Raw genomic sequence first — 126,354 nt, forward strand, 5'->3', positions numbered from 1 at the left:
GAACCACCATCTGGTTTTTAACACATACAGTAGCACTGGGCTTCAAGTAAAGACACACAACATAGAAAGGAAATTAAACAAGAAGGGATGTGTTTAACCTTAGATTCAAAATTATTTTTAACTGACATCTTATAATCTTGAAAATTCGAAATGAAACAATAAATTATGTTTGTATTCATCAATAAGATGGCTTTACTTGTAACTCTTGACTTTGAAACAATTTGCTGTTTTTATGGTCTCTCATTTTTTGGATCTTAGAATGGAGGTTCATGTGTTATGTTGTGTGTGGCAGCTGAATGCTGTCGAGTTTGGGTTGTGTTCAGATATTTTATTTCTTTATGTTTTGATCTGCTTTCTTCTAGGACAAATATAATTGTATTGTTATGTTTGACTTTTGCATTTGTTTTGAGTATACTGTAGGCCTACTAATATTTTTTCACTTTTTATCGCCAACCGCCACTGAAGTAAAGGAAAAGAGGCACGAAATGTTTACCTTACCGCAGAAAGTAAAAGGAATCCCGGAGGTTTATTAATCGTACGATTAGAAGATGAGGTGTTAACTTACCCTAGATGTGGATTTCAAGTGCTCACGCTTCATTTCCATGCTGTGACCTGCAGAGGGCGCAGAAACCCGACAGAGACAGATGCAGGGCACAAGTGCCACACACCCGCTTTTATTTTTCTATTTTTTTTTTTACTGTGGGAAACGCCTTTCCCTGTTTTCCACCTGAACAGCTCGGTTTAAAGCACAGTCCACACTCTTCTTTCTTTTTTGTCGCCTCCACTTTTCCTCCAACAAGCTTCATCCTCTCCCACCCGACTCTGGCTCCCGGAGCAGTGGCCGCAGGCTCCCTTAGAACGGCTCCCGGAAGTGCTGCAGTTGTTTGATGACCTTCTTCCGTCAGAACTTCCGGGTGTGGCGGAAGTACGGCAACCAAAGCATCAACAATTATCAGGGTTGAGCTTCCATGCTGCAAATATGTGGCCCTGCTACAAGCCAGGTAGGCTGCCCTCTAGCATTCCAGGGGAGATAATGTCCTAGATAAGCTCTCTTTCCGGGTCCTTCCAGTAAAGAGGCATCCCAGCTTGGCAAGGGCCCCCTGCTGTACGCCAAAGTGCATGTGTGCGTCCATGAGGCAGACCTTGCATGAGAACATCCTTGCGTCACCCGTGATTGGTTAGACCAGGGGTTTCCAGCTCCAGTCCTGGAGGGCTGCAGTGGCTACAGGTTTTCATTCTAACCCTTTTCTTAATTAGTGACCTGTTTTTGCTGCTAATTAATTTTCCTGCCTTCATTTTATTTGACATGCTATTTAAGACTCAAACCCCGTAATTGTTTCTTCTATTCCCGAATTACAAGCCAATAATGAGATTCAAAATGAGCCAACACATGAACAGCTAATCTATGTCCATCATACAATATCAGAAAATAACAAAAGGCAACGGTCTTAGTAATGCTGATATGCTCAGGTCCACAAAACAGTATGGTGGTGCTTTCTGTTGTGGTCAAATGAGAGCACCGATAAGCCATGGAATTAAATAACAAGCTAAAGTAACAACAAGAATCAGCTTCTAATTAAGAAAATGGTTGGAGTAAAACTGATTAGAGTATGAGGTCCTCAACTTAGCTGGTCATCTGTTGGCTCACCTCCTATATTGTTGTTATTTGGCTGCCATTTTAGGAAAAAGGAAGCAATTCAGTGGACTGTTAAATAACTGAGGCAATTAAAATGAAGGGAGAACAAGTCAGTTAACAGCAGAAATTGGTTACTGATTAAGAAATTAGCAGGAAAGAAAACCTGCAGCCACTGTGGCCCTCCAGGGTTGGAGTCGGACACCCTAAGGTTAGAGGGGCTTGATGATGGGTCAGTGAAGTGGCACAGAGTATAAAAGGCACATCCTGCCTGCAGGGGTCGTCTTTTGATATCAGAAACTTAGAACATTAGAGCAATCGAGATGAGAACAGACCATTTAGCCCAACAAAGCTCACCAGTCCTATTCACTGATTTCTTCTAAAATAACATCAAGTTGAGTTTTGAAAGTCCCTAACATCTTACTGTCTACCACACTACTTGGTAGCTTATTCCAAGTGTCTATCGTTCTTTGTGTAAAGAAAAACTTCCTAATGTTTGTGCAAAATTTACTCTTAACAAGTTTCCAACTGTGTCCCCGTGTTCTTGATGAACTCATTTTAAAATACAAGTCTCGATTCACTGTACTAATTCCCTTCATAATTTTAAACACTTCAATCATGTCACCTCTTAATCTTCTTTTGCTTAAACTGTTAAGGCTCATCTCTTTCAATCTTTCCTCATAATTCATCCCCTGTAGCCCTGGAATCAGCCTAGTTGCTCTTCTCTGGACCTTTTCTAGTGCTGCTATGTCCTTTTTGTAGCCTGGAGACGAAAACTGCACCCAGTACTCCAGATGAGGCCTCACCAGTGTGTTATAAAGGTTGAGCTGAACCTCCTGTGACTTGTACTCCACACATCAGGGCGCTATATAACCTGACATTCTGTTAGCCTTCTTAATGGCTTCTGAACACTGTCGTGAAGTTGATTGAGTCATGGTAGTGAGTGATTGTTTGGTGTAGTTCTAGTTATCATTTTCTACGCATGGATCTAAATATCTCCTTGTAGTACTATAGATTTAGTGGAGGTATTTATATGATTACCTGTAGGGTTTTTTGTGCACTTTTTGTCCTTTTGCATATACACTTTTTTCTTTTTTATAAACATTTTTATTAATTGTATTAACTGTATGCTTTTGTAGTATCTTCCTGACTGCATTTTTATTTAGGAAGTTAAAAGCGAGGAGAGTGTGTTGAGCAGATGGAAAGAGTACTTTGAGAGGCTGCTAAATGAAGAGAACGAGAGAGAGATGATGTTGGATGATGTGGAGATAGTGAATCAGGAAGTGCGAAGGATTAGCAAGGAGGAAGTAAGCACAGCTATGAAGAGGATGAAAAATGGAAAGGCCGTTGGTCCAGATGACATACCTGTGGAAGCATGGAGGTGTCTAGGAGAGATGACAGTGAAGTTTTTAACCAGATTGGTTAATAGAATTTTGGAAAGTAAGAGGATGCCCAAGGAATGGAGAAGAAGTATACTGGTGCTGATATTTAAGAACAAGGGAGGTGTACAGTAACTGCAGGGGAATAAAATTGATGAGCCACAGCATGAAGTTATGGGAATGAGTAGTGAAAGATCAGTTAAGAAGTGAGGTGATGATTAGTGAGCAGCAGTATGGTTTCATGTCAACATAAGAGCACCAAAGATGCAGTGTTTGCTCTGACGATGTTGATGGAGTTTAGAGAAGGCCAGAAGGAGTTACATTGTGTCTTTATGGACCTGGAGAAAGCATATGACAGGGTGCCTCGAGAGGTGCTGTGGTATTGTATGAGGAAGTCAAGAGTGGCAGAGAAGTATGTAAGAGTTGTACAGGATATGTACGAGGGAAGTATGACAGTGGTGAGGTCTGCGGTAGGAGTGACAGATGCATTCAACGTGGAGGTGGGATTACATCAGGATTGGCTCTGAGCCCTTTCTTATTTGCAATGGTGATGGACAGGTTGACAGACGAGATTAGACAGGAGTCCCTGTAGACTATGAAGTTTGCTGATGACATTGTGATCTGTAGCGATAGTAGGAGCAGGTTGAGGAGACCCTGGAGAGGTGGAGATATGCTCTGGAGAGGAGAGGAATGAAGGTCAGTAGGAACAAGACAGAATACATGTGTGTAAATGAGAGGGAGGTCAGTGGAACGGTGAGGATGCAGGGAGTACAGTAGGTGAAGATGGATGAGTTTAAATACTTGGGATCAACAGTACAGAGTAACGGGGAGTGTGGAAGAGAGGTGAAAAAGAGAGTGGAGGCAGGGTGGAATGGGTGGAGAAGAGTGTCCGGAGTAATTTGTGACAGACGGATATCAGCAAGAGTGAAAGGGAAGGTCTACAGGACGGTAGTGAGACCAGCTATGTTATATGGGTTGGAGACGGTGAAGGTCTACAGGACGTTAGTGAGACCAGCTATGTTATATGGGTTGGAGACGATGGCACTGACCAGAAACAGGAGACAGAGCTGGAGGTGGCAGAGTTAAAGATGCTAAGATTTGCATTGGGTGTGACGAGGATGGATAGGATTAGAAATGAGTACATTAGAGGGTCAGTTCAGGTTGGACGGTTGGGAGACAAAGTCAGAGAGGTGAGATTGCGTTGGTTTGGACATGTGCAGAGGAAAGATGCTGGGTATATTGGGAGAAGGATGCTAAGGATAGAGCTGCCAGGCAAGAGGAAAAGAGGAAGGCATAAGAGAAGGTTTATGGATGTGGTGAGAGAGGACATGCAGGTGATGGGTGTAACAGAACAAGATGCAGAGGACAGAAAGATATGGAAAAAAATGATCCACTGTGGCGACCCCTAACAGGAGCAGCTGAATGAAGAAGAAGATTTAATGTGACATTGTTCAATGGGTTCACATTTCAGTGTGCAAAAACTAAGTGACTCTACAGTGGGAGGTGACAGTAAGTGATTTTAGAAGCAATGCCAGTCCCATCTGGACTACCTGCATTTTCTCCTCCTATACTTTTACTTTATCATGGGTTGAGAGAGCCTCACTAGATTTATCGGTTCAGCCTACTCTCGTGTGCCCTAACCTTAACAAACACACACACCCAGACCCTAAGCACTGATGCTTGCACAGCCCATTGTTCCTCAGTGCTCCACACAGGGGTCTCCCTCTCCTAGACGCCAATACACCTGATTTACTGTCACTTACCAACCAACAGTGAGTTACTCCTTACTGTGCTGCTTACTCTTGGGGGTGTCCCTCCTCAGCCAGCTAACCCTGTGGGAAAGAAAGTGGCATCACCTCACATCAGGTGCCATGTAATCATTAGTTCAATCACTCAAGACCTGCAGACAAAGCATAGACATTTAAAAGCACAGCAATATTTATTAAAACAGAATATTAGCAATATCTGAATAGCCCTAATAAGATCAAAGTCATAAAGCTTAAACAATACTTTCCATAAGGTTGTGCAAGCTGAGGTGTAGCATCAAAAGGAACATCTCTGTCAGGACAGAGACATCTTTTGGGTGGCTCGTTTGGATTCAGGAGTCAGGTTGATGCATGGACGGAGTCTTTAATATCCTGATGGATGTCGTTTCTCTTATACCTTGAGCAATTGGTCCTTCATGCCAAATGACACATATGGGGCTCCATAGCCTATGACATTACACACAGATAATTGTCTGACTATTCTCGATGGTCAGCTTCTTCCAAAAGCTTTAATCATAAAAGTATGTACACAACACCTTGTCTTCTCAGGAGTGTTTATCTATACAATGTGCAATTCCTTTAGGGGGAAAAATTGCTTTTCAGCTGATGTTTGATTCACAAATTGACCGTTCAGCCTAACCAAAGGTTATAATTTAGAGTTGGTGGGGAAAATGGAAGAAAGTTGGGTTTAGACACAGACAGATACAAAGAAGTGTGAAGCAAATATTACTGAAGTCTTTTCAGTGTCACTCAGAGGTTCTGACGACGCTGGTCTGCGTGAAACATCTGTAAGTAAACTCCCAGAGAGTTCATTTACTGTTCATCATATCTCACTACAGCAAAACTTGCAGCAAGGAAAGAAGCGGTCTTTGAAACTGCAGTCCCAAAATTGTTTTTATCCCTCCATGACTACTTTTACTAACACTTCTATGGAGGGATAGCAGCTGGGAATGAAAGACATTTTTGGCAACACCTGTTGGTCTAGGAAATTGTTGAAACCATTTCCATAGTTTTGTTCAAAAGTGTGGTCATTTGAAGTTGCATGTTTTGGTATTTTGTGATGTTTCCCGCTTCTCTAACTACGGCAAAGAGTAATCAGTTGAGACTGATACATGGATTATTACTGAACGTTAAATGGTAAGGTCAAATGATTTAATGTACAGGACTCAAGTTTTCAGTTTCTTGTACCCTACTGGTGCTGATTTTTGACTGCATAGTGCAGTGGGCTCAATCCTCAACTGTCGGCTATCTTGAACAGGTCAAATAACCAGCCTTCAGTCCAATTGTAAAAAATAAATACATGCTGTATGTAAACAATTCTCTTGCACATTGTCTTTGGTAATTAAACAACCTACATTTTAGCAACTATTTTAACTCCTGTTATAGTTGCTAGATAAAAGAATTTTAAAATATACATCTTTGATCCATTTATTTAATTTGATTTTTGACATCTGGATGGTGTGGAATAATGCATTATCTTATGTGTGTTAAATGTTATAAGCTTAGAAGTAGTCATATTGGAGTATTTGGCTTCTTGAACACTTTTGTTTGCTGATCACAAAAAAACACCTTTAACTTATCCTATGATGTAACGATAATGGTAATCGTCTATTTTTGTGATGTCTTCTAATATTATAAGTCTACTTATATGGTGTAATAACTGCAACTTGGTGGCACTGCTACTAGGAATGCGGCTCGGTATATCAGGTACTGTTTGGTTCATTTATGCGTGGGACCACCTTAATAAGGAATCTCATTACATTAAAAAGGACTGGCTGCTCCATAAGCATTTGATTCCAGGGCACAGAAAACACTTGCCGACCCAACAAAGATGGTTTTTGCCCTCTCTTCATATCAACCTTGGACTAATGAAAATTTTCAAAAAAGCGATGAACAAGAAAAGTGAAGGACTTTGATATTTGAGATGCTTCCAAAATAACTGATGCCAATATTAAAGGAGGCTGGACATATCATCAACTATTCCTTGTTGAAAAATCCGCTAGTGGGGAAGGAGTAAACTGCATGGAAGGGATGCAAGACTGTTATTGAGATTTTTCTTGACAAATACAACTACAGAGCATCAAACTATGTCCAGCAGGTTGACATCATGCTTAAAAGATACAAAACCAGGAAGTGCATCATATCACTAAAGATTCATTTTCTGCATTCACACTTGGGCTTCTTCCCTGCTTTTCTTGGAGCAGTTAATGATGGACATTGTAAAAAGATTTCACCAGAACATTGTAACAATGTAACAGTGGTATCAGGGATGGTGGAATTCATCAATGCTGGTTGACTGAGACAGAAAGTGTCCAATGTGGAGTAAAAATTTAAATGAGCAGCAAAACATTTTTAGCTCCAAAAAAAAAAACAAAAAAAAAAACACATCAGCATTATTTAGTGAACAAACACATTGGAGATAAAAAAAAAAAACATTTAAGATTTTTCTAAATGTCTATGTAATACTAAAAACCTGAAATATTTGTGTTCAAACTAAATCTGTATATAATACTCACCAAAATATTTAAAAGAGCAAAACTTTTGAAAACAATTGTTGCTCAGTGTGGTTAATAAAAAAAAGGCATACACTTGTCGGTTATATGAAGAAGAGACACATTATGGTAAAGTTATGTTTATACATCTTGAGTTCCTACAGTTGTCCACCTGCAAAATTGGCCTGTACTTATTTACTTTTAGAAGTAGAGAACACTGGTTTACGCTTGTATTGTAGGTGAGAGTAGACCTGTTATCAGCTGTGCAGTCCCGCCATATACCTTTGCTGCTATATAATGCCCTGCCAGAACTGTCTGTGTGAGAGCATACATTCATAACCCATGGTCTCCACATGGGCTTAAACTGTGTACAAAGTTAATCTGCTGATTTTTTAGTATTCCACAACAGTTACATATATGTTGCACCTAAAAACATACCTTGTGTTTAACAAGCTCAGGTCTCTTCTGGATGTTGGTATCGTTTAACCTTTTCATCTTGTGTTACCTTTTTGTTTTTATGTTTAAGTATTGATAATATATTGCACAAAATAGAATTCTATTAAACTTAAGCATTTCATTTTGCAAATAATTTCACAAAACAATATCAATTTCATTGGTGGCAAAGTAAACATGCAAAAAGGATGTCTGCCTTGAAGCCCTCCCCGGATCACTTGTGAGCAGGATGATACCCAAAACCTCTCCTAGTAGCCTATCAATGAGGATGAGTTGAAAATACTCACTCCCCAATGAAACAATTTCAAAACCTGAGGAGCCTGGGCGACATTTACTACAGTATTACACAAGTTCCCAAGTTTTCTTATTTCATATCTTTCTCTGGTGCATGGCTTCTTCTGTGTCTTCGAAGACTGCTACTGCAAGAGAATTGTTTGCCACACTCAGAACAGCAGTATGGATTCTCATCAGTGTGAATTTTTATGTGTTTTTGGAAAAGGCTGCTGGTGAAGAATCGTTTACCACATTCAGGACAACCATACGGTTTCTCTCCAGAGTGAATTCTTTTGTGCACCCAAAAATTGCTATTATGAGAGAATCGTTTGCCACATTCAGGGCAGCAATAGGGTTTCTCTCCCGAGTGGATTCTCATGTGTACCTGAAGTTTACCAGGACTGGAAAACTGTTTGCCACATTCAGAACAGCCATGTGGTTTCTCTCCAGTGTGAATTCTTGAGTGTCTCAGAAAACTGCCTCTGCGAGAAAATCGTCTGCCACATTCAGAGCAGCAAAAGGGTTGTTCTCCAGTGTGAATTCTTTTGTGCACCTGAAGACTAAAGCTGTATAAAAATTGTTTCCCACATTCAGAACAGCAGTACAGCTTCTCTCCAGTGTGAAGTTTTATATGCACCTGAAGACTTCTATTGTCAGAAAATTGTTTGCCACATTCAGAACAGCAATAAGGTTTCTCACTAGCATGAATTACTGTGTGTGCCTGAAGATTGCTGCTGTTGGAAAATTGTTTGCCACATTCAGAACAGTAATATGGCTTCTCACCAGTGTGAGTTCTCATGTGTCTCTGTAAATGGCTGCTGGTGGAAAATCGTTTTCCACACACAGGACAGCAGTGTGATTTCTCTCCAGAATGAATTTTTTTGTGTATCCAAATACTGCTATTATCAGAGAATCGCTTACCACATTCACCACAGCAGTAGGGTTTCTCTCCTGAGTGAACTCTTGTGTGTACCTGAAGACTGCTGGCACAAGAAAATCGTTTGCCACATTCAGAGCACCCATGTGGTTTCTCTCCTGTGTGAATTCTTGAGTGTCTCAGAAGACTGCTTCTGCGGAAGAATCTTTTACCACATTCAGAGCAGCTATAGGGCTGCTCTCCATTGTGAATTCTTGTGTGTACATGAAGACTATAGCGGTCAGAAAATTGCTTGCCACATTCAGAACAGCAGTAGGGCTGCACTCCAGAGTGAATTCTTGTGTGTCTCTGATAACTGTTATAGAAGGAGAATTGTTTACCACATTCAGAACAGGAATAAGGCTTCTCTCCAGTGTGAATTCTTATATGCGCCTCAAGACTGCTACTGTAAGAAAATTGCTTACCACATTCTGAACAGCAATGCGGGCTGTTGCTAGTGTGAATACTTGAGTGTCTCTTAAGACTGCCACTGCAGGAGAATTGTTTGCCACATTCAAGACAGCAATATGGTTTAGTGTGAATTCCTGTGTGTCTCTGCAAACTGCTACTACAGGAGAATCGTTTGCCACATTCAGAACAGCAGTATGGCTTCTCACCAGTGTGAATTCTCATGTGTTTCTGGAAATTGCTGCTTTTGGAGAATCGTTTACCACAGTTTGAACAGGAATGTGGCTTCTGTTTTGAAAAACTCCACTGTGGGTCCTCAGTATTTGATTTTCTTTTATACGTTCGTTTGGGCTTTTGACTGGTATGCAGAGACATTGGATTTATATTTTGCACCTGTTGAGGAGTGCCAAAGCAGTCTGTTAGTTTCACCGTATGCAAACAGCTGGATTGCAATGAGGCTGCTCCTGAATCTGATTTCTTTACATTTTCCTCACATGCTGATCGTTGTTCTTTGCCTTGAAGAGGGTACTGACCAAATGAGGATGAGGTGAAGTGGTCACTATCCTTCAATTCTGTAGAAAAACATAAAATGTATCATTTAAAGAGGTTTAAATAAGTGACACAGAGGGGTTTAGATAAAGACCTAACATGAATCAAACACATGGGTAAATTTGTTGGTACCCCACCACAAAAAAAGAACCCATAACTGACTCTAAAATAACTTGAAACTGACAAAAATAATTAACAGCCATCATTGCTAATCATTGTTCAACAACAACAAAATCAAATTCTGATTTAGAGTGTTATTATAAATATTGATACACAATATTTAAAATAATAATGGAGAAAATTGAGGGGACCCTCAATCTAATATGTTGTTGCACAATCTTTAGAGGCAATCACTGTAAACAAGTGGTTCCTGTGGCTCTCAATGAGACTTCTGCACCTTTGCAGATAGTTTGGCCAACTGTTCTTGAGAAAACTGTTCCAACTGTGTCAGGTCTGAAAGGGGCCTTCTACTGACTGCATGGTTCAGTTCTTTCAAATCGGGGCTTATAGAAAGCCACTTCAGAAGAGTCCAATGTTTTGTTCTTAGTAGTTTTCTTGTTTGCTTTTAGCTCTGTGTTTTGAGTCATTATCCTGCCGGATGATCCATGACCTTGCAACGAGGACTGAACTCTTTGACACTGGGCAGTAAGTTTTGCTGCACAATGTCTTGCTAGTCTTGATTCCTGTACAGATTCAAAACACCTCATGCTGGATGCAACAACACAGCCCCAAAACATAACCAAGCCTCCTGCACGTTTCACAGCTGGTATGGTGTTCTTTTCTTTGAAAGCTTCAATTTTTGCCTGTGGACATACAGCTCATGTTACTTGCTAAAAAGCTGCAGTTTTGCCTCATCTGTTCAAAGGATGTTCTCCCAGAAGCATTGTGGGTCGTCAATATGCATTTTGGCAAATTGTACTCTAGCTTTTTTATGCTCTCCTTTCAACAGTGGAGTCCTCCTGGGTCTTTTTCCATTTGGCCCACCGTCACTCCAAAAGTGACAGATGGTGTGATTAGAAGTCCTCCTTGGCTTTTTGTCTGTCATACTTCCGCCCATTCTGGGGTCAATTTTCCTCTTGCAGCCGTGTCCAGGGAGGTTGGCTATGGTGTCTGGATAAGTTGTTCCTCACATTTCACCCCAGCACATTTCGCCCCTGGTATTTATGTACATATCTATAATTGCAATTAAAAATTTAATAAACCTTACCCAACATTGAAAACAAAAAAAGTTCACTCAGGTAGTGTTCTTAAACACAGATCAACGTGTTCCACTGAAAATAGTATGTGTGATTGCCTCCATAAAAAGTGAGTATTGTACTTAAAATTTAATCATTGTTATGTGATATAATATTGTATGGTTGTACTGGATTTTGCGTTTTTTTTTGCCAGCACTTTGGCCGTTTCAAAATGTGTGTTTACGGTTTTTGCTGCCTGATTATCGGTGGTGTGTGGCCGTGTTGAAGAACCATCAACACCTCACAGACAGCGCATTATCAAAACTGCTGCATCACCACTCACCTCATCATGTATTACTTTCTCACTGAAAACGTTATTTTTGCATCATGACTAAACCAAAAATCAACTTTGTAATGTAATTGATTACCTCAGAGGCATCGCATACAACTTTGAGTTCTAATCAATAATTTTATAAACAGAAATTATTTTTTGTGAACATTACAATTACAAAGATATTAATTTAGTACATAATTGTATTTCACGTGTTTTTTTTTTTACAACGGCATGTGATATTCATTTTTGTAAATTCATTTGGATTTGTTTAATTGAAATAAAAAATGATATATGTTTACAGAGCGTTTCATTTAAGTGATGCACTATTGCTAACTTTTTTATCATTTTGTTACAAAAATGTTTAAATTAGGAAAGTCAGTTTTGAATGCTGAGAATGATTATTCACTTTATTTTTTCTAGAAACTTCCAACACTCAAAATGTCTGTGTGTGGGTATTAGAAGTTACTGGGGTGCGGGAGAAATATCATGGAGACGAAATGTGAGAGGCGAAATTTCCGTAAACCGTTGGCTACAGTCCCATGGACCTTAAACTTAATAATATGTACTGTTGAGACAGGAATGTTAAATTGCTTGGAGATGTCTCATAGCTTTTGCCTTCAGCATGCTTGTCTATCATTTTCTTTCTGGTCTCTTCCGCCAACTCTCTCCTTTGCTTTCTGTTGTCCACGTTCAGCGTGGGACACACGATGATAGCAAACAGCACAGCGACTACTTCTCTCCATTTAAATCAGCTGAATGACTGATTGCACAATTGGAGACATGTGTGATACTAATTAAAAGAAACAGTTCGAACAAAAAATCACTCTGATCCAATTAGGGGGCACCAACAAATGTGCCCCGGCCATTTTTGAATATCTTCATCGAATAAGCAATACTTGACCTCTTTGCTTTACTAGATGAACTACCAAAGGCATACAGGGGCACTGGGAAGAATTGCTTTTCATTGAATCACTTTTCAAGAGGCATGCAACACTTTTTTTAATGAGCTGTAAAGGTAACAACAAAATTGCCCTTGTCTTACAATGTCTTACTAGCCGAGGTGTATAGCATTGTCCGAGAAGTCTAAAATGTCACTACTAACTAAATATTACCTAAGTTTATTAATTTGAAACATCTTACACTTCGCACATAACTACTGGAGTGCATCCTCAAATACAATATTCTCAGATTTTCTTTCTGGTGCCAAGTATCCCAAATTACAATATTTCTATTTATATAAGTACAAAGCTTATTAAATACTAAGACTGCAGTGACACACTGAAAATCGTGAGTCTTCATGGCTGCCAACACCTTTACACCATCAGGGTGTTGAGACTTGTGGATGACACATGGTACACTTAGCAGCATCCAAAATGGTGATAAGAAAACGAAATAGTGGCACCACAAGACCCTAAATATTTTAAAACAACAAGAACGAACTTCAGACCTAAAACAGATTAAAATTAAAGACAACCATGCACTGAAGATGAAGGAAACACCACAAAAATATGTGGAATATTAAAGAAGAAAATTTAAAAGAAAACAAAAAAAGGATGTTTTAATTTTTGACACAACTGACTACACTCCAATCTCACTGTCCACTTTAATTCTGATGGTGACATTTTTATGGAGCCCCAAAAATTACAACTTGATGGCTATGCCAAACGGAAACCGAAAAACGGAACTTGGAGGGAATTCATAAGACCAGGACGAGGCGAGAAACAAAATTCTTGAAGTTCAAGATGTACGGCTCTCTGAGTTTTAATCTTCCATCTCCCATTCAGAGTAAAAGGAAAGAACATTACAAGCAAGCTTGGAACTCTTTGTCTTAAGGAGAACCCAATAAATTCCAGCTCTGAGTGTAGCTGTTGGCATATTCTATTTTACATTAAAACACTTCTTTGTAAAAGCAGGTACCTGCGTGGCATGTCTGTGCACCATGTGTGCAGTAGGGCAGGAGGGGAATGGCTCTTTCCAAAAACTAAGCCCAGGTCAGCAGAAAAGTGGATTTGGGTAGCCATTTCTGTTCTCTGCCTGGCAAGGATGCGTTTACGTATAGTGTGCCCTGCAGTATTCATAGCTTTAGTTTTCCATCTGGCAGTACAGACAGCCTCATCTACAAAAATCCAGAGTTAAATCAGGACTTGGCCAGGAAAATACACACTTTGGAGTACAACATTAGGAACCTGACAGCAATCAAACAAACTGAAAATTGAACTTTTGAAAGTTACAGTAATACCTTCCTTCCTTCCGTCCATCTGTCCGTTTATTCATTCAATTTAAAGCTAAAGGATCTGGGGCCTCACGTATAAACGGTGCGTATGCACAGAAATGATGCGTGAAAACGTTTCCACATTCAAATTGCGATGTATAAAACCTACACTTGGCGTAAAGCCACGCACTTTTCCACGGTACCTCACACCCTGTTGTACACAAGTTCTCCGCTCAGTTTTGCAGACTGGCGGCACCCAGCGTCAAAGCAGTGCTACTGTTCCTGTGTGGTTATCCTTTCTTTTCCTGACGCAGCTTTATAAATACAGCGAGATTAACCGCATATTGTTTAATAGTTTACTGCATCTGATTGTAATTAACCTGTAACAATACAATTGACCACGGAATGGTCAAACTATTCCAAATACCATAACTGCTTTAGCGTTGTTACTCTCACTGCACCTTATTTTAGTTCTTTCAGCTGCTCCCGTTAGGGGTTGCCAGAGCAGATCTTTTTCCATATTACTCTCACTGCACCACTTGGAGCACCTGATCAGAAAGAGAATTATCAGTATACAGCATCAAGAACACGCTGCCTCAGCCATGCTTCCTATTTGAACTGTTTCTCACATGGCAAACCGCTTCAAACCTTTCCTGTACAGACCTCACGGTTCAAAACAGTTTCATCCCAAGAACTTTAAACGCACTCAATCAATTGCTCCTTGTAGAACTGTTTGTACTTATAAGTACAATTACCTTACTGTAAACTTGCACTATAGTTATAATATCGCACAACCTGGGCCACTTTATAAAGCGCGTATTTACATATGATGACGATATCATTTTTAAGGTGAAATGCAGCAAAATATGTTTTTTATATTATGCAGATAAAACTAACTTCATTTAAATAATCAATATTGTTAATAATTAAAGGTTGTTCCTACCTCGCACTGTATGCTTCACTGGGACTGGCATGAAGGATAGAATGAATAATTAAACATGTACTACGAAGATATTTCAATGTTCCTTAAAAGTTTTGAAGAATCGACGCTCTAAGCTTACAGATGGCTTAACTTCTATTACAGAGCTGATTGTGTGGAAATCGGTTACTTGGAGAAAGAAAAGCAAGGACAGGAATTGGAGGTTAGTACGTTTGAAAGAGACAGTGCTGCAGGGGTGGCTACGCCAATATATATTGAATATAAAACAGAACGAGAAAATAATGACACAGCTAAAAACGCAGAGGCGAATTTCGGCAAAAGTTAAATGCTTGTGTCATGAGCACGAGGCGGCTATGCAGTGTCTGCAACGGACGTGACCATCCGCCGTGCATAAGATACCTTACTGACAATGGCGGGTGAAGGGGCCACGGATTCTTTCTCTGCCCACGGCTACCACAAGCCTAGAGCCGCCCCCGAGTACTACTGCAATAAATTATTTCCTCAAAGGTTGTGCACAATTATTGAGCCACCGTGTTCCCATGTTTAATAACGTGCTTTAACTCCTATCATCATGAAAATGATATCACGTATACATCTCAGTATTTTAGTTATTTGGAGAGCTGTAATATCACAAATGTAATGGATTCTGTGTCCTCTCGGAGGAAGAGAAAACAAAAGCACGTATGATTCACACACATAGAAGATCAAATACAAAACAAAGCATTTAACGTGCTACTTTAATTACGATGTGATTTGACAAACTGGTTAATTAAACGATTTTAAGATGAAGTTTATGATGTTCTACTTTAATGACAAAATAAACTACGTGATTAAAGTGGAAATTTCAAGATTGAAGTTGACATTTCGTGCTTTTTTTTTTCTCTGTACCCTAATAAGCTTTCATATGACACTCAGACAGTGGGCTACAACTCGCCTTTTCATGGCGACTTTGATATCTGACAACTTCTTTTTTATTTCCGGCACTTTGCAACTTCGTGAACTTCAGCTTTTGAGTTTCTCTGACACGCTATGTCACTCGATCAGTTTCCTTTTGTTCTTTATACCACTGTTTAAACCAACAAATAGTATGTTTTTCCATTGCCTCCACTTGGTATTCACTGAAACTCTTCCATTTTCCCTCTTGCTTTTCCCATTGTCTTTTCACAGAAGGTTCAGCTTAAGGGCGATTTATATTTATCTGCATACTCAGAGAGGCGTAATTCTGGGAGGAGTTGGGGTGTTACATAAAGCACGTGCACGAGCATTACTTTTCACGCTGATCAGGATTTATGTAGTGGAAGAACGTGGAAGTTGGCGAACACACAGATTCCTGCATTTGGATTTTTCTGTGCATAAGCACATTTCGGCTTTTGTGCTTACGCCATGTTATAGTGATTAGAGTTCTACGCACGGGGTTATGCATGAGGCCCCTGGACCCCATGGTAGACCAACGAGCAGAGAGCATAGCCAAGAGATTAGTGTAAAAATATGTAGCAGATCTGAATGATATGAGGGTGCCAGGCTATGAAGAACTTTGCATGTTAGTTGCAGAATCTTGAACTTAATGTGGTATTTGAACAGGGAGTCAGTGACGTTCACATAAACTTGGGTATTCTGTATCATGGAGGTGGTTACTCGAGCAGCAGAATTCTGGACCACCTGAAGTCTATGCAGAAGCTTTATGCAATATATAATTATGATATATTATATTATATATTGTATTATGATATCCATCCATCCATCTTCTAACCCACCGAATCCAGATACAGGGTCACGGGGGTCTGCTGGAGCCAATCCCAGCCAACACAGGGCACAAGGCAGGAACCAATCCTGGGCAGGGTGCCAACCCACCGCAGATATTATGAGATATATATATATATATATATATATATATACAGTGGTGTGAAAAACTATTTGCCCCCTTCCTGATTTCTTACTCTTTTGCATGTTTGTCACACAAAATGTTTCTGATCATCAAACACATTTAATCATTAGTCAAATATAACACAAGTAAACACAAAATGCATTTTTTAAATGATGGTTTTTATTATTTAGGGAGAAAAAATCCAAACCTACATGGCCCTGTGTGAAAAAGTAATTGCCCCCTTGTTAAAAAATAACCCGAGTTCAATTTCCGTAGCCACCCCCAGGCCTGATTACTGCCACACCTGTTTCAATCAAGAAATCACTTAAATAGGAGCTGCCTGACACAGAGAAGTAGACCAAAAGCACCTCAAAAGCTAGACATCATGCCAAGATCCAAAGAAATTCAGGAACAAATGAGAACAGAAGTAATTGAGATCTATCAGTCTGGTAAAGGTTATAAAGCCATTTCTAAAGCTTTGGGACTCCAGCGAACCACAGTGAGAGCCATTATCCACAAATGACAAAAACATGGAACAGTGGTGAACCTTCCCAGGAGTGGCCGCCGACCAAAATTACCCCAAGAGCGCAGAGGCGACTCATCCGAGAGGTCACAAAGACCCCAGGACAACGTCTAAAGAACTGCAGGCCTCACTTGCCTCAATTAAGGTCAGTGTTCACGACTCCACCATAAGAAAGAGACTGGGCAAAACGGCCTGCATGGCAGATTTCCAAGACGCAAACCACTGTTAAGCAAAAAGAACATTAGGGCTCGTCTCAATTTTGCTAAGAAACATCTCAATGATTGCCAAGACTTTTGGGAAAATACTTTTTGGACTGATGAGACAAAAGTTGAACTTTTGGAAGGCAAATGTCCCGTTACATCTGGTGTAAAAGGAACACAGCATTTCAGAAAAAGAACATCATACCAACAGTAAAATATGGTGGTGGTAGTGTGATGGTCTGGGGTTGTTTTGCTGCTTCAGGACCTGGAAGGCTTGCTGTGATAGATGGAACCATGAATTCTACTGTCTACCAAAAATCCTGAAGGAGAATGTCCGCCATCTGTTCGTCAACTCAAGCTGAAGCGATCTTGGGTGCTGCAACAGGACAATGACCCAAAACACACCAGCAAATCCACCTCTGAATGGCTGAAGAAAAACAAAATGAAGACTTTGGAGTGGCCTAGTCAAAGTCCTGACCTGAATCCAATTGAGATGCTATGGCATGACCTTAAAAAGGCGGTTCATGCTAGAAAACCCTCAAATAAAGCTGAATTACAACAATTCTGCAAAGATGAGTGGGCCAAAATTCCTCCAGAGCGATGTAAAAGACTCATTGCAAGTTATCGCAAACACTTGATTGCAGTTATTGCTACTAAGGGTGGCCCATATAATTTTATATATATATATATATATATATATATATATATATATATATATATATATATAATTATGCAGAATTACAGTAATCTATACGTGATGTTTCCAGGGTATGTACTGTACAAGAACAGCAGTAGGTTAGGTGTGAGGAATGGATGGAGATGATTTAATTTGTGAAGGTGAAAATATGTGGAACGGGTAACATTATTAATACGAGATTTGAAAGACAGAGTGCTGTTGAGGATGACACTCAACCTCTTAACCGGAGAAGATGGAGAAACTATAGAACCATCAATTGTCAAGGAAAAATCTGTCATATTTGGCAAGAGAAGATTTAGTGCCAATGAGGAGAACCTCGGTTTTATCATTATTATGTTTGAGAAAATTACAATTAGAGTGGGCTAAACCAGTTGCCCATTACCCCCAAAAGGAGATCCATGGTCCTTCATTTCTAGTTGTATCAATAGTGAGAAGCTACACAGGGCCAGCCCCACGTTGTTTGATGTTCTCACACAGTGAGTGCCAGTAAGTGGCAGCTTATCCAGCCAAGCTAAAGGGAACTCCCTGCACCCAAAGTGAGCAAGAGGTTCTTCAGAACTTCTGAACTACAACCAGGAGGGCCTCTCATTATGCACTGAGGCCAGTTGCTATCTCTTTACCTCATTGCACTTGCCTTCCTCCCTGAGCAATCTTGGACAAGCCCCCAAATGTCACTGATGAGCATTTGCTCAGGGCCATTGCCCTTCTTTGCATCGTATTCTCACAAAAAGAAGGTGAGGGTGTTGTTTTGTTTATTGGATTTACTGGTTTGGCTGACTTTTAGCTTCTGTTTACTGGAATTTGTTATTGGATTGTGTCTTGAGAGCGTATTCACCTTAGAATTGCCTCTCATGGCATGTCTTTTTTGCTCTTTTGTGAATAAAGAACTTTTTTTTTTTTAGAAAGATTCTTTGTTTGCCCTATCATTTACAAACTGAGAGTTTATGATCATCCTCCCTCTTGTTGGACTTGGGTAATAATTTAGGACATTGCTTGTGATTTTTTCAACCTTCAAAGCCTGTTCTTCATTTTTAGGCCTATCCAGGCCTGACATGTCCCATTTGGCTCAGGTCACACTTGTCTTGGGGGTGCGACCTGTTTTGGGCAAGCCAGTCAGAATTCTGGCCTTATTTTTGTAGGCCTCACCTGTGTTTGCTATTTTGGTGTCAGAATCACAACACGGTGAGGTTGAGAAAGAGCCTGCTGCTGTGTCATACCACACCTAGTGGCAGTAGAAGTCCGAAGCCCACTCACTCAACTCACTTGGTCGGAGGAAGTTCCCGTCAGATAAACTGGATAAGCTGGTGTTTCCCTCCCAAGTGCATGGCCTGCCTCTCGACACGGGCACATAAAACAAATCGGGCAGTGCCCAGAGTGATTTCTTGATGGTGACAAGTGTGCTACAGTAGTTCTAAGAGGTCAAATGGGAATGTACTACAAAAGTCCTCCCACATCTGAGCAGCAGGACCCCAGTTTGCAAAGCTGGAAACTTCATGTTGACTCACCACTTGTGCCACTTATCTAATTGGGCAGCAGACATGTGCAACACTAGCCGGGTCACCGGACCTCAGAGTTGCCAGATTAGGCATTTTCACGTACATCTGGACTATTTTTAACTCTGCTGTGCATAAAAAAATTGGCTAGGGTGTGATTTCTCATTATGGGTTCTTCTTCTTGAAATCCTGCGTGATTTTGTAAGACTGGAAATAAATATTATGTGAATTTCCACAGCCCTTCAACCTTCAAAAGCAGCTCTTTTTCTTTCCAACATAATGATAGTGAAATGTCACACAACCTCCCTCATTTAAAATGTGCCAATTTCACAGATAATTAAAGTTTACTCAACCAAACACAGCCTTTGCTACTCAATTACCAATTGCAGTGGCAGTCGACCATTACGGCGGATTAAACCATCAGTCTATAAAAGCCAAAGCACAAATCAGTGTCGAAAATTGGGATGTGCTGGCAGGATATGTGCAGCACACAATGCATTTTCACAGTAACTCCTCTACTGTAGGACCACGTTTTGTAAACTGTAGGAAAAATGTCAACATAATTTAAAAAACAGAAAAAAAAAAAAAAACAATATTATACAAGGTACAGAAAGATCCTCCCAGTTTAAAACAACTAATCACTTCTGCTCTTTGAGATGATACAAAGGTTAAGGTTTACACCTGTGGCATAACTGGTAAATAATTCTTACTTATTTCACTGTAGCATTTATAATAAACCATTTTGTCTTTCTGGTTAAAACATTTTGGGCTTCAAGTTAATGATGAGTAAGGTTTTGTTTTGGGTCAGGTGAAAGATTGGACAGATGTTCAGTATAAATCTTCCAAGTTTAATCTGGCGATGCCTTTTCTTCTAGTCCTCTTTAATTTTATATATCAGAAATTTGACAAATGGGAGGAGACCATTCAGTCCATCAAGCCCCTTTGTTTAGCTACTAGCTAATCTGTCCCATTATACCCTACAGATTTTTATTAAAGGTTTTCTGCTTCAACTCCGTGTCTCAGCAGTATGTCCCAAAGTCCCACAACTCTTTGTGTAAAGAACTGCTTCCTGGCTTCAGTCTTAAATGCATTTCCTCTTAATTTCCACTGATGTTCTTGAGTATTTGATTCACCCTTAAGCTGAAAGAATGTTGCTGAATCTGCTTTATCGGCACCTTTGAGGAGTTTAAATACCTGGATGAGTTCCCCACACATGCAGTCTTCTCAGCTTGAGACTAAACAGGTTTAATTCTCGGAGTCTATCACAGGAGGACATGTCCAAAATTAAGTGTTAGAATGCAGTTCGTTGCTCTCCTCTGCACAGCTTCAAGTACTGCTATGTCTTCCTTGTACTGTGGTGACCAAAACGGCACACAATACTCCAGATGTGGTCTGACTAGTGCATTATACCCAGTAGTTTGAGCAGAACATCCCTTAAATTCAAAAGTTTTTTATTTATAACTTATATATGTAGTTTGAGCATAACGTTCCTTGACTTAAAGTCAACAGTTGGTTATATATTAACATTTTATCTGCCCTTATCCCTTTTCGACAGTCCACAATGAAGTTTAGCATGTTTTTCTGTGAGAGATTCACTGTAGCAGGGTATCACTGCAGGATAACTTTGATCACACAAGGCTTTAAATAAAATTCACAGGCTGCAATTCCCATGCAGCCACTCATCATCATCAGAAGACTTCAGTTGGTTTCCACCAGTTCTCTTTCCTCTCCACACAGCCATTAGCCCCTGCCAGTACAGTAGATACCCTAAGATGCTGGATCACAAAGAATGGTGAAGGCATTCATGTCACCCACTAGATTTTCCAAACAAACAGACAGCAGGTGCCTGCTGGTTTGGTTTCTAATCTTGAAGCAAATTCGATTTTTTGTGAATTTTCAAAGGGAGGATTGTCAGTGGTGTTTTTGGTTTGCTTTTGTGCAGTGAATATAATAAACTCAAACTGCCCAAAATTGGCATTCAGTTCATTGTTTTTCATTTTACCTGTAAATGCAGTAATTTTAAAACAATGTCCCACTCAGATATGAGCATCATAAAATGTTCATGTTTAACACTTAAAGTACAAGGCAACCTTTTAAGTTAAAAACACTGGCAAAATGTTAAGACTTACTTTCTCCAGAAGGACTTGACAGGGTTGGATCGGCTTCTTTTTTTTTCCTCGATTCTTTCTCTGTTTCTTCTTCTAGGGTCTCGGATTTCACGTTGACAGGACGCTGCTGAAAAGAATGGTACCCGTCCTGCTGGGAGACTACTCCGGTCACTTCTGTATCTTTACAGACATACTCTGAATTGAGGTCCTCTTCCTTGATGTGGTCTTTAAGTTCACATTTCTCTACATCAGTACAGGCAGATGTCTGCTCCGAGTCTTCTGTTCTGCCCACTGACTCCCATTTGCAGTCCTCTGCCTTAATGGGCAAACTAGTCTGACTGCAGAGGCTGGCTTCCCATTCACAATCCTCTTCTTTAATGGTCATGTCTCTTTTCTCCATGGTGTATTTGTCAGGCTGGTGGATGTCCTCCAGCAAAAACACCTAACAATCCCTGGGAATAGCAGCAGCACACATCTGTTTGGAAAGAACAGAATTTCAGGTTCTTTGTTATTTATGTCAGGTAAAATGCCTAGAGGGGGGCTGGGTGGTCTCATGGCCTAGGAACCCCCGCAGAATTTATTTTTTTCTCCAGCTGTCTGAAGTTTTTTTGTTTTTTTCTGTCCTCCCTGGCCATCGGACCTTACTTTTATTGTATGTTAATTAGTGTTCCCTAATTCTAATTTTCTAATTCATTTTGTCTTTTTCATTATGTAAAGCACTTTGAGCCACATCATTTGTATGAGAATGTGCTATAGAAATAAATGTTGTTGTTGCTGCTGTTGTTATAGCAACACATCAGTTGAGGTTTAAGCCAAGTCAATCAGTTCACTCACAGCTACTACATCTTAACCTCCTCATGCTTCATATTAAATAGCCAAGAGTAAAACAGTAGGGAATGTCATGAAAAAAAAGCAAGCGGACATGAAGCCATCTCCCATAATTCTGTGCTAGCAGTAGGTAACACCCAGCACAAAATGTAGTGTTTAAACAGGAGTGTGTGGTAGAGTACATCAGCCTGACATGCAAAGTAGGTTGGAGTGGTGCCAGGACCTGTGCTGGTATCCGGAAGGTTTCACCTTCAAATCCCCATTACTGCCTACTCTGCTGGACCCTTGAGCAAGACCCTTAACCTGCAATTGCTGCAGGGGTGCTGTACAATGGCTGACCCTGCGCTCTGACCTCAATGGGTATCTGACAACAAACAAATTCCTAATATAAGAAATTGTAAAAGGCGAAATAAAGATCAAGAAGTCAGATCCAGTAGATGTGCTGGAAACATGCAGTAGTGATATAGCATGGCACAGATAACGTCATACCCCGCAGCAAAGATGGGGCAAGTCATTGCTGATTGGCAAAAGGCAGCATTGCCCCATCACTCTCGAACTAAAGGAGTTTGGGACACTTTCATGTACTTACGGTGGTGCTAGAAAGTTTGTGAAATCTTTTAGGATTTTTTTTTTCCCCAATTACTACATAAATATGACCTAAAACACAATCAGATTTTAATGCTAGTTTTAAAACTACATGGAGAGACCGCAATAGAACAAATGGCACAAAAACGTTATACCTGCTCATTTCTTTATCGAGAACGCTTATCCAATGGCACATATGTGTGTGTGAACCTTTTTGGATTATAAGTTTATTTGAAGTCAATCAATAGAATATGTGAACACTAGAGTTCACTGTCACTCCTCAAACCAACAGACAGACACTGAGGACACAAGTTTAAAAGCGTGGAGAGCTGGTTTATTTTTCTCATGCCCTTTACAATGCCTTCTCTAGCACCACAGCCCCAAGCAAATACGCAATACAGCCCACAATTATTCCTTCTTTCTCTCTCTATTATTTTTTCTTTCTCCTCCACACCTGCCAGCACACTTCGTCCACCTTCCACCCGATTCTGGCTGCCATCTGTGAGGTCAGTTCAGTCCTTTTATATTGGCCAACCTGCCAGCACTTCCGGGCTGGGCAGAAACCTTGTCTCTTGTATATTCACAGCACCACCAGGCGGCACCTAATAGGACTGAGATACAGAACTTCAAATACCAGGATGCCCCGTAGGAATCTAGGGCACTGCTGTAAAGGAGGGCCGCTGCCACCTAGTGTCTTGGGGGAGGTAGTGCCCTAAAAAAAGGCCTTCCCCCAAGCATCCCGGCCAGATTGAGCTGCCAGCCGTCTGTTACAGGTGATAATCAAGTGTGAGAGAAGCAGGCCGTGCCCTATTTACAGAACATAAATCTGAGTCGTCTGTGTCAAAGCCTGATCTTCACCATCCACGTTTGTGGAAGTGTCTCCTACCTTGGTCAGAAGAGATTTCCAAGGACCTCATAAAAATGTGTACAAAGCAATCAACACCATTGTTACCCTCCCCAGGAGTGGCTGAGCAAAACAAAGACCACTCCAAGAGCAAGGTGTGGAATATTCCAGATAACACCAGGGTCATGTGTACAGATCTTAAGGTCTGTCCTGCATCACCTACTGTCATTGCTCAAGAGCCCACCGTCAGGAAAACATCGAACTAGAATGGTGTGCATGGCAGGGCTCCAAGACGAAAGCCACTACTCTTCAAGGAGACCAATGCTGCCCGGCTAAAGTTTGCTAAATACCAAATGGATAAGCCGGAAGAATGTTCTGTGGATGAATGACTTCAAAATAGAACTTTTTGACTTGAACGAGAATCATTACATCAGGCAAAAAAGCAAACATTGCATTCCAGCAAAAAAACCTCATCTCATCTGTTGATCTTGGTTAGGGCCTGTTTTGCTGCCCTGCTTGCCATTACTAATAGAACTATAAATTCTGAATTGTTCCAGCAAATTCTACAAGAAAATATCAGCGTATCTGTTTGTGAACGAAAAGTGGGTCAAACAACAGGATGACGACCCTAAACATGCAAGTCAAAGAATGGTAAAAACAGAAGAACTCTCATGTTTTAGAATGGTTGGGCTAAAGTGCTCACCAGAAATGTTGTGGAAGGACCTGAAACAAGCCGTTCGTGCAAGGAAGCCCTTCAGTATCTTTGAGCTGATGCAATTCTGCAAAGAAAAATGGGCTAAAATCCCTCCAAGCCAAAGGACGGGGCGGATCGTCTGTTACCGGAAACACTTCGTTGAAGTTACTGCTGCACAAGGGGGCCACACCAGTTACCGAAAGCAAAGATTGACAGACTTTTTAACACAGAGACGGGTACCACTGGATCTGTACAAAATTCCCTGCTTCATGCTTAACCTGGGCAAGACACGTCCAATAAGACTATTGCGCATTGAATTGAATTGAATTGTAACGTGCTCACAGTCTTTGCCTGCTTGTTAGCGTTTTTTCAAGTTATAGTTTGCTGCTACCTTTTGTAACTGTGTGTTGTGCGTTACTGATAAAGTAAGTTGTTTTCTTTTTTGCAGTGTTCAATGTATCTTAATATCTTAGTTAATACTGCAGCATATATTAATCCATGCATCCATCCATTTTCTAACCCGCTGAATCCGAATAGGGTCACGGGTCTGCTGGAGCCAATCCCAGCCAACACAGGGCACAAGGCAGGAACCAATCCTGAGCAGGGTGCCAACCCACCGCAGGACACACACAAACACACCCACACACCAAGCACACACTAGGGCCAATTTAGAATCGCCAATCCACCTAACCTGCTTTGGATTGTGGGAGGAAACCCACGCAGACACGGGGAGAACATGCAAACTCGCGGGGGAGGACTGCGAGGCAGCAGCGCTACCACTGCGCTACCGTGCCGCCCGCATATATTAATGTCCAATGCAAATATACAAAAGCGCTATTATGGCTATGTTTGCTGTTTACGAATGAACATATTGTTACATCTGTGCACTGTTGACCTTTAAGGAGAGATACGCTGTACTTTACTTCGCTTGAAGACGTTAAAATATGTTGATTTTTGCAGTATTAAACAAGTTTTTTTTGTAAACGAATGCCGTCTTGGGTATTACGCTGTACCTTTTATTCTGGTTAATAGTGCCACCTACTGGTTTGATTAAACAATACGTAAAGTTGAGGAATTGATGTTTAGCATTGCTCTTCCTGAATACTAGGTAATGATAATGTTCCAGTTTGACATTTAATTAGTTATGTTCATATATGTATTCCATTTGTATTTGTGTACTTATTGTATTCATTTATTTCTGTTTAGATACCACACATACACTTACGTATACACACCTATTAAAGTTCTTAAAGCAAGCTGGAAAAGGGTGTTACCTACTCTCTGGTGTAGCTGCGGTTCTTTCTAGGCGAAGAATTAGGCCAGCAAGTGTACAATCAGCACAGTAACGTAACGTACAACTGTCCCTCACAGGATTGTTTTCTTCAATAAATAACTGAACAAGTAGGATTTCTTTCTGTTATTTGTTTAATTTGTTTATCTAATTAAGGACTTATGAAAAAAATCGGATCACATTTTAGCCCACATTAATGCAGAAACAGAGAAAATTCTAATAGGTTCACAAACTTTTCTAGCACCCTAAAACACATCCTGACCCTTGACTGATAATTCAGACCTAAAGTGACACATCAGCTCACCCTCCCAAATCACTCTTTTACAGAAATTTCTCAATCTTTGCTTAAGTTACGAATGGCTCTTTTTTAAATTGTATTTTATAGTGAAGCTAAGTGAACTGAGCTTACTAATTACAATTATTGGAGCTATTCCACTTATTGCGTGGCCGCTTTACATTAGCGTATAGGTATGCTGACTTAAGGATCTCTGAATGTGTTAGGGCAGATGTATACTTTAGAATTCAAATTGTACTAGCTGAAATACTCGGCATTGACCGGGAGGAAAATAAAGTGTTTTTTTAAACTGTTTGAGAAAAATATAATTAAAAAACACAACTTTAAAAATAAAGATAAATTAACAAACAACGAAGACTCACTAATGTGCTTGTCTTGCCGTCTTGTATGTATGTTATCATCCATTGATGCTTGGAACCGGCCAACTCTATTTAGTATCAAAAGCAACAGGGGCAGTCAACTCCAGTTCGCCCTCTGGTGGTCATTCCGAGTGTCAACTGGATGATAACATGCATAGATGATCGCAAGATCACCACCCCCCCCAGGCCCCCCCAACCAGAAGGGCGTGAGTTAGGGTTGATTTGACCCCACAATATTTTTAGTTAACCGATGAGAAACGTGTACCAAGTGTCATGCAAATCATTTCAGCCGTTCGGAAGTGATGCAGGAACACACACACACACACACACATACATAGACATATAGATATATACTAGCAGACCTCGTGCGCTTCGCTGCAGTCGCTGTATTTGGAATAATTATATATCTACATGCGACTTATAGAGCTTCTTTATATACAACATTTTTGGTTTGTCCTCCTGGAGCCAAAATATATACATTTTCTCTGTGACTAATTCGTGAACATGCTACATAAAAAACAGAAACGGGAAAAACGGCAACACCGCCAGGAACAACAGTAAAAAACAACAGAAAATGAGATAAAGTAAAAGTCTACTAAACACTAAAGTACAAAAACGAAGTAGAAAGTAACAGTAAACCTCAACACCGCCGGGAAGACCGGCACACCGCGAGTACTAAACACAAAGAAACACTAAGTAGAAACACTAAAGGAAAAAATACTATTCAGGAAGTACTGCATCTAATAAACAGTAAATCAGTAAAGGAGAGAGGACTAAACACCAAGGAGAAAGAACGGCAAGACCGCGTCAGCTGCAGAGCTCAGCTCGGAGCGAAATGAAGTGAATGAAATGAAGTGAATGGGAGAGGAGATGATCACGTGACTCCTTCACCCTCCCTCCACAAACACAGTCTCTTGGATCCCAACTCTCCTTTATATGTATATATATATATATATATATATATATATATATATATATATATATATATATATATATATATATATATATATATATATATATATATATATATATATAATGTATATATATATATATATATATATATATATATATATATATATATATATATATATATATATATATATGTGTATATATATATATGTATATATATGTATATATATATGTATATACGTATGTATATATATATGTATATACGTATATATATATACATACTGTGACGGCTGGCCCCGGCACAGACAGACGGACAGCATATTTTGCTCCCACACACCGTTTATTTACACTATTTACAGTCATAGAAATGTCACGTGCACTCACGAACCCCAGTGCCTCTTGCACCGAATCCCCCAAAGTCCAGGGCCCACAGTCTCTGTGCCTTTCTTCCTGGCCGCCTCCTGTCCGCTCTCCAGCTCAGTCCTTCTGCCTCCCGACTTCCCACCACCGACTGGAGGGAGGCGGCCCTCAATAAGGCTCCCGGATGAGCCCCAGGTGTTTCCGGCACCTGTTCCTTGGCCACCCAGCGTGGCGGAAGTGCTGGCTGCCTTCCTGGCAGCTCTCCGAGCGCCACATAAAGTCTTCCCCGGCACTTCCTGGTGTGGCGGAAGTGCGGGCTCCCGGGATAATTAGGCACAGGCGCCGCCGGCGTGTGGCCCGGGTCCCTACAGGGCTGGGCTTCCATGCCCTGTACCCGGGCCCCCTGCGTAACCAGGGACGGACGCCCCACTCTGTCTGGAGGAGCACTCGCCCTCTCTTGTCCTCAAGCGTCGGCGGGCTCCAGCCCCAGCCGCGACCGTCGCGGAATAAACCGGCATCGGGCGCCGCCTGGCGGTGACCACGGGCCCTACAGGGAAGGGCTTCCATGCCCTCGACCCGTGGCTCCCAATAGAACCAGGGCGGGCCCCCTCGCGGTCTGGAGGAGGCACAAGCCCTCCTCATGTCCTCCTGAAGCCCCGGGGCTCCAGCCCGGCGAGGCCACAGTGCCCCACCGCTGCGCGAGGACACGTGGGTCCGAGCGGCACAACCGAAAGGGCAGCCGTCCCGCTGTTCCCGCGGTTGGGACACTATTGGCCTCGGCGTGGAGCCTCTTTTTTAATTTCCCCTTTATTTATTTAAAAAATTTTAAAAATACACCAAATTCATTTTTTAACAACAAATTTTTTTAAAAAAAATTTTTAAAACAAAATAACAAACCCCCCTTTTTTTCCCCCCCCTTTTCCCCCAAATTTTTAAAAAAATTTTTTTAAAAATTTTAAAAAAATTTTAAAAACTAATTTAAAAAATTATAAAATTAAAAAAAAATTTTTAAAAAAAAAAAATAATTTTAAAATACCCCCATTTTAAATTTAAAAAATAAAAATAAAAAAAAATAAAAAAAAAAAGTCACAGGGCGGCCTGCGCCATTGGTCGCCTAGCGAGGTGCTGCGCTCTGCCTCTGTACTCCGGGCACTTCTGTCGCACCAGGACGGATGACTCTGGTTCTGAGGAGGCACTCGCCTCCTTGTCCCCTATCTCAGGCCCCCGGCTCCATAGCCGCGACCGTGCGATAAGCCGCTCGGGCGCCCGCCTGGCGTGACCGGCCCCGGAAGGGCTTCCATGCGCCTCAACCCGCGTGCTCCCACAAACCAGGCGGACGCTGCGTGTGGAGGCACGCCTCCTCGTCTCCAGTCCCGCCGGCTCCAGCCCGCGCGATCGTGGCGATCAACGCACGGGCCGCCCGCGCACCAGGCCCCTACAGTGTGGCTTCCATGCCCTCACCCGGGCTCCAATAGAACCAGGACGGACTGCCCTGCATGTCTGGAGAGGCACAAGCCTCCTCATGTCCCTCTGCTCCAGCTAGCCGCCGCAATCGATATATATATATACATATAATATATATATATACATTACACATATATATACTCTTGCATATATATATATATACACACATATATATATATATATATATATATATATATATATATATATATATATATATATATATATATATATATATATATATATATATATATATATATATATATATATATATATATATATATATATATATATATATATATATATATATATATATATATATACATATATATATATATATATATATATATATATATATATATATATATATATATATATATATATATATATATATATATATATATATATATATATATATATATATATATATATATATATATATATATATATATATATATATATATATATATATATATATATACATATATATATATATATATATATATATATATATATATATATATATATATATATATATATATATATATATATATATATATATATATATATATATATATACATATATATATATATATATATATATATATATATATATATATATATATATATATATATATATATATATATATATATATATATATATATATATATATATATATATATATATATATACATATATATATATATATATATATATATATATATATATATATATATATATATATATATATATATATATATATATATATGGTGAAAAATTATTGCTACTTCACTGTTTACTGGTGTAAATGCCACAGGAGTTGGACGGGCATCCCGATTAGATCAGAGGAGGGTATGGTTCCTTACCCGGACGGAAGGCTCCGAACAGGCAGATGGGCATCTCAGCCAGAATAGAGGAAAGACCTGGATGTGAAGGCCAGAGATGATGAACAGACAGCCCACCAGAATAAGACGTCGCTGGGGACTCTTTATTCCCCTAGGATGCTAGATGGCAGCGGCCATGGATATCGGTGCCCAATATGGAACCAGTAGGGCATGCTGGGAAGTGTAGTCTGGCAACACAGCCTTGCTGGGGTCCCTGGGTGCTGTTAAGAGGGTGCATCAGGGAGATGCATTTCATAAAATAGGACTTCCATATTACCTGTATCAATAAAAGGTACCGCACTCCCTTGTGCAGGCGAGTCGGAGCTGGGAGGAAGAAAGGCAACACTCAACTGGAGGAGTGCAGTGCGGTGGTAAGAGTATTGTAGAGAGAGTAATTGTGATTTGTAGAGAAAGAGAGAGATCACTTGTGGTTTTGCTACTTGAGGACTTGGTGAATAAACCATACTTTATTTGAACCTGGGACTCCCTGTGTGTTTGTATTTGGGGGTCTGGGGCTAGCTGACACTCCTGGCTTCCTTCACACTGGACTGATAGTGCAAGTGAAGTTTCCCAGAGCAGGGTCCTCTAACAGCTGAGTTTCAACCAAATGTCACCACCCCACTCAGATTTTGAGATGCCCGGCGACACGTTTTTCCCTTTTTGCAGTCTTGCTCAGCAGTCCATTTATGGTTTGTTAATCATACATTTTTTTGTTTGGCCGAAGTAAGAAAATGCACAATAAAGCCAATCCAAGCAGAAGCAGCATGCCCACAGCAGGGTGCCAGTTCATCATGGGGCCCATTTTTAATCACCAGATAAACTAGTTTGCTTATCTTTGAAAATGTGAAATGAAAACTGGAGCAGCTGGAACAAAATATACACAGACAAGGACCAGAGGCAGGAGATAAATATTGGGGTTTCAGTTCATAGAGTAGCAGTAGGACTGACCACCCTGCCACCATGCTGCCCAAGCACATTTTCATAAATTACTTTGAGCATGCAGAAAAGAGACTGGAAATGAGACTGGGAGGTTAAAAAATGGTGGAATCATCAATTGGATTTGCGATACTTTAATTTACGGTGCATTACTTGTAACATCAGTGGTTATTAGAGAGGAGGTTTCATTCTGTTAATGATTAGTCTAGACCTTGAAGTTTATTAAATGGTCGAGGTATTACCTAGTTCAGGGGTGGGCAATGTCGGTCCTGGAGGGTCGCACTGGCTGCAGGTTTTCATTCCGACCCAATTGCTTAATTAGAAACCAATCCTTGACAATCTCATAACTTATTAAATGTTATGGCTTGTTAGTCTGCAATTTAATGTTCTTATATCGTGGATTTTTTTTTTCCCTTTCCAAAGATATTATCCAAATGATTTGAAGCCTAAATCGGATCATTTTCAGTCTGTCACATTTTTCTTTTAAGTGTTTTATTAAATCAAGCAGTGCATGGTAAATCTGCACATATGTGAATGGAAACAACACAGACAGAGAGCTGCTGGCCGATTTGTCATTTACATCTTATTCCTAATAAGGAGCCATTAAAAACAGTGAATGCAGTATTTAAGACTGAAATAAGCAAATAAGGGTGGGGAACCTTAACAGGCGAGACCACTAAAACGAAGCCTCAAAATGTCACTTAAGCAATAAGCGCTTCACCAGCAATAACTGACTTCTCATTAAGAATCAAAAACCTGCAGCCACAGTGGCTCTCCAGGACGGATGCTGCCCACCCCTGATCTAGTTTAAGCCTGGCCTAGGAAGGCAAAAAAGGCTCGACTAGGGTAACTAATATCTTTTCTATCATGATTATTTACTTTTTAGGCTTAAATGCCTGAAAAAAAAAAAGGTTTGAGCCATTTGGTTAAGGATTGTGCTGCCGCCTTCTTGTACGAGTTGTGCAACACTTCCTAGCTTCAGTTATTTGATCCGAGTAAGACTGAGGGCAACTTTTTGATGTTAACCAAATGCTCTGTGATGCGTTTTTATCTTTGTCATTTAAAAATTGAAAAAAAATCTCTTGAATAATAAAAAAAAACAAAAACAAATAAAAACCACAATAATAGCATAAACTCGATTATTTTTGTCTCTCAACTGTATTTTTTAGCTGAAATGTGACGAAACTGAGGTACTATTAAGGCAGATATTTTATTTTTATTGACCTGTCTAGATTTAATGAACAAGTTGGGCAGATATGTCAATCCAGCTTTATTTATTTATTTATTTATTTATATATGTATGTATGTTACTTGTAAAGTGATATTTGACACGAGAGGATATATATATTTTTCACATTACGAAACAAGAATACCGTACTGATCAAGCGGGAGATGCAGAGAGCCATTCGGCGGGGCAGCTACAGAGCACTGAACGTTCAGAAGGAGCAGCGCGTTATGCAAATTAAACATCTGAGCGAGAGGAGGAAATCCCGGGAAAAAGAGTGGAACTCGCGCGAGAGGCGGGTTCGAGTGTGGAAGGCGCTGGAAAGGACGCGCTTTTGCTCGGCTTTATTGGTGAACGGCGGGGCTCTCACGAGGCAGCTGCGGATGGGAAGGAGCAGTGTGGTGTGCGTGAACAGCACGGAGTGAACGAGTGAGTTGAGTGAAGCTGCGACGTGCTAATGGGCCGTAATTCTGAAGCGGAAGACCGTATAGAAAGGGTTAGACGAGTCAGAGTGCAATTAAAGTTAACGCGATCACAGAGCTACAGTATGTCGGCTTCTCCAGGTAGTCCCGTCCTCCTCAGACATGCAGGTCTCGACCATCAGAGGAGTGTGTCTCTCTCAGATCAGGACCCAGCGATACTACTGTAAGGCGCAACATGTGTACTACAGCACAATTATCAAGTCGTTGATGAGCAATTAAGGATAGTATTTGTGGACTTTTACCACAAGTTTTAATGTATGCCCATTTAAGAGATGCTTATTCTTTCAATTAAATCAGTCATCAGCAGTGCAGACACACACACACACACTGCCCTCCATAATGTTTGGGACAAAGACACATTTTTCCTTGATTTTGCTCCACAGTTTAAATTTTCAAATCAAACAATTCAGACGTGATTAAAGGGCACATTGCAGACTTTCACTCAAGAGGATTTGCAAACACTTCGGTCTCATCATATAGAAATGACCATTCTTTTTATTCATGGTCGCCTCTTTTCATATAAATACTGAATACATGTGGGTAACATCTGTATGCAAATGATTATTTGTAAACGTTGGGATAGGCTTCAGCTTCCTTGCGACCCTGCATTTTTAGAAAATGGGCGGATGTAACTTGTTAAATGATCTCTTTCATTCACACTCAATTCCAACGGCTAGTTAACACTGAGGTATTTCATTGTTTTTCTTCATTTTTAAATTCATCTCGATTTTATAATAACCGCTCTGTAAAGTCCGTTTCCTCGCATCACTTAATGGATGGATGTGCACCTACTCTACCCGACTGTCTGAACTGTCAATTCATCCCCGCGCTAAAGAATGGAAGAAACTAAGTAATCAGTGCACTGTCGACGTGAAAGATGGTTCAAGTCACGCAGCGACAGCTACCGGCCGACGGAATTCGCCCCTGGAATTCAGGAGTCGGAGTCAATGAGGCAATTTTAGGACGTGGACACTAAAAAAAAGGAGACAGACTGTAAGATCTAGCAAGTAACTCCGACTGGAGACTTCAGTAACCTGGGACACCAGGCGGGGGGCCGGGGGATGTGGAGCCACCCAGAAGCCAGATAGACTTTAATAATGGAAATGCCTATTTTCATGTTTCCTGCATCTTATTCTGTACGAGTTTCTTCCATTTGAAACACTCATATTATTAAACCACAAACCTATACCCATTTTCAAAGTAGGGTTCCATACCATTGTATGCTATTTTTCGTGAAATTACAGGCTAGATCTTGCCAAAAACAGTTCGTGAAAATTGACTGAAAGACACGCTTTCCTGAAGAGCAAATAAACTCATTAGTGTAAATTATTAGGTCAGTTACACTTGCAGGATAAACGTGCTTCATTCACAATATTGCATCCCACGTACATGTGCTACTGCTAGTGCATGTCCCGACTTCAAAAATAGAAACAGCAAACCAAATTCCAAAGAGGCAACGGAAGAAGCAATGTCACTCTGCACTCCAAACTAAAGGAAAACAAAGTAAAATACAGCTGTAAGTGTAAGGAACAGGCAAGCATCCGCAAATGTTGTTGTGACTTGTGTCAAATATTCATTCACTATTAATATATAAATTAATATTATCAGATTCACAACTATGACGAAATTTACAGAGAGTACAGTCTGCAGAATTTAGACTATACAGTAAAGTGTGTACAGCAGTACTTAAAGAATAAAGAGCTCAAATTAAAGTTAAAAAAATAAATTTTGTCAGCACTTTCAATTTTGTCCTACAAAATAAATTGGCAAGTTTAACTCTTTTAAGTTTAAGCTTTAACTTCAGTGAAAACGGCTCATCTCGAACGCCGTATTGACGAGTGAATGACTGAATCAGGCATCAGCTCTTATATCAGGCTCAGAGAATGAATAATAAAATAATTCCTGGCTCAGAGCGTAGCATAGCCAAAACGTGTCGTATCACAAGGCACGTCGATACCATCCGACGATGCGTCCGCTTCCACCTTCTCGCCTTCCGTGCGTTTCCATTACTGCAAACAATGGCCACCAGCAGGCATCAGACTCAGTTGGTCGACTAACCGTCTGACGTCTAGATGGGTAGAAAGTACGATTTGGAATCAGAAAGACTGAATGGGGTCTAAGCCTCTAGGGAAAAGTACGCATTTTTCCAGAAAACGCCACAGGCCGGGACATTTCCTGATCTTTCGGGGACGGGTGATCCAAAAATAAGGACTGTCTCAGGAAAACCGGGACGTCTGGTCACTGTAAAAAGCACAAAGAGAGGAGCCACAATTCCAGTTACTTACCCTTGTATCTTTAGGGTGCTCTCCACGCTCTATCATTGCACGCAGACTACGTCGGCCGGACACAAGAGGACACATAAGAACCAGTCTAACACTTCATATCCACCGTTTGCTATTGCTCAGTCTTCTTCATCTTCTTCTACTGTTTCTAGTTAAATGTTCATAGCAACTCAGAAACAATAAGGCACCTCGACTTGTGCTTCCGTCGCTCTTAATGACGTCATCTCCTGAATAAACTGCGATTTTCTCTGGCTCGCTCTGTTGTGTTGACGACTTTAGATTTAACACGTGCTCTTTGTCACTTAATCGTTACTGAATCTGGAAACCCCTCTAGTAGGAAATGATGTGCGATGTACAGTATGTAAAATTTATATTAACCTGTTCAAATTGTTTTGCTGCGTAGTGAAGTAATAAGACTCGCCTAATACAGGTAACTGTTACTTGTTCTTCAGTATCTGTAATGCTCATACTAAAGTGTGTATTGAACGATGAAGCCAATTTCTTCCATCCGTAATTCTTTAGAGGTTCTATAGTAGCATCCCACTACTAAAATTTCCACATTCTGTTGCAGCCTGTAATGCGTGCAGCTTAGCAGTACGTGGGTGGAGTACGGGATATCAAATGCGATTTTAATAACATCCTCGTTGAGGACAGACACTTGTAGATTCAGCGACTGGAAAAGCACACATCAGACACGCTGAAGCCACGTGTCACATAAAAAATTTGAGTGATCTCAAAACATATTGCACGATCCTAATTAATCGAACTCAAGAAGGACCATTCCACTGAGACGGCTCAGCTTAGCATTGTCAACATATTACAGTAGACCAGAGCTACCAACACGTCGTCTGTCCTCATCCTTGTAGAATCACTCCTCTGCTTTTGATATAATCAACCACCAGATTCTCCTTGGCATCACTAGGATTGCCCTCAGGTGGTTTAAGTCCTACTTCTTGGGGTAATCCTAATGTGGTGAGGAGAGATGTCAAGGGTGCCCCAACAATCGCTGCTGATTCCTCTCCTCTACTCTCTATACACCACCACACTGGGCCCAATTATCCAGTTCCACTATATTTCTTATCAGTAAAGAGATGATATGCAGCTGTACCTCTTGTTCTCTACAGTGGATCACATGGTATCAGATAGAATATCTATGTCTCACTGATGTTACAACGTGTATGAAGGAATGGCATCTCCAGCTCACCTTGGCAAAGTGAGGCCTCTTTTCATCCTAGCTCATCCATCTGTTCAGCACCCCCTTTTGTTTAACTTGGTTCATTATCGCTAACACCTGCCAAGTCTGTATGCAACCTTGAGGTGGTGATAGATGACCTGCTGTCCTTTAAGAGACCATGTTGGTCTTGCAGCTTCACTCTATACAACATCCATAATATCAGACCATGTCTAACAGGATATGCAGCACAACTTCTGTTCCAGGTTTTGGCCTTGTCACATTTGGACAACTCCAACTCTCTACTGGCAGCAATACCGGCATGTGCCACCAAGCCACTGCAAATGGTTCAAAATGCAGTGGCATATCTGGTGTTCAATTAGCTGAGGTGGGCGCATGTCACTACTCTCTTCAGACCAATACATTGCCTCCCTATTGCGGCAGGTTTTAAGTTCAAATCTTTGATCTTTGATGCTTGCCCAAACAGTAGTCAATGGATCAGCACCTATATATATATATATATATATATATATATATATATATATATATATATATATATATATATATATATAAACTGCTCAAAAAATTAAAGGAACACTTTGAAAACACATCAGATCTCAATGGGAAAAAGAAATCCTCCTGGATATCTATACTGATATAGACTGGGTAATGTGTTAGGAACGAAAGGATGCCACATCGTTTGATGGAAATGAAAATGATCAACCTACAGAGCCCTGAATTCAAAGACGCCCAAAAATCAGAGTGAAAAAATTATGTGGCAGGCTAGTCCATTTTGCCAAAATTTAATTGCAGCAACTCAAAATTGTACGCAGCACTTTGTATGGCCCCTGTGTTCTTGTATACATGCCTGACAACATCGGTGCATGCTTCTAATGAGATGACAGATGGTGTTGTGGGGATCTCCTCCCAGATCTGGACCAGGGCATCACTGAGCTCCTGGACAGTCTGAGGTGCAACCTGGTGGCATTGGATGGACCAAAACATAATGTCCCAGAGGTGTTCTATTGGATTTAGGTCAGGAAAGTGTGGTGGCCAGTCAATGGTATCAATTCCTTCATCCTCCAGGAACTGCCTGCATACTCTCACCACATGAGGCCAGGAATTGTCGTGCACCAGGAGCCACTGTACCAGCATAGGGTCTGACAATGGGTCCAAGGATTTCATCCTGATACCTAATGGCAGCCAAGGTGCCTTTGTCAAGCCTGTAGCGGTCTGTGTGACCCTCCATGGATATGCCTCCCCAGACAATCATTAACCCACCACCAAACTGCTCATGCTGAATGATGTTACAGGCAGCATAATGTTCTCCATGGCTTCTCCAGACCCTTTCACTTCTGTCACGTGCTCAGGGTGAACCTGCTCTCATCTGTAAAAGCACAGGGCACCAGTGGTGCATCTGCCAATTCTGGTATTCTATGGCAAATGCCAATCGAGCTGCATGCTGCTGGGCAGTGAGCTCAGGGCCCATTAGAGGACATGGGGCCCTTGGGTCACCCTCATGAAGTCTTTCTGGTTGTTTGGTCAGAGACATTCACACCAGTGGCCTGCTGGAGGTCATTTTGTAGGGCTCTGGCAGTGCTCATCCTGTTCCTCCTTGCCCAAAGGAGCAGATACTGGTCCTGCTGATGGGTTATGGACCTTCTATGGCCCTCTCCAGCTCTCCTAGAGTAACTGCTTGTCTCCTAGAATCTCCTCCATGCCCTTGAGACTGTGCAGGGAGACACAGCAAACCTTCTGGCAATGACACGTATTGATGTGCCATCCTGGAGAAGTTGGACTACCTGTGCAACCTCTGTAGGGTCCAGGTATCGCCTCATGCTACCAGTAGTGACACTGACTGTAGCCAAATGCAAAACTAGTGAAGAAACAGTCAGAAAAGATGAGGAGGGAAAAATGTCAGTGGCCTCCACCTGTTAAACCATTCCTATTTTGGGGGTCATCTCATTGTTGCCCCTCTAGTGCATCTGTTGTTAATTTCATTAACACCACAGCAGCTGAAACTGATTAACAACCCCCTCTGCTACTTAACTGACCAGATTAATATCCCATAAGTTTCATTGACTTTATGCTATACTCTAATTAAAAAGTGTTCCTTTAATTCTTTTGAGCAGTATATATATATATATATATGGAGACACTTGTGAGGTCCTATGCTCATCCTCAGCCACTCAGATCTGCTAATGAGTGGCGTCAGGTAATGTCACCTCTGTCTGTTCTCAAATCTCAATCCAGATGTGAAGCTCCTAGCTGGTGGAATGACCTGCCCACTTCCATTTGAAATTCTGGCTCCCTCAACATGTTTCAGATGTTTCCAGCAGATGCTCTTGTTTGGTGAATTTCTGTCTAATGGATAGTAGCTGTTAGGTTTTATAGTCTAGGAGTTGTAAGAAGCTTGTATATTTTGTTCTGAGCTCTTCACTTGTGGTGGCCAAATTTGTGCCTTTGGTCTTTAACACTTGTTCCCAAACAGCCCCCCAAGACTGATGTTACTCGATTATGTTGACCTTTTTTTTGTAAGTCACTTTGGATAAGAGCGTCTGCTAAGCAAATATATGTACATGTACATCCTGGTATCGGCTTTGATGTTATCAATGACATTTGAAAACTTTTAAATGCATTGAAGACTTTGTGATTCAGTTTGTGCTTCATTTCTGTATTTTCACTTTTCATATACTTCTGTGTTTTTCAATCCCTTGTATGTAGTTTGAACAAATGCCACTTGTGAGGGCCACTAGCTGTATCTTGACAATATTTCAAACATGAAAAGTTACTCTCCTTGTATAATTATAATTGGATCAATGTAATATCGATATCAAAAGTCTACATACACCTTCAATTACATTTCAGCTGCTATTGAAGGATGGCGGAAACAAGAAAAAATCACGTTCGACTTTTTTGCTTTGCGCCCTCCCCCATCATAATCTATCATCTATGGGGGAGGAGCAAAAGCTTTAGAATTGTCAAAAATTCCGATCTCCAGTTTTCGACAGATCTCAACATTTTAGGGTCCCCCGATACCAAAAATATTGATATGTCAATGATGGGTGTGGGTTTGCCTGTTTGTGTGTCACAGTTTCTTGAGGATGGTCTGGAGCTAAAATGGCTGGACAGAAAAATACCAAACTCGAAACTTAAGACTGTTATGAGATGACGATGTGCTGATTAGTTTTTGAGCCAAATCGTGAAACAGAAAGAGTCACTCAAGAGGAACCCTCAAATAGCATAATCCTGTAATTAATTATGAATTCTTCTCATCAATTGTTATCATAATGACCTACTTTATGTTCAGAAAGATCAGCATCAGAGTGGTAAATAATTACTGAAATGTTAGAGAGTACTTCGGGTAACTTGTTTCTGAGGGCGCATAGTCTACTGACGCTCATGTCCAAATTTTTTCAAATTAATAAGATCTTAAAACCAACAGTATTTGAAAGAAATGTAAACGGATTACAAACCCAACATAAAAATTGGAAGAGTATGGAAAATCCAAGGGCAGCATAGTGGTGCAGTGGTAGTGCTGCTGCCTCGCAGTAAGAAGACCTGGGTTCACTTCTCGGGTCCTCCCTGCATGGAGTTTGCATGTTCTCCCCGTGTCTGCATGGGTTTTCTCTGGGAGCTCCGGTTTCCTCCCACAGTCCAAAGGCATGCAGGTTAGGTGTATTGGCGATCCTAAATTGTCCTTGGTGTGTGGGTGTGCCCTGCGGTGGGCTGGCGCACTACCTGGGCATTTGTTCCTGCCCTGCACCCTGTGCTGGCTGGGATTGGCTCCAGCAGACCCCCATTACCCTGTAGTTAGGATATAGCAGGTTGGATAATGACTGACTGACTGACTTTGATTTGTAATCTATCCCAAATGGTATAAAGACATGATATTTCATTCCATTCTTACTATTGAGGGCCTGCAACACATTCCAAAGAAAGGTTTTGTTTTGTCTTGGTAGAATTTTATTTTACTCCACTTCCCCCTTGTGTATTATTATGTTTAGCTTTTGTCAGAATGCCTCAAATCTCACAGATTTTCCACTGTTTCTAAGGTATTGTACCACATAATGTCTCCCCACCTTCTACATTTATAACCTCAGGCAATTAGGTGTAGTAAATGACAAGCAGGAGTTAAGTTACACTTTAAATCATGTATTATTGATAATATTCATAAATAATAACAATAAGCAAAGTACATTTGAATATTGGCCATCATACAAACTGATAAATGTTGATATGTAGTTCACAGACTTGTTAATTACTTAAAATGTCTCTAGTTAAGGCATCATCTATGGTCAGCTTTCTTCAGAACAGGCCGCATTGCTTTGTCTAAGTTACAAATAAAGACATACAAAATATTTATGGAGCTTGAGTGAATTCTCTGCATGGCTGCCTTCCACTCCATTTCTCTGATGTTGAGTAAGAGATCCTTTTCGGAAAAGCCTAGTCCTTTGGCAGCAAAGAGGAAATGTGTGAGAAAATCATTCAAAAGTTTAAAAACAATACTTCTCAAAGACAGATTGGAAAGGATTTAGGTACAGTGCATCCGGAAAGTATTCACAGCGCATCACTTTTTCCACATTTTGTTATATTACAGCCTTATTCAAAAATGGATTAAATTCATTTTTTTCCTCAGAATTCTACACACAACACCCCATAATGACAACATGAAAAAAGTTTACTTGAGGTTTTTGCAAATTTATTAAAAATAAAAAAACTGAGAAATCACATGTACATAAGTATTCACAGCCTTTGCTCAATACTTTGTCGATGCACCTTTGGCAGCAATTACAGCCTCAAGTCTTTTTGAATATGATGCCACAAGCTTGGCACACCTGTCCTTGGCCAGTTTCACCCATTCCTCTTTGCAGCACCTCTCAAGCTCCATCAGGTTGGATGGGAAGCGTCGGTGCACAGCCATTTTAAGATCTCTCCAGAGATGTTCAATCGGATTCAAGTCTGGGCTCTGGCTGGGCCACTCAAGGACATTCACAGAGTTGTCCTGAAGCCACTCCTTTGATATCTTGGCTGTGTGCTTAGGGTCGTTGTCCTGCTGAAAGATGAACCGTCGGCCCAGTCTGAGGTCAAGAGCGCTCTGGAGCAGGTTTTCATCCAGGATGTCTCTGTACATTGCTGCAGTCATCTTTCCCTTTATCCTGATTAGTTTCCCCAGTTCCTGCCACTGAAAAACATCCCCACAGCATGATGCTGCCACCACCATGCTTTATTGTAGGGATGGTATTGGCCTGGTGATGAGCGGTGCCTGGTTTCCTCCAAACGTGACACCTGGCATACACATCAAAAAAAGTCAATCTTTGTCTCATCAGACCAGGGAATTTTGTTTCTCATGGTCTGAGAGTCCTTCAGGTGCCTTTTGGCAAACTCCAGGCGGGCTGCCATGTGCCTTTTACTAAGGAGTAGCTTCCATCTGGCCACTCTACCATACAGGCCTGATTGGTGGATTGCTGCAGAGATGGTTGTCCTTCTGGAAGGTTCTCCTTTCTCCACAGAGGACCTCTGGAGCTCTGACAGAGTGACCATCGGGTTCTTGGTCACCTCCCTGACTAAGACCCTTCTCCCCGATCGCTCAGTTTAGATGGCCGGCTCTAGGAAGAGTCCTGGTGGTTTTGAATTTCTTCCACTTACCGATGATGGAGGCCACTGTGCTCATTGGGACCTTCAAAGCAGCAGAAATTTTTTTGTAACCTTCCCAAAATTTGTGCCTTGAGACAATCCTGTCTCGGAGGTCTATTTCTTTGACTTCATGCTTGGTTTGTGCTCTGACATGAACTGTCAACTGTGGGACCTTATATAGACAGGTGTGTGCCTTTCCAAATCAATCAACTGAATTTACCACAGGTGGACTCCAATGAAGCTGCAGAAACATCTCAAGGATGATCAGGGGAAACAGGATGCACCTGAGCTCAATTTTGAGCTTCATGGCAAAGGCTGTGAATACTTATGTACATGTGCTTTCTCAATTTTTTTATTTTTAATACATTTACAAAAATCTCAAGTAAACTTTTTTCACGTTGTCATTATGGGGTGTTGTGTGTAGAATTCTGAGGAAAAAAATGAATTTAATCCATTTTTGAATAAGGCTGTAACATAACAAAATGTGGAAAAAGTGATGTGCTGTGAATACTTTCCGGATGCACTGTATTTCATCCTTAACGGTCTATAATATAATTAAAATTTTCAAGGAATTAGGAAAAATATGTGAAGGGCAAGGGTATCAATTGCCCTTGATCTCAGATCTCTCAGGTGATGCTGCTTCAAAAACCATTATTCATCAATGAGAGATATAAGCATATGGGCCCAGGAGTACTGGCCTTTATCAAGTGGCATGATATGTAGTCACATCTATAAATGCTGGTTACAATGGCACTAGGCAAACAGGAAGCCATATGTTAACAGTGTTCAGAAGTGCCGTTAATTTCTCTGGACTCGGAGGCACTGTGGTGTTGTTGGTCCACAGCTCGTTTAGCAAAGGCCATTTATATAAATAATCACTGCTCTCGCGGCGGCTTAGCGAGGGGGCGTTGGGCCATAGCAAGCCACGGGACGATCTGTGGTGTGGGCGTTTCTCACCGAGTGCACAGGTGAGGGACTGCCCACATCCGTGATTGTTCCCATGGCTAATGTGCTGCAGCTGCTATGGCCCCTCGCTATATAAAAAGAAGCGTGAGTTGGTTGAAAAGGGGGAACGAATAGAGTAGAACAAGAAAAAAGAGAAGTAAACGGTGGTTGGAGCAGGAAGCAGTGAGGAGGAGAGCGCAAGTCGATGAAGCAGGAGAGCGAGTGAGAGAATGCTTGCAGGCAGCTGAAGGCAGACTGGGTGTTTGGCCAACACCCGGGAGAAGTAGTGGTTGTGGTCGCTCCCTCAGAGTTTGTTTTGTAGGGCGGGAGTGACTGGAAGGCGCAGGACTCTCCGAGGAAGGTACCGGGAGTCGGGAGTCGGGACTTGGGATGTGGTGTTCCCAACGTGAGAGCCTTGGTCGTAGGGAATTCCCATGTCACTCTCTGGAGGAGCTGACCAGAGCCAAGGATCGGTAAGGCAACTGACAGCAGAGGCAGGCACAAAGGTCAGCTGCAAAGAGAGAGCGTCTCCCTTGTTGGGGGGCCCAGCTGGGTGAAGCAGGAGAGACGCTAGTTTAAAAAGAAGGCACCGGGCTTTTTTATAGACTGTTTCCTGTTGGATGTTTTAACCTCGTTTTTAAAGGATTGTTTTTTTCTATTGTGTATTTTTAACCTCCACGTGTTTTAATGGATTATTTATTTAATGACTGAATTTTGGAAAGCACTGCACTTTATTTATTGAACACTGTTTTTGATTTGTTGTTAGATTTCTAATAAAAGCACTTTTTCACTTTTTACCATCCCCATGCTCAGTTGTTATTGTCTCACTGTCTAGCTCATCGGTGACATTACCGACGGTGTTGGGTTGAAGGGCTCCCGAAAAGCGATGGGAGCGTGGAGCCAAACCCACATCGTCACAGGCACCTTGGTTAGACCATCATACAGTGAAAAGGTGCATCATGGTTGGACAAATCAATATTTCAGTAAGAAATGCACATCATGTCCTCTGGACCAAAGAAGAAAAGGACCATCCAGACGGTCACTAGCTACAAGTCCAGAAGCCAGCGTCTGTGACAGTATGGAGTTTTGTCTGTGCCCTGTAAGGGAAACTTGCATTTCTGTGAAGGCACCACTAATGCTGCAAAGTACATACAGATTTTAGGACAACATTTCATGTCTTCAAGATGACACGACTTCCACGGAAGCCAATACATGTTTCAGCAAGACCATTTAAAATCACATTCAGTGCGCATTACAACAGCAGGGCTGCATAGGAAGGGAGTGCGGGTGCTCAACGGGCCTGCCTGCTGTCCTGACCTGTCCCAAGTGAGAATGTCTGGCGTATTTTGAAACACAGTATGTGAGGACGAAGACCCTGTACCGTTGCCCACCTTTCCACTTGTTTGCAGGACGAATGGGGCAAAATTACACCTGAAGCACTCCACAAAGCTGGTGGATGTTTATTAAGCATTTTGAGATGGAAAGGCAACATTACAGAGTACTAAATTCTTCACAGTCCAAGCTTTTTTGGAATATGTTGCAAGTATCCAAATCAAAATAAGTGTTTATTTTTTAATAAACACTAACATTGTTTAGCTGTAACATCAAATAATGGCCTTTTATATTGTTTTCATGTCAAAGATAGTTTAATATAGTTTATTAATCACTGCTTTCTGTTTTTTATTTCCATTTATACATCGCCACAACTTTATCCAGGTTTTTGGAAAAACAAAATCAATACGGTTTAGAGCTGGACCGTAGAGACATAATAAAGTGTTTTCCCAAAACACAAAGGGACTTGTTTTTGTGCCCAGACTAGTAAAACGCCAATCACACCCACACCAGCTTGTAAGTTTTCATCTAATTGTGACAGTTTTACTGGGTAGATAAGTAAGCATGTCTGACACCTATGCATCAAACTTAAATGTTGTCTATGATGCAAAAATAAGTTAAAAGTGTACCCAAAAGTTTTTCTGAGTTGGTAAGCAAATATGTCCAGTTCCTACATATCAATCAGATACTACATATGTTCTGCATGTTATCTTATCATACTTGCATTGCATCATTTAAATTGATTTTTGCATCATGCCTGAAAATTGCTCCAGGGGTGCTGTACAGTTGCTGAGCCTGTAGGGATAATACAGTGTAACAAATACCAAAAAAGAAAAAAATGCCTCGCTGTATGTATTCAGGTAGAGTATACGCTATAAGAGCAGATGTATTATACATTATAAGTGCAACACAGGATGGACAGGCGTACCAACCAGGAGAGGGGATGGTTACTTACCGGGATGGGAGGCTCCTAAAAGACAGACTAGCATCTCAAAAGGGACTTCTCGGCTGAATGGAAAAACAACCCAAGCAGAATAGAAGATTCCTTAACACGGTGGGAGACCCCATGCAAATGCACAGGTGTCCCAACCAGAAATATTTATAGTGCCTTCCTTGGCCAGGATGAAAGGGAAGAGCTGGCTTTATGGGATGTTTGTTCCCCCAGCACTCTAGATGGCAGCATCTCTGGATATCTGCACCCATTCAGGAATCAGCAGAGAATGTCAGGAATTGTAGTCCAGCAGCACAGTGCTGCTGTGGTCAGTGGGTGCAGCAAGAGGGCACTGCAGGGAGATGGACTCCCTACCTGATGGGATGTCTGTGTTACCCGGAAGTGCTTCCAGTGGGCAACAACCCTGGCACAGGAGGTACTCCTGATCCTCAATAAAAGGGGCTACACTCCTTGTCCAGGCTGGGAGGAGCTGGGAGGAGCTGGGAGGAAGGAAGGCAACACCCAGTTGGAGGAGGGCAGGGCAGTGCAGTGAGGCGTGGTGGAGAGGAGAGGTGAATTTGGGAAGAGATAACAACTTGTTTTGTGTTTTATACTGAGGTATTGTGTAATAAAATACAATTTATTTGAACCCGGGAGTGTCTTTGTGTATTCTAGCCTTTATAACATGTATGTGCACTGAAGTGAAGGTCAGCACGGAATGTATTCGCATTAACTTAACTTGGCTGCACCCAGCAATCAGTGCAACTCGCAGCAGTCAGCCTGTCATAAGTGGTTATTACCTCCCTGGATCTTTTTTTTTAATTAGTTGTTGCCATTGCAATATTTGGCTCTAGAATTAGTTATCCAACCAGCTCCAACAGGGTCATGGGGGTCTGCTGCCAATCCCAGCCAACACAGGGCGCAAGATAGGAAACAAACCCTGGGTAGGGCACCAGCCCACCACAGGGCGCACATACACACACCCACAAACCAAGCACACACTAGGAACAATTTAGAATCGCCAATGCACCTAACCTGCATGTCTTTGGACTGTGGGAGGAAACCCACGCAGACACGGGGAGAACATACAAACTCCATGCAGGGAGGACCTGGGAAGCAAACCCGGGTCACTTAACTGCGAGGCAGCAGCGCTACAACTGCACCACCGTGCCATGGGTCTTGACTAGTATATGGTAATCAAATGCACATATGACTGTTACTAAAATGAATTAACTGGCAGCTTAAAAATATTTGAAACTAGCTGGGCCCCGCGGCTCGGTCCGCGTATTAGTGAAATAGAACAGTAAGGAGGGCCCTGCACGGCTCCCCACTCCTGACGTCATGCATCCCCCTTCCCCTTAGCCTGCAGCCTCTGTCTCAGATTAGCTTGAATATATTGTTTCTGCATGTGAACTATGATTCTTAGCGCGATGAGAGAAGTCGCAAAATAAACCGGAATGTTCAAGCAAATTATAGAAAAAAAAAAATGCTCTAAATCCGTTAAGCGGTTCTCTTGTTCGCTAGCTAAACGAATGGAAGGTACACCCCGAGGCAGGCTCTTGAGTGAATAGGCCTCGCCCCCTCCCTTCGGCCCGCTGTGTATCTCGGATTCGTGCAATAAATCCATACCGCAAGTGAACTATGATACATAGCGCAATGAGAGAAGTCGTAAAATCAACCGGAATTTTCAAGCAAATTATAGAATAAAAAAAAAAAAACAATATAAATTTGTTAAGTAGTTCTCTTGTGAAAAGCGGACAGACAGACAGACATTGGATTATATATATTTAGAGAGAGAGATAATTAAGTATAATTAAGTAAACCAGTTGATTAACTCTTTCAGTGAGACATTTTAATTACATGAGATTCCATTAACAAGAGCGGAGTGGTGTCTCTGAGGCTAAGGATCTGCACTGGTAATCGAAAGATTGTCAGTTCGAATCCCGTAAATGCCTAAAGTGACTCAACGGGCCCTTGATCAAGGCGTTAATCTGCATCTAGCCCTGCATGTAGGCCCTCCTGGGATAACCCTGGGGGTTGGCAGGAGAATTGGTCACTCCAGCCGCCATAAAGAAACCTCTCACTGTTCCATTCCATATGAACTAGTGTGGTACTGAGGTGTACCTGTTGCATGGGATCTCTGGGATCCTGAGTTGGTTTGTCATGTGCAGGGTGCAGCCAAGTTACCAAGGATGCTGGGGTGTTGATATGATGGTGGACTACTGCTGGACATTTAGGAGCGTACCAGGAAAAGTGGACAAGTGGCCACTAAATGAAAAAAATAAAACTAGGAAAAACTAGATAAGTTATATGGAAATCAATGCATATGTTTAAAAATATTTGATTGGTTACATTATTGTGTACATAATAAACTGTGTAATTTGTTCAATTTTAGTCAAATTCCTTTCAATTTTGTACTTCAATGTGACATCATGGAAACATTCTAATTATTTTTTATTGTGTTAATGAATGCAAATAAAAATAACTTCACAATTAGTACAATCTTAATTTGTTTAATTTTGCAGTGCTGTGATTTACTTACCTCAGTACAGATCACCGTCAATTGAGGTTACCTTCCCAAAGTACTAGAAGCAGCTATGGCAAAGAGGGCTGAGGCTGGCTAGCGTGTTGTGATTAACACTCGTGTTGTTATCAGAGCTTATCGGAATTCTTTGTTACAAAGTTAGCCCAAAAGTAACTATTTCATTTTGAATACATGTTACCATAGTAACATGCTCAAAGATTAGGTGGGTTAGTGACTCTGAATTGGAACCTTCTGCATTGTCTTCCAGGATCGTGAATAACGATGGAACACCAGCGACCTTTAAGCCAAACAGCTTTTACTGTTTTACATGTTCCACCAACAAAACCAACTTCCAAAAACTGCAACTCTGTACGTCAGCCAGCAATATAATAAGTAATGTACAGCGAGGGGGGCGGCCAGCACTCTCGCACTTGATTGCCCTTTAGTGATAATCCGTTTACAGTTCTCTTTAATAATACAACACCTTCTTAAGATTAATTTACTGCCTTGAGCCAAATGCTTTGTTAAAGTAGAAATTTTCCGAGTCACAGCTTTTAATGATTACGCGAATATACGGTTTGTCAATGTCTCTATTAAATCCTGTAACACCTGACCTCCAAAGATACCACACTGGTGAGGTCCATGCAACTGGTGAGGTCCGTACAGCTGCTAAGGAAAAGGGCGGAGCTGTGACCGATGAGTGGCATAAGAAGGGACCAGGACAACTACCTGGGGTCGAACCCTGAAGAGCGTTTGCGAAAGTGAGGCTACACGATTGGTACTACACTGCTGGATAGCGACTAATATTTGAAGCCCGTTTGATCAGCGGCAGCCGTCGTCGTCTTCAGTAGCCATACAACGGGAGTTCGAGACTGCGATTTAGCTTCTAACAAGGCATACAATAAAGAAAGCTTTTAATCATTACTACTGTCTCTTAAGCAGTCTTCCTTGCTTAGTGCAGTAAAGGGAATTAATGAACAGAATTAAAACGATCGATGTGAAGGTACAAGAAAGCGTATCGAAGTACTCTACTCGAAGTCTTGCAAGGAGCAGCCAGATGCTAAATCCAAAGGCGACAGCTTACGAGCCAGACGGGAGCCGGTCTCACCGGTTATATGTCGTCATCAAGAGCGACGGAAGCACAATTCGAAGTGCGTTCGTATTTTTGGGCTGCGTGTCAAAAACATTTAACGAAGAGCGATACCAGGCACCAAGCTCTGAAGTTCTGGATTGTTCACTAGTGGTCAGCTTGTGTCAGGCTGACAAAGGCTGCGAGCAGTGATCGAGCGTGGGGAGAATCCTGAAGATACTGGGGTAAGTTATTGGAGTTCCGGGTTTTCATTTAATAAAACACAATGTGTATACTGTCAATAGTCTTCCGTCAGTTCTACTTAATAAATCTTCTGATACTTCAGTGGAAGAGTGATACGTATCGAATAGTTGTTCTTTATCTTTGCTTTAGTGCCCACGTCCCACCATGCCTCTTTGACTCTGCTCCATTCACTGAACACATTTGAATGTTCAACCGCTACCTTAACGCACCCCGACACGCACACAATACATCGACAGTACAGGTTTTCTCTTTTTCACCGTTCGAAGATAGGCTTGTTGCACCGTAATGGCAGGGAAGCGAGGGAACGCAAAATTACCAGTGGAAGAGAGAAAAAGAATCGTGTCACTATAGGCGAGAGCGAAAGGCACATTGAATGTTTTTCGTTTCACACATTTTGAGATCCGATTCCGCCTTCAGACTTTGGGAACATCGGCGATAAACTCGAGACAAACTGAGAAAATGACGAAAACCACGGAAATATTTCGGTTCAAACTGATTCAATTATATGCAAGAATATCTTAATCAATTTGTTTGCCTTTTAAATTGCATAACGACCTCAATAATGACTGTTGAAAAGTACTTTAGTGTCAAAGCTTTATCAGTGCAATTGTGCTCACTGTGCATTGTCATGTATTTATTATTTTTATGTACCTCAGGTTTATCCTTTTAATTGTAAAATTGTGTGTTAGATCGGCTTGATGGGGGTGTGTGATTCCTATCCAAATGGCTCACTCATTCCTAGCCAGTTAGGTCTCAATGTAAATGATCAAGTCGGAAAAGACATTAGCTGCCCTAATCCAGCCTTCTCCGTCTTCTCAGGCCATTCATTGATTAGGTAACCTCTCAATCCACTAATAAACCTCAAGCTCACACTCATTATGAAGTGAATGAAACTTCCTCTCCATCAACCATTGATATTACACAAAATGTAGTTCAGTGCATGTAGCATTATTTGTGATTGCCCCCATTTTAACTTTCCAATCCCATTTCCAGTGTGTTGCATACTCCAAGAAATAAATACAATTGAACTTGCGTAGCATGGGGACACAGGGTTAAGTGCTATTACTGCTTCTTTATGCATCCAGTCTACAGTGTTCAAATCCAGCATCTGGTAATTGACTGTGTATATTTTGTTCCATGTGTGACGCCATGGTTCACCAGGACACTAATACAATATAGTATGGACAGATAGTGGGGTAAAATTCTCAATAAGCTTTAACTATGAAATGCAATGAGCAATATGCTAGGATTTTTTTTTTTTTTTTGTTGTTTTGGGTGCAAACCTCTCACGTAACTTTCCATATTTACCGACCGGTGTTTTAAAGGTGGTGTCGAAGCTAAACGCAGTCACGGGTGCCTGGGAAGGTCAAAAGACAGGCATAAGGGGAGACCGTGTTGGATTAGTAGTGTAGGTGTACCATAATGTTTTCATTTCTGTCTTTGTAACCTTGAGGTTATCTATAAATGGGTTTTGTTTTCTTATTTAGTTTTCTATTATGTGTATTTTGTTGTCGGATATTTGGATTTTTACTTGAAGTGTATGATTTCCCCAGCAGGCCCGAAATGGTACCTCCCTATGTTTAGGCAAGCTGACCCTGGGAATTGAGAAGCTTTTAGAAGTACAGTTGTGGCCGCAAGACGGGGGAGATCGTTTGGAGAGATTTGAGAAGAAGGGCTCAGCAGTGTGAGGTACGTCATGCTCACCGGTGCCTGGTGGCTGAGCTTCTGGTTGATGTGAAGGAGTGGGTTAGGCTCCTGAGATTTTTTTTTTTGAGGAGTTGTATTTATGACCTATGTATATGTATATGTATGTGTATGTGTGTGTATATATGTATGTATATATATGGCAAGACACCCATGGAAAGCACGCGGGAAGGGGCGTGGATTCACTAAGCCGCCGACAAGTGAGACACCTATGGCGCACGCAGGAAGGAGCCACGCCCACCAACTCCAAGACCATTGGATACGCTATATTTGTACACACCCACCTCGCTACCACCGTGGTCGGGTGTCTTGGTGGATTATATATAGAAAGGTAGCCAAAACCGCACAGAGCAATGAAAAGTCTACGTGAGTCACAGGTGCATCTGGACTGTGCAAAGACGACAACGACTCGAGTGACGAGTTGGAGGTGGGCACATGAGCAGGCAGTGCATACTGAACGAGAAATCAGCAGACTAGCATGACGGAGGAAGTGGAATGGGCGTCCTTCTCCTCTCCTCCCGTTCCGCACCATATGCAGCGTGTACAAGGGTTTGCGAGGGGTATCCCATGGGATCCTTAAAACATTCCTTTATAACTGAGGTTAAAACACAATAAAGTGAGCAGTGTTTAAAAACCGAGTTTTCGGTTACGACGCACGACCGCGTGCACCATAGCAAACTGTTTTACACGCTACATACAGCAATTCGCATCCACGACAAACATGCGTCTTCTTGGATGCTCCTGCACTTTGTTCACACCCCCCTCCTACCGTGGTCGGGTGTCTTGGTGGATTATATATAGAAAGGCAGCCAAAACCGCACAGAGCAATGAAAAGCCTACGTGAGTCACAGGTGCATCTGGACTGTGCAAAGACAACGACTCGAGTGACGAGTTGGAGGTGGGCACATGAGCAGGCAGTGCATACTAAACGAGAAATCAACACACTAGCATGACGGAGGGAGCAGAATGGACGTCCTTCTCCTCTCCTCCCGTTCCACACTCCGCGCCTGAGCGCTGCATGGACGATTGTATGTTAGTTCGTTCCATGCATTGTTACAATGTTGCTTTTCTTGCTGATTTATTACATTACCGATTTTTCAAATGTTAATTTTCTCCCTGTGCTTAAAAATCATTAGAAAACTGACCTGATTATGCGGCTTATGGTACGCCACTGGTTGGCTAGTATATGTATATATTCTCACTGTCATCCTGCCTGTTCTGCTTGTCTCACTGCCTGATCATTTCAAAGCCTGCGCAGCAGCTGTCCTTTTGCCACTTTGTGTCTCTGTCCTCGCATTGTGAAGGAGGGGGTAGGGTGGCTGAATGCACGCTTATGAGAAGCGGTTGGATCATCTGCTGGCTTTCTGCTGCTGGTGAGCTGTGTGTTTTGCTTGTCGTTTGTTTTAAGAGCTGGGAGAGCATGAAATGTGTCTGCCAAAACCAATCCAACAGCTGCTTGGTTAGATGTCCATCGACTTGTTTTAAATGATGTCTCACTGTCTGTTCTCGCGTGACGTTGTAAAAAACAATACTTGTCCTTTATTTCCGGCCCCGGGCTTGGTTAAATCTTTCTCGCAGGCCATATAACGCTGCTCATGTTGTGAAGGGGGGCAGCTGAACCAACACTAAGGAGATGCCATTAGATCATCTGCTGTCTTCCTGCTGCTGCTGTTGTGCTGCCCGTTAATCATTTTATATCAGTTTCCCAAACTCGGTCCTGCAGGTTTTTGTTCCAACCAGCTTCTGTTTTTAATTGAACTCCTGGGCTAATTAAGTGAACTGATATTTCCCAAGTTCGGTGTTTAGGGAACAGTATAGAAATTAGAAAACTAAATTTACTAAAAAAAAAAAAACACAATTAATGCACCAAGCAGTTATATAGGAATAATGTATTTTTTTTTTATTTTTAACAGTATTTTCATCTTGATTTTCATTCTACTTTTCTAGGTGTTCTAATTGTTTGTTTAATCCATTATTTACTAATTAGTGGGTCTGACTCTAAAGTAGTTGCAGCCTTTGATTATTCAGTGTTGTTTGTCTGGGTGTCTGCTTTGCTCGTTTTAAATTGTCATTATGAAGATACAACGGAGGGGGAAAAACTGCACAGAGAAAGGACAAAATATAATGAAATCAACAAAAGAGAGTTGAGCATCTAAATCTATACCAAAAGCAGAAATATTTATAAATGTAAAAATAATGCTGTTGTGCTTTTCTGAATGTCAAATAAAAGGGAAAAAAAAACCCAGCTAATTAAATGAGCTCAGTGTTATCAGGTGTTGTCACTGATTAGGAATCGGGTTGGAACAAAAACCTGCAGCGACAAGGGGGTCCACCAGGACCGAGTTTAGGAAACACCGGTTTAAAGCCTGTACAGTAGCTGTCCTTTTGCCACTTCGTGTCTCTGCTGCTCGCGTTGTGAAGGGGGGGCTAAACACACGCTAAGGAGAAGCAGTCGGATCTGCTGCTGGCGTGCTGCGTGTTTTGCTTGTTGTTTTAAGAGCTGGGAGCAAGTTAAAGTGTCTCTCGTGGGACTCCAAGAAGATCACGTCTTGTCTCCCTCCCAAAGATTTTTTTTTTTTTTTGTTTAACAGAGAGATAATAGATAGAATATTAGGGTAAGCGCCACTGTGTTTTACAATTTCTATTTTTTGTCTTCACATTTTTAGATTTGTTTTGTCATAGGATTATTTATATTTTTTTGTGCATCCTTTTACATCAGCAATTTTTTTTTCTCTCTCTACTGTAGAATAATAAAATTACCTTTTTTTAACATCTGCCTCTCTTATTACCCCCCTCAGTCCTGGTTGTTCAGAAAACTACTAGCATGCCATCTGCTTTAGTACACGGCTTGTGACACCAGGGATTCCTGAAGCATACACCTACCATAGCTGATAACTGGATCCTCTGAATGTCTTCATGTATGCCAATGCAGGATGAATGCACTCTACATGGAATATGCACAACTATTATAATTAGTAAGGTCATTTCACTTACTAAACAATGCAGACTCAGAATAAATATAAATTCACACACTTTTCTCCATAACCGATACACAAACATTCAAAAATTTCCACAAAAGATTATCTGAAAAATTCCAAAGCTGCTGGGTTTTCTTCCCTCTGGTGATGTTTAAATGTGGAATGGAGTCCGAGTTAATTGCACTAAGCTGACATGTCGCTTTTGTGAATATTTATTGTGAGTATTTTGTTACCCTCATTGTATGTTGTGCCACATGTTGTCATATAATGCTAGTACAGAGTTGTAGAAGATTGCCCAGCATCAGCCTGCTTTATTTTCACAACATTTCTTAAGTTTTTTTATACTAAGTAGTTTAATATGAAGCACAATGAAATGCTTTGTACTTGTTAAACGTATAGCAGGCAGAAACCTTAGCTATAAAAAGAGCCTGAAATGTTTCAATCTTTTTTTGTCCAATTCTAACCTCTCTCTAATGAAATTAAACTCTGTTCTTTTCAAACAGATGAGAAGTGATGCTGCCATTCCAGTGGACTTGTAGAGATAGCTGCCAGAGGAGATACTAGGCTGACAAACACACCATGGAGAAGAGAGTCATGAACATTAAAGAAGAGGACTGTGAATGTGAACTCTATAGTCAGTCGCGTTTGTACATTAAGTCAGAGGACTTTGAGTGGGAGTCAGTGGGCATTACAAAAGACTCAGGGCAGACATCTGTGTGTATTGATGTACAAAAATGTGAATTTAAAGACATCATCAAGGAAGAGGACCGTAAATCAGAGTCTATATTTCAGTATGGTTTTCAAGATGAAGAAATGACTGAAGTAGCCTCCTTGCAAGACAGGCAGTGTTCTTTTCAGGGACATTCTGTCAGTGTGAAATCTGAATTTTTAATGTTGGACATGGAGAAAGTATCAAGGAGAACAAAGGGAGATCATCTAACCCCTTCAAGTCCTTTTGGAGAAAGTAAGTCTAAAATGTGGCCCGTGTTTCTTACTTTAATAACTCCATTTGTGTGTTTTGCGTTAAGCTTGAAAATTTTATGAAACCCATAATTATGGTGAAAATTGAGAATATTTTTGGAGTTGTGCAAATCATCAGAACCAGATAACATTTATCCTTGAATGCTTACGGAGTGGAAGTGTTAAGGAGCATGCACTGATATAGCACATTGCCGCGCCCACCACACAACAAACCACCTCAGGATCCCATTCTCGAAAAGTGCAGTTCACTGCTATGAGTACACAAGCCAGAGAAGCTCCTGTATGTTCAAAGGCTGTGGTTAATACCAAAACAAGAATTGCTAGAAGTCAACACCCAGAAGACATACTGCCATCAAAACTCCAAACTTGAAACTGTACAAGAATCAGATGGCGTGAAGACACCAAAATCTAGATGGAAAACTGTGAAAGGATGATGGATAGATACTTTATTAATCCCAAGGAGAAATTCACAAATCTAAAAAAAACTTTTATCTTTGCGCTGGCCTTGGCTGCCCTGATATCGTCGTCTTACCCATCCATCCATCATTCAACCCGTTGAATCCGAACACAGGGTCACGGCGGTCTGCGGGAGCTAATCCCAGCCAACACAGGGCACAAGGCAGGAACCAATCCCGGGCAGGGTGCCAACCAACCGCAGGACACATACAAACACACCAAGCACACACAAGGGCCAATTTAGAATCGCCAATCCACCTAACCTGCATGTCTTTGGACTGTGGGAGGAAACCGGAGTGCCCGGAGGAATCCCACACAGACACGGGGAGAACATGCAAACTCCACGCAGGGAGGACCTGGGAAGCGAACCCAGGTCTCCTAACTGTGAGGCAGCAGCGCTACCCACTGCGCCACCGTGCCACCCCTCGTCTTCTTACCTCGTCAGGTAAATAGGGAATCACACCAGTGTGGGCATTTCTTCTCAGTGCTTTAAGTTGACTACTTGAATAGGCGAGTCCCGGAGAGTAAAAATCCATGTCAAGTAGTAAAAATAGTAAAAAGTGTCCAGGGACCGATTCCACATAAAAGAAAGTGGTAGAAGTGATCAGTGAAATAGAAAAAAAGGTAAAAAGATAAAGTCCTACACAGAGCTGCTGGAATGGCTGCCACTCGCTGCGGTGCTGGAAATGATAGTAATTGTAGTTAAATTAGTAATATTTAATCCCTGTGTTTTGGTATTCCCTGACACAAGAAGCCCCCCAAAGACTCACAACAATTTGGAAGAAAAACATTATAACAAAAAAAAAACAGAAATTAACTGGCCTGAAACATAACAGCATTACAGGACACAGCAACATTTGAGAGGTGAGGGTGAAAAACAATAGTAGGAATAGATAACTAAATAGTATAATATCATGTAGATTATGTACATTTGTGTCTCAATGTTTTTTGTGATTCCTGATTTTACCAATTTTTTACTAAGCCTTACACATTTTTTGTTCAATTTTATTCCTTTTGTTTGAATCCCAAGGATTCTGAGAATACCATTGTTTTGTACTTTTTGTACACCTTTGTTTTAACATGTCTTGTTTTGAATATTACCATAATGACATTTTGGTTTGCTGGGCAGAGCGGTGGCTCTGTGGCTAGGGTTCTGCACTGGCAAGCAACAGGCAATTCCTGTAATTTCCAGAAATTACTCCACTCTGTTGGGCCCCTGAGCAAGGCCCTTAATCTGCAATTGTTTAATCTTGGGTATGATGCTAACCTGCATCCAGCCCTGCATTTAGGCCCACCAACCTTTAGGGAAAAGTCCAGCCACGATAAAAAAAAAAAAATAAAACTCACATTGGTTTCATTCCATCTGAACTAGTGTGGTGCTGAGGTGTCCCCATTGCATGGCTGCACTCTGGTCCTAATCTGGGATCCTGAGGTGGTTTGCCATGTGGTGGGTACGTCAATGTGCTGTATCAGCACACACTCCTGACCTCTCTGTCTCTCTCCATTTGGAGCACCTGTTGCTATGATGCGATGACCCTGAGGAAGAATCGGAAGTCGCATCGAGTGACATCATAGACACAACAGTAGAAATACCAGTTCCACATCCACCACTTTGTCTAAGTTTGTGCCTACATTCTGGTGAATGTTTTTTGATGGTGTTTTCTAAGAGGAGGTCTTAGGACCCTGGTTTTTGAGTATTTGGCTTTATTTCCTAAGTTTAGACCCATGCTTTGTGTTTTGTCTAATGTTTCCCTTCTCTATCCTGTCTTCTGCAATTCATCTTGGACTGGCAGAATAGAGGTTTTAGATGGAAGGTCTGTCATATTTAGAGACGGCAGTTGCTGACATCTTGTCACTCGAGTTGTCACCATTAGTGATTCACAGTGACTGACTAATTACTGTCCTGTCCCGAGGTAAGTAAGAGAGAAATCTTGTTTGAAGTCACTAAAGGAGAAGACCAAGCCAAAGATGAGCCAATTTTCTAACCCCAAAATCAATCCTAATCTTTAATCAAAACCCCAAAAAATATAGTAAAACAGTTAATAAATTGAAACCGAAAATTTAACTGAAAATTAAATAAAGAAAGCACACATGAGAACATAAGAAATTTGACAAACGATAGGAGACCATTCAGTGCATCAGGCTGATTTGTTTAGCTAATAGCTAAGCTGTCCCAATATCTCATCCAAATTCTTAAAGGTTGTCAAGGTTTTTGCTTCAACTCCATGACTTGGAAGTTTGTTCCAGAGTCCAACAACTCATTGTGTAAGTACGTGCTAGCTGGCTTCAGTCCTAAATTCATTTCCTCTGAATTTCCACTGCTGTCCTCGAGTACGTCATTCACCATTCAGTTGAAATATTGGGTTTGATGAAAATCAGACCGATTCTCTGTGTAAATTGTCCAAGTTCAATTTGACTGTCTTTTTTGTCTTGGCCCTTTCTAATTTTATACATAAGAATACATTGGAAATTTGACAAATGAGAGGAGGCCATTCAGTGCATCTGGCCCATTTGTCTAGCTAACATTTAAGACATTCCAATATCTCATCCAGATTCTTCTTCAAGGGTTGTCAAGGTTTCTTCTTCAACTCCATGTGTCTGTGTAGTTTGTTCCTGAGTCCCACAACTCTTTGCGTTAAAGAAGTGCTTCCCGGCTTCAGTCCTAAATGCACTTCCCCTTAATTTCCACTGATGTTCCCAAGTATGTGATTCACTCTTAAGCTGAAAGAATGTGCCTAGATTTACTTTGCCTTTGAGTGTTTTAAATACTTGGATTAGGCCTCCACACAGTTTTTTTTTTCTCCTAGAGACTAACCAGATTTCATTCTCCGAGTCTGTCACAGGAGGACATATCCTTCGGTCCCATGATGCACTTGACTGCTCTCCTCTGCACAGCTTCAAGTGCTGCTATGTCTTTATTGGACAGCTGTGACCAGAACTGTACACAATACTCCAGATGCGGCCTCACTAGTGCATTATACAGTCAGTTTTTATGATATAACCTAACATTTTATTTGCCTTTTTATTTGTTTCTGCACATTACTTAGATTAGGAATATATTGTGTTAACTTAAACCTTTAAATCCTTTTCACAGGTTGCTCCCTGTATGACATGGTCTCCTGTATTGTGATGTTCCTTTGGCCCACGTTTAGAACTTTGCACTTTACAAAGCTAAACTGCGTTTGCCAAGACTTTGCCCAGATCTCCTTGATTGATTTTGCTGCTTCACTTTGCCATTCCTCCAGTTTTAATACACAGATTGTTTTTTTGTTTTTTTTTTTATCAGCAATTCCGAATAAACTGGTAGTGCCCTGGGGTTGACCTTCATGCTGTCATACCGGTGACTTTATGCCTTGAACACTTCTGATCATTCATGCTTAGTAATGCTGTAGCAACAGATACAAAATAGCAGCACCCAATACCAAACAAAGATGGTGTTTTGAAGATATGTAAAAAATAATGTAATGCCTTCAAATATTTTTCCAATAAAAATTTAAATGGTAGAAATTAAATCCACATGTTTCAAACCCCTCAAATAGAGGAAGAAAGGCAGGACAATGTGTAAAATAAGGTGTCGCACACGCGTATTTAGGGGACAACCAAAGGGCCTAAATAAATGTAGTTTCACACCAGACCAGAGGGTGGTGAAGTGCACTAATTCTCTGAATTCCTTACAGACTATTCTCGGGGGGAAATCCCGCCCTGTTTTGGGGTAGCCAATGACGTCACTTCTGGTTCCGGTCCTGATAACATCACTTCTCCCGTGAGCCGCCATCTTAAAGATGATACTCCGTCCTGTTTTGGACTCAGTTGTGTGAACATACCTTTGTCTTTTGACAGATTTTGCAGCCGGGAAATATTATACAGGTGGCTGCCCCAAACCTTCCCAGTGTCTTTTGGTTATTCTTGTGACAATGGCTCAAACAAAAAATAAAACGGTTGTAACTCCTAACAATTACCAGATTGGCTCAGAGTGTTCACATTGCTGTCACATCACAACTGGTCCACATGGTAAAACTAAAGAAATGGCAAAAGAAGAACAGGAGCTCCACGTGAATAGAACTGAATAAACACTGAGAATGAAACGAGTCTTGACACATGGAAAAAGGTTTGGGACAGCCACCTATATATTGTCCCTGGCTGCAAAAGGGTTTTGAATGATGTGACACAGAGCCACCACTCTGCAATGGTGTGCTTTGTTTGAGGTCCAAACTGAACTGACTTGCATTGTGAAATGATGGCGGCTTTAAAAGCCAAAACTGGAAGTGATGTCATCTGAGGCCAGAACCTGAAATGTTAGTCTGGCCGCCAGAACCGGAAGGGACATTGTTGATGTTGAACCAGGCAGGTTTTCCCTCATTTGGCCTGCAGAGACAACAGAAGTAGGTTTAGCACACCATGCCGCCCCCTGGCCTGGTGGGTAATTACGCGTACCTCCACTTGGTCCACTCAGCTTCCTCCTAATCACACGTATGTGACAACACCATATACCAGTGTTTTCCAGTCATGAACCGACACCATTTTGTTAAAATTGTTAGCCAGTCTATGAATATAAGGAATGGATATTAATGTTGTCATTTCCTATTGCAGGGCCACAAAAATCAGGCTCGGAATGTTAATGTCCATTGTTAATGAGTCTGAAAGTGTGAAGCTTGAAAGTGCAACCTGCTCTCTGATATAATGTTCTATTTGTAGCCCCTGAAAACCCCCATTCTGAAATCTAATTTAATTGAAAGAAAGAATCTAATAAAACAAACTGCTCAAAATTTCATGGTGCACATACTTGGTTTATCAATTGAGCTGCTTTAAAGTCCATGGGGACCCCTCCAACACTGGCATAAAGCTGTGAAAAATGATTGTAAAACTATAACTGGTTAAAAAAAACTTGGAAAGTACTGCCATAGACAATTCAGTTCCAGTGTACCCCCTTTGAAGACTCACAACAATGTAATTTGCTTCAAGAACTTCAAGACACCTGCTGTGTTTTTTTTTTTTGTTTTTTTTTGGAAAAGTATGTGAAGTGGTTGGTAAGATTGCATTCACCGTTATTTGTGATCCAGCAAGTCAGGTCTCCTCTTAAGTGGTAGTACCTAATGGCGGTGTGGAGAGAAAGCAGAACTGGTGGAAGTGCGGTCTTTTAGTGATGAAGAATGGCTGGATGAGGTTTTCAGCCTTTGAAGTTTGTGATTGTTTGTTTGTAGTTATGTGTGGCTAAGGTTAACCCAAAGTAATACTCTGCTACAGTGTACCCCTGAATATTGAGCCTCTTATACTGTACAATAGAACATTAACCTGCTACTGTAAGCTGACTTGTAGAATTCTGTAGTTACATGGAATTTCTATTAGTTGTTCCTAAAAACCATCTGCAATTGTCATAATTGCCAACCTGTACTTAAACCAGAAATATACATTAAATGTGCAGCTAGCAGAATATCCTGATACTGTCATCAATTAGTGCTAGTTTGTTGTGTTATCACCTGAAATTGTTGGAATAGAATTTAACTGGCTGTGATGGTGGGTTGTGTGTTTGGGCCCTATGAAGGACAAGTAACTCATTCCCCATCAATTGGAAATTTTATTTTTTAAATTTTAATCCACATTTTTTCCTTTTTTTTTTTTTTTTTTTAAGGTTATTTAAGGTTGTTTTTTAATTACTTAAAAAATATTTAGCATCGTGGTGTGCTTCCATTTTAAGTACTGTTCTGGATACCATTGCTATTGTGGTTGCTGCCATGTGACACCAGGAAGTTGTGACTCATAACATCACCGTCCCGGCAGTATAATGAATAGCATCACACACTTCAGGGTTGTCCAAAACACTGGATGAAAAACAAATAGACTTTGGCCAATTTCTAGCAATTTTTGAATTTAGTCCTTGAAAATGGCTTCATGCTTCTTAGACTAGGATTTGTATTGAATGTATTGGTCTTTGTTTTCTTCATACATTTTGGCTTTGGTAATGACCCCCTGCTTAGGATTTTATATATATACATACAAACTATATATATATATATATATATATATATATACATACACACAGGTAAAATTCTGTTACAATGAACTTCCAGGGACCTAAAAAATATTTAGTTTTAATGAAAATTTCATTGTAATGAGATTTTGCATGGCTTCCCCGATGGCACCCACAGTACCCAACAGGGCAAAGTGACCGGACTCCAAGTCCCAGGATGCTCTGTGGGAATTTGGGGCACTGCTGCAGGGGAGCTGCCATCTAGCATTTTGGGGAGGAATTGTCCTGAAAAAGCTGCCTTCCCCCATCCTTCCATCTCATGGGTGTCCCGGCCTATCAATCTAATCTAATCTAATCTAATCTTTTTTGCTTTATGCACAGCTTTGTTTTTCCAGCCTCAGACTTTAAATCTGGCTCTCAGGTTCTTTTCTTCTTAAATAAGCATTTTGACATATAATGGGGGTTTATGGGAGTGGCTTACATGAAATTCAATGTTGGGATCTACTAGTAGAGAAAAGTTGTAGTGGTTTGCTAGGTGGTCATGTACTTACTTTTCAACTAGAAATGTGTGTTCCATTCCCACCTGTTATATCTAACATTTTCTTTCATCTCACATTTCCGCTCACGATTGTTGTAATTCCCCCAGGTTGCTGCAAGCTGGACCATAATGTCTCTGAATACATTTATTGAAATTTGAATTTCTCTGCAACAGCAGAAAAAAAAAACAAACTAGAATATTCCATACAAATATGGGCTAAATTTTAACAAAATGTATGTTCAAAATGCAGCATATTTGAAGATAATAAAGTTTGGTAATATATAATTTGTAATTGGTAACATGATTAGTAAGGTATATTACTCTGAACACTTCTATGTAATTTATTTAAACCTGCCTAATTTGTACACTTATGTTTTTGTACAGGGTTACAAGATAGTAACTGCTTCACTTCACCATCCTTTGCTGATTCCTCTCTTCAGAGCAGAGAACAACAGCCAGCATGTGAAGAAAATGTCAAGCAATTAACATCGGGAGCAGCCACATTGCAGTACAATTCTTTACATGTTGTAAAACTAACAGACTGCCTTGGCAACCCTCAACAGGCACAAAATACAAGTCCAGTGTCCCTGCGTGCCCGTCAAAAGCCAAAAAAAAGGTTTAAAAGAAAATCAAATAATAAAGATCCACAGTCAAATCCTTCAAAACAGAAGCCACGTTACTGTTCTGAATGTGGCAAGCAGTTTTCCTGTGCAAGTAGTATTCGGATACACACAAGAATTCACTCAGGAGAGAAACCATACTGCTGTTCTGAGTGTGGGAAGCGATTTTCAGACAGCAGCCACTTTCAGAGACACATGAGAATTCACACTGGCGAGAAGCCATACGGCTGTTCTGAATGTGACAAACGATTTTCCTGCAGTAGCAGTCTGCAGGTACATACAACAATTCACACTAGCCAAAAGCCACATTGCTGTTCAGAATGTGGAAAACGATTTTCTGACAGTAGAAGTCTGCATGCACATTTAAGGGTTCACACTGGAGAGAAGCCTTTTTACTGCACTGAATGTGGGAAACAATTCTCGTACAGCAGCAGTCTTCGGAGACACAAACGACTTCACACTGGAGAGCAGCCTTACTGGTGCTCTGAATGTGGCAAACAGTTTACTGACAGTTCTAGTCTTCAGGTGCATGCAAGAATCCACATTGGGGACCAGCCCTACTGCTGCTCTGAATGTGGCAAACGATTCACCCGCAGAAGCAGTCTACTAAGACACTCAAGAATTCACACTGGAGAGAAACCATATGGCTGCTCTGAATGTGGAAAAAGATTCTCAGAAAGAGGTACTCTTCGGAAACACACAAGAATTCACACTGGAGAGAAACCATATAGTTGTTCTGAATGTGGCAAGCGATTCTCAGACAGTGGCAATCTTCAGAGACATGCAAGAACCCACGTGACAGAGAAATCTAAGAAATAGGAAAAACTGGCAACTTGTGTAAAACTGCTAAACTTCTCAGGTTTTCATGTGATGGTATAGATTCACCATGGTGAGGTTTGATACTCCTCCACCTTTGTGGGTCTCTCAGAAAGATGTTGCTTAGCACGCCCTGCACTAGAACAGATAAAGGCCATATGAATAGAGCAACAATTTGAGGTGAAGAGTTTGTCTCAAGTGTGACGTCATACTATCTTGATCTGTTGTTGCCCTTACTGAGATAGAAAAAGCTCATGCTGTGTGGGGAATAAAATGAATATCACTGAATACAGGCCAGAACTTGTGTGTTACTACTGCTGATTTAGCAAGGGGGCTAGTAAAAATGAATGTAGAAGATGAATATTGATAAGCAAACTGATGCAAGCTTACTGTCTTTAATTTTTAGATGTGAAAAACCAAATTAAGTTAAAGGGAGTAAAATAGCAGCGGTGGGCTGGCGCCCTGCCCGGGGTTTGTTTCCTGCCTTGTGCCCTGTGTTGGCTGGGATTGGCTCCAGCAGACCCCCGTGACCCTGTAGTTAGGATATAGTGGGTTGGATAATGGATGGATGGAGTAAAATAGAATATTTAAAAATGATTGTGTGTACCAATTACTACAGGTATTTGAAATAGTTACTAGAAATGTTTTGCTGTTTTTATTAGTGAAGGTACACAATTTGTATTCATTACAATGTTTTGCATAAAGTTTTTATTTGTGATTTTATAACTGGAGCACAGGCAGGTTATTTGACTTATTCAGAATAGCGCAGACGTGAAGATTGAAACAGCAGTCTTGTGGTTTAAAGCCCTGTGCCTTAAACGAATGTCGCATTATGCATTTGTCAGACTTGTTGACTGCAGTTGCTGATCTTGTCACTTGACCGGATAGACTTACATAAATGAAAATCAGTGGGTATGTCACATTTTAGTACCTTGAGTGCCAACCTTTAACCAGAGTCGTGCTTGGCCCTTTTTGTGACCGTCGATAATGTGCTGCCTGTATGAAAGGTTAACAGGTACAGCAGATTCAGTCGCTATCTCAGCCCCCTTTTTTTTTTTTTTTCATGTCATCATTCTGCTGTGATATGTGAAACATGAGACATCAGACCAAAACACTTGTGTTTCTTATTCCTCAGCCCTGCATTATATGCATTGTAGTTCCGGATTAGCATTAATTTGTTGTCATCTCTCCTGCACACACAGCCTTCCCCTGTGACTAAAGACAAAATTAAATCTGTTTGATTTAATTGGGGGGAAAGGCACAGAATAGCTGGGGTGAGTTGCTGATGATGTCATATCAAGCAACTGGATTCAAGGTAGTGTGCCTTGGACTCGCTAAGAGTATGTAAATGGAAGCTACAACTAAAAATTGCAGGAAACGTTGAATGTGACCTGGGGCCTCATGTATAAACGGTGCGTACGCATAGAAATGTTGCGTAAGAACTTTTCTACGTTCAAATCGCGATGTATAAAACCTACACTTGGCGTAAAGCCACGCACTTTTCCACGGTACCTCATGCCTTGTCGTACGCAAGTTCTCCGCTCGGTTTTGCAGACTGGCGGCACCCAGCGTCAAAGCAATGGTACTGTTCCTGTGTGGTTACTCATTATTTTCCTGACGCGGCTTCATAAATACACTGAAACTAACCGCATATTGTTTATTAGTGTTATGCATCTGATTGTAATTAACTTGTAACAATATAATGGTCCAGGGAACAGCCATAGTATTCCAAATACCATAACTGCTTTAGCGTTGTTACTCTCACTTCTTCTTCTTCTTTCAGCTGCTCCCATTAGGAGTTGCCACAGCGGATCATCTTTTTCCATATTACTCTCTATGCACGACTCGGAGTATTTATATCACTGTATCTGAGTGTGAATCACAGCAGCAGCTGATCGGAAAGAGAATTATCGGTATACAGCTTCAAGGACACGCTGTCTCAGCCACTGCAAAACGTTTTAAAGCCTTTCCTGTACGGACCTCGCGGTTCAGAAACAGTTTCATCCCAAGAACTATAAACGCACTCAATCAATTGCTCCTTGTAGAACTGTTTGTACTTATAAGTACAATTACCTTACTGTAAACTTGCACTATAGTTATAATATCTCACAACCTGGGCCACTTTATAAAGTGCGTATTTACATATGATGACGATATCATTTTTAAGGTGAAATGCAGCAAAATATGTTTATTAAATTATACAGATAAAACTTTAACTTCATTTAAATAATCTATATTCTTCACTGGGAGTGTCGTTAAGGATAGAATAATTAAACATGTACTACGAAGATATTTCACTGTTCCTTAAACGTTTTGAAGAATCGGCGCTAAGCTTACAGATGGCTTAACTTCTATTACAGAGCTGATTGTGTGGCGATCGGTTACTTGGGGAAAGAAAAGCACTGACTGCAGTGACGGCTACGCCAATATATATTGAATATAACACAAAAAGAGAAAATAACAACACAGCTAAAAGCGCAGCGACAAATTTCGGCAAAAGTGAAATGCAGCAGTTATAGTATTTAGAATAGTTTGACCATTCTGTGGACCATTATATTGTTACAAGTTAATTACAATCAGATGCATTACACTAATAAACAATATGCGGTTAGTTTCTGTGTATTTATAAAGCTGCGTCAGGAAAATAAGGTGTAACCACACAGGAACAGTAGCACTGCTTTGACGCTGGGTGCCGCCAGTCTACAAAACCGAGCGGAGAACTTGCGTACAACAAGACATGAGGTACCGTGGAAAAGTGCGTGGCTTTACGCCAAGTGTAGGTTTTATACATCGCGATTTGAACGTGGAACATTTCTGTGCGTACGCACCGTTTATACATGAGGCCCCTGGATTTTTCTGTGCATAAGCACATTTCGGCTTTTGTGCTTACACCCTGTTATAGTGCGAGTTCTACGCACGGCGTTATACATGAGGCCCCTGGTGTGTAGTTACTGCACTATGCAGCTTAAAATGGTAGATTACTGGCTCCGGTAAACTGCAAACATATGCCTCCTGTGAAACTAGTGATGAATCCAACACCAAAGACCTCTTGGCCTTACCGCTTAATGTACATTAATAATTAAAATAGCAAAAACATTTAGCCTCATATGAGCCAACTTTGAAAGAAAACAAACTTAATTATTCCAATTTTCTAGATCTCAAAAGATTTGTCCAAAATCACTGTCTGTCCAGGATAGCCGTCTTTACTGTCTTTCCATAGAAGTGTTGGGAAACATTCAGTTAATCCAGAAAAAAAAAGCATAAAGAGTGGTGTGCCCAGAGTCTAAAATCACTTGTCACCTACCCTGGTGGACTTACTCGGCTTTTACACACAGAAACATAAAGCCATTATGATTCTTTCTTGCGAGTCACACCCAGGCTACTCCTATTCCTGCTCCTTCTTTTTGGTAAAGTGCCTTTAAATGGAGATTTCTCAAGTTTGGTACTGGAAAGCCACACATGCTTACAGTTTTTTCTCCAATCCAATCTTTCGATATGATATTTATACTGGTAAAAACAATGTTTTCATTTAATTCTATGGTCGGTTAGTGCTTTCATCCAGTAATCAGGGTGGATTGGTGGCTCTGAGGCTAAGGATCTGTGCTGATATCCGGACGCTTGCCGGTTTGAATCCCCATTACTGCCAAAGGAGATCCTACTCTGCTGGGCCTTTGAGTAAGTCCCTTAACCTGAAATTGCTCCAGGGGTACTGTATAATGGCTGACCCCAAGGGGTATTGTGAAAACTAACAAATTCCTAATATAAGAAATTGTATAAGGTGCAATAAAGAACATAAATTAAACGATTATAATATATATATTTTTTTCCTTGCCAAAGACATCATCCAAGTGATTAGTGGCGTGGAACAGTTCACTTTCTCTTTTTCTTTTCTATATCTTTCAAATTATTTTATTTAAACAGATATTCATGATGAACACACCCAGGTGTCAGTCAGTCATTTTTGTACCCCATTTTCATTTGGCAGCAGCTGAAGAAAATCAGAATTAAATTCAAAACATTGAAATGGGCTGATTGTGGCTAAATGAAGCAAATCAAGGGAGAGAATTTTAATATAAAATGGGTTAACAAAAATGTTGCTCATACAATAATGGCGTCAGCAGCAATAATTGGCTCCTGATTATGAAATTGGAACAAATGCATTCAGTCATGGTGAGCCTCCAAGGCGTACCTTTAGGACAAATGGCTTATAATAATTTATTATTATAATTATTATATGGCGCAGTGATAGCGCTGCTGCCTTGCAGTTAGGAGACCTGGTTTCGCTTCCCAGGTCCTTCCTGCGTGGAGTTTGCATGTTCTCTGCGTGTCTGCGTGGATTTTCTCCCACAGTCCAAAGACATGCAGGTTTAGGTGAATTTGAGATCCTAAATTGTCTCTAGTGTGTGCTTGGTGTGTGGATGTATGTGTGTGTGTTTGCCCTGCGGTGGGCTGGCGCCCTGCCCGGGATTTGTTCCTGCCTTGTGCGCTGTGTTGGCTGGGATTGGCTCCAGCAGACCCCCTTGACCCTGTGTTAGGATATAGCGGGTTGGATAATGGATGGATAATAATAATAATAAAAAAAGTGCTTATCCGCAGGCTGTGGGATGAACAAACTTAACACCCTCGCACTTCATGTTAGGTTGATCAGTTTGTTTTTGTTAAATTGCTTGCTTGTGGGCTTTGAAGCACTGGTGAGCTGGTGCCAATGTTCCCAAAGTAATGTTGCCAGCTTGAGAGGGTAAACTTTATCAATGGAAAGTTGTATTGTAAATTAAAAACGTTAATGTCAGTATGCAGTGATAAAATTGGATGGGGGGGAAAATGTATACAAATCAAAGAATAAGGTACAGGAATAAACCACAAAGCACTTAACACAGGGAGCAGAGAGTACATATTAAGAACAATGAGGGTCCTCAGCAGCTCCCTAAACCCTTGGGGGAAAAAATTCAGGTAATCAACCCACTGGCAGTCCTCACAATTTCCTATACACCCTGTGGCCACTTTATTTGGTTTATCTATCTGGCGTCACGTAGGTTGTGTAGAATAGGAAACCTATAGAATGCCAAAAATGGGATGTCAAAGTATGAAACGATTACAATTTCAAACATTTCTACCTACGCAAGTCATTCTGTGCAAGGCCTAGGTATTTTATACAATGCCTGGGGAAAGTATGCAGCATATTAAAGGAACACTAACAGTCCATGCTTTGCATAACAACGTCACATATTCTATATAATACCTGCTTTTGACACATTGCCGGTAACATAGGATCTCCTTTTTTGCCTCCAGAACAGCCTGAATTCTTGGAGGAATGGATTCAGAAAAAAAAATACAAACATTCCTTGGAGATTGTGGTCCACGCCAATTCAATGGCATCACCCAATTCTGGAAAGTGTTTTGGCAATACATTGATATGGTGGACCTCCTCATCAGAGAGGGGTTCAATTGGATTGAGAACTGGGGACTATGCAGGCCATTGAAGTAAAAAGAAGTCATGATCATGTTTTAGATGATCACCTTGAGATGATGTGTGCTCTGTGACATGACATGTCAAGTCAGCGTATGGTCACAAAGTGATGCACTTGGTCAGCAGCAATGGTTAAGTGCAAAGTAGCTAAGAAGCAGCATTGATTATTCACCACACCATTACATGAGCGCCACCTGCAGGTTTCATTGACACATGGCAGGCTGGACTCATGGATTCAGAACCCTTTTTCACATTTACTTATGTTTCAGCTAGTGCTAACATTTCAAGCCACATGTGCAATTGGCCACCTGGAAAGATTAAGTGGAATTGGTGAAGGTGGTTGAGTTTAAATACTTGGGTTCAACAGTACTCAGTAATGGGGATTGTGGAAGACAGGTGAAGAAGAGAGTGCAGGTAGGGTGGAATGGGTGGAGAAGAGTGTCAGGAGTGACTTGTGATAGACGGTATCAGCAAGAGTGAAAGGGAAGGTCTACAGGACGGTAGTGAGACCAGCTATGTTATATGGGTTGGAGACGGTGGCACTGAACAGAAAGCAGTAGACAGAGCTGGAGGTGGCAGAGTTAAAGATGTTAAGATTTGCATTGGGTGTGATTAGGATGAATAGGATTAGAAATAAGAACATTAGAGCGTCATCTCAGGTGGGATGGTTGGGAGACAAAGTCAGAGAGGTGAGATTGTGAGGGTTTGGACATGTTCAGAGGAGAGATGCTGAACATATTTAGAAAAGGATGGTAAGGATAGAGCTGCCAGGGAAGAGGAAAAGAGGAAGGCCTAAGAGAAGGTTTATGGATGTGGTGAGAGATGACATGCAGGTGGTGGGTGTAACAGAACAAGATGCAGAGGACAGAAAGATATGGAAGAAGATGATCTGCTGTGGCAACCCCTAATGGGAGCAGCTGAAAGAAGAAGAAAGATTAAACATCTAGTAGTACCAGGTTTTACAATCCTCACACTTAATTTTGCTTTTCTGTTTGTGTGACAGTCCAGGTGAGCTCCATGCTGCCTGTTCCATCCCGGAGTCTCTTTGACCTTAAACAGTCAAAGTCAAAAGCCGGGCCAATGAGGACAACCACTTACAGCAAAGGGTTGGTGCAACACAAGGCAAAACATTTATTAACATTCAAACAAGGTTGTTCAACAGTGCAGTGCAATCTTCTTAATAAATGAATAAATAATCCATAAAAAGCAGTGCAAATCTGTGCAGGTTAAAAATTCCAATAAATAAATCAAATAAATAAAGAATATAATCCAAGGTGCCTTCTTTGTAAAACTGACATCTCCCCTGCTTACCCCACATGGGTACTGCACCCAGAGGAGATGTTCTGCAAACAGGTACAGCCAACCCCGTTCTCATAGGCTTGGGTCCCTGCTGTCCAATGGGGTCGCAGCAGGGTGCCACACCAAGCCTCATTCCTCCTGCTTTCGCTGCCACCCCCAAGCCTTACACGTGAGTGAGCATCAAGCTACTCCAGTTACCCCAAAACAGGCTCAGCCGAGTGGCCCACTTCAGCCCCTGAGCTTCACCTTAAGGTGCTCCAAGGGACTCTCCTCCCGGCTACCTGCCTCCTTTCTTCAACACCCCTATGGCCTCTGATCCTACTGTGATCATTCGCTCTTCCTCTTTAACCTCCTTCTTGATCTCTTTGCCACCCCTATCTTGCTCCTTTTCTGCCTTGAAACTAACTTGATTGGATGCAGATGTGATCCTTTGCCCACTCTGAGGTGCTATTGCAGCACCTGTCTGATCCGCCTGTATTTGCATGTAAGTGCACGATTAATCAGGCACCACAATCAACCACAGAGCAGCGCACACGATGGGATACGATTATTTATTTAAAATCTGGCCTACGACACAAACCATTTATCACGATATGGCTCTAGCGATAATGATTAAAGATTTAAATATATTAAAGCTAGCTTTCTTGCCTGCATATTATGAAACTATGGGTCTAAATAAATAAAAAGGTTATTTCTGGAACATTCATTCGGAAGGTTCTTTTGAGAGCTAAAAATGTTTCCCCTATGGCCTCACCATGAAGAACCACTCTGGCACCTTTACTCTCTGTGCTACTTAGTGCTTCAGGTTTACTGACTTAGAGTTTGCACTTTCTACAGTAAAATTAACAATTTTAAACTTAATGGAACATACAGGTATGTATGTATGTATTATTATTATTATTATTATTATCCTCTTAACATGCACACGTACCGGTCCCGGTACATAACTACGCTTGGACGACGTCACAGCCATGTGTGCATGCCCCTCTGTCATGCACCTCAACATACTACACATCAAATGAAACCTCAAAGTCTCGTCTTTCTGATGATATAAACCATTTTGACACACAACCACAGCACTGACACTAAAGCCTTTTTTACAGAGGAGTAAATACTTTTAAGAGTTGACTTTTCCTACCTTTGAAGGCTCTCTGCAAGTCAAACATCAATATTTCCAAGCAATATTGGTCTCATTCTGTCCGTAAGGCTCCAGCGAATATAATTCAGTAAAACAATTAGGTCCAAAACACACGATAGATCCTCAAAGGGACAAAAACTCCAGAAAACGTTTCTTAACTTGAGACTAGCTCTGACATTTTTTTTCATTTTTATTGATCATATCAGACGTAAATTGTTTTTGTCGGCGATAACCATGCTAAAGCATGTTACATGGAGTGTTAGCTTCTGATTGACACCTAAGTTGGCCAATTACGAGGGGTCTTGGGGGTGACTGGAGCCTCGTATAGCCAACGAGTGCCACAGACAGCTGAACGATGACGCACAACTCCAAACCCTGGTAGAATCGACCAGTTTGATTGGACGCTGTGAGTGACACTCTCAACTTACAGCCATTGAGCAGCTGAGCACGCCGATATGTAATATGCCATGCAAACTTGTAAACAAACCCGAAGGGAGCCTGCATAACCGGCATTTCACCTGTCTGCAGACGTGGTGCGTAAATTACGCGTGGTTGGTCATTGTGAGTTCACCAAGTTGTTTCGCTTCGTAAATATGGATAAACGTACAGGTAAACGTACAGATAAATGGAAATACACTGTTGATGAAGTAGTAGAGGCATGTACGCGGCGTGACAGTGACGAATCGGACCAGGAGAAGTCTGAGACAGAGAGCGACATTTCTGCTGTGGACTGAGGACATGTTTTTGGACGGGATGGATGCCATGCTTGATAGGTAAGTGTGTTTTTATTGTTTTTTCACACTATTTTACATAAAAATTAGATTGGCAGACACTACAGTATGTACAGTGACAAATAAATAATGACACATTTGCCCACTTTTGCTCACTCTTGTCGGTTGACAAGAACCAGAAGAGGCAGGGGACGGGGGAGGAGCAGAGGAATGGGACGTGGTGCTTGTGCTAGAGAGCCACCACCACCTGCAGAGGGGAAGTGGCTTGATGTTGAAGATCCAGACATCACACCTACCCACCCCCCCTTTTGTCCTACAAAGACTCCTGGACCCCAGATAATTAGCATGTCAAACTACACTGTGCTTGAACTATTTCAGCAGTTTTTTACGAGCACTGTGTTACTGACTTTTGTGACAAATACAAATGTGCACTGCAGATCCATTTACAGCTCATGGACAGACATTGGCATTGAAGACCTCTACTCTTTTCTGGCAATTGTAATTTACATGGGCCTCTTGAAAGTACCTGCACTTACTGATTACTGGAGAAAAGGTCTTCCTTTTCCTCAGTCAGTTCTGTCAGGTCGGAAATTTTTCTCAATTGTTCACGGGCTTCATCTAAGCAGTCCAGACGAGGATGCTAAAAATGAAAGTAAAAGAGGCACTGCTGATTTTGACCACCTGGGCAAGAGCAAGCCCATCTACATCGACATTAGAAATGCATGTCGTCAGAACTTCCGACCAAATCAGCATATCTCCATTGATGAGAGAATGGTTGCTTCAAAAACTCGAGTGATATTCAAACAATACCTGAAAAACAAACCTGTTCGATGGGACTACAAGCTGTTTGTGCTTGCAGATTCTCAAATAGGCTACATGTGGGACTTTTTTGTCTATGAGGGCAAAAGTGCACAAGCATGCAAAAAGGGGTTAAGCTATGACTCTTGTCAACACCTCTTTATTGGGCACAGGGTACAACCTCTTCGTGGACAATTTTTATACGAGCCCAGTTCTGTTTCAGGATCTCCTGAAAAAAAATATAACAGCCTGTGGCACTATCAGGACAAACAGACAGGGTCACCCCAAAACTACTGTCAACATCCTGGACACCAAAGCTACCCGTGGCAGTATCAGGTGGATTCGGAAAGACCCCTTGCTTTTTGTCCAGTGGAGAGATACCAGAGATGTCTTCATGTGCTCCACCATGCACACCGCCCATGGAGAGGAGACAGTGACGCGTAGGGTGAAAGATGAGGCAGGCCGTTGGACCAAGATAGATGTCCCCATTCCACCAGCCATCAAAGACTACAACAAGTATGTATAATATAACATGTATTTACCCCCTTTTGAAATAGTATTTGTACGTTACTAATATATTTGCAATGATTTTAGGCACATGGGTGGAGTCAACCTGTCAGATGCACTGATCGGCTATTATGAGGTTCTCCACAAGACAAAGAAATGGTACAAGACTTTTTTTTTACCATTTTGTGGATATTGCCATTGTTAATGCCTTCATATTGTACAAAGCCCAGTGCAAGGCAAAGGCAGTAGTTCCTGTGCACCAGAAGGCATTTAGGGAAACCCTAGTCTTGGAGCTAGCAGCTGCGGGATCCACCAGGACAGCACAACAAGAAGAGAACAGGGAAGACCACCATCGTTTGGTGCACATCAGCAGTGGTGGGGATAAAACTCATGGCCGGCTGAGTTGCAGGAGGTGCCAAGCAAAAACCCCTGTAAAATATTCTACATGTGACACGCCCTTGTGCTTTCTGCCTGCTAGGGATTGCTACAATCAGTGGCACATGGAAAAGCGCTGAGCTGTGTTGTGACTGTTTGTAAAAAATGTATATGTTTGTGTGCATCTAGAAGAGCATTTTTTTATTCCTTTCAAATATATATATATATATATTTTATTCAAATTTTTTTCAAATATATATATACGTATATTTTGGCCCATAATACTTGTTTTGACTATTTTTATATTGTATTGTGTGTATTTGTTATTGTTTTTATTATGGCATATGAATTTCAATAACTAATAGAGTGACACTGTGTGTAGATATACATTCCTCTAGGTGTAAGCTTTCAGTAGAGCCCTCATTGATATCTGTGGGTTGAAGCATTCAAAAGTTATTACACTTTTTCCATACATTCCCAAATGTGTCCAATTTGGATAGGTTTGGATAAACCATAGGTCCCCCTAAAAAGCCCCTGGACATGCCCACATAAAAACTGGTGTAAAAATGTCATTTTTACAGGTATTCTTTTCAAATTTGAAATGTGAGTAGTCAACAAGTTATTCTGTTGGTACGTAGTGTGTTTCTATCCCCACCTACCTAGTGCAGCTATAGAGGCCTTTATTTGCACAAAAAAACTTAGGCAAGAACAAAAAAATTCGTTTTTTTGTGAGTTCTAATGTGCATAACTTTTGATCAGTCACACCTACAGTGATTCTGACTACTAAGGGTGAAACTAGAGAATGTTACCTTTACAAAGAGACCAAACATGTGTTTATACTCCAGATAGTTCAATAACAGCAATGATTCTAATTTGGAGAGGTCGAATTACAAGCAATTTAGCAAAAATGACCCCGAATGATAAGGGGTATGTTGTTGTTGTTAGTATCTATATTTTATATGTATAAATCTTTTGCTATATAATACAATGCCCCTGTCTTTGTGTGTGTGTGTGTGTGTGTCCTCCATGCAATCTGATTGGTCAGTTTCGCTTCGGTTGCTCATTCAAATGCAATCGACACGGGAAACACCAGATAATGTTTGATACTCTGGTAAAAAATATCATAAGACAAATTAATTAATAGTTGTGAGGTTTGGATTTTATATCTTAAAATAATTAAGCACATTTAGCAAAGTTCTCTATATAATGTAAAAGCGTTTCCAGTATAGGGCAGCTGAGATTGGATACAAGCAGACTATACATTAGGCTGTCACCAGGAGTCTAAATGTTTATTTACTGCATGACAAAGGCAGCTGCCTTCAGCTTCTGTGCTAATAAAGAAAGGAGCTGAGAAATGGCAAAACAAACACACGATGCTAAACATTAATGATCTACGTGTTTACTTATAATTTAGTACAGTTCATTTTGCCCCGTGTCCGGCTAGCAAATGGAAGCAGCCAGTGATGATAACAAACTTTGTATGATGCAAGTAATCTAATTCTGTACCCTTTACTTGTGTATAACAAAGACCTCATCTAGCAGAAAAGGTGGGCATCTTGTTACAGAATGCTGTGGGCCTACTTACAACGCCCTGTGGTAGAAGTGCTCCTTCTTCGAAGAGAATAAATGGTTTATGATTTAAACTTCCTCTTGTCTGTTTTCTCTTAGAGGTTTTAGGTCACCCAGGGGGTGACGGTCGTTTCTTCCACAATACACACCAGAATAGGACAAGTGTGGGCAAACTAAGGCCCCCAGGCCACATGCGACTCAAGACATCAAATGGTGTGGCCCGCACACAAATGAAAAACCTTGGTGATTTTGTTAACAAAAATGACAAATAGATAATCGGTGCGTGTTTTGGAGCATGTGAACAAATGACCAAGCTCGTAATGCTACATGTGTACAAGCAGAAGCTTGTGTTTACGAAAGTGAACGTTGTATTGCATATAACCGTATACGTACACTAATGTTTCGAATCTAAGTAGATGGAAGACCGGTTGCTACGTAAGCGCATACATTCTCGTGCATCTATTTGGATCACTCGGATTAATTTGGTCGTCATCATCCGAGCGCTGTATTAAATTTCAAACTCTAATCCCTAACAATGAGTGTTTCTGTGAAAAAAACGTTCAATTGAAGATGAATGTTGTGCTTCTAATAAACAATGGAAAGAGAGGTTTTTTATTTTTTTTACAAATGTTGAAAGTAAAGCATTGTGCCGAATATGCCATGACAGTTGTACTGTGTTTAAGGAGTTCAGTTTGAAGAGACATTTTCAGACTAAGCACAGTAAATTTGGAAGTAATTTATCAGAAAGTGAATTACAGTAAAAAGCTAATTTTATTAGCTGCTTTCTTTGTGCACCAATGTTATATAGTTATATGATTAACAAATGAATTTATGTTTTAAAATAACATTCATTATTTAGTAAATTTAGATTTTTGTCACATGCGGCCCGCTAGAGACCTTACAGATATCCATGTGGCCCTCTGGGAGAAACGTTTGCCCACCCCTGGTGTAGGAGGAACGCTGAGAGTCACATCATACACAGAATATATTCACAATTTGAAGTTAAGCTATCATTTAAATTAATCTGTTATACGTTGCAAAGTGGTGAAACATTAAAAGCTAAACTGTTTATTAATAAAATATTACATGTAAATTATTATACCATTCATCCCATTGCCTTTTTTGTCAGAGGGATACAAAGGTATAGTCATTTTAAAAATAGGTTAAAAAGAGGATGTTTAAAAAAAAAAAAAGTAGCAATTCTAAGACAGTAAACCTCTTAACACTAAAGTAGTGCAAAGATGTTTATAGGAATGTGCAAGAAAAAATGCACCACGTCATGACATTCTAGGATCAACCCTGGTGTGTGCCCGTCCTCTCGTAGTATGAAAGAGTTTAAACCACCAGCCAAAATAATTAATAAAAAGAAGGTCCCTTGTCATTTTTGATATAAATCATGACAGTATTTGTACATTGAAAAATAATAAAGAGTAACATATATTAAATATATTCATTTGCACAACTCAATAATTAAATGGGCTTAACTTTTTAAATATTTTTATAATAGTCAATTATAAGATATTAGAAATCTGAAGTGGTCTCTCCCAGACTTTCTCATATACTCAGATATGTGGATGGATATTTGAGGAATAAACCGCAAGACAATGATTATATTTTTATACTATGTACTTTAAAGAACCATCAACAACAAGTCAAATCAAATTAATAATATATCAAACAATTATTATAAAAGTAAAGTTGAATAAATCGGACTCTGCAGCTGCATGAACAAAAGGCAAAGTAACACTTCCGGTTAACAGAAATAGCCCAAACGTTGACAGAAATCTGCGTTTTGTACCTAATACTTGTATGCAAAATTTGGTTGACCTAAATGAAAGCGTACTTAAGTTATCAGGTTTACACACACACACACACAGGCAGACATACATAATTCCAAAAATCGTGCTTTCAGTCTCAGGTGGTCTAAAATGTTGAGATTAATAAAAATCTCGAAATGGAATTTTTGGAGGACTCCAATACTTTTCTTACACTTCGTATACGAGAAAGTCAGGGAGGTCTAAAATTTCAAGATTCATCAAAATCTCGATATTGAATCTTTCGACGATTACAATACTTTCCCTATAGTTCGTATACGAGAAAGTAAAAATACTAAATGTTTTGTATTTGAGGTTATGCCAGTAAAACAGAAATAGCCATTATAACAATTGTCATGTCTGGCCTAACCCTAGTACTCGTAACAATGATTTTCATATAGATGTTTGTGTGAAGTGGGGTGAGTGAATGTCTGTAAAATGGATATATCCAAAGTTGCATCAGTGACACAAGATAATGTTACTTAGGTTCCCCAAATGTCATGGGAAAAATATAGGCTGCAGTGCGAGTAACAGCATCACCAGTCTAATTAGAGACTGAATATGCAAATTCAAATCATTCTTGTCATTAATGCACAGGTCAGTGCTTTTATAAAACACATTGACCAGTCACATTGTCCAGTTTGACATTCTGATGAGGGCAAACTACTTCTGCAGGAGTCGCTCCAGTGCACGGCTGAAGCAGTACATTTCTTTTTGCTTGGTATTGTTTGGTAAATGTGCAATACATGTTTGTATATATTAAACGTAGAGTTCGAATAATTCTGAAGTAAGCTAAGTGCTGGTATAATTTTCATTTACTTCCAAATGAACTTCACATTGCTGTTGAATACTTGACATGTTTTAAGTGTTAGAAGTATGACATTCACAGACCAATACATTCTCTATCATTAGCAATTCAAAGATAACCATCTTTAATTGAATAATTCCATTAAGATGTATTTACGAAAGCTACAAATTCAGAACTGAAACATACTTCGACATTGGTCTGCTATGGATTGCCGCACAACCTCTGTTGATTTCTTTATAGCGGACATATTTTTGTGTGTGTTATTGTTGATCAGCATTATTATTATTATTATTATTATTAATAATAATAATAATCACCTGCTGACAAGACTGCCACTGTCTCTGTTACATGTTCTTCTATTTCATGACAGTTAAAACATCTAAACTGTCCCAATCTGTCCCATAATACATCACGCATCCCGTCCATTTCACACTTAAAGGCACAGGCACTGAATTTACGGAATGATATTGCACCTTCCTCAGTGATTGTTGAACTATGATTGATGTATCGATTATCTATTCTTAGTCACTGGTACAACTTTGGATAAATGCATTTTACGGATGTTCACATACCAAAACAAAAAGTCAAATTGATTGGTTTGAACCTCGGCCAGACAATTGCTGTGGTAAATTGACTTTGCAATCTATGCCTTCAGCTAACTGGATAAACAGTTGTTTATTTGCAATTCTGTAGTCGTCAGGAAATGCCACGAGGTTTAAGCCGCCCTTGAACTATTTGTTACAGAAAAATGAAGCTCACTAATTCATCAGATTTTTCAAGGAATACATGCGCCTTGGATCATTCCACGGGTCTGCTGAAAGTAAATTAACTTTTTATGATAGATAGATAGATACTTTATTAATCCCAAGGGGAAATTAACATAATCCAGCAGTAGTATACTGATACAAAAAACAATATTAAATTAAATAGTGATAACAATGCATATAAAAGCACACAATAACTTTAAATAATGTTAGCATTTACTCCCCCGGGTGGAATTGAAAAGTCGCATAGTGTGGGGGAGGAACGATCTCCTCAGTCTATCAGTGGAGCAGGACGGTGACAGCAGTTAGTCACTGAAGCTGCTCCTCTGCCTGGAGATGACACTGTTCAGTGGATGCAGTGGATTATTCATGATTGACAGGAGTTTGCTTAATGCCCGTCGCTCTGCCACAGATGTCAAACTGTCCAACTTTACTCCTACAATAGAGCCTGCTTTCTTAACAAGTTTGTCCAGGCGTGAGACGTCTTTCATCTTTATGCTGCCTCCCCAGCATACCACCGCGTAGAAGAGGGCACTGGCAACAACCGTCTGGTAGAACATCTGCAACATCATATTGCAGAGGTTGAAGGACGCTAACCTTCTAAGAAAGTATAGTCGGCTCTGACCTTTCTTACATAGAGCATCAGTAATGGTAGTCCAGTCCAATTTGTCATCCAGCTTCACTCCCAGATATTTATAGGTCTGCACCCTCTGCACACAGTCTCCTCTGATGATCACAGGGTCCATGAGGGGCCTGGGCCTCCTAAAATCCACCACCAGCTCCTTGGTTTTTCTGGTGTTAAGGTGTAAGTGGTTTGAGTCGCACCATTTAACAAAGTCTTTGATTAGCTTCCTGTACTCCTCCTCCTGCCCACTCCTGATGCAGCCCACAATAGCAGTGTCATCAGCGAACTTTTGCACGTGGCAGGACTCCGAGTCATATTGGAAGTCTGATGTATATAGATTGAACAGGACCGGAGAAAGTACAGTCCCCTGCGGCGCCCCTGTATTGCTGAACACAATGTCAGACCTGCAGTTCCCAAGACGCACATATTGAGGTCTGTCTGTAAGATAGTCCACAATCCATGCCACCAGGTATGAATCTACTCCCATCTCAGTCAGCTTGTCTCTAAGGAGCAGAGGTTGGATGGTGTTGAAGGTGCTAGAGAAGTCCAAAAACATAAATCTTACAGCACCACTGCCTCTGTCCAAGTGGGAGAGGGATCGGTGTAGCATGTAGATGATGGCATCCTCCGCTCCCACCTTCTCCTGGTATGCGAACTGCAGAGGGTCGAGGGCATGGTGGACCTGTGACCTCAGGTGGTGAAGCAGCACCTGCTCCATGGTCTTCATCAGATGTGACGTCAGAGCAACAGGCCGGAAGTCATTCAGCTCACTAGGACGTGATATCTTTGGGACTGGGGTGATACAAGATGTTTTCCAAAGCCTTGGGACTCTCCCCTGTTCCAGGCTCAGGTTGAAGATGCTCTGTAGAGGACTCCCCAGTTCCAACGCACAGGCCTTCAGCAGTCGTGGTGATACACCATCTGCACCTGCTGCTTTGCTGGCACAAAGTCTTCTCAGCTCTCTGCTCACATGGGCTGCTGTAATTGTGGGTGGGGATGTCTCACCTATGCTGGTATCAGCAGAAAGATGGTTGGAGGATGCAGTACTCCGAGGTCAGAGTGGGTTACTGTGATCAAACCTATTAAAGAAGTTGTTCATTTGGTTTGCTCTCTCCATGTCTGTCTCGATGGTGGCACCCCGCTTCGAGCTGCAGCCAGTGATAATCTTCATCCCATCCCATACTTCCTTCATGCTATTGTTCTGCAACTTCTACTCCATCTTTCTCCCGTACTGCTCTTTCGCCACCCTGAGCTGGACTCGGAGTTCCTTCTGCACGCACTTGAGCTCATGCTGATCACCATCTTTAAAAGCCCTTTTCTTCTGGTTCAAAAGGCCTTTGATGTCAATTGTAATCCATGGCTTGTTGTTAGCATAGCAGCGTACTGTTCTTACTGGAAGTACAATGTCCATTCAGAAGTTGATGTAATCAGTTGTGCATTCAACAGCCTCTTCAATGTTCTCACTATGTGACCCCAGCAGGACATCCCAGTTCGTTGTTCCAAAGCAGTCTCTCAGAGCCATGCATTAAATGTAACCACATATATCTGTGTGAAAATCGTCCATCATACCAGATCAGGCTTCACTAATTTCATAATGTGTTTTCTATTTTACTTGCATGTCCTCGATTACAGAAAATGTTCTATTTTCAGTACGTTATTAGTGGTGAAAAATATGAACTATTATAATATAATAAAGAATTCAAATGCAATTAATTAGTTAGTTATGTAATTGAATCTATTAATAATTGTAACAATGTACAAATACTGTCATGTCTGTTTTCTTTTGTGCTGGTGGTTTAAAGGCTCCGCACAATACGCGAGGACTGGAGCACAATCGTTTATTTACTGTATAACTGATGCTTTTAACATTACAGAACACTCCTTTTGAAAAACTTTGTACTATTATTTTGAATTTCCAACAAAAAGAAAATGGGGATGAATGAAGTAATAATTTGAATTTCAATTATTAGCTCTTATGTGTTGCAACGAACGTTAGATTCATTTGAACGATAGTGTAACGCAGAATGCAGCAACATTAGAAATGCTAAAAAAACGTAGTCAGTAACAAAATGTGGCAAAGTAAAAAAAGGTGACCAATTCATTTAAACGTTGTTCATTTCCAATAGTTTAGGTAATGAAGTTTTGCCATTTTGTAAAGAACAAGTAAAATAAACTTGAACGAGAATTCCATAACATTAGATATGCTATTAAAAAAATCTCGGACCTTTTCTTCCATGTTTTGTTTCCCAACGGCAGGAATTTAATGTACGGAGCAGGCTAGGGCATGACGCTTAATTGCTTTGGTTACCAAGGGCGCGACTTGCACTAATCCTCTTTAATGGGACCGAAACCGGCTCAGATTATAAGCACGGCGTCTCGATTTAAGTGAAGTGTACTCGCTAAGCACGCTTCGAAGAACACCCCCAGAAGTTCAATCAAAAGGTAACAGCGCACGAGCCAGACGAGAGTGCGGCTCATTGCGTGCATGACATCATCAAGAGCGACGGAATCACACATAGAGGTGCTGTCGTTTTTGTCAGGCGCGGATATTTAACAAGAAAAGCGGTCGGACGCAGATGTCGAGAGTTGAATTTCTCCTTGCATGTCCGTTTGTGTGTTCTGCTGACAAAGGGTTGTGTGCAGTGATCGAGCGCGGAGAGCACCCAAAAACACGGGGGTAAGTGATTGGAGTTGGGCTTTTCGCTTAACGCCTAGGATACTCTCTATAGTATCCAGGTACTGTTACTTAAATGGTGTTACTACCTCTGTTTAGTGACCACGGCCATCATTTGCCAGTTTGACTCCGACCCTGACTATTTACTTTCAGTGTCGTTCCAAGTAAATAGTGAAGTAACAATGAATACTTGTTACTAAAAATTGGTATTAAATCGCTTGATGTAACCGATATTTCGCTCTAGTATTAATAACTTAAAAACTCTGTAATATGGTTGTTTCTTTGACTATCTCCACCATACCCCTGACCTAACAGTTTCATAGATCCTCGGGGCATTGCATTTGTTAATATTAATACAAGACAAAGGTTCTATACGTGGAATTTCCACAACTATTGTAATCAGAAAGCTCAGTTCACTTTCTAAACGAACACGCGGACTCTAAACAAAGCTAAAAATGGACCTGCAGTTTATCCCATAACCGTTATACAAACATTGACGATTTCCAGATTGGATTCTTTGAAAACTACAAAAGCTGCTGTGTATTCGCCACTTGTAGCTTTTAATCAACACGGAAATGAATCAGAGTGAATTTGGCAGATGAGTGCTTACGCTGAGCTTACCTGTCACTTTTGATATGAACTAGAAGTCAGTTGTCAGTATTTTTAGGGTGCAAGTTAAGTCTGTGTAAGTCATGTAAATAAAAAATGATGGAGTGAGGCAGGGAAGCTGAGCAGACAGCTGGCTTGGATCTGGCTTTGCACATTAATCTTAATGTACTGTAGTATATTCTCCTGCTTAAAAATTACATTTTGTGCCAGGTATTGCATACTGCTAGCACAGTTATATGAGATGATGCCATGTTAGACGGCTTTCTTTTCACTATATTTCTACAGTTTTTTTTTTACTAGGTAATTTTAATATAACGAATAGTTGCTGTGTACTTGTTTAGGAGTAGATGCGCTGAGCTGTTTGACTTGATTTAAACCTTAATTGAGATGTTACCATAACAAGTACATGAAAAGCTTGTTTGTTTATTTTGCAGTTCTGATTGGATAACATGCTGGCCTTTCCGGACAGATGGGTGCTGCCATAATTTCAAGGAATTCTTAGATACATTTACCAGAGGAGACGTATTAGGCTGACAGTTCCCAAGAAGGTGTAGGCACAAGCACTTAGTAAGCTTGTTCAAAGCTATAAAGATCTGACTAATTCTCCTCAAATAGAGTAAAGGCACTGTCATTTACCTTTCCCTTGCCTTCACCCACAGACCTAATGGGCCAAGACATGAAGAGCTCTGATGTGATTTCCACATCCAGTTTGGATGTTCCAATTCTCCCACTCTGAGGCATATATAAGCACCAACAAACCTGGATGTCTACATTTATTAAGGAACCTGCATCTGGTTGGGAACATTATGCCCCTTCAGGAACGAGTTTATTTTCTCATCATTAAAGAGAGATCAGTCTGTTTTGACCGACTGTGACTGCTCATCTTGTTGTTTTCCTTAACGTCTAATAGGCTTGCCTACTAAACAGGGTTTTTACCAAGCTGTATGCCCACCCTTCACGTGTCTCTTTGTTTTGTCTTGTGAGATATATTTTTCAGAGGAGACTTACTACACCATGGAAAAGAGGGTTATGACCATTAAAGAAGAGGATGGTGAATGGGAAGCTGGCTTCAATGGTCCGCCTACTTTGCCCATTAAGTCGGAAGACTATGAAAGGGAGTCAGTGGCCATTACAGAAGAATCGGAGCAGACATTTGTTTGTACTGATATACAGAAATGTGAAATTAAAGACAATGTCAAGGAAGAGGACCTTAATTCAGGGTCTGTATTTCAGTATGGTTTTCAAGATGAAGAAATGACCGGAGTAGTTTCTCTGCAGGACAGGTTCCTTTCTTTTAAGGAAGATTCTGTCCACGTGAAATCCGAATTATTAATGTCGGACGCACCAAAAGTATCAAAGAGAACAACGGAAAATCGGCCAACCCCGTCAAGTCCTTCTGAAGAAAGTAAGTAAAATTCTTACTTAAAAGGTTACAATGTTGTAATGCTGATTTTGTATGGTAAAAAGTGAGAAATTGTTTTCGTATTTCTAAATTTAGAGGTGCAATGTAAAACAATTGTATTGAAAACATTATGTTGGACATTATAAGCTTTGTTTTTATTCACATTTAAATTCAATTACCTACACTCGTGTTTTTGAAACCCGAAAAATCGGTCATAAAATCAGACCCCGTCTTGTACGCCCATTCAAAAATACGACAGTTCATTTTGTTTTTTTCATCGTCTTGCTTTCTCCAATATCGCATCAGTTTCTCAGACACATTGACTTTTGTTGCAGCAGCGCAGTTACCAATTTCTTTCGCTAGTTCAATGACGTTTAATTTAAAACAGGCTTCATATTTTCTTATTGAACGCTCCATTTTAGAAAAGGGATGCTCTTACGATAAAGGTGTACGAGGGTGTGAGATAATACGGAATAGTTCGGGTATTCCCGCGTGGTGACGTGGGCACAATAGAGAGAGAGAGGTTAGAGAGGCACGTGCTGATACAGCTCATTGCCACACCCCCATAGAAAAAAAGTCCGTGTGCTCTGTAGTTACACTCTCAGGCGGGCGTTAGCATATCATGATCTCTTGGACTAATAGCGTGAGTTTTCCGCTTTCGACGTATACGACCGACATTATAAAATACCAGAAAGTAAATGGTAAAGTCAAGCCCCGACTTCTCCGTGGGAGAGCTTAAACGTGTGTATTTATGGTAGTGAGTGCAGTACAAAGGGGTTAAAACACAACGGCAGCATTTTACTAACAGCAGTTTTGCAGCATTACGGCAAGTGAAGCGGGATCGTGAATACCACCTGAAGTCATTCTGAGAGAAACCCTGGCGTTTTCATGCATGGTGGAATGAAGCAAGTGGGAAATGCCCATTGTCTTCTTCTTTAGCGAAGCCCATCTATTTGACCGCAACTTGACTGGACGGAGCAAAATGTGTTTTTTCAACTCTTGCATAGGTGGCACCTATAATAGTAGCAATAAATCATTAAGTAATATATCATTTTTAAAATAAAAAAGGGAATAGAGAGTCATTCCATTTTAATTAAGACATTCTCATAATTGTTTTTGCATCACCATTTTTGGTTTTGATGGCACTTTCCTTCTAAATCTCTGTAGTACTAGGGTGTTGTATTGTGTTAGCCATTATGAATCTAGTGAGAAGTCAAGCAAAATGACACATTTTATTGGCTAACTAAAAAGATTACAATATGCAAGCTTTTGAGGCAACTCGGGCCCATTCCTCAGGGAAGATGTAATACAGAGACTGGAGTCCCCTGTGTTTATATAGATAGCAGGACAGGTACAACAGTGGTAAACGTTTTTTCCTTTTTTAATTTCTTTAAGAAGTTGTCGCTGTCCATGTGTGTCCATTTCTTCCACCAGGTCTTCAAGTCCATGTAGTAGTGGTACATTTTTGGTGTCTTGTATGTCTGTAGTACTAGAATGTTGTTCGATGTTATCCATTTTGGATGTAATGAGAAGTCAAGCAAAATGACCCCTTTTATTGGCCAACTAGAAAGATTACAATATGCAGGCTTGTAGAAGATGTAACTTGTAAACCTCTGAAATATTTGTTGTGTGTATATATATATATATATATATATATATATATATATATATATATATATATATATATATATATATATATATATATATTTATATATATATATATATATATATATATATAAAAAAATCCCCTTGAGATAATGGCACATTTCTTTACCACGGATAAGATAAAAATGATAAGTGTGTTTTCTTATGAGCTGTAACTTTATTCCTATTAAAGCTGCACAGCTCGGCTATACCTGATTGGAAAGCTCAGATGTGTTACTTTTTATTTGTACGGTGATGAATTTCGACTTTGGGGGAAAAAATTTATGAGAGAGGTACATTTGGTAGACTTCTAGATGTCATTGTTTTTATTTGCTTTGTGAGCTTAGAGACTTATTATTGAAATACTTGGAGCACAGGGCATTTACAGGATTCAGATTCAAGGTAGGATTCCTAGCAGGCAAATTTTAAACCTTTTATAAAGTTTTTTCGTGATCAGAAAAGGGATCTCCATTGACTGCCTGCTGTAACTTAAAGGTTACAAATCTCCTTCATAAAGATCCCAATTAAGCCTTGCAATGTTGAGTTTTGCAACAAAAGGTATACACTGACAACCCTGGATTTGCAGTTCAGAAATCACTTCAGTTTTGAATCTAAATTTTTGAAACAACATCAAACCAACTTCAAATCAAACACTAAAGCAGGACAGTTAGAATAATAAATCAAGATCTTCATTAAGTAACAGACACAATGAGCTGAACAAGGTAGTGCTCGAAAGCAGCAGCCTACATCAGCACTAGTACTTCACCTGTCAGAGTCCAAGTGCTACGGTGCCGGCAGACGCACACAATGCCTGTAGACACAGACATGGCCTGCTAAGACCTGCACACACCTGTTGGATGTGCTAATGAAGCACGACTGGAAATGTCAAGTCAACCGAAAAGCGGTCAAGACTAAGTGCTCAAGAGAGTTCTCATTGCTACAAAATACCCAACAATATAACATCTTTACATTTGAGAGCAGGGATGGGGTGAGCAGCTTCTGTCCTGGAGGGCCTCTGTGGCTGCAGGTTTTTGTAACAAACCTGATACTTCATTAGAAACCAGTCCTTGCCAATAACAGGTCTTCTTTAATTCCATGTCGTGTCAGTGTTTTAACTCTGCCATGTCAGGTCATGCTTATTCTATCGTAGATTTTATTCTTTTCTAAAGATATCCTCCAAGTGATTTCAACTCTAAAACCAGAGGTCCTCAATCACGGTCCTGGAGGGCAGCAGTTGCTACAGGTTTTCATTCCAGCCAGTTTCCCAATTAGACCTCCGTCATTGCTGATAATGAAAGTTGGTGTTTATGGCTTGTTTAGCACTTTCATTCATCAAAGACAAATTTAATTACATTGTAGATCAGAAGTCCTCAATTACAGTTATGGAGGTCTGCAGTGGCTGCAGGTTTCCACTACAACCAATTTTCTGTAACTCATTCAGGGTGGATGTCGACTTTTCTCGAAATTCAGGGGTAGAGGACAGTAATCGGGTGTAAACTGTGACACAACTCGCCATTTTGTTTTAATTCAACTCACCTTAAAGTTGGCTTCATTGATTTCCTGCGAGTGCATGAGTAGCGAAGAGCAAACAACTTCTAAAAAGGCATCCACATCTGGCGAAAGACCAAAGCGAACACGCAAAGTAAAATACTCTGTGGGCGACGTTTTGCGTATCGTATTGCTGAATCGGACTCTTGAGTTGCCGGATTTTGATGCTATGATCTGGGGATCGAAAACGAAATGGAGGGACGAGCATCAGCTGATCGAGGTGCTGAACGTGTTTGTGTAGCTGATACCCCTACACCAGCGTTCATCTTTGAAGACTGCTACTTACGATGATAAGAGGTACAACCCAGATTACATCACACTGCTACTGCTGTGCGAGGGCAGCTGGCCTATCGTTCATTCTTGCTGGTCATTGAGCTGCCCCCGCACCTGCTAGGGACCCTGAACAGATGCCTACAGCAGCCACGGCACACAGCAAAACATGTTTTATGTTGATTTATGTGTGAAACCATTGCTTTGTGTGCTTTTCAGAAAACAGTTTTTTGGAATAAAATATTCAGCCGTCAAAGAGCATTTATTAGAGCCCATTTATTTGCTACTTAAGCAATACATTTTTGGGCTTAATTGTAGCTCTCTTGCCTGTTACCTTTCAGAACCCTTAATTGTCTATTTTAGTTTTAGCAGCTGCATTTAAAATTAATTGTTGCCTTTTTTTGTTAATCCGACATTAGTTAATAATGAGATGCAGATAACCAATAAACCAGCAGCTGTCCAGCCAACGGGTTTCCTTTTAAACCTGTGCATGAGCACCATTGAAAGTGTCTGTTTTTTTTTTTTTTAAAGTTTAGAAATAAACGAGGGAAATTGGAGGAGTGTTAAGTTTAATTCTGTTCTAGTTCACAAAACGCCTCAATAATGCGCTCAGGTAAAGAAACTCTACAGCGCAATTACAATTGCTCTTGGATGAACGAACGCACTAACAAGGCATACAGTTAACTTTCATTATCAGCAAGGACTGAGTTCTAATTAAGATTTAAGAAACCAATTGGAAGGAAAACCTGCAGCCATTGCAGCCCTCCAGGACTGAGATTGAGGACCCCTGCCTAAAACAGATGAATAATTTGGAGTGCTTCATTATTTTTTTCTCTTCAGTTTCCTTCTAAGTATTTTATTAAACCAAACCGTGCACAATGAACACACACTGGTGTAAATGGGAGCGAGTCAGATCTGCATCTTTTTGCTAGTAAGGAACATTTACAAATGTTGAAAACAGCTGTTTAACACTAAAATGAGAAATCAAGGGTTTGAAATCTTAACAAGTAAGACAACTCAATTGACTTGAGTAGTAAGTGTTGTTTTATTAGCAATAAATGACTTCCCATGAAGCAATTGGGGTGGGGAACAAAAACTTTCAGCCGTTGTGGCCCTCCAGGAGCGACGTTGTTCACCCCTACTTTAGAGCATTGTGGGGGAGGACCGCTCTCACCCTTTCCCACATTTCTATTTGTCTGACTTTGACTTTCATCTTACAGAAGGTACTGTAGCATCCAAACCAGTTCTGCAACAGCTTCTGCTCCTTGGTGGTCCATAATCTGAACTCATGTGCTGTCCCCCTTCTCCTCATATCTGCTCCTAGTAGTTTATCTGTATGCAGTACTTTGGTTGCTATTATCGTGTTTTTTTTTTTTTAGTTATCATTTATTTATTTCACTAGTCATGGTATCTGTCAGACAGGCAAGTCAATCATTTTAAAATAATTTCTATCTCTTGCCTTACATGTACGTTCAGTGCCATTACTCTGTATTTGTGTGTGTGTGTGAACATCTCCTAGCCAGTGCTCTGTCTCTTGAGCACGTATCTGTAAAACCTGCTGTCATTATTTTCAAGGCGCCTTTCTCGCCTCCTGTCTGATTTTTATACTTGTGGTCTTTGAAGGCGACTCTCTCAGTGCCTCATATGCCTCTGTTTCTCCTCGTGTATCGCACATTCACAATTCCTCTTTCATCACGTCACCAATGCCAAACTAACCTTAATGTTTTATTATATAGTAAATATTTACTACCATTATTAAGTTAACTGTTTATAGTATACTATAGTTCAGGGATACTCAATCACGATTCTGGAGGGCTGCAGGTTTTGGCTCTTATTGCTCAAGTAACACTTCTGCTTCACTTTAGTTGTCTCCCTTGTAAAGATTTTGAACCCTTATTGCTTATTTCAGTCTTAAACAGCTGTATTCTCGGTTTTTAATTGCTCCTACTTAGCAATAAGATGCAAATGACAAAAGAGTTCAGCATTTCTCAATTTAACTTGTTTCCATTTACACCTGTGTGTATTTATTGTGCACTATTGGGTTTAATTAAATACTTGGAAGGAAAGTGAAAGGAAAAAACTCATCCATTTTAGCCTTCAAATCATTTGGATGATATTATTAGAAAGAGGAAGAAAATCTAGGATATGAGAATGAACTGACATGGCAGAGTTAAAGTGCTAGCAAGCCATTAAATTAAATTATTGGCAAGAATTGCTTTCTAATTTAAGCAACCATGTTAGAACAAAAACCTGCCGCCCTCCAGGACCCCTGCTATAGTTCTTTACTTGTCTTGCACTTGTCCTGTGCTTATATACCGCATGTGTGTGATTGAGATATATATACACACAGGGTGACCCATATTATGCATACTGTATGATTTAAAAAGGTGTTATTTTCAGGGAACTGCCAATGTTGTTATCAAGTATCATAATGGAACATGAACATTAGGAACCTTAAATATTTTTTCATCCCCTGGTCTCCATGATGTGGTCCACCACTGTGCCATCCAGATTGATACACTTTGAAAGGCATTCGCCACAAGAGCTGTGTTGTCAATGTTACACACACTCCTGGGCCTACCTGCTCTCTTTCCTTGCAAAACAGTACCGCTGATGTCGAATTTTGTGTTTATTCTTGTGATGGTTAGCACACTAGGGCCACTGCCTCCAAATTCAACTGCCATCCTCCATTTCACCACCGCATAGTTGTTTGTTGCGAGGTATAAACGCACTCAACATACGAGCTGCTCTAGCGACAATCGATTCACTGCCATTCTGTATTCGAACACAGCAGGGCTTGCCCAGTTCAGCACATTGTTACTCCCATTGTCAGGCTACACAGTGATGCCATTTTCGATACTGCAGTAGTTTAAATGCTACAGCCTGTGAAATGTCATACATAAATTTGGCCCACCCTGTATGTGTATATCTAGATCTATATATACAGTGTGTGTGTGTGTGTATATGTGTGTATATATATATATATATATATATATATATATATATATATATATATATATATATATATATATATATATATATATATATATATATATATATATATATATATATATATATATATATATATATATATACACATACACACACACACTAGACATTAAGCCCGTTACAATAACGGTCGCTAGAACAGTATTGCATAAACATTATTAGGAACAGTCTATATTAAATGCCAAGGGATCTTGACCTCATTCTGTTTGTTGTCTTAATTTTTTTTGTTAAAAATATTTTTGCAAGAAGCCTAATGTAAAATAATATTAAAAATAAAATAGAAACGTATATGACAATACAGTAAGTATAATTTAATATTGCCTTAGTGTAAAACTTTATAGCAATCTGTAATACACAATATCTGAAGAAGATATTTAGGAAAATGTTTTTATTTTTTTACCTCAGGAAATTTTTCAATAAAATTTCATTATAGACAACATTTTTGTAAACACTCTTGTTCAGGACCATCTACAACCTTGACAACAGCATCTGTAAAACTTCTAACTCTTGATAATGCAACATATAACTGACCGTGGCTGAATACTGGTTCTGGCAAGTAAATGGCAACTTTTTCTAAGGTTAGCCCCTTGAGCTTTATTAATTGCTATGGCAAAGGCTAATGTAACTGGAAATTGTCGCCTTCTTATGGTAAAGGGTAAATTAGTAGAGGATAGAGCCAAATCAATACGGGGAATATTCTGACCCTCGTTTTCTTTTTTACAATCGATCTATTTGCTCGTATTTTTCTTTGTCTTTCAGCCTTTCTTTTGTTGATGTTTACTTGCTGAGCTGACCGTTCTTCCAGGAGATGTTGCTTATATACAATTTGAGTGTCTGTGTCTTTTGTCCTATTTGACGTGTCCTTTTTTTTTTTTTTTTGGGTGGCATGTTGTTAGTAGATAGATAGTTAGTAAACATGCACCTTTAAATTGCTTCGCAGTTCTCCATCCGTGTCTTTTTTCCTTAAATGTGTGGATAAGCAGCCATCAGCCTGCTATCACATCCACCACCCCACACAGTTTTCTCAGCTGAAGTCTGTTTACCTGCGTGTCAGTTGCTTAGCGTTGTATAGAGTGAAAAGTCAAGCAAAATGACACCTTTTATAAATACTATATTATTTGGAACACTTGCATTTCATGTGTGTTCAGTGTCTACAACGATCTATGTAAACACATCGTTAAAACAGAAATGTTTTTCATGTTTTAGTAATAATTGACAAAATGTAGACATGAAGTGTATAATGTGTGAAGCCTGAATTCCAAATATCAAACACTTTCACAAAAGGTACAAATAGAACAAGTGTGTATTTATTCAAAAATATAACTGCAGAAAAAGAACCTGCGTTAGGGTGCGACATTGACACGTATTTGCTATGACTGCTTCGGTGGCGCAACGGTATCAACTGTTGACTGGTAATCAAAACTTCCGGAGTTCGATCCCGGACGAGTCCGTTTTGAGAAGTGAGCTGCTTGTATTCTTAGTTTAGAATAAAAACATACATTTGATTCCAGTCTGTAACAGCCGGTGTAATTTATGATACTTGTAAAGGTCAGCTTTTTTTTTTTTTTAATTCGGTTTTATATTCTCGGTTGCATTCATGATCTTTTAGACTCAAACCCCACACACACACTTGACACTGCTGTTTAAAATAGTAAGAATACTCACTTCTCAAAACGTACTCGTCTGGGATCGAACCCGTGAAGTTTTGATGGAGAGGTGCAAAGCGATTTAAGGTGGGACAGATCTACAAGTTTTTTCGTAGGCTCTGGTAATTCTAGTGTTAAACTAATCATTCAAGTTTTGGGGGTCTTCTCATTGTTGCCGCTCTAGTGGCCCAAAGCAGCTGAAACTGATGAACAACACCCTTTTGCTTCTTAACTGACCAGTTTAATAGTCCTGAAGTTTCATTGACTTGATGCTATACTCTCATTAAAAAGGGTTCCTTTAATTTTTTTTCAGCAATATATATATCTCATGTAGCACTTCAATCCTTTGGACTTTTACTTTTTGCCACTGTATGCTGCAATACAGTGTTTGGCTGGTATGACAATAAAGCCACTTGACGTTTTATGAATTAAGAGGATTGAAAAAGAGTGAAATTACTGTGTTGGTTTAAAAAAAAAAAAAAAAATTATTGAAACAAGTTCAGAGCCTTGTAGCTCCTAACTCCTTTTGAATAACAACACAATTTTTTGTTTTTTTTTTCTTTGCAATCGGGTAAACGGTACTTTCTGCCCAATGAAGTAAAAAGTAAAGGAGTGAAAATTGCAACAGTGTATTTGTTTTGGTTGCAATGGGAGTGATCGTGTTGTAGCGTAGCCTCCATAGCTTTATGTTTAACCCCAGACAAATGATCCAAAAACAGATTTTTATTAACAAGAAAACATGCTATTACGTGTAACAGAAACATGTAAATATCAAACTGTTAACATAAATACAGTAATAATAATAATACATTTTATTTATATTGCACTTCATATTTTAGAAATCTCAAAGTGCTAACAGAGTAAAAAACAAAAATAATAAAACAAGAAAATCTATGTATACTTTAACAGAATATCTTTCTAAAAAGATGGGTTTTTAGATTCCATTTAAAAACATCAGTCGACTGTGGGGCTCTCAGGTAGTCAGGAGGCGTTCCACAGTCTCGGCCCTAGATGAAAAAGCCCTATTACCCATACTGCGAAGCTTGGTTCTAGGGACTTGGAGAGTGTTAGTGTGTACAGAGCGGAGAGTGCGTGAGGAGGTATGAGGGGTAAGGAGTTCCTGTAAGTAAAGGGGGCCATGTCCATAGATGCACTGATGGGGTGAGGAGAACGACCTTGAACTCAATTCTGAGTGGAACAGGGAGCCAGTGAAGGGTTTTCAAGATTGGGGTGATATGGTCATGCTTTCACACCCTCATCAGGATCCTGGCAGCGCAATTCTGAATATACTGGAGTGTCTGAATTCTTTTGCCAGGAATCCCGATGAGGAGCACATTACAGTAATCCAACCTGGAGGAGACAAAGGCATGGACGAGCTTCTCTGCATCTTCCAGGGTGAGAGTTGGTCAGAGTTTAGCGATATTCTTGAGGTGGTAGAAGGAAGACTTACAGAGGTTTTTGATGTGGGCGTCAAAGGTGAGTTGAGGGTCCATTTTAACACCCGAATTGGTGACAGATGTGGAAAGGGGAATGTTTTGGCCAGCAAAAGTGATACTGGTGATAGTAGAAGAGCGGAGATGGTGTGATGTGCCAAGTAAGATGGCTTCTGTTTTGGATCTGTTTAGCTGAAGAAAATTGAGCCTCATCCATGCCTCTATCTCCTCCAGGCAGGTAGTCAATGTAGATATTGGCAGAGGAGCAGTAAAGGAGGTGGGGGTAGTCCTGAGGTAAAGCTGAGTGTCATCAGCATAGCAGTGAAAAGATAAACCATGTCTGCTAATGACATTTCCAAGAGGGAGCATGTAGATGGTAAAAAGGATGGGGCCTAGCACAGAGCCCTGTGGGACACCACAGGTGACGTTGTGGGTATGAGTTTTTGCGCTGCCCAGGGCGACATGCTCAGTTCTGCCGGTCAGGTAAGATGTGAACCAATTGTGAGCATTTCCAGAGAGTCCAATGGTGTATTTCAGGCGGTGAAGGAGAATGTTGTGGTCAATTGTGTCAAAAGCAGCTGTCCGGTCAAGGAGGATGAGTAAAGAAGGGGAACCAGTATCTGCTGTTATCAGAAGATCATTGGTGAAAAAGATATGTCCACTGCTGTACTGATGCAGGTTTTATGCAGATCTTTAGTGTTTTGAAACAGTCACGAATTCACTGCCTGATGTTGCAGTTGGGACGGTATAATCGTGTTTCTTTGGGCACTTTTCTTATAATATTTTTTCTGCTGTTTGAGCATGAGAGGGTAGACTGTCAGTGCCTGATCTACACTATCAATGTTGCCATTGGGTTATTACAGACTGCCACAGCACCACGCTTAGTGACTTTCACATTTCCCCTGATACGAACAACCGTTGCTGCATTGAGAACTGCACTTAGAGGGTTAACATCTTGCTTGTTCTTTCAGAATCATTTGCATTTTGGCCATGCAGCTACTGTCGTACCACTGTGAAGCTTCATGCAATTGAATTCACCAGGTATTTTCTGGCAGTTTGGTTGTACAGTGCCATATACATCAGCTTCACAATCCGGATCTGATGACCAATTCGCATTGGTTTCAGTTTGTTCTAAAGTTGCCTTTATAGCTTTTCATTTGCTGTTGCGTTTTTGGTTGAGGTTCTCTGCCTCACTTTTGAGTTCAGTCATGGCCAATAGTTTTGAGAATGATACAAATATCAATTTTCACAAAGTTTGCTGACTTAGTTTTTATAATGGCCATTTGCATATACTCCAAAATGTTGTGAAGAGTGATCAGATAAATTGCAATTAATTGCAGAGTCCCTCTTTGCCATGAAAATGAACTTAATCCCCAAAAAACCCATTTCCACTGCATTTCTTCCCTGCCACAAAAGGCCCTGCTGACGGTCACTTCAGTGGTCCTCTCGTTAAGTGAGAGTGTCAACAAGGACAAGGCTGAAGATCACTCTGTCACACTGATTGAGTTAGAACAGAGAGGTTTAATTGTTGTGATGAAGGCTTCAGGGCACCCAAGGAAGTCCAGCAAGCGCCAGGACCGTCTCCTATAGTTGATTCAGCATTTGGGCACCACCAGTGCAGAGCTTGCTCTGGAATGGCTGCAGGCAGGTGTGAGTGCATCTGCACATCCAGTGAGGGAGGCCAAGACTTTTGGAGGATGGCCTGGTGTCAAGATGGGCAGCAAAGAAGCCAAGAACAAAATCGGGGACAGACTGATATTCTGGGATTGGACTGCTGGGGGGAAAGTCATTTACTCTGATGAATCCGATTTCTGATTGTTTGGGGCATCCAGAAGAAGAAAAGGTGAGCAGTGCTACCATCAGTCTTGTGTCATGCCAACAGTAAAGCATCCTGAGACCATTCATGTGTGGGCTTGCTTCTCGGCCAAGGGAATGGGCTCACTCACAATTTCGCCTAAGAACACAGCCATGAATAAAGAATAGAACCAAAACATCCTTCGAGAGCAATCTTCTCCCAACCATCCAAGAGCAGTTTGGTGACAGCATGATGGAGCACCGTGCCATAAGACCAAATTGACAACTAATTGGCTTGGGGAACAAAACATTGAAATTTTGGATCCATGGCCAGGAACTCCCCATTATAATAATTCAATAATAATTCTTTGCATTTATATAGCACTTTTCTCATTACTCAAACCACTCAGCAATTTCAGGTTAAGGGCCTTACTCAAGGGACCAACAGAGCAGAGTCCCTATTGGCATCTATGGGATTTGAACCAGCAACCTTCCGATTGCCAGTGCAGATCCCTGGCCTCAAGAGGTGGGTGGACAAACAAAAACCCACCAATTCTGACAAACTCCAAGCATTGATTATGCAAGAATGGGCCGCTGCTATCAGTCAGGATTTGGCCCAGAACTTGATTGACAGCATGCCAGGTCGAATTGCAGAAATCTTGAAAAAGAAAGAAGGGCCAACCCTGCACAGAAACTTATATGCGATTGTCAATAAATCCTTTAAAATATATGAAGTTCTTATTTTGCTACAATGGAAGAATCCTAACTCTCCTCTTAAGTAGGTGGGAAACCGATGTTTTATACTATTTTAAACTGAAAAAAATCACTCAGTTTTAAGGATCTGTACAGATTTTTTTTCAAAACATGGCAGGATCTAATCAGTAATATTTTAGAATAAGCTCTTAAAGCACAGAGGAAGCAATTATTTCTGCATTTCTTTTTTCTTCTCCATTCATCTCTATTGGTTTATCAAACTTATCAATTTAGGTATGTTTACAAGCCTTAAGTTTTACCCTGTTGGTCATTCTCTCTCTCTCTCTCTCTCTCTCTCTCTCTCTCAGGGGTGGGGATCGCCTTGTTCTCAATCCTACTTTTTGTAAAAATTGATTGATTTGTATGGAATGATTGCATTAAAATTAATAAAGGACCAAAAAAAAAAAAAAACTTATGAAGTGCTTGTAATTATACTTCAGTATACCATAGAAAAATCTGACCAAAAGATCTAAAAACACTGAGGCAGCAAACTTTGTGAAAACCAATACTTTTGTCATTCTCAAAACCTTTGGCCATGACTGTATTAGTGTTCATTTAATTAGAACAATCTAGACGAGAACAGGCCATTCAGCCCAACAAAGCTCGCCAGTCCTATCCACTTGTTTCCTCCAAGAAAACATCAAGTCGAGTTTTGAAAGTCCCTAACGTCTTACTGTCTACCACACTACTTGGTAGCTTATTCCAAGTGTTTATCGTTCTTTGTGTAAAGAAAAACTTCCTAATGTTTGTGCGAAATCTACCCTTAACAAGTTTCCAACTGTGTCCCGTGTTCTTGATGAGCTCATTTTAAAATACAAGTCTCGATCCACTGTACTAATTCCCTTCATAATTTTAAACACTTCAATCATGTCACCTTTTAATCTTCTTTTGCTTAAACTGTAAAGGCTCAGCTCTTTTAATCTTCCCTCATAATTCAACCCATGTAGCCCTGGAATCAGCCTAGTCGTTCTTCTCTGAAACTTTTCTAGTGCTGCTATGTCCTTTTGTAGCCTGGAGACCAAAACTGCACACAGTACTCAAGATGAGGCCTCACCAGTGCATTATAAAGGTTGAGCATAACCTCCTTGGACTTGTACTCCACAGATCGTGCTATATAACCTAACATTCTGTTAGCCTTCTTAATGGCTTCTGAACACTGTTGGGAAGTTGATAGCTTAGAGTCCACTATGACTCCTAAATCCTTCTCATAAGGTGTACTCTCGATTTTCCGACCGCCCATTGTGTATTCAAACCTAATATTTTTACTTCCTATGTGTAATACTTTACATTTACTGACATTAAATTTCATCTGCCACAAATCTGCCCAAGCCTGTATGCTATCCAAGTCCTTCTGTAATGATATAACGGATTCCAAATTATCTGCTAATCCACCTATCTTGGTATCATCTGCAAACTTAACCAGCTTGTTACTTATATTCCTATCTAAATCATTTATATATATTAAAAATAGCAGCGCCCTAGCACTGACCCCTGTGGAACACCACTCTTAACATCGGCCAGTTCTGATGAGGTTCCTCGCACCATCACCCTCTGCTTCCTGTGTCTGAGCCAATTCTGCACCCATCTAAAAACATCACCCTGAACTCCCACTTCTTTTAACTTGATGCCCAACCTCTCATGTGGCACCTTATCAAATGCTTTCTGAAAGTCCAGATAAATAATATCATAAGCTCCACTTTGATCGTATCCTTTTGTTGCCTCCTCATAGAATTCCAACATGTTAGTAAAACACGACCTCCCTCTTCTGAACCCATGCTGACTGTTCAGAATAACTCCTGTCCTTGCCATGTGTTGCTCAATCTTATCCTTAATAATTCCTTCCATTAATTTTCCTGTGATGCTTGTTAAGCTTACTGGCCTATAGTTGCTTGGATCTGCCCTGTCACCCTTTTTATATAATGGGATGATATTTGCCATTTTCCAGTCCTTTGGAATCTCTCCAGTGCACAGTGACTTCCTAAAAATATGTGTCAAGGGTTTATATATGTACTCACTAGCCTCCTTAAGAACACGAGGATAAATATTATCTGGGCCTGGTGATTTGTTTGATTTCATCTTATTTAATCTGAGCAGCACTTCTCCCTCTACAATTTCCAAATCCCTCAGTACCTCCTTAGTAGTTGCGTTTACCTCTGGCAGGTTATCCACTTGCTCACTTGTAAACACCTCAGAAAAATGTAAGTTTAGGGCATCTGCTATTTCATTGTCTGTATCTTTTAATTCCCTTTACTATTCCTGATGAACTTGACCTCCTCCTTAACTGTTCTTTTACTACTAAAATACTGAAAGAATCTCTTGGGGTCTTCTCTTACCTTATCTGCTATATTCCTCTCCAACTGTCTTTTAGCCTCTCTGATATCCTTCTTAATGGTTGCCCTCATGTTTCATACACTCTACAATTCACTTTGCAGTCATTAGTCTTATATGCCTTATACAGCAGTTTTTTTCTTTGCAACTTCTTTTTAAAATCTTTATTAATCCATCGTGGAGTTTTTTAGTTTCCTATTACTTCCAAATTTAGGTATGTATCTGTCCTGCATTACATGTAAAACATTTTAAACCTGTTCCACTGCTCCTCGACTGTCTCCACATTTAAAAGCTTATCCCAGTCTATCCTTTACTTTACCAAAGTTCAACTTAACAATTTTAGTCTTTGCATCTGTACTCTTACAAAATACTGAGAATTGTATTACATTATGGTCACTTGACCCTAGTGGTTCAATCACCTCTACACCCTCAATTCTATCCTGATTATTACAGAATACTAAATCCAGACAGGCTTCACCCCTTGTTGGTGCTTTAACATGCTGTGTTAAAAACAGTCACTGATTACTTCTAAAACTCCTGCTCTTGTGCTCCTCCATTTGTATGGTTATCCCAGTTAATTATTTGGATAATTAAAGTCCCCATGACTATAATATCCCCTGTAAACTTGCCTTTTGATATTACTAAAAGATGTGTGTTGAAATTACTGTCTGAATTGGGTGGTCTATAACACACTCCTAAAATGAGACCTTTTCCCTAATATTTTCCAGGCGAAGCCACATGTCCTCACTAAGATGGGGCTCATCATCCAACTGAAGATGACTTACATTTAATTCCTGTTTGGCATAAACAGCAACCCCACCTCCTTTTCTGTTCTGTCTATCCTTCCTAAAAATGTGTATCCCTCTATGTTACACTCATCCCCATCTTTGTTATTTAGCCAGGTTTCCGTTATTGCTATAATATCATAATTATGCTCTGCTACATACAACTCCAACTCACTTACCTTATTTTTGATACTTCTAGCATTAAGGCAAGCTATTTTTAATGTGTTACTCCTTCTATCTTTACGTGTTTGCTTAAAATTTACATTACTATGCATTTTTATTTCTACACCATTGTTTGTTCTTCCATGTATAGATCTAAATCTGGCCTGTCCTAACCTCCCTGCATCCCCCCCACCCCATTCCCTAGTTTAAACAATCCTCGACTAGCCTACACATACGCCTCCCCAATACATTGGTGCCCCTCGGTTCAGATGTAACCCGTCCGCGGAACAGGTCCCATCTGTTCCAAAAGGAGTCCCAATGCCCCATAAACCTATACCCTTCTACCCTGCACCAAGATTTGAGCCACGTTAAGCCTTCTAATCTCCTCAATCTTACCTGGACTGGCGTGGCACAGGCAGAACTTCGGAGAAGACTACCTTGTCAGTTCTGCTCCTCAGCTTGGTACCTAACTCTTTGAATTTGGATGCAGAACTGACAGACTACCCTTATGTATGTCATTTGTTCCAACGTGGACAATGACAACTGGATCCACCCGCTCTGGCCAAGAGCCTATCCACCCTTCCAGGAGGTCTCCCACCTGTGCTCCCGGAAGGCAACACACCGTCGAGACTCTCTCTCTCTGGAGCACACCTGCGCTTCAATCCCCTAATGATTGAGTCCCCAACTATCACTACCTCTCTCTTTTTGGGAACTGGTTTTGAGGTGGCCCGTTGGGGCTCCTCAACCCTGCCTACCACCTCAGAATTATCAGAGTCACCGTCCAGCTCCGCCAGGACATGATACGTTAGACACTTCTAATTCTGGGGTTGATGCCCGGACAGTGTGCACCCTTTACCTTACCTTGTGACCGTGACCCACCTATTCCTACCTGTCTGGTCTGGAATCTCCTCCAGCGCCACCTTAGGGGTGCACACTCTCTCTCTCCCCCACCTGGGCCAAGTCCATTACAACGCAGGTCAGCCAACTCCTCCTCCAGTTCAGCGACCCTGAGCTCGAGGTGCTGGATCAGCTGGCATCTCTTGCAGATGTAGCCCTCATAGACAACTGGCTCTTCCAAACCATCATCTAAAAGTCCAACATCCAACAGGACTTGCATTGCACTGGCCTCATTATTAAAATTTGATTTGGGATTACTAAGCTGCCTTAACTATATATTTTTTTTTCTTAAAATTAAATTTCTTCTTCTTTCAGCTGCTCCTTAACTTAAATGGTAACACTAAGATCTGCTACAGATATTTTACACCTTTTCCCCTTAAGCTCCTGTACTGTTCTCCCTCTCAGCTGCCTGCTATTTGCCTTTCTATGAGGTTAACTTTACTTTTCTCTGTCTCTTCTCCTAACTTTGCGCTCTTCTTACTTATAAGCTCTTCACTGCACCTGTTTGTATTCCCCCGTATTAATGAACCAATACGCTGTCGCCCACTTAACTGTTCTGCCTCTGGACGCTAAGGACTGTTTAATCTAAAATAAACAAATAAATAAAACTTTACTACCTTATTTGCTCCTACTGCTCCTTGTGCCTGATCGGTGTCTTAACGCAGGCCGCTTACCTGCGCACTACTGAGTTTCCACCTTTTACTGCTTTGAAGTCAGCCGCGGCCTTTTTTTCTTTTCCTTTAAACTAAGGAATCGCTGTTACGACGACGCGGTTATTTATTTACAAATGCCAATATCAGTTACTGCTGCTTTCTACCCTGCCGCCTCGATGCTAATTCAAATACAGATAACAAGAAAAGAACAAGTACAAACAAATAACTTTTCCAAGCGCACTTCCAAACACCCAGCTACTTTTGCTCTTGTGCGGCGAAAAAAGCAAAAAACCCTTCTAAAGGGAAAAAAGCTTTAAAATTCCCACACGGTTCCTTAGCGGCAACCAAAACCTAAGTTTTTAAGAGCAAAATGTTTTTTTTTATTTAAATCTCACACCACAGAACAAACCAACAACTCTCAACAGACTCTAGCATTTGCAAAGCACATGTCAGAACAAAGCACGTGTAATGACTTTTTAGCTTTTTCACCTAGTCAACATTGTGTCAATCTGCTAATAAAGTCTATATGCTGTGGACCAGCAGGAGGCACACCGCCACCCAAACCCGACACAGACAGATGTGCAAACACACACTTTTATTTATTTTTTTCTTTTCCCCGTGGGATACTCCTTCCCACATTTCCCACGTGTACAGCACAGTCACAGTACACAACACACTTCTCCTGTTTCTCTCTTTTCTTCTTTCTTTCCTCCTCCACTCCTCCTGGCAACCTTTGTCTCCTCCCACCCGACTCTGGCTCCCAGAGTAGTGGCTACTGGCTCCCTTTATAAGGCACCTAGAGGTGCTCCAGGTGCTCATTGACCTACTTCCGAGAGTGTTGGAAGTGGTGCAATCAAGGGCTCAGTAACAGCTGTAGCACACCCAGAACCCAACAGGGCTGCACCAAACTGCAGCTCCCATGGAGCCCTGTGGGAGTTCGAGGCACAGCTGCAACCCACGGGGGCTGCCACCTGGTGTTCCAGGGGAGGTAATGCTCTGGATACACTCCCTCCCCTGGTCCTTCCTGCATAGAGGCATCCTGGCTGTACGACACAATGCTAAATTGTTTAATTGTTTCTGATTTCTTTCTTAACAACTTTGTCATTTATTTAAACCTCTTTTAATTGTACATTTGTTTTTGCACAGAGTTTCAAGACCGTGACTGCATCACCACATCCTTCTTTGGTCAGTCCTCTCTTCAAAGCAGATCACAACAGCCAGCTTGTGAAGGAAATGTGCAGACTTTAACATCAAGCACAGCCTCGTTGCATGTTGTAAAGCTAACGGACTGCCCCGGCACTCCTGAACAGGTGCAACATACAAATCGAACGTCTTTGTGTGCCCGTAAAAAGACCAAAAAAAGTTATAAAAGGAAATCAAATGGCAAAGATTCATGGTCAAGTCATTTAAAGCCAAAGCCCCATCATTGTTCTGAATGTGGCAAACAACTCTCCAATAGCAGCAATCTAAGGATACACATGAGGATTCACACTGGTGAGAAGCCATACTGCTGTTCAGAATGTGGCAAACAGTTTTCACAACTGAGCACCCTTCAGAGCCACAAAAGCGTTCACATTGGAGAGAAAATACATTGCTGTCCCCAATGTGGCAGGCGATTCTCCTGCAGTAGCAGGCTTCAAAAACACACAAGAATTCATACTAGCAAGAAGCCATATTCCTGTTCTGAATGTGGCAAACAGTTCTCCTATAGGAGCACTCTTCAGACGCACGCAAAAATCCACTTGCGCGACCAGCTCTACTGCTGTGCTGAATGTGGCAAACAATTCACCTCCAAAGGCAGTCTTCAGATACATGCCAGAATTCACTCTGGAGAGCAGCCCTTCTGTTGCTCTGAATGTGGCAAACAGTTCTCCCAAAAAAGCACTCTGCAGATACACAAAAGAATTCACTCGGGAGAGAAGCCCTTCTGTTGTTCTGAATGTGGAAGACGATTCTCCCGCAGATGCTCTCTTCAGAGGCACTCGACAGTTCACACAGGAGAGAAACCACACTGCTGTACTCAATGTGGCAAGCGATTTTCCAGAGCCAGTAGTCTTCAGGTTCACACAAGAATTCACTCGGGAGAAAAACCCTATTGCTGTCCTGAATGTGGCAGGCAATTCTCCGACCGGAGCACTTGTCGCATGCACCGAAGAATTCATTCCGGAGAGAAACCACACTGCTGTTCTCAATGTGGCAAGCGATTTTCCAGTGCTAGTAACCTGCAGGTACACATGAGAATTCACTCGGGAGAAAAACCATATTGGTGTCCTGAATGTGGCAAACGATTCACTGACAGTAGCAGTTTTCGTATACACACAAGGTATCACTCTGGAGTGAAACCGTATTGCTGTGCTGAATGTGGCAAACAGTTCTTCACCAGCAGCCACTTTAAAAAACACATGAGAAGCCACAGTGGTGAGAAGCTGTATTGCTGTTCGGATTGTGATAAACGCTTCTCCGATCATCTCGATCTCCAAAGACATGCAGGAAGTCATGTGACAAAAAAAGCTGAGAAATAGAAGAATGTAGAAACTTGAATTGTACTAAGTATCTCCCTGACTGCTCGGGATTTGATATATTTGTATATTTTCACCATAATGAGGTTTGATATTGTTTCTATTTTATGTGGCTTCCTGGAAGAAGATGCCCAGTACACCCTGCACTGAAAGAAATGAAGGCCATATGAGTAGAGCAACATTTTCAGGTAAAGAGATGAACTTGAATGTGATGTCATATTAGACTTAATCTGTTGCTGGCCTCACTGTGACAAAAGAAGCACAACCACATTGACATGTTGGGGGGGGTTGTATGGTATTAAGATTCATGGGTGCAGGCCAGTACTCCTGCATTACTTCTGCTGAATTTTCACCCAAGAGGATCATTTACATTATCATATTTTTAGTTCATCAAATAAATTGTAACTATAAATGTTTTCATAAAAAATGCCATATTTTTAGTTTATCAAAGTGTTTTTTCTTTTTTTTTTCTTTTTACTAATCATTGATTCACACATCAGCAGAATATGCTTATTGGCCAGTGGGCTGACCAGACTTTTACACAGATGGTATGCTCTGTGGCCTCTTTATTTGGTAAATCTATCTAGTAGCGGAGTGGTGGCTCTGAGGATAGGGGTTTCCACTGATAATTGGAAGGTTGCCAGTTCAAAGCCCATAAATGCCAAAGTGACTCTACTTCATTGGGCTCCTGAGAAAGGCCCTTAACCTGCCACTACTCTGTCCTGGGTGTGACATTAATCTGCATTCAGCCCTGCATGCAGGCCTTCCAACCTGCAGGGAAATCTTTAGGGTCGGTGGCAGAACTGGCACTCCCGCCACCATTATGAAAAAAATTCCCATTGTTCCATTTCATCTGAACTAATGTGGTGCTGAGGTGTCACCCATTGCATGGCTACATTGGGTTCAAATCTGGGATCTTGAGTTAGTTTAGCATGTGGTGGGTGCTGCAATGTGCTGTATCAGCGCCTGCTCCTAAACCCCTACCCCCATCTAGTACACGGTAGGGCCCCTTTTTTTGTTCCCGCATAGCCTAAATTCTTGGAAACGTGGACTTGTTACAGTGTACTCCCTTAGAGACTGTGGTCCATGCTGTTTAGTATCACACAGTTCTGAAGATTGTTTTGGCCACATGCTAATGTTGTGAACTTCCTGTTCCACGTCCTCTCAACAAAGCTGTGTTGGATTAAGAACTGGGGCCTATGCATGCTATTGAATAAAGTCATGGTCATGTTTGTGGGACCACCTTAAGATGATATTTGCTTTGTGACTTGGCATATTAAGTAGACTGTGCCCATTGAAGTGATGTTCATGTTTAGCAACAAAGCTTAGGTCCATTATGACACTCCGATGGAACTGAGCTTTCCTCACACTATGGTACTACCACCGTCGGCCAGTTCCATTAACACATAACAATAGGGACCCCTGGATTTGTCAGCCAAATGACATTTTTTCAATCTACAGTTGTCTGGTTTTGGTGATCTCTAGCCAGCTATTAAACATCAGAACATTGGAACATTTTTGATGAGAAAAGTGCTGTTCCGCTTCACGAAGTTTGCCACTCCTAAGCACCTTACTCTAAAATAACGAGTTTTGAATGTTCCACAAGTCCTACTGGGGTCCTCAGTGTGAAGAAAAACTTTCTGCTAGTTGTGTGAAATTTACTCAATACAAGTTTCCAACTGTGCCCCCATGGTCATTTTAAAGTAACCCCCAGGACCTACTGTACTAATTCCTTTCAGAATTTTAAACACTTTGATTGTGTCACTTCTTTAATTTTCATTTGGTTAACTGAAAAGGTTCAGCTCCTTTTTAAACTCTCCTGTTATCTTCTAGTCAGCCTAGTGGCTGTTCTCTGGAGTCTCACTACAGTCTCTTCTCTTCTCCTTATTCTTAGCGGACAGAAGTGGGGCCCGGTGTGCTAATTTATTTCTGTACTCCTTCAACCGATGTATTGTGCTTTTAAAGATGTCATCATCCACACCAGTGTTTATACATAGCTGTCATTTTAATATCTGTGGCTTCTCTGTTACCTTGAATGAGTCTGGTCTTCTCCAGTGACCTCTCTCAACAATAAATCCCCTTTACCCTGTGAGTCTTATCTTCTCCAGTGACCTCTCTCAACAATAAATCCCCTTTACCCATGTGAATGCTGCTCCAGTGACCTCTCTCAACAATAAATCCCCTTTACCCATGTGAATGCTGCTCAATTGACCTTTATTGTTTATTGCAGCAGTCTCTGCAAACTCTAGAAATGGTGGTGTGTGAAAATCCCAGGAGGCCAGCCTGTTCCTGAAATGCAGGTGTCATTATTTATGTACATCTGCCTTTTCAAATAGTTTGTTGATCAACGTCTAAACCTCTTGACTGCTGCAGGCAAGAAGGAAAGTTCAAGGACTACTGCGAGAGGCTGAGGAAAAATAATGACCAGGAGATGATCACAAAAGAAAAAAGCAAAGTCCGTGCCATGCTGAGGTCAGGACAGTAATGTCAAAAAATGGGGATTGAAGTATCTAAACTCAAAAGTTCAAGGCAAGCACGTAAGTATATAGTACTATCAGAAAGGAACTGTCACAGGGGGTGGCCTGGATGACTGATGACCCCAAAATATTAAGTCCAGCCATTTTATAAACGCTAGATTCAAAACTAATAAGAAATATACACTTGCCTGATAACCACGTATATGTGTAACTTTCTAAAAACAATATAAAATATTCACTCCCCCGCTAAAGGTTATAAACTCACGACACGTGGCTTCATTTTATAAACCCTACATTCAAAGCTAATAATAAGAAATTAAATATACACTTGCCTACATAGCCATGCATATGTGTAACTTTCTAAAAACGATATAAAATTAAATATACACTTATCCTGATCGTAAGACAAAGCCATGCAAGTGTGGCTCTTTTTAAAAGCCACGGGAAATAAACTTTCTTTCACAGGACATGGGAACCTTTAGTGTTAAAACAGTCAATGGGAATGTCGACCCAGGAAGCCCCCCGCCATGCGGCACTTTGTGGAACAATCCACATGTGTCTTTAGCATATGGCCACCAATTTTAAACGGAAAAGTGCTAAATCTGCAGCTGTTAAAACAAATGGCATGCTGCTGATAAAACATTTACTGTAACAATTGTTAGGATTATTAAATATATTTTATCAACAGACGTGGGATTCTGAGGGTTTGAAAATAAAGAATAGTTATCCTTTAAATCTCATTAGACACCAAGACTCTGTCTGTGTGTTCCTTTTTAAATTAAGAAAAGCCCTAACATTTTTTTATTTTTTTTTTATTTTTTTTTTTAAAATACGCGTTGGCTCCGTTTACTGCCCCCCGGTAAAAATTTTTAGACACGGTAATCGGGTAAATGTCAAAGACCTTTTTTTTTTTATATACATTCTGCTGATCTATGAACAATATTGTTAGATGAAATATTTTTCACTAAAGAATCTCTCTTATATACAAAAATACACAATGAACTTTAAAAGCTTGCAAGAAAAATTATTAAAAACTTCTGCATTTAGCACAAAGCTCAATGGGGCTCGCTGTCTCTGTTTACATTCCAGACGAACCCCCAGCTCTTTATGGTACTTGGTAAAAGTTGTTTATATTCCGAATACAAACTTGACTGTTTCCAATACTGTATTTTAGCCTCGTTAATCGGGTAAATGTCAAAATAGACTTCGTATCAAAAGGTTTGCATGTCCCCCCCCCATTTATATCAACTGTAAAATACATAGCTTCACATATAAAATGTCTGCGTTTAGCACAATGATCTCTTGGTAAAACGTAACAGGGCACTTTTTCCTGTTGCTTAGATGTTACCCTTATAGCTGTGAGTGCTTCAATGAGTCGTCTTTGCCGCTACAAAGGGTCACCGGCCCTTAGAGGAGGAACGTCAGCAACTCGGCACTTATGAGCTTTCTCCCAAACGTACAGGGTGTTTCACTCTGCCCTTCCAAGGTGGTACAGAGCATGAGGAGCAGCATAAAGAGCTTTGCTTAGCCGTCTATCGCCAAGCTAGCTTTTCAGCATACAAGTGCCTCGGCGATCTTTCCAAAAGGTAGGCGATTTCACTTTTTCTCCCACAATGGCAGACAATGGGAAAAAATACTTATGATTGTTGGTAGTGTAGATTATCAAAATATGTGCTGTTAATGATCGTCTCTCTTCAAACTGATGAAATATTCTTTTATAAATCTGATTTCAAATCGGATAGTTCCAGCGACGAAGAGTAATATCCAAGATCTCACTGGGAGGTGGGTTTTCTGATCTTTAAATGGAAAAAAAAACTGTACCTAGATGTAACACTCAGTTTAAAAATGAAGTATTTTTCTTTTTACAGAAGGTTGCAGTTTCTGGCCCGTTGGTTGTTCAAAAAGTGAGCCAGTTCTTCTTTTGGCTGTACTTTTAAATCAAAATGTTGTTTATAAGACCGCACAGATTTAATACTTTTAATGGAAATGTCTTTAAGTACATACAAACTTAGTACTTTATATTTTAATTGTAGAAGAATTGGAGGCTGACCTGTATACTTCTTTACACCTAACAAGCATGCAATTGGAAGAATTAATACCTACCACAGATTGTCTGTCTTTTTGAGACAAAAAAACTAAAGCATCCCCAGAACCCTGTAAGTACTACTTTCACCTGAGGGTTTGGGTGTATGGAAAAATAAGGCGTTGGGAGTTGAATATATAATTTTTAACAGAAAACTCAATGCTTCCGAAGAGTGGTTATTCTTCCGAAGGTTCTAGAATCTTTCAAAGGCCCTTGGACAGTCTATTATTGAACATCTCTTTCATGCAGCTCGGTAAGTTGAACTAATTGTGCGAGTGCGCCACAACGTTTATTTTTAAAGAAAACTTAGTCTTGTTTGTTTGTTTTTCTTTCAGAACCTGCATCACCAGGATTACTGACTCAGATACTCTGGATTCACCTCAGCTTGTATCATCACCCGGGCTTCTCGCCCAAATAGTCGGCAAATCCGAAAGAATTGATGCTGGGGCTAAGATGGCTGAGCTGAAGGCTGAAATCTGTTGGATTTTCAAAGTGCATTACCAGACCTTTTACAACTTCCTTCAGATTTACGTGAAAAGGTTATTTTATTGTACGCTATTTTAGAAGACATGTTCCCCAAATGCTGCCAGGCAATATGAGTGGTGATGGTAAAAACAGGAAAAGGGGTGCAAATGAGGACTTGGACACTGGGAGCGGTTCTCAATATGCTGGGTTATTGCATGACATGGTGAATGAACTTAGTTACTCTATTCGGGCCCCCAAAAATGCCTACTCCTCTACCCCGATATTTTATTGAATTGGAATATATTAATTGGCAAAATCAAAACATGATACAAATGAATAATATAATAGCTACCATGAGAGTTCCTTCAACTGTTACCACTCCAATTGACTTTGACCAGCTTGACTGCCTTTTAGAAACTCTGCATCCAGTAGCCACCCCCGATGAAATGCTGAAATTAATTTGTTAGAAAGGTTTTAGCAGTCTTTGAATAAAAATGTGAATGCTCAAACAGGTCCTGGTTTAACAAACACCGTGGGTTCTGCAAATGCTCAGCCTTTTGGTCCACCCACCCAGAACGCTGTTGTCTCTCAGAGTATGGTTACATCAGTCTCAGCTACCCCTTTGGTTACATTCATTTCAGTTATATCTTTTGTACCCTCCTACTTCTGTCTCAGTCATTGTATCTTTTAGTCACTGTCTCATCACCCTCAGTCCCTGTAGCTAACCTCTCTGTTACCTCAGCTGTATCTAACCCTTTTGTTCCCTCTGCTTCAATCCTGTAGCTAACACCTCTGCTTCAGTATGCCCCTCTGCCCCTTCTTCTTCAGTCTTGTCCCCTGTTTCAGTCACTGGTTCCTCAGCCCCTGTTGCACAGCTATTTGTGGCTACCCTTCAACCTCCTCAGTCTTGCCAGTTATGTCTGGTGGTTCTGTTGTGTCTAAACCCTCATCCGCTTCTACTTCAGGTGTAACAGTCATGGCCGGTCCCTCTGCTGTCTCTAGTGATGACAATCTGAGCATTTTTCATCAGATCGACAGACCGGCGTTTAATCATACAAAAATAAGACACCTCTTAAGCTGATGCCTATGATCTAGAGTCTTACGAGGAGGTATTTAACAGCATTTATGAGACACTGCAAAGAATTCTGGATAGTTTTTTAAGTACTTTAAAATCGCAAGATGCTGTACAGTTAGAATTGCATGCTGATTCCTTACCTATCAGCGTTTTTAGATGACTGGATCTAAATATTAATGTAGACGATTTTCTTCAACAAATAGAGAATCTTCTTCAGAATCACGCAAATGTGTTAACAGATGAGTCTCTGATGCTAGTCATACAGATTGTTCGTTCACCTAGCGGGGGGCGCTAATGGCGCTCGCAAGGCGTCCGCTCTACTCAATCATGAAATAGAGAGAAAATTTAATTATTCTTATAATTACGGGAATCCGGTCTGTTTTGCCTTTTGTCTGCTTACCTTAATGGAAGACCGGTACAGACAAAATCAGCAGTTATGCATGCGTAAAGCGTACAACCTTCAGAGCAGGGCTGGATTATCTGAGCATGAAAAAGTGTCCTTTGCGGATGTTCATAAATTTGAAAACTTGCTGGATATTACAACTGTTGTCTGGTACAGATGCCCAAGAAATGAGAAATTTTTAAAATTTGAAAGCTCCCGCAGTAGAAACCCTAAAACGTATTTTATGTTTTTGCATGACAACCATTACTACGGTATTTTGAATTTAAAGGGTTTTCTGGGGGTGAAATATCAAGCTACTACTCAATCCTTAGCCATTGCTGCGACGGCCACTACAATGTCTGTTTCCCTCCCGATTTGCAGGCTGATCCCTGAAGAGCTTATCAAGTGTGTTGATTGCAGCTGTTACTGCCAATCTCAATTTTTTTTTTGTTTTATTCAGCATACAATTCCTAAATTTAATGCCAAGAACAATGACATGGAAATGGCCTGCGACACTGCAAAAATGTGTCCCCTGTGTTACAAAACTTACACAGTGAATGCCACCTCAATACCCCATAAATGTCATCCCAAGGAATGCTGTGTTTGTAAAGCAAAAATTGAAAATGATGCAGAAAACCATCAGTGCTTTCTAGAAACCTTGAAGCCTGTGGATCGGTGTGAGAAATTTGTGTTTTATGATTTTGAAAGTCGGCAAGAAAAGGGTGTGCACATTCCGAATTATGTATACTGTAACTCCTTGCGGTTGGAATCCTGGTTCTGGGCGGATGAAGATTGTGTACACTAGTTCTTTGCTAGATACATAGTCCCAGGTATCAAGGCTACCTTAATAGCTCACAATTCAAAAGGTTACGATGGGTACTATTTAATGGAGTATTTGCTTGAAAATGGAGTGAACCCTCGTGTTACCACTACCTTCCTACTATCCAAGGAAATAAGTTGATGTGTTTCACAGATAATGGTTATCAATTTATGTTTTATAGATTCTTTGAATTTTTTAACAATGAAATTGAGTGTCATGCCTAAAGCCATGGGGTTTGAAGCCGAAAAAGTATTTCCCCCCATTTCTTCAATACGGCTGAAAACCAGGATTATATCGGATCCTACCCTGAGCCTGAATGCTATGGCGTCCAGAGCATGATGACAAAAGAAAAAGATTTTTTTTACCTGGTATGAGAGTGTCAAATATGGCGTTTTTAATTTTTAAAGAGGAGATGGCTTTTTATTATTAAAATGACGTTGAAATTCTTAGAACCGCATGCATCAAATTTAGACATGAGGTCATCAAAATTGGCAATATTGACCCGTTTAAATGCATGACCCTAGCCTCTCTATGTATGGTAATGTACAGGCAAAACTGTATGCCTCCAAAATCTTATCAGTATAATTCCTTCTGACCATTACATTAGTAGTCAGAAAAACTACTCGAACGCTTCTATTGAATGGTTATTGTATCTCTGTGAAAAAGAAAAATTGAACATTCGGCACGCTGTAAACCTTGAGGATGTAAAGAAGGTTCCTTTTTTCTTGGTGGATATGCCAGAGTTAAAGGTATTCCGACCACCTTTGAATTTTCTGGCTGCTTTTATCACGGCTGTCCAGAATGTTATGATTTAAACAGTACACATCCTTTAACCAGCATGACTTGTGCGGTTATGTATAAGTTTATGCGAAAATTAGAAATACTTGGGACAAAATTTAATCTAGATCTGCAAATGCTCTGGGAGCACGAGTGGGAGACAATGAAAAAACACAACCTCAGGCTACAAACTTTCTTAAAACACTGCGATTTCCCTCAAAGTATAAATCCGAGGAACTCGTTATTCGGCGGCCGTACCAATGCCATAAAATTGTACCACAAGGCCGTGGGCACCCAGCAGATTCACTATTATGATTTCACTAGTTTGTACCCATTTGAACAAAACAAAAATGAACCCGATCGGTCATCCCACCATCATTTTTCAGCAGTTTGGTGATCTCAGTCAGTATTTTGGATTAATTAAAGCCACCGTCCAGCCTCCACGTGGTCTCAATTTTTCGGTCATGCCTCTCAGGTTTTGTGGGAATTTTAATGTTCACCCTCTGTCGCACCTGTGCGGAGACAGAATCTCAGACTGTGGACTGTTGTCACACCGAAGATGAGAATGCTTTAACCGGGACTTGGTGTAGTGTGGAAATAGCAAAGGCCATTGATAAAGGTTATAAAGTTTCAAAAGTACACGAGGTTTGGCATTACCCTGAACATACTTCTGAGCTACTCTCAGACCATATAAAGCTTCATCTAAAAGGCAAGCAGGAGGCATCGGGTTATCCTACCTGGTGTACGGATGAGGCGTCCCGAGACCATTATATTTTAGATTATCAGAAGGAAGGTGTACAAATGGACCGCAATAACATCGCCGTAAATCATGCTAAGATACAGATTTCAAAGTTGTTTTTAAATTCTCTTTGGGGTAAATTTGGGCAGAAGCCACTCCATCTCATTACTAGCTTAGTCAAGGACGATGAGGAATTCTTGCAATATATTTTCTCCAAACAGTATAATGTTTCTTATTTTGAATTTATCGGTGATGCGATTGCTCAAATACAGCGGAAGTACGCTGATGAAAGTACACCCTACCAGGTAGCGTTAATGTTGCTATTGCTGCTTTCACAACTGCCTACGCCCGGTTACAGTTGTACGCTTTACTGGACCGTCTGGGAGAAAGGGTGTTGTACCATGATACCGACTCTGTTATTTTTACTTCTCAGCCTGGTCAGTACAATCCTCCTCTGGGGGACTATTTAGGAGAGCTCATCAGTGAGTTAAATCCTGGTGATTATATTACAGAATTTGCATCACGGGGGCCAAAGACGTACGGGTATAAAACAGCACAAGGCAAAACATGTATGAAGGTAAAAGGCATTATTACCATTAACCACGAAACTGCTAAAATTGTAAACCTCGAAACACTAACCAATCTAGTTCAGAATTTTGTGACGTCTCATGAAGCTCCTCGTCAAGAGCTATTGGTTCACGGTAATCGGATCCGCAGAAATAAAAAAACGCTTCACAGAAAACAGACCACTCAGGAAGAAATTCAGAGTGGTGTATAACAAGATGGTTCTCCTAAATGATTACACCACACGACCTTATGAATACTAAAAGATTTTGATACACGCCTTCAACACCCTTTCGCTAAAACGATCTCGGGCTTGTTCCAGTAAATCCTATTATGTAAACAAATTACTGGAACATTCGAATCATGTCGTGTCTCAACCTTTTCAAAATATAATTTGCTTTTATAGTTGCTGGCAGAAAATGTACGACGAGCTATCGGCTACATTTCTGCAGTTAAAATTTATTTGGGGGATCCCGAAGTCTTTATGTGACGACGAACGTATCCAAATTATCCATGTAATATATCTGTGACACTATAGCCTAACCAAAGTACAATGTGACAGAGTTCAGCAAGGCGCACCCTGAGCGTTAACTCGAGCGGCAGTAATTATTTAAACGTCTGAGAGTTTACAGAGGAAAAGAAAATATTTAACAAAGTTTGGGACTTCTTGGAAGTTTTTTTCTTTTTAATTTTCCGTCTTTCACCCGTGCGTTTCAGCCTCTCGCGTGTTGTTCCATGTTTCCCATTCAGTCAGTGGCAGTTGAAGTCGAGGGCGCAGACGCAGATGGTTGTAAATCCAGAAAGACAGACACGGTGAAGTCCTGATTATTTAATACATTTATACCTTAGCGTTTGTCTCTATTGTTTTATTACTAACCTCTTGGTTATGTGAGATTACTTTTGGTCATGTTCAATAAAAATCGGTTATTTTTATTTGATGCTTTTTTTTTTCTTTTTTTTTTGGACGTGTGTAATCCCCCCCTTCCCGGACTGAAATGGTGTCTTCCAGTTTGAGTGCAAGCGGTTTAGGAGAATTGAGTCGTCTCTCTATAAGGATGGCTGTGGCCACAAGAGGGGGGTCGGTTTGATCGATCGCGAGGATTTTTTAGAGAGACGGAGTTAGTGAGTGCGCTGTGCACCAGACTTAAAGAGGGCTGGGGGTTGAGCAGTTGGTTGAAGCAAAGCCCATTATTAGCTGAATAAAATATCAGGGTAACGGCCTTTTTTGTCATTCATTTACCAGGAATTGTTTTGACTCTGAATTGCATTTTTTTGCACTGTACACTTTTTACTGTAAATATTTTCAGAGAATTGTGAGTTCTTTTTAAAATGTTATGTGGAATAAAGACCATTGCTTTATTTATACAACTGTTTCTCTTACTGTACCCTCTGTCCCAGGTGGTCCCAAACTACTAGCATGCCATCCTCTCGGTAAGGTGGCTTGTGACAATATCTACCACTCCTACTGTGTATTTGGGGTTTAGTATCTTCCCAGTTCATTTTAAAGACACCCCATTATTTCTTGCTATATCACTCCTCTTTACACTCCCACGTTAAACAGATATGATTTAAACAGGTTTAGATATGTACTGTGTTATTATACTTTTAATCCCGAAGGAATACATACAGATATTAATAAAATATCTGAAGAAATAAAGCACTGACCTACCAACTACACTAGTGTTCCAAAGTTTGGAATTACTCGGACGTTTTCATGTTTTTAATAGAAATTGATCTTTTTAATCAAGATAATATTTAAATTGATTTAAAAGTACAACCGAGACCTTACTAGAGTGTACAATGGCTATGACTGATTTTGAACTAATTATTTATATATGACAGCAAAGCCTCATTTTCAGCAGCCATTCCTTAAGTGCCTTATGGTAAACTCTCTTAGCTCATCCTTAATTAGTCATATTTAAATGCTAACTGGTTATTAGAAAAACGTTTGCAATTGCAATAGCATCCATGAAACTCGTTATTCTGTTCAATGAAGCAAGCATTTCTAAAGTTCAGTTCTGGGTTCAAAAGTACCAAAATGTGACAGTTTTGTCAAGTAACATGTTAGTCTGTTATTGGGGGAAGAAAAATGATCAAAAAATCCATAAAGTTCATTAGCCAGAAATCATAGTTGATCTCTCATCAAGCCTCCAGGCAGTTCTAAAAATCAAAGTATAAAGAATCAAAGCACTGGGGAAATGATAAACAGAAATGCAATAGTGACAATCAAGGTTTCAGTCCACAAGCTTGGAGAGCAGGAACTGTACTGAGCTGACATTTTATACCTTTGACCTCGCCAGAATGACCCCAGATATCACCTGTAGCAATGCCATGGCAACAGCTACAACAAAATTACACAAAATACTGGCATCTAAGAAAAAACATATTAAAAAATAAACATAAAAAAATGCTATCAATAATATTCAACAACATCCAAACCCTTTAAATGAACCCAAAAAAACAAATAGGAAAACGAAAAACTAAGCTGTAAAACATTAATAAAAGCAAATCATAACTACCAGTACACTACCAGTCAAGTTTTTAAACACCTCCATGTGATATCCCGTATAGTGGGAAGTGGCCCCAGCCTACACTCTGGACATCTGATAGTTCATGAACCGAACAGGATCAGAAGAGAGATGAGGCACAGACAAAAAGTGAAGGGTGAGTGGTGCAAGTTTATTTACAAGAGTGCTGCACAACAACAAAAAATGCAGTAGTGTCAGGCAGGCTTTGAGGGACAGTCCTTGAGCATTGATACTTCTTGAGAAATAAATAATAACAAAGAAAAAAATATGGTGTATTTACAAAAACACTGCAACCATACAAGAACTGTACAGACACTCCAACAATGAAGGTTGTCTTCTTTTATCTCTGTCTCAAGAAGCTCCTCCAAGAGGAAAGAAAACACAATGCACAGGAACAAAAACAAGTGTATATACAAAAACAATTACACCAAAATCAAAATTATCCCAGCACCAGGTAAGTATATATACCTCCACCAAAAATGATCACTAGGAGAAATATACATACCTATATATACAAAAGAATATGTACAAAGCCGCCAAAATCACAACTGCACCTCCAATAGCTCGGCAGTGCTTACTCCTACCTCGCCTTTAGGTCCACTGACGACCCCTGCTGGTCAGCATCTCCTTAGATATAACCGGCAAGATTGTCCAGCCAATCTGCCACCCCGTCTGCCCCACGTACCTATCCAGGGTAGACGCTAGCACGTTCACGCCCCGAGCAACTTTGTATTTAAACTCGAACCCCTGTCGGTCGCGCGCGTAAGCTTCCCCTGGAGAACCAACGGTTATGCTGAGCTCAAGCACACCAGCTGCCGACTCGCCAGTAAGTAAATTAATTTCTTTACAGCGTGGGGCCACCATCTCTAGCTGCCTCAAACCTGTTTACACAAACAAATGCTGGCCTTTTCTTTCAAGCGCGCCGCACTTTAAACTGCCTGCGTCTGCGAGGACACTGGCGCGTAAAAATGAACACATGCGGTGGAGCCCCTAATGGCCATTACACTGGCTACACATGTGTTCAGACACACCACGCCTCACTCGCAGTGCTCACCCACGCGTTCCTGTCACAGGACCTTCAACACACCAACGCGCACTTCCTTATAACCTTATAAATACCGCTGCTTCAACTAAAATTTGCATTACCACACTCCGTTTTTCTGTTTTATTATTGATATTCAAGCAGTTCAGGTCCAGTGAAAAACTGGACTTGGTACAGAAATGGTATGGAGTAAATAAATGTAGCAAACTTTATGTAGCACCTTTCATAGGCATAAAGTCACAAAGGGCTTCACATGTACAATAAATGTATACATATTTATATGCATATTGAACAACAATAAAAAAAACAAAAACTCAAGAGCAGAGAACATCACTTATCTAGAACATCTATGATAAATAAAACCTTTATACAATGTCTGTTTAAGAAGATGTAATTCTAAAATTATTTACCATTCTCTCGGTGTGGAGGGCCAGAGAAAGTGAACTCCATAGTTCTGGAGCTAGCACCTTAAAGCCCAATCTCCATCAGCCTTTAATAGACTTTTGGGGAGAGATGTTAGACCCTAAGGACCTACACGATTGACTCAGAAGGATGGGGAAGCTACACCAAATATTCAAGAGCTTGGCCATGCATGGAACAATATGTAAGAACAAGAATTTTTAAATGAATCCTAAAATTAATCTGACGCCATGTTAATGCCAACAAAACTGGAGTGATAAGGGAGATGCTGTTTGCTCTCATTACAAGCCTTGCAGCAGCATTTTGGACTGCTTGAAGACGGCCCAAGAATGAATTGTTCAGATAAGTAAAAACGTCCATTACAAAAGTCCAAACCAAATGAAATAAAAGCATGAATAAGCATCTCCATGTCAGCCCTAGATACAATAGTCCTCAGTTTGGCAGCATTTCTTAAAAGAAAAAAGCAAGATTTAGTCAGCGGTCTAGCATATGAATCCGCTCTCAAGGACTGGTGAAAAATAACACCTAAATTATGAATTATAGGATGAATATAAGAAGAAAAGGTTCCAAACCTTGCTTAATCTTAAATAAGAATTTTTCTGGAGCAATAACCAGCACCTCAGTCTTATCCTCAAATTATCAGCCGTCCATCAACCATTCAGTCTGACAAACTGAAACTTGCAAAGGTAAGTGGTAAACTGCCAGAAGTTAAAAAACGAAGTTTAGTCAACCAAAAACTGAAACATAATGTAATTTTCAGAGTTATAAAAAAAGGCATTTCTTCAGGGAGTAAGCAGTAGCTTAATAACTTACAGCTTTTCTGCAGCAATGGAAGTGTTATAAGCCTTGAAAGCTGATTCCAGCTCTTCTTACAGGTATGATAATAAATTGTATTCTTAAAATTGGTAATCTCTATGTATTAGAAAAGTATTTTAGGCACATAAGAAAAGTAGACACTATATTTTACTAAATATTAAGATGTAAGAGTTAGGAGTTAAAAAGCTCATGCCTATATATTTTTATTACCCTGTATAAGCCACAGACCACCATTATCTCTCAAAGTTAAAGTTTGGACATGCAAGATAGTTGGGAAGATATGAGTCCCTTGATAAGAAATTGGAATATAAACTCTTGGGTTGTACAGTAAATAATGGGTGAGTTCTGGGAAAGAAGGGAGGCACAGGTAGGGGCTGTCAAACAGATATGATGGACAGCCAATCAGTGGATAGATAATTGTAGATTATTTAGGGGCAGGACTAGAGCAATGAAATGCTAGAAGTCAGATGATGGAGAATAATGGCTTAAATGATAAGAATTGTAATACAAGAAAAAGGTGCCTAATGCTGGATGCTCATTGTTCCATCTGAGATGAGTCTGTATGTGCGCCATACAATAAAACTTAAATCTGTTGTCTGCTCTGAAGTCTCCGAGTGCCTTCTTTGGGGGCTTAGGGTGCTCCTGCCATGTCAGCCTGCTTCAACAGTATCTGAACTTGTGTTGACAACTTACAAACCCTCTGTCTGTATAAAAACAGTGTTGGAACAAACTGTCCTATGCCCCTGAAGCATTATTTGGACAAGATGGCAATACACATTGCTATTATAATTGTTGGAAAAAAGCAATTAACAAATGAAGACAGAAAAACCATTGTAACCCATCTTGACACCACCTGTGTACTCACCCATTCTGCTGGCTCACGATTGTATGGCAGCATACAGTTCTAAAACCATCATAAAGTGTGCAGGTGACACAATAGTGGTGGGTCTCGTCAGCAATGTGAATAAGTCAGCTTCCAGAATGAAGATGTGACAATTGATAGACTGGTGCAAGTACAAAAATCTGTCTCTTAATGTGGACAAGACGAAAGAGATGATTGTTGACTTCAAGAAGGCTCATTCTGTCCACATCCCATTGCACATTAAGGGTTGTTATGGTGTATAAAATCTACATTTTATTCTGTATTATATTTTGCTCAAACCCAACAAGATGAATTCAGATGTAGGAGGCATTATAGTAAAAAGACATATCCTCTTTTGTATACCTCACTGTTATAACAGTTACAGCCCAAGAAAGGAAGTATGACCTGATACCTCAGGTTCTTAATTACTTTACAGATGGACATCTGGGACATCAATGGGGTTTACAGCCCGAGAAAGGAAGAACTGAGGCAATCTCAATGAACTTTATTACCTGGGGAGCAAAATTCATCCATCATATTGACAGCCAGTCAATCAGGTGCATGGAACATTCATGTGCTGTGAAACCACGGCATGGAACTTTATAATAAATATGCCTCATTTTTAAGCAACGTCAGAAGCAGAAGAAAAAGAGAAACAGTGACGACGGAAGAGCCACGTCAGAGAATACAACAAAGACACATTTAACCAGTTTTCATCCGATCGTCACTTAACAGCATTCTCATGAACATCGTTTGCTAAATCAACCGCCGCCTGGGACTTTCATCCTTGACATCACTGATTCCTTTCAGTAAGCTTTTTTAAAGACTATTTTATCCAGACTTTACTATCGAACTTATTTTCTATTACTTATTATTTGTTCTTTAATAAAAAGTAACTTGTTTTCATCTTTCTATGCTTTGTCTTAATATCTAGAGTGATTGAAGTAATAAGGTAGATTTCTAAGAGCACCTGAGGCAGCTAGAGATTTTGCCATTTAGCTCTATGCTGCGGGGTTTTAAGGCTAAGAGTGAGGGCGCCGCTCAAAAGTTAGGGGCAATGCGAGAAGAAGGTGTTCTTGGCTAATAAATGGCCTATAGTCAAGGATACTGAGTCTTTGTATGTTTTAATATTTTCTTGGAGACCAAAAGTAATATTTAGGTCTGAGGTCTATTTAAAACATCGCATGTTGTCCGTGCCGATAGTAAATAAGTCTCTTGATGTGTTGAGAGAGTGACAAGTTGTGTTATACCTAAAGCATTTGTGTGGTTCTTTTACTTTTTAAGTGCTAAAAGTTAGCCAACTGTGTGTGTCATTCATAGGGCACTGTTGTGGTTAGGGTCTGAGTGTATGTGTATCTATGTATGCGTGTGTGTTATTATTTAGGATGCGGGAGTAGACCAATCCAATAACGAACTTGACAAAGGAAAGGGTAACTTAAATATAGTCGATAATACAAGGGTTATGTGGTAGAACTGGTCAACAGCACCAAACTGCTTGGTGTGCATCTGGTAGGTGATCATACTTGGACAATCAACACCATGTCCTTAACCATTAAGGTGCAGCAGTGTCTCCACTTCCTTTGGTGGCTGAAATAGGCAGGTCTATCACCCCCCAACACCCCATATCATTCTACATGGGCACCATTGAAAGTGTTCTGACCACCTGCATTACTGTCTGGTTTGGGAATTGTACTGTCTCTGATTACATGGGCCTCCGACTGATAATGCGCACAGCACAGAAGATCCTTTGGACCTCTATGCCCTCCATTAAAGTCATTTATATAAAGTGTTGCATCGATGAGATCTTAGCCCTGAGGAACATCATTGAAGAGTGAATAAAGTGGAACACCCACTTATATATCAACTTCATCAGCTTCCGGAAAGCCTTTGAAAGCCTGTACCTTGACACCCTATGGAAGATCTTACAGTCATATGGAGTTCTTCCATAAGATGGTCACACTTATGGAGATGTTCTTAAGACCTTATGGAGTTCCTCGAAAGATGGTAACACTTATGGAAATGTTCTACCGTCAGTTTCAGTGCAGAGTCATAGTTGATGAAAATCCTATCAGTGTGGTTTCCAGTGGAGTCCGTTGTGTGACAGGGATGTATCATCTCTGCCATCCTCTTTCTACTCGCCATTGACTGGATTGTGAGGAGATGAACAGCTGACAAACCTAGAAGCATTCAGAGGACCCTATTATCCCAGTTTGTAGATTTTGAGTTTGCTGATGACCTAGCTGCCTTCTCCACAAAATTATACAATTGCAAAAGACTTCTATCAGCTTCCTTATTTATTTATAAAATCCAGCGTCTGTCTGTCTGTCTGTCTGTCTGCTTTTCACAAGAGAACTACTGAATGGATTTAGATCTGAGTTTTTTCTTCTACAAACAGCAAACAGGCCTCAACATCAGTGCCTTTAAAACATGAGTAATGTGCATAAATGGCAGCCTTAGTACACCTATCACAGCACATGATGCTCCACTCGAATACATTGTGAACTTTGCATATCTTGTCAGTTATTGTGCACTTTCTTAATGGTTTCTAACTAGACATGACATTCCCTTGAAGATGAACTGCTATGGTTGTGCACTGGAGTTTATTTTTTCTTTTTTACTCTACCTCATGAATGCAGGGAGTACAGTAGAGGCAAAAAGCCAGAGAAATCAATCGAGCTAAGCATTCCTATGACAAGCTTTGGTCATATTGGTGGATTTATTTCATAAACCAATTTGACTGAACTTTGAGTAAAAGAGGAGTTAATGTGTTGGTATTCCTAATAAAATACATTACACTCTGTATTGTTTTCTTTTTCACAAAAAAGTCTTCATTGATCAAAACATCCTGACTGCTTGTGACCGACTTGTTGGGACAGAACTCAGGTCAAGAATTCTGGATATGGACAAGGATGATGTAACACACACAAGTGGAAAATTATATTGAAGAAGTCATGTCCTCCTTGTTATTTACTTTTGACTGAATTAAGGATATGCACTCATATTTTGATGAGATATGGGGTAAAAAAAAACTTGCTCCTGTTCTACCAGTTAGGTTGTTATGTTTTGCATTAATTTTGTCAACCTTCAAAATTTTCATTGTAAAGAAAGATGGGGATGGACTGGCTTTCTGACCTGGTTCAGTAGTGCCTTGTTTACTCAAAAGACCAATATAGTGGATGGAGGACACGGGTGAATATCCTGACTGGGATTGTGTGCTTTATTAATTTTAAAATATATTCATATTTGAACCTGGAACTTGTATGTGTGTGGCTGTGTCCAGAGTTTGGGTGCTAAAATGCCCTCCACAGGTTACACATCCCTACGTGGTAGTTATAACAATGAGCTTTGTGTTTTGATACATCACTTTAACTTTCAAGATCTAGACTGTTGGCTTGCAAGTTCAAGATGGGAGTCTAATTAAAAGCAAAACTTAGCTGGGACAAAAATCTGCAGCTCCTGGGACTGAATATGAGAACCACTGTATGAAACAATGCCATGTCACAAATCAGGATTATTAATATATACTATATGTGTATGGGTGTGTGTATGTGTGTATATATATATATGGGAGCCTGATCGAATCGGGCTACAAATTCTACGTTTGTGAAATCCATACCTTCTCTGCAAAGAATTATTTATTTTTTTAAGTCCTTGAAATTATTTTGTTATCATGGCACTGATTTGTGCTTAAAATAGACCTTTTCGGCCAATGTAATGAAGAGCTTCCTGTTTAAATGGGGCTGTGAGACGTGAACTCAGCTCTTCAGTGCACCTCATTTGATTTTTTCTGGCAAACAAATTTTCAAAACAAACCGTATTTTACAACTCTAATCAGAGTCGGAGAAATAATTATGTTGGCATGGTCATTTTAGATCTGAGATTGGCTGAAATTTAAACAATGACCGTTGTTAATACCCAGCCATCATTACTCAGTTTGTCAATAGATGTCAGAAGGATGGATGCCAAAACTGAACTGCCCAAAGATAGATTTCGATGTACCAAGCAAATGGCGATACATTCTAAATTACTTACGGTTCTGGAGCTGTCGAAGGGTTTAAGTCAGTCGACGATGTTAGCCCTGGAAAGTATGCCCCACCAAACCAACCGAATTTACTGTTATCTGCTCGAACCAACACCGACTTACTATACTCATTCGTCCACCGGCGTCACTGAAGCATTTGAACATTCTTAGCCAATCATGCAATACTTCATCCGCGTTTGCCACGTTATGTTCTAACTACAGAGGCAGAGTCCCATTGCATGGTTCTAACTTGTATTGAGTTGAGGTATTCACGCGAACACCATACATATGGATAGTGTCAAATTATATATAAGGATATATACAGTATGAGAGAGAGGGAATATATGTGTGTTTCATAATTTACATCTTTTGTAATGTTTAAAATGTGCTTATCTGTTTATTCATCCTTTTCATGTCCATAACAGTCTGTGTGTTGTTTATGATAACTCATTTTATAACTAACTACACTCACTCAGACTTCTTTAACTTAGTACATAACTTTGCTCCACTTCACCATCTCCATTACGCATACTGGTACAGCAGTTAAGTCTTATACTCCATCTTGGCACATCTGGGTAATGTAAAAACTGCTCTTACAGAGGTATGTTTATAGACAATAGCTTAGCATTCAACACTGTTGTGCCAACAGAACTGGATTTTGGACTTCATAGTGAGCATACCTTAGCTTTGCAGATTGCCAGCATCATATCCTTTATGCTCACTCTCATCCCAGGTACACTATGGGGTAGTACGCTAATCTCCTAGTGTGACTGTGTGTCCAGACACCAAACCAGCTCCATCATTACAAAATGCTACTGACATCACCATCATAGGCCTGATCACCACCAGTAGTTAAATGGTTTGCAGACAAGAGGTCTATCTGCTTGAATCAGACTTAAAGGACAAGGACAATCTGTCCTTTAATGTCCAAACATTAAGGAAGAGAGACTTCAGAGGATGGATTACACTGAGGTTTGTTTTTGTGAAGTGCTGTGGAAAAGGTGAGCTTGTTTAAATTTCATACAGTAACAATCATTGATTAATTGAGGAGGGAACAGCATGGTTTGTCTATTGCCAAGTTCACCAATGCCTTCCTGAGATTTCTCACAGGTGCTGTTTGGAGTCCATCTTCACTGGCTGCATCACATCCTGGTAGGACACACATGCTTGGGTCACTGCAGAGGATGGTGAAAGCCACAAAATATTACTGGCACCCAGCTGCCTTCTGTCCAGGGTATCTAAAAGACATTCTGCTATGATTATTGCACACTCAGGAATTCTGCACGGCTGTTTTTTTTTACTACTGCCTTCTGGCAAATAGTAAAGAGCCAGTGGCCCTCAGTATGGCTTCAGAGAAAGTGTTTTATTTGTGGAGTTACTGAAGAGCAAATCCTAATAACAAACATTGTAAGAAAAAGACTATGCATAAATATTTGAAATATAACTGAATATACTGTATATCTATACTGTACACTGTATTCTATGTATATTTTTTGTGTTTTATTATATTATCACTGTTCTGGAGAGACATGTAAGTAACAATATAATTATACTGTATGCACAAGACAATACATACTGTATGTTTAGTGATGAGTTCACCTCGGGATGATTTCCTGCTGAATGCCCACTGCAACTTACACTATTTATTATTATTATTATTATTATTATTATTATTATTATTATTATTATTATTAGTAGTAGTAGTAGTAGTAGTAGTAGTAGTAGTAGTAGTAGTAGTAGTAGTAATAGTATTTGATATTTATCAAAAATAAAAAAGGCCACAACTCAAAGACAGTTTGTTTTTATGCTGATCTAAGTTAGGTCTTTGTGATCTACTTAAATGTTGCACGCAAATTGGTTTAAGAACAATGACGATTGTCTCAAACTCAAACGTTATTCAAAAATGAAAACTTTATTGGCTGTCACATACCATTCAGTTGATGACACACAGTATTTCACACATACAACTTTTATTAATGAAAATTTGATGGACCAAATCAATAAATAAATAATTTTCCATCCATCTATTGTTTCACATGATTATAATTTGTTAGTAGGAATATAAAATACAATTATAGATTGAAAATCTCTAGCTATGAGTTTCATAAGGTACATTCTGTTTGAAACACTAAATGGTAATAAGATTTGTTACTTTTACTATAATGTAACGGTTCAGGAGAAAATGTAAAGAATAGTAAAAAAAATACTTTATATCGGCAAAGTGCTTAGAATGAATGGTTGGATAGCGTAAATATGAGACTGGAAGTCATTTATGCTTGTCCAATTAGAAACTGTTGTAATTTGTACAACTGCAGCATACTGTGCAATGAGCGTGTCAATACTGTCTCGCAGAGGGCATAATGCAAGTGACGCTGGGAAAGGGCATTATAATAAACGGCGTCATTACATGGAGTGCGCTGTCAAGGGCGTTCCATGACTGAGGCTGGGTGTTCCGTGATATGGATGGTGTTCTGTGTCTAACGTCAGAGGTATTGCGGTCTGCAGCTTCACTCTGTTGATTGTGCCCATAGACATATATAGATAGTCGCCGCATTCACTGTGTTGCCCAGTCAGCAAAATACGTCAGTGGGTCTGCCATATTGCGAGTGACAAAAGTGCCATTTAAACTAATACAGGCAGAGGTGGAAACTGGGTTTTGTGATGAAACAACAATAACATTTAAAACAGTATCGTTTACATACAACAGATTTTGGTGAATCATTTAAATGCAATTATTTATATCCATTTATACACTAATAATGGCAATTATTAAATAATAATAATAATAAATTATTATTATTAAATAATTCCTCCCATATAAGTAACATTTCTCAGACTGCCTTCTTCCATCTCTGAAACATTTCTAGACTTCCTCCTGTTCTTACGCAACACAGTACTGAAGTATTGGTTAATGCCCGAGTCACCTAACATATAGATTACTGTAATGCTATTCTATCTGGCATTCCACAAAAACTTATCCATCGCTTAAAATTTCTTCAAAATTCTGCTGCCAGGATAATAACCTGCTGTTCTAAATCCATTGAACATATTACACCGATTCTCTCTCAACTTCACTGGCTCCCTGTTAACTACAGAATACAATACTAAATTCCGCTCTGAACATTTAAAGCTCCCCGCCACCTCAATGATCTCCTACAGACTTACACTCCTCTTACTCACTCAGATCCTCATCTGCAGCTCTACTTTCTGTACCACACATCAGACTCAGTGCTCTGGGAGCTCGAAGGTCCTCTAGTAGTGCTCCTCAACTCTGGAATTGTCTTCCCACTCATAGACATCAGCATGATTCAATAACACATTTTAAAACTGCCCTCAAAACTTATCTTTTCAAACTGGCAAACCAATTGCAAATTTTGCACAATTGTTACTGCCAGTTATCTTTGTTTGATTGCTAATTATTGCTTTTTGATTTATCATTCTCTTGTTTTAATTTTACTAATGTTATTTAACTTTATTGTAAAGTGACCTTGAGTGCTAAAAAAGGCACCTATTAAACAAAATGTATTATTATTATTATTATTATTATTATTATTATTATTATTATTATTATTATTATTATTATTATTATTATTATTTAATTATTGAGATGAAAACTTGACCAATGTTTGAAAGTCAAAATAGTAAGACTGCAACTGCCAGTCTGGTCTTTCTTTTAACAGTGAAATGATACACTCAATGACAAAAATAAACAATTTTATTGTATACGATAATAATTTCTGAAAAAATTTCACTCATTCCTCTCTCAATCACTCTCTCTCTCTGAAACATGCACACACACACAATGTGGTTACTTAAATATATACAGGATAAAATCTAAAATCCATGAAACAAAACTGTCTAACATAGCTTTTTCCATGTGTTGCCACTCTGTAATTTGCGAGTATTCAGTCTGGCAATATGGTGCAGCCTTAGTTTGTGGAAGGCAGACAGAACTAAAGACATGAGCATAAAATGATGGTTGTCAATTTCAAACTGTGTTTCCTCAATGTGCTCCTTGAGAAAAAACACATCATCTGAACCAATCTCAGCCCGAACAAACTGATTGATTAATGATACACTGACAGCTTGCCCTAATGTCGACTGTCTGATAACACGCTCTGCTACTTTGACTACCTTGACTGTACCGTCAGAAGGAATCATCAAACCTCCTTTGTTTTTTAATGTGAGCAAGTGGTAGCTTTGATCATATGATGCCAGTACACCATCTGTTACCAAAACTATCACGGCACACATCACAGGGCAGCTTTCTCAAAATCCCATCTAAGGGCTACCTTCCACTGCTTCTTGAGGTGGATTTCTTTGGGAAACCTTCAAAGTTTGAGAGATGTTAACAGCTAACAACAATCTACATAGTTAGTGACTAAACACGTTTAGCCAAAACATTGTTTAGAGGCTTATTTGAGCACATAAATGCATAGCTTTGCTATCTTAGCCTGGCATAGCTAAAGATAAGATT

At 40.4% G+C, this 126,354-nt stretch overlaps 2 protein-coding genes and 1 long non-coding RNA gene across 9 annotated transcripts; 2 read left to right on the forward strand and 1 right to left on the reverse strand.

Moving 5' to 3' along the window:
• Window positions 1–4,949: 4,949 nt before the first annotated feature.
• Window positions 4,950–35,049, reverse strand: LOC120534402 (zinc finger protein 883-like). The gene is made up of 3 exons (XM_039761953.1): window positions 34,855–35,049; window positions 21,437–21,890; window positions 4,950–9,892 (listed from the first exon to the last, which is right to left on the reverse strand). Exons 2-3 carry the CDS (start codon window positions 21,813–21,815, stop codon window positions 8,088–8,090), a joined length of 2,184 nt encoding a protein of 727 aa, XP_039617887.1. The 5' UTR covers window positions 21,816–21,890; window positions 34,855–35,049; the 3' UTR covers window positions 4,950–8,087.
• Window positions 35,050–35,262: 213 nt separating this feature from the next.
• Window positions 35,263–103,451, forward strand: LOC120534405 (zinc finger protein 501-like). 7 transcript variants are annotated; one of them, XM_039761966.1, is made up of 5 exons: window positions 47,993–48,705; window positions 50,278–50,413; window positions 53,910–54,370; window positions 61,734–62,735; window positions 102,085–103,451. In XM_039761966.1, the coding sequence occupies exons 3-5, from the start codon at window positions 53,986–53,988 to the stop codon at window positions 102,807–102,809; spliced, it is 2,112 nt and encodes a 703-aa protein (XP_039617900.1). In that variant the 5' UTR covers window positions 47,993–48,705; window positions 50,278–50,413; window positions 53,910–53,985; the 3' UTR covers window positions 102,810–103,451. The 7 variants fall into 7 exon arrangements, with proteins under 7 accessions (XP_039617898.1, XP_039617900.1, XP_039617896.1 ...); XM_039761964.1 differs by lacking the exons at window positions 47,993–48,705; window positions 102,085–103,451 and adding an exon at window positions 35,263–35,281 and having other exon boundaries at window positions 61,734–63,293; XM_039761962.1 differs by lacking the exon at window positions 102,085–103,451 and having other exon boundaries at window positions 47,994–48,705; window positions 50,281–50,413; window positions 61,734–63,293.
• Window positions 103,452–106,902: 3,451 nt separating this feature from the next.
• Window positions 106,903–113,454, forward strand: LOC120534407. The gene is made up of 3 exons (XR_005634736.1): window positions 106,903–107,439; window positions 107,518–107,619; window positions 107,702–113,454. It is a non-coding gene; the product is annotated as an uncharacterized LOC120534407 (long non-coding RNA).
• The last annotated feature ends 12,900 nt before the right edge of the window (window positions 113,455–126,354 follow it).

This window comes from Polypterus senegalus, chromosome 8, assembly GCF_016835505.1.
Source record: "Polypterus senegalus isolate Bchr_013 chromosome 8, ASM1683550v1, whole genome shotgun sequence".
Lineage (NCBI taxonomy): Eukaryota > Metazoa > Chordata > Cladistia > Polypteriformes > Polypteridae > Polypterus > Polypterus senegalus.

Excerpts from the sequence above, each read along its gene's own strand:
- LOC120534402 (XM_039761953.1), bottom strand. The coding sequence starts at position 21,815 with ATGGAGAAAAGAGACATGACCATTAAAGAAGAGGATTGTGAATGGGAA. Across the intron at positions 9,893-21,436 it reads GTCAAGTCCTTCTGGAGAAA|AATTGAAGGATAGTGACCAC; the intron begins GTAAGTCTTAAC and ends GTTTTTCTACAG.
- LOC120534405 (XM_039761966.1), top strand. The coding sequence starts at position 53,986 with ATGGAGAAGAGAGTCATGAACATTAAAGAAGAGGACTGTGAATGTGAA. Across the intron at positions 54,371-61,733 it reads TTCAAGTCCTTTTGGAGAAA|GGTTACAAGATAGTAACTGC; the intron begins GTAAGTCTAAAA and ends GTTTTTGTACAG. Across the intron at positions 62,736-102,084 it reads CAAGCGATTCTCAGACAGTG|GCAGTCTTCAGATACATGCC; the intron begins GCAATCTTCAGA and ends TCACCTCCAAAG.